We start from the raw sequence: 144,179 nt of genomic DNA, 5'->3' as shown, positions 1-144,179 counted from the left end.
GGAGATGAAGGTAAATTGATACCCATTGTAAAGAAGTGGAGTGAAATAAATAATGGCATTACCACTATGTGCATATTTTTCATCTAGTTGCCATGTCACCAAATAGAAAAGATTTTTGATCTTCTTAATAAGCTAGAGTATTTTGATGACAAACAATTTCCTATTCAAAAAGGAATAACAATTTGTTTCTCCAAGTATGTAACTAAGAAGTATGACCTTTTTCCTAGTGCTCTCAAAAAAGTTGATAGAATAAAAGAAAAGGAATAATGGAAAAGGGAATTAGATGAAATATTTAGCCAAAGAATGAATAATGTTGTAAATGAAAATGGGCATCTACTATAGCCAATGAGCAATGAAGAGCTGGTCAAAGTGCAGTTATTTTGAAATATTATCAGGAAGGATCTCATTGAAATAGAAGCAACTAGAAATTTTGTAATAAAAATACATAAGGAAATCCTCAAATTTGATTGGCCTGATGACACTATTTTCAACAAGTGGAAAGAGAAATTTATGTCTGTAGAATAGATGGTAGAAGATGATGGTGCAAAAGAAGATGCAAAGGTAATTGTTACTTTAACCGTCCATGACGAGGACAATGAGAACCCCCAAGTCAAGGTAAGCTTGTAGGTAACAGAACAAGACACATCACTCTCAAGCCTAATAGCCATGTACTCTGAAGAATTAGAATAACATGGGAGCAAATCATTGATCTCACAATTTTGGAGGTGTAACAAAAAAGTGGTTCGCCCAAAAGAATATTTTGATGTAAAAGTATTTCTATTACACACCTTTTTGTCTTTTATCATAGCAAACACTTGTAAAAAGTCTTTTTTCTATAGAATAGTTGTTAGTTCTCTATGCCTGAAGACTGTTGCATCTCACATTATATAAGTGAGATTCTAAGGCTAGAGAAGGGTCTAATTCATAATAAAATTTGAGTTTATATTGAGTATGGTTTGGTCATGTTTATGGGTGGAAAACTTATGATGTATTCTCTCTAAAAATAGTTGGAATATATTGATATTACAGGGGTCTAATGTCTTTTCTAGAGTCATTCTGAGTTTTATTACAATTGTATGCAAATCTTCAAAGGAGATTAATACAAAATTGAACCATTCCCATATCTATTCTTGCTGAATTTTGTCTCCATTGTTATAACCTGGTTATTCTGATATTGTGTAACCAAAGCTTGTCCACTTGAATGCAATTCACTTAGGTTGTATGTCAATTCATTATTGCTATTAATTCAATGAATCAAGTAAATGATTTAGTGAATATTATGGGTTTGTTATGGTAATAGAAAGAATGTTTTTAAGAATGAATTCTAGTAAGAATTGCTGATAATATTTGTTGTAATGGAACAAGTCAAATCTATAAATTGGAGTATACTCTAAATGCAAATGGAATAGGCATTGATCTAGTTAATCTAGTTTGTAAATAGGTAGATCATGAATAAGCACTAAGTCTAAAATCAAAATCAACTTTATTTTACTATTTGAAGAGTTTCAAAGATTGCCAACACTTGTTTGCATGTATCCTTTAAGCTTGAGTTAGCTACTATTGCTAGAAATACTTGCAAATCTAAGAAGAATTGTGACTAGATCTACTTATAAGAGATGTATATCATCTAAAAATGTCAAGGAATGGATAAACTATGTATATGTCTGAGATAAAAGGCAAGAATTAGAATGAAACTAATAGGATTATCATATAATAGCATTCATTTGAATTATTCCCTTAGGTATACCCACCTTGGTTTTGCAGAGCCTAAAGAGTAGAAAATCAGTCCTAGTTTTGTTGAAGTTGATTCCAAATAATATGCAAACATAATTGTTAATGGGAAGTAGCTAGTCCCTATATTTTGAGTATTGTTATCTTGGGATTGAGCTTTTGTTGTTCAATAGTTAAAAAACACCAACATCGTTGAAGCTGAATATGTGGTTGTTGTAGTAAATTGTACAAACATTGTATGGATCAAACAACTACTCAAACTTATGAAGGAGAAAATCAATAAACCTATGGTACTTTATTATGATAATACAAGTTCTATAAATATATCAAAGAACCCTGTGGTGCACATAAAGACTAAGCACATTGCAATAAAGTATCATTTCTTTAGAGAATTAATTCAAGACAAAGAAGTGAGGATTGAATATGTGAGTGCAAAAGAGTAGATGGTTCACAAAATATTTACCTAAGGATGCTCATGAGTATCTAAGAGGTGAACTATGTATGGTACAACTATCCAAAGCTACTTAAATAGCATCAGCAGTGCCTTGCATCAATTTACCTGAATGTTGTATCTTACAACTTAATGCAATGAATATTATTTTAGGAGCTACCTAAAGTAATGATGGAACTAGATTAAATGATGTACTATGACATGGAAGGTGATAGAGGGAGAATATAGAATTGATTACATTTTTATACAGAGATCTCAAGTATTTTGTATTGTTTTCAAAAAGGGAGATATAAAATTGAAGAAATACATCTACCTAGTAAGAGAGAGAAAGTACTGAGGGAGATATAAGAATAGATCTAAGAGAGATAGATACTTCAATATCAAAAAGAGGAGATATAAGTTAGAGGGAGAAGAAAGTAAATATTAAAGGAACTATACAAAGCTCACATTACCCTACATAGAGGAAGGACATATACTACACTAATAGAGGGAGAAATTTCAAATATTTATTTTCTTTTTAGTATTATTGCTGGTATTGGTTTGCCATCAATTCCAAGGGGGGAGATCATTGATACAATATTTTTTGAAGTGAAGAACATGTAATGGAGTAATCATTATTTTGTAAATGATGTTAAACCTACTACTTGCTAGTAAAACAATTGCTTTTTTGGTCTGAAAGCTATCATTTAGTTGATTGATGAAGAGGACTTGAAAAGAGGAGATAAGAACAACACCTAGAGAAAGATTGAGTTATTTGGTATGTAAAAGAAACCTTAAGACCAAGTAAGACATTGATACTATAGTGCATTATTTATCTACTTAAAGTCTAAAATGAAAGATTACTCAAGTTAAGGCTAGAAGAAGATCAAGTATGAAAAGTATCTATCAAGCCTTGTTGAGAAGTCAATGCAAGATGACTAGAAATTACTGGAAGCCAAGTGAAACATAGAGATGTCGAGAAAAGATAAAAATTAGTGCAAGTTGAGTGATTGTTAGCATATGTTAACTAAATTTTAGTGTTTGCTGAGTAAACTAGTCTTGTCCGAGTGGAAGAACATTAATATAGAAGCTAGGTGAGAGTATACTGATGTTGAGTGCTAGTATTCATGTTAAATCTAAGATTTGACAAATCTAAGCTGGCTATTTTGTTTTCTTGAATTGTGTAAAGTGTGGAAGTTAGCTATGATGAGTTGGTGGCATAGAATTCAAGGTAAACCATTTTATGGTGAAATCAAAGAGGATTATAAAAGAAGTTTCTAGAGGAACTAAATGGAAAAGTTGGTGGATTCATTATATCCTACCCAATCCTTCCTAACCCTAAAATTGACAATTGTGGTTAAGAAAAAAAAATCTAAATCCTCTATTTAGAGAGAGAGTTGGTCAAAAGAAAATGTTGTCATGTGTGAGAACCTAAGGAAGACAAGGAGTCTAGGATATTACTTCATTCAGTGACCATATAGAAGAGACTATAGTTGACATGAAAAGAAAGAAGACTTAAGAGTATGAATGATTGAAGGGTGAACAAGCTATCAAAGATGAAGTGTGTGAAAGCCAAGTAGATTGTAGGACTTTAAAAAAAGATCTATAATCTACAGGTGAGTTGTAATTTTTTATTAGATCAAGCTTTAATATTACTTTCTAGTAATTGTACCAATCTAGGGTAAATCCTTTGGATTTAGGCTCTCCTAACAATCATTTGTAAATCCTTTAACTAGGTGACATTCTAATGGAATGGTTTGAATTACTCCAAAAATGCTCACTCATAACAAGGTAATTTAAATCTTCTAACCAAGTCACATTTAATAGTGTGTATTGTAACCTTTAACAGGGTTGGCCTTTCATAGGGCATCACTTTAGGAGAGTGAGAATTATTAGCATGTTACTAGTAGTTTTTCCAAAATTGAGTTTTTATGTAAAATCCTTGTATCAAATGTGTTATTGAATTTGTTATGTTTCATGTTTACATTTTTGCATAGTTGTTTTGTCCTAGGATAGTAACATGCAAAGTTTGTGTATTGTATGATCTAACGAATGTATGCATAATAAGGTGTCATGGATATGGATCTACTAAGAATTGAATTATTCTAAAGAATTCCAACACTTCTTACAAATTCACCTTCAATCATTCTAGCATTTTGAAATGCACATATCCAATTCTATAATCTCATTATCTTTGCATGATCATCACCTTCAAAAGTAGATTCTAATGCTTTCCAAATTTCATAAGAAGTTTCAAGTGACTTTGCCTAATTGTATTCATTCTCTAGAAGAGCTGTCAATAGAGCCTCTCTTGCTCTCATATTGCACATGAACAAATCTCTTTCTTCTTCATTGTAACCTTCAAGCTTTTCTTCTTCAATGATTTTCTTCTTACTCTTTGTTAAAATCCAATATCTCAAACCCATGCACAATATATAAGTGTTCATCTTCTCCTTCTAATTATCATAGTTGGCCCCATAAAATATAGGGTTATCTTTTCTGAAAAGATTCACCATTGATCTCCCAAAGCTGTTAAGCTTATCCTTCAAGGACCTAATGCTCTGATACCAATTGTTAGAATATATAGTCCACTGATTTAATTGGGGGAGTGAATCAGTTATACAACTATTATCACAATTATTAACCTTAAAAAAGCATAAACATATGAATAGTATCAACTAAAATGACAATAAGATACTCATACACAATAGAACCAGTTATGTTAACTAGGGAAAACCTTAATTAGAGGGAAAACCCCAGTGGGGATTGTACCCACAAGATGATATACTAATATAAATATTCCTTGTTAGAGAATGAACCCTATTAGGATTATATGAATATATTTGGTGCATATGTGTCTTTGTTAGAAGACTTTGAATCCCTTTTAGTAGATTCCAACCCTATTAGAAGTTGTGTAAGATAATTGGACCCATAGCCCAAACAACTTCAAGAGTGAGACCAATGAACCCACTATCCAAATTATATTTGTATTATTCCTTGTAGAATAATAGATTGTATTGTATTGTTCCTTTCTCTTTCTCTTTCTTATCAATTGAACGTCTTATTCTTCTTATCTTGTAATTAGATCACCAACTTCACATGTAATAATCCTTTGGGTCACTTACATGCATTCCTTAATCACTTTTCTCCATTTCACACTTTACATTTTATACAATAGATACAATCTTTAATTAAGAAAAACATATTTCCTTTATACCATATCTTCATAATAATTCCTTGAGTTAGCCTTGAGGCTTGTCTAATTAATTACAATAAGATAATTAATAAATTATAATTAAAATAGCATTATCATCTCATAGTCTATACAAAACTTCACATGCGTGTTACTAGGGTTTGCACACTCACTGACATCTTCAATTAATTGTCTTCTATTACTGGCTAACTATGTATCTCTTCATTACATCTCAAATGTAAGATAGCCAAAAAAAATTAAGAACTTCTTTGTGAGGCCTCACCCCGACCCATCGTAGCATAGTGACACATTACTATTATTTTGATACTCACGACTCGAGATGTCAGAACATTATCTGATGCTTTAAACATATTATATTATTTCATGTTGTGTGATGTTACTTTCAGATATTTGATGTTCGTCATTCAATGTTTTATGTATATGTATGATGATGAGATAAGTAAATTTAGGATTAACACTTTGATTAAGAGATTTTAATGGTTAAGAATGAGTAGGATGAGAGAAACCTTGACTTATTTTAAGATGTATGTTTCAATTTATGTGAATCCCTGATACATATATATATATATATTGGCATGTGATTTTGTGGGAATACTGATGTGTGCAATGAGTGTGCAAGATATTTTAGCCGAGAAACTTGATGGAGGAAAAAAACTAATCTCTATGTGCTATTTGTGGAAACCTTGTTGTTCGTAACTAAATTATTTTGTGAGATGTGTGAATGTACCTTTTCGTGATCAGTAAATGTTAATGTTCATAACTATGTTCTTATAGTGTCACTTGACACTTGTGAATTGCATATGCATTCCAACAAGCTAGTTAGGGTTATCTGTGTAACCTTTGGACCTAAGTCGGATTAAGTTAGTGTCATTTTTTCTAATTTGTTTCTTGATCAAGTTTAGTCACCCCTAATCTGGATTAGTGCTTAATCTACATTTTGGAGTTGTTAGTTGGTCCTAATTATTCCTAGCTTTTGTTAAGTCCCAAATCAATTCCTAAGACCTTTAAAACATGGAATCATTATACCCTAGGGGTATGGGTATGGGTTAGGGGTATTTTCCACCCCCTAAGCCCCTTTTATTGACTTTTGAGGTCACTCAAAAAGTCTATTTTTGCCTTTGTGCGAAAATTGAAAATGGTTATCATGAGTTGCATCACCTCAACTCCACTTAGTGGTTAACCTTAGGATTGGTTGGGTTAGAGAATTCTAGATTTGTAGGTGAGTGGGGGAAGTTATTGCCCTTTTTGGTGGTTGAATTGGGATCTTATTTAGAGGCCCTTCTTAGAGTAGTTTTGGTTGTTACCCAATCTCTACTTTTAGAGAGGAGTCTTGGAAGATTGAAAGAAGGAAGAAAAATCTCTTCTCAATTTGTTCATTTTCCATTACCTCTTTGTGAAGGTAGGAGTTCTTCACCTCCCTTGTTTAGATTTTTCATGCTTGTTTCATGCTTATGCTATTGAGATTGTTTATTTGTATGCTTGTATGTATGTTGGGTATGTGGGGAAGGATTGAAACAATGTTTCATGAATGCTTTTCTTTCATATTTTTGTTTTTATTTTGAAGTTTTCTTGTATAGATTTTTTGGCAATACTCACCCTTGGATAGGGCAAAAGTGGCCAATTTTGGGAAAGGTCTTTTTGGTTGGACTCCAACAGTGTAGAGTCTCTTCTCAGGGTGAGAAGAGGGAGAGAGGGTAGGGTTTTATGGGCCTCTATCTAACAGCACAAACCTCTTATGAGTTGGCATGTTAAAATGGAAGAACAAAAGTTCTTGATTTCTAGCCTCGATTGGGCATCTATTTTGGTGTTGTGTCTGACATCTCCTATTGGAAAAATCCATCTTTCCCTAGTTTTGATTCATTTTGAATCCCATTGTGAAAAATTAGTATGAATATGCATGTTTGATTTTGTCTCTTGGTCATGCTTGTTTGACACCTGATCAGATTCTATTCTCTCCACAATCTTAGTAATGTATTGCCGAAAGTGATATAGATCCCTTGATAAGGGTAATGAAGGAAATTTAATTGGATCGTTGAAATTTTAGGATTGGAGTCCTATGTAAATTTGTATTTCAAAACTTTATTGTAATGGCAATGACATCGGGTTTTCTTCCTATTTCTTTCCTGGCTAAGCCTTTGAATCAGGTTTGCCAATAAAATGGTGATTGAGTATTATTGCTTCTCATGATATTTAATTGTAATTTTTAGTTAATATGGGTGCACATCAAAAATAAGATGAAAATGATGTTGATTCAATTAGGAAAAATTTCAATGTTTTCTTATATGTTGAAAGCAAAAAAAATTATGTTTTGAATGTAGGTTCAATTTTCATGATTATTGGAAACAAAACAATTCTTGCATTGTGGTTTAAATGGATAATTAAATTTCTTGGTTTAATTATTTGTAAGAAGTCCTATTAGATTTATGAAAAAAAAGAAAACCCCTCTTGTTTAATATATCAACTTCAAAATTTATACTTAGAAAAAAAAATTAAGACAAAAAAATAAAGTCTCAAGAGAGTAAAAAAACTCTCTGGTTTTTGTATGAGGAACCAATTTAAAGTTTTCCCTTTGTGATAGGGAATCTTGAAGAATCTTTAATATCCATAAATGAAATATATAAATGTGCTTTCAATATTTAAATTAATTAACAAATGAATATAATTGTATGAAAACATAAACTAATATCCTTACTTACCCACTTTGCTTTATGCATTTAACCCTCCCTTACTTGGCGCCAGCCTTTGGTGAGGTGTTTGAAAAAGTTTTGTAGCAAAGTCAATATTAGCTGCCACAGGGTGACATCACTATACCCTCCCCCATCTTATCCTTGTGCAGTGACTTAAATCTCATGGAAAAAGCACTGAGTTCATCCTTGCTTTGTGTTTTGAAAGTTTGAACAAAATTAATGTTTAAACCTGCCTTCCATCCCTTGTCACCACATCACATAGTGGGTGGTGTTAGAGTGTATCATCACTTGGGCTGTGCATTGTACCCGAGTGTAGCACTTGGGAAGTGCATATTTCCTTGGTGAGCACATGGGATTGATGAGTGTAGGGTAGAGTGTAGGTGGTTAGAAAGTAGGTTAGGATTGGTCTTAGCATAGTTTTTTTAAGTTATTTATTTAAAGTTTTTTTTAATGTGAGTAGTGTAAATTAGTTAATGTTAACGTTGTTACATCTTTTATTATTATTATTTTCTATTAGTTTTTTTATTAAAAAAGTTAGTCATTGATTATGATTAGTAGTTGTTATTGTTTAGGAATTGTAAACTTTTATATATATATATATATATATATATATATATATATATATATATATATATATATATTTTTTAGTAGTTTAATTTAGTTTTTCTTTTATAAAAAAAATTAGTGGATTAGTTTTTATGTGTTAATATTAGCACATTTTACTATTAAATAATTAAACATTAGTTATCAATTAGCTTGATTAAGTGGTGATTAAAAGAAAAGGTTCTTTAGTTGTCTTGTTTTTGATAAGGTAAACAGGTTTTAAGGGGTCCTGAAACCCATAAGTTTAACAACAAGAAAGGCTGAAAATAAGCAAAAAATTGCCCAGCCAAATCATAATCCTTACGGCTGAAAATAAGCCCAAAGGCCCAGCCCGTAACAGCTGCCCACTAAAAAGGCCAGAGAATCAACCAGAAAAAACGTAGACCAGACAAAAAGCCAAATGCAGGCGAAACAAAAACCAAAGGATAGAGACCAAACCTAGCAGACTACTTCTCCATCTCGAGCATGGTCTGGGTAGCTTTGACGCACTCTTGTTGCTCTTCTACCTTATGATCCTGGGCGTTCGTCAAATCCTGCTCCATAGTGTTGTCCTTGGCTTTATCCACATCCAGCCTATCTTTGTCTCTGTTCTATTTATCATCTTCCTCCATCTGGTTCCTGTCTTTGAGATTATCCAAGAGAGAGAGGATGTTGTCGTTGATCAAAGCGAGGAGGGAGATCATTTGACTAGCCAGGTTGTGATTGTAGTTCTTAATATTTTTTACTCTCCTCTCCATCAGAGTCTCCCAGCTGTTCCGGTCACCTTGGCTTTCAGCACCTATCTTGCTCTTGATTTTTTCCATTTGGGAAACCCTATCTTTGACATCCTCAAGCTCATGGAAAAGCCATTTAATTGATCTGAAGTTGTCGATCATGCTATTGCGGGCATTGTTCAACAGATTCATACCCGTTTCTCTTGCATTATCAGAAATAGCCACCATAGCCGGGTCAATTAGCTCATTGAGTCTAGGCTTCTCGAGGTCGTCCACCAGGAGTTGGGGGTTCATCGCCTCTCTGTAAATTCCCATAGTGGCCGTTCTCACATTGAAGTTCTTCCAAGCCTTCCTTCTGTTATTAACTTGCACTTCCCCCTCAATCTGTCCAGAGTTGTCATTTTCCTCCAAAGGAGGCTGAGGATGTATAGGGGAGAGGGGAATGGGCAGAGAATCCTTTCCCTGACTACTGGAGCACTCCATGCTCTCTCCATCCCTCTTCTGTCTTTTTCTCAGTTTCTCCTCATCCAGCTCCTCCTTCGAAACCTTGTCAGAATCATCAGTATCCATTTCCTCCTCCTCCTCAGCAGAGCCAATTTTAGCTCGGGTATGACCTCTAGGGCTCTTTCTACTGGGTAATTTGATAGAGGGGTAATCCTTCTTATGGCTTTTAGTCTTCTTACCTGAATGCTCAAAAACCTCATCAGAGCTGATGCTCTCGACATCGTCAAAATCTGAGGAAAAACTGGAGCTGCTCTTGTCAACATCCGCCCCCTGGATAGGGTTTTTGCTAATGGTCTGAGCATGGAAATGCTCATGAATTAGAAGCAGAAGACCCTCATGCAGTGCCGGGTTGACGGTAGCTTTCTTTTTAAAACTAGAAATGGCCTTGTTCATCGAGTTAAAAAGATAATACGGGAAGGAGATCTTACTACCATGCTGAAAATGATTCAGAATCACAAAATGGTGGGTCCTAACCCTAACAAACCCGGGGTCTAGGGTTATATATTCAATGACAGTGTAGAGAACATACCTCCAGAGCTTCTTTATAGTATCCGTTACAAAAAATGTCTCTTTCTTGCCCAGCTTGTTCAGCTCTTCAGTGTTTTTCACAAAATCCTTGATAGCATTAGAAGACAACTTCTTGTCTCTGAAAAATTTATACCCCTCCATCGGAATCCCTGTGACTTCAGCAACCACATCCTCAGTAATTTGAAAGTAGACCCCGTTCACCTTAACCTTACCATTATTCCATGAATTCACCATGCTGTTAGTGATCTCAGGATCCGAGCCATGAAGTTTCTCGAAGAAGTTAGTAACCCCACCCTTTTCCAGCTCTCTCCAAACTTTGGCCTTGTTCTTCCACTTCGGAACATCCCCCACCGGCTCCTTTCTACTCCTCTCACCCGTCATGTTTACCTGATCAACTTCCACAATTCTCATGAACTCTGATCTGTGCAAGTTATTTGCATTCAAAAAAATGGTGATGTTTCTTTTATGATACCCATGAATAAACCCCTTTCTGAAAATAATGGTATCATCCTTTCGAACATGTCAAAAAGTCAGAGGAAACCCCTTTTTCTGGTGCAAATCACGATGCCAATAATGGCACTTACCATTTATTAAGCAATCTTTATTATCCATAATTGCATTGGATTTGAGCCATCCTTCCCAAGATATTATCTTGGTCGATGAGCAACTTTGCCTCCATCGAAAAATCTTTTTCGGCATGCTAGGACAGATTATTGGTGGCGTTAACCCCTTTATTAGCAAACCAATCAGCGACTGGGTTTGCCTCTCTGTAAACATGAGTGACGTGGACCTTATCGAACTTTGTGAGAGTGGCGCAAGTCTCAGCAATTATGTTCGCAATCATCCATGAGGGAGGGGAAATACCATTAATGGTATTAATAATGTTTTTGGAGTCCCCCTCAAGCCAGAGTTTAGTAATCTCGGCTTCAAAAGCCAACTTGACCACCTTACTCGCAGCTCTTGCTTCAGCCAGATGAATAGTCTGGATTCCCAGCGGGGAAGCAAAGGCAACTATTCCCTCCCCATAGCTATTTCTTATGATTCCACCACAGCTTGAAGGGCCTGGGTTACCCTTGGAGGCCCCATCAAAGTTTGCTTTTGACCAACCATCTGGGGGGAGAAGCCAGCTAGCATCCTGCCTTTTGAGGTTCCTATCTTTTTCTTTAGCTATCTTTCTGTCCCCTTCTTCTTCTTCTTCCTCCTTCAGCACTTGGAGATTTTTCTTTATATTCTTCGAGACCTTCTTGCCAAGGATTATAGCTGGCTCCTCTCTGTCTCTAAATATTCTATTATTCCTTTCCTTCCAGATTCCCCAGCAAAAATGGGGTAAAATCCAGTCTGAGTGATCCTACCGACCAGCAATCTTACAAAGACCTTTCCACTGATGGAAAAAATCCATGAGATTATCCAGTTTGCACCAGAGGATTTCATTATCATGTGTGATGACATTCCAAACCTCCCTGGCATAGTCACATAAGATGAAAATGTGATTTCCGGTCTTAGCCTGATTCTTACATAAGGGACATCTACTGGGCATAACATGTCCACGCTTCATGAGATTGTCATGAGTAAGGATTTTGTTCTGAAGAGCCAGCCAGTAAAAAATGTTGATCTTTGGAGTGAGACCCGAAATCCAAGCCTCCGCCCAAGGGGCCTTCTCTTTTAAGCTCCAAAGGGAATTATAACCAGAGGCAACAGAGTATCTTCCATTGGGATTATCCCTCCAGATCAGCTCATCCCCCAAATTGATAGGAATCATGGAATTGAGCATAAGCATTATAGGAGTCAAGTCCTCAGAGATGAGGGATAGGTCACTCCATTCCTGGCCATTCCAATAATCACAAACTTTGGACCCAATTTGATCAGTACAAGCTTGCATCCATCTCTCAAAAATAGGGTTATTGATAAGTGGATCTTGGGAAAGCCATCTATCCGACCAGAACTGGATGTCCTTCCCATTTCCCAATTTCCATAATATCCTGGCCTTAGCCAGGTCCCTGGCTTTCATGATCCCATTCCAAATGTTCGATCCTTTTGGGATATCTTCATTAAAAAGGGTGAAAAGAAGAGTGGGTCTTCTAAGGTACTTGTTTTCCAGGGTGTCCCTCCATTCACCGGTGCTACTGAAAATCCACCATATTTTTTTAGCTAGGAGAGCCTTATTGAGGTGAGTGATCTTTCTAATGCCCAAACCTCTGTACCTCATAGGGAGGCAAACCTTCTCCCAAGTGACAAGAGGATATCTTTGCTTCCCTTCATTACCATTCCAGAGGAAGTCTCTCTGGATTTTCTCCATTCTTTCAGCTATTTTCCCCGAAATTCCAAAGAGGCTCAGGGCGTAGATTGGCAGATTTTGAAGAGAAGATTTGACTAAGAGGCATTTCCCCGCTTGACTAATAGAGACCCCTTTCCAACCAGCCATCTTCCTATTGAATCTGTCCAAAATATCATTCCAAAAAGACTCTGGGGGTGAGGATCCCAAGGGAAGACCAAGATAGGTAGAGGGGAAAGAGCCTACCCCACAACCCAGAATCCTGGCGATTTTACTTTGTCTAAACTCAGAGGTGTTGATGAAAAAGAGCGAGCTTTTGTTCCAATTAATCAGCTGACCCGTCCCACTGGAGTAAGTATCACGAATCTTCTTTAGGGCTCTGGCCTCTTTGACAGAAGCTTCCCCCCCCCAAGATAGTATCATCAACAAATTGTTGATGAGTGAAGGGAACGCAATTAGAGGAGGGAAGGATCCCTTTGATACAAGCCTCACACTTTCTAAAATCTATAAACCTTCCTAAGAATTTAGCTAAAATGACGAACAAAATGGGCGAAAGGGGGTCTCCTTGTCTGAGGCCTCTGGAAGGTTTGAAAAAATTAGAAGGGACTCCATTAACCAGAACAACCAAGGAGGAGGTGGAGACCAATTGAGAGATAATTTTGCAAACTTTACTGTCAAAGCCAAAAGACGAGAGGACCCTCCCAAGGAGAGACCAGTCCACCCTGTCATAAGCTTTAGAAAGATCCAGTTTGAGAAGCATACCTTCCCATTTGGAAGCCTCAAGAGAGTGGATGACTTCGTGCACCATCTGGACAGAATCCAAAATTTGTCTCCCTGGAACAAAACTCGATTGATGCTGCGAGATTATCATGGGCAATATCTTGAGCATTCTTAAAGTGAGAACTTTAGAGATGATCTTTTAGAGAGAGTTGCATAGGCTAATAGGTTTGAAGTTGTCCAACGAGTCTGCCCTAGGGGATTTAGGAATGAGAACCACAAAAGTCGAGTTTAGCTCCTTGAGAATAGATTTGGCTCCAAAGAATTCCTGGACAGCCTGAACAACCTCTCCCATGATCACCAGCCAGAACCTTTGGAAGAAAAAAGTGGGAAAACCGTCCAGGCCTGGAGCCTTGTCAGCAAGCAGAGAAAAGAGAGCCTCTCTAACTTCCAAAGCCTTAGGAATAGCACAGAGCTATTTATTATGGAAAGGTTGAATGAGCTGAGGGATACAGTGTAACAAATCCTCCTGGTCCAAATTGGAAAGCATTGGGTCCTCAGAGAGAAGGCTAGAGAAAAAGGAAACAACTTCTTCCAAGATGGCAGATTCTTCAGTTAACAGCTCCTGCCCCTTTCTGATACCATAGATCCTGTTACTAGCACGGTGCTTGAGGGTGGTTAGGTGAAAAAACTTAGTGTTCCGATCTCCTTCCTTTAGCCAGGTGATCCTCGATCTTTGCCTCCAAAATTTTTCTTCCTTATTAATAATGTTATGAATTTCAGACAAGGTCTTGAGATCCGAAACCCTGTTGGTCTCAGTATAACCTTCCTTCTGAATGCAATCTTGGATAATAGTTAGATTATCAAATAAATCTTTCTTTTCATGAAAAATGTGACCAAAGTCAGACTTGTTCCAAATTTTAATCATCCTCTTCACATTGCTAAGTTTTCTAGTGACTCTGAATATGGTTGAGCCCTCCACCTCTATCCCCCACCATAGCTTGATATTATCCATGAGGTCAGGGTGAGAGGTCCACATTTTCTCAAATTTGAAAGGATGGTATCTCCTGTGAACCAGAGGGGAAACAACTAGAGAAATGGAAGAGTGATCCGAACCAATTCTGGGAAGCAGAGATAGTCTATAGCTGAAGGATTGAAGCCAGTCTGAAGTAATAAGAGCTCTATCCAGCCTAACCTGAATGCAATCATGGCCTTTTCTCTTGTTTGACCAGGTAAAGGATCCACCCTTAAGCTCTACGTCCATAAGGGCCAAATTATTTATGAAGTTAGAAAGATCCTGTTTACTTTCCCAATCCAGAGGCATACCTCCCTTTTTCTCTTTATCTTCTAGTGGTGTGTTAAAGTCTCCCATGATTATACCTTTCTTAATGTCACAATCTTGCACCATATTACCAACTTTGGTCCAGAAGTTTTTTCTATCTCTCTTATTATTGGGGGCGTAAATATTCACTAAATACCAGGAATCATTGGTGTGCAAATGTTGAACTCTGCAGAAAAGAATGTTATCTTCATCATACTCAGCTACTATATTGAAATACTTATCATTGAAAAGTAACAGCAGTCTTCCAGATGCTCCTTCAGAGTTAGAGGCTATGCCCTTCATGCTATTGTTGAACTCAATATTTTCCATCCTTTCCTTCTTCATTTTAGTTTCCTGGATTAGAAACACATCAGGCCTTTGGTCCCTTATCATATTTCTAATAACTTCTTGCTTGTGGATTCCATTGAGTCCACGAATATTCGAAGATAAGATCTTCATGATTTAACTACTGAACATGCTTCCTGGATGGTGCGTTGCGTACCATCCTTAATGTTTCTTCTGGCTTCCTCTTTCCTGATTTCATTCTTGTTTTTCCTTCCCACTAGGTTAGATTTGTGGCCGAGATCAGCCTTGGCCATGCTTCTAGTAGAAGGGGGAGATACCAGAGAAGGGTCCCTGCTATTCTTCTTCTTTCTGCTCCTAACTTCCATCCAAGGATTCTCTTCTCCCTCTAGTCCTTTGTCTAGCCAAGCATCAATTCTCGCCAAATCTTCCATTGTCGATGCAGACAACTTCTCTATGATTCTGTTTACTATTGAAGGGGGGGGACAACACACCGGGTTAGGGTCCTGGGGCATGGGTTCCCCCTCCTTTGGTTCTTCTATGGAGTTCGGGACAAAGGATAGTTTCAAGTCATCCTCTTGAGACTCCAGAGGGGGAAGAGTCATTTTTTCACCTATCTCCTCAGATTCCTTCGCATTGGGGAGATGTATTGAATCTTCTTTCACTCCTTCCTCTTCTCCCCCTCCTAAGTTTCCAGTCACCCGAGGAGGCCCTGATTCCTCTTGGGGCGCATTAGGAGCAGAATTTGTTTTTTCTTCTGCCTCTCCATTTGCCTTGACTTGCGATGCTTTTTTCCTCCATTCTTTTTTGGGATCTAGAGAGTCTTTTATCCCCCCTTGTGGACGAGCCTTTCCCACCGTACTCTTCCCTTTGAAAAGTGGACATGATCCAGCCTTCTGGCCAGCCTTCTTACAATGGAAACAAGTGAAAGGCACACTTTCATAGTCAATCTTTTGAGATCTGTTTCCCAGACAAGATTGCAGTTCTAAAACTTGAGGCATGTCCTGGCCTTCGATGACTCCTACACAGATTCTTGCGTAGTTCAATCTTTTCTTAGCAGCTGTGACAGGGTCAATGGAGAGGAGCTCTCCAAAGGTCCTGGCAATGCCATCAAAGACATCCTCATGCCAATATTCCAAAGGAAGTTCTAGAAATCTTAACCAAACTGGAACCTGAGATTGGAAATCATTGTTCAAATCCAAGTTGGATGTCCATTTTTGCAATATTAGGTTGGATCTGCCCAAAGACCAGTTCCCAGCGCATAGTATACGAGAAAAATCTTTCGAGCAAGAAAACTCGAAAGACATGAAGCCTTCGGCCATAGCAGTCACATCTACGTGCCCTTTAAGGTCCCATTTTCTCCTGGTAAATGTCCTCACTACATCAATATTAGGTCTTGGCCCTACAAATTTTCCTACCAGAGTGTTCACCATGCTTAGGATATTGTGGTCAATAATTTCCCTAGGGATTTCTAGAGCAAAAATACCTTTCTCCTTATCAAATTTGTCAATGACTTTTGGGAAAGACGATTTACCTAATGGTTTTATCCCGAATAGATTCGACCAGCGTCCCCATGTCCCAAACGGCCCACTGCCCACATGGGGGGGAGGGGGAATCTTCTCACCTGGATGGGGAATCAAAACCCGTGGGTCCCCATCCTTTGAGGCATCCTCATCTTTCCCCTCCATTTCTTGCCCTGAGCTTGCTGCATGCCTTGCTGCATGCCCTCCTGCAGATGTGGTCTCCTGTCTCCCGCCTTTCTCCAGATTTGAAACAATGTGATTCGAATTGCAATTCCCGCCTGCTCCATCCCTCTCTCTCACCGTGCCCATACTGGTGAACTAGTCAGAAGTAGCATATACAATTTGTTACGTGGGACATGGAATGTTAGGGAAAGGTAGCAAAAATGAAATACAAAGTAACTTACTTCTCTTTGAGAGGATTCTTTAGTTGTCTTGTTGTAAACATACTTGTTCAGTAATGTTTTAAATTAATTAATGTATGTTATGATTATTAAATTTTGGTAACAGAGTTTGGATGTTAAGAGCTTAGTATTAAAGTTAACTTTGTCTAAAAGATAATGTATTATAAATTTGAAATTTGAAATTTTAGATTAATCAAGAAATTAGTTTTTTAATTAAGTTACAAATTTAATTAAGTATAACTATGTAAAAACATAACTAATGATCGATATCAATCTTATAAAGAAAGTTTCAAATTTAACGTTTGATTCAATCCTCATGTTTATAAACTTAAGAGTAATGTAGTGAATTTAATTCTTGAAATTTTGTATTCAACTCTTCAACCTTAGTGTACGTCTTTATTATTAACATTTAACATTTTAAAAAAAATTGTGTGTTTTTGCCCTCGTATTTTAGGCATGAAATTCTTCCCCAATACTCTATTTCTAAACTGCTCTCTATAAATTAGGTACATCTTTTGTATGTTTTTTACTTTAACTCTACAGACTTGAGCATGTCATCAGAACATAGTGTAGAAAATGTCCATGATTGCACATCACTAGACAATCAAAATATTGTTCGTACCATCAAGATCTATATCTGCTACTTAGCCAGTCTTTACAAAAACCATGTTATGTTGACATGAATGAAAAATGTAGTCATGAATGCAAGATATCAATACTCTCGAATGCTTAGGATACTCCCCCAATGTAGTATCATCAGCATTCATGCTAATAGATCAAAGCTAAAGGCAAGGGATAGTTGATAAAAAGTTCCCTTCTCCTCAAGCACTCTCTTTACAAACCCTAGTTGTCTCTAAACTTAGAGAGTGGGTGAGCACCCCACTAGTTTGTCCAAGTCCACTAAAAATACTCTCCCATTATCTTTTTTTGGAAAAAAGCATCAAGCAACTATTTCTTAAAACTTGGTCCCTACCAAATTTGCTACTTTCGACTAAGTGGAAAGATGGGGATCAACTCATGGAACAACTCAATTTTCGAATTGCTAAAAGAATGCATTGGTTAAGGGGTACCCTAGGAAAACTAAGCACTAAAATGGTCAAATTTAGACCCTTAACATGTTATGCTAACATATGGGTGGTTTATTTTTACAAAAAATAATACTTTGTGACCACATATTTACCCTCTAAAATCCTTGTCAAGTTTGGATTCGAATTTCTCTTGATGATGACCCATCCTATCCTTTCTCCAAGTAGATTTACTTAATATTTTGAAAGGAAATTATTTTAACGTTAAGTGTTACCATGACCAAAACCCTAAGTGACATGTCATTAACACACATATAATTACAAGTGTCAAGTGATAGATTAAAATACATTACAGTTCACCATGATATGTCCCTAATCTATTTATGAGACTAAAAATTTACCAGACACATGCAAAATTATATTAATGAAATAAACACATCACAATGAGGCTTTGAATCTTCCAAAGACATGCCTTGGAAAAAATCTATCCACATAAATTTGGAACTTGTTTCCCCAATTAGTTTCCATGGTTCAATTTCCTACACACTACACTTGAGCATTAGTAGTCCAATGAAAATCATATTAAATTACATGTATATAGGTGCATGTAAATTTTAATATTCATAATTCACATAAATTAATATATTCAATTATCACTATTAAGTTTCCTTTTCTAATCATTCCCATACTAAACATTCAAAACATTAAAATGTGACAAATCTACATAACAACATTACTCTTAAATAATGCAATCAAATTAAACTTCTAAATCACATCATAATCCATAATCTATCATATTGATTAAATAATGAATCTATACTATTAATTTATCAAAAATGCAAGTGAGGTCCTAGTACCTACCATAGGTGAAAGTCACTAATGTAAATACCAAAATAAAATAGGTAATATAAGTCACCTTCCATCAGAAACTCAAATGTATGTCAAAATATCAAGTTCTATGTATTAAAATGTAGATAAAGTATCTATGCTATGATGGGTCAGGGTGAGGCCTCACACAACTTGGGGGATATTATCCCATACTTTGTAGCTATTGTTTTTAGAGTGTATGGTTTCTAGGGGAAACTTCATGTTCTTCCTTATCAAGTGCCTTTGAAGGTTGGGATTACAAAATCTCTATGGTAGATAGGAGGACTTGAAGAATGAGAGTTGTTGGGTAGATCTAGAGGAACAATCTTCCCAAAATTCATAGTAGTTCCTAATTTTGTGCTTTCAAAAGGATGATGAAAACATCTAGGTAAGTTTCTTGATAGGTACTAGATGGCTCAATCCCATCCTCATTTCATTCATCCAAAAGTATTTTATGACATTTTTAAATATAGAACTAAAGCTGAACCTTATCAACAAATTGGTTACTTTCCTGAAGATATTTTAAGATTTGAATATTATTTGCAAGAACAAGAAGTTAAAAAGGAAAAGTGAAAAGTATATAGTAGGGTCCTAGAGTTTATTAATAGTTTAGATAAGGAATATGATACTTTTGCTGATATTAAATAATAGGGAGATAAGATTAAAAAAATTATAAAAATTTTTGTTGGGTTTATGCAAACCCTTAATGAGAAGAATGAGATTTGGATACAAGTATACCTTGATCAAGCCATAGATATTGAAAAGAGATTGGAAAATAGGGTAATAATAAGCCTATGGTAATATACCATGCAAAGAAGGGCAAGATATGTTGAGTCAAAAACATTGGCATACAACTTGTTTCCCTATACAAAAGGAAATACTTAGAGAGTCCACCCTCAGCACCAGCAACTAAAAGACAAAATTTGGAATATGGTTCCTCTATTGGATACAATTATTCAATTGTGTGTTGTCTTTGATGTTATACAAATGTCATATCAGTTATCAATCAAAATCTACCAAGATCAGTTGTTCAGCAAGGCAAAATATAGAGTCTACCGAGCTCAGAAGGTTAGCAAAGAGAATTATAGAGTCTCTAAGCATTTCTAAAGGTTACATTGAGAAGTCAATCTCTAGCAAGCTCACTTGGGCACTGAAGGTTTATGTGGTAGAAACTCAAATCTCTACCAAGCTCACAAGGTCAATGAAGGAAAATAAGTTCTTATTGAGTTCACTCAGTCTCTAAAAGATTTTGCAGAGTTTGCAGTGTTTACCAAGCTTCACTTGGTTAACACTATAAAACATTTCTAGAGCAGTATTTACCGAGCTAGATTGGTCAATGAAGGATTTTATTGTTTTGGGAAATAAATTTTACTTGTTTAATGAAATTCTTGTAGCTAACTGATGTATGGTTTATTGGTAAATGTAACATGTAATTGAGTCAACTTGACAATCTATAATGTATAAATAAAAGGTCAAGTTGTGTTTTCAAATGTATGAATAGATGTATGAATGAGCAAGTATGCAAGCGAGTTGATTGTGAAGAATAAGTGTGAGATAATTTTGAAGAAGGATTAGATATCCTTGAGGAGCAGTAGATTTGTATTTGATTAGTTAGGATCTATTAAAGCAGAGAAGAGATTTGTATTAGCAAAGTTAAGTTGCATCTCATTCAGGTCACTTATTGTTACTTTCTCACCATTGTAGCAGTAATTCCTAAATCTCTTAATAGAGTTGGTCTAAGAACCATTTTATAAATCCTCTAACAAGGTGGATAGTTCAATTGCATTGTTCTAAATTCATCTATCAAGGCCACTCCTAACAGGGTGATTAAATCCTCTAACCAGGTCACACCTAATAGTGTGTTTTGTAACCTTTAATAGGGTTGGCTCCTAACATGGCTCACTTTAGAAGAGTGAAAATTGGTAGCTAGTTACTTGGTGGTTTTTCCCATATTGGGTTTTCACATTAAATCTGGTGTCTCTTGTGTTCATGTTAATAATTTTGAATACTCAAAGATTGGTAACAAGTTAATCTACTGAGTTACAACATTTTTTTGTGTAGCTACCAAGTGACAGTGGTAATTAAGTTTTAAGACATCTAAGGGATCTATGGATTTGTTTTTTTGGTAATCGATTCACCCCCTCGCCCACCCCCCCACCCAAGTTACTCGATCTATAATTCCAACAATTGGTATCAGAGCATTTTGTACTTGTAGGAAGGATTTCAAGGATCTAAGCTAAAGATCAAGATGTCTTACAAGAGGGAAATTCCAGGACTTAATAAGGATAAATTTTTAGCATGGTAAGGTCTCATGAGACTCCATCTAGCTTCCATTGGAGATACATGATTGAAATATCTGGATGAAGCATATGTAACTCCTTTTGGTATATTATCTGCTAATGACATTGCTAAGAAAAAGACTCGTAACATCATGATGATAGACATTTCTTTTGCCCTAAGTTATGAAGAATTTGATGATGTTAAGGACTACAAAATTGCCTTTGAAATGTGGAATAAGCTGAAAGAAATCTATGGAGGAGATGATAATTTAAGAAGAGCCAAAGAAATTTTTTTAAGAGGATAATTTGATTAGATGAGGATGAGAGAGGATGAAAACATTGCAAAATATGTTGAAAGAGTCAAAGCAAGTGTTAGTGAAATCAAAGAATCTAGAGGAGATATTAAGGAGGAAATAGTTATAAGTAAAGTTCTTAGAAAATTGCTTCCCATTTATGCAATTAGAGTTTCTATAATTCAAGAAAGAAGATGTGAAGCAAATCATAAGATAAATTTAGAGGCCATAGTTGAAAGATTGACTACATTTGAGCTAGACAACTATGATAACTATGTTCTAGCTACCAAGAACATTGAATCAACATTTAAAGCCAAGATTTCGCTGAAGGAGAAAGGCAAGAAGATAAAGAATTTTTGGTTAGAAAGTGAAGAAGAATTAGAATAGAGTTCTGACAGTGATCTTGAGGTGGTTGAAGCTCTACTAGCAAGAAAATATTCTAGAGACAAAGGGAAATACAAAGGTAAGGTTTCTCTAATTTTTTTTTCATGTGAGGAAATTGGACATATTATTGCTAGGTTCCCAAATAAGCAAAGCAAGGATGAGAAGAAAGGTCACAAGTGCAATGGCAAGAAAGACTTCAAATCATTCAAGGACAAAGGTAAGAAAACATGTTTCATGGCTAAGGATTCTAATGATTCTAATGATGAAGACGATGAAATTGTGTACATTGTTGTGAAAGATGAGTCTAACAATGATGAGAAAATGGCACTTATCTCTCATGTGAGAAAAATTGATACATGGATTATAGATAGTGGTTTCTCTCATCATATGACTGGTGATAAAACTAAGTTTGAACATTTTGAGAACTATGATGGTGGTAGTATGAGATTTGGTAATAATGTGTTGGAAATGATTGAAAAGATCATGAGGAAAGTTGTTGGAATGATCATATGGAACTGGTAAAAAATGTTCTCAATCATTTTTTTGTCATTGATGTCAAACTTGCTACTTGTAGGAATGACAATTTCTTAAGTGATCCTAATACTATCAATTAGTTGATTGACAAGGAGGAGGCAATCAATAAGATGTAACTAGAACACCTAGATAAAGGTTGAAGTTATGATGTTGTAATGAAGTACAAGAATTAGCTTTAAGCTATTGATGAAAAAGTGTATTTGATGACATACTATAACACATAGAGACTAGGTACACTAAAACATGTCAAAGATATAAGGTTTTAGCTAAGTCTTTTGTAAAGCCCAACTAAGTTCATTAGAGAGAGGGAGTCGAGCAAGCTAGTAGGTGTCAAACAGATTCTTAGTTGAAGCCAAGCAAGTTCAACTTCAGATGCTGAGTGAACTTCAGATGTCTAGTGAACTTCAAGTGTTGAGTGAATACAAGTGCCAAGTAACACAAAGGTTCTGATCATGTGTAAACCAATAGTGATGAGTAACATAGAGGTGTCGAGCATCAGTAAACCAATAATGCCGAGTTGCTGCATTATTTTGAAAATTGAAGATTTGTCAGATCTAACCCAACAAGATTGTTATCTAAAAGTGTGTGAATTAAATGGAAGATAAGAATGATGAGCTAGTAGCACAAAACACCATGTAGAACATTTTTGAAGATACAACTAGACTCTAGATTAAGTTTCTAGATAAGAGCAAGATATGGGGTAGATACATTATATCCTACCTAATCCATTTGAAACTCTAAAATTGGAGAAGGAGAATTGAGTGGAAAAGACAAATAAAATTTCTATTTAAAGACTCATAAGTTCATGAAGGAAAAGTAGAGAGACGGTCAAGCATGAAAGCATAAAGTGCTGAAGGAGGTGCTAAGGAAGAAAGAGAGCATAGTTACCCTATTTCAATAAGAAGACCCTAGATATGGATGCATTGGTATGATGAGTAAGAAGAATCAAGGAGATGAAGCTTGAGAGGAAGACAAGCAGTCATAGCTGAAGTGATTAAAGCCAAGCAAGAGGATTGAACTGGAAGTGTGACCTAAAATCTGCAAAGTATCTTATAAGTTATATGAGATCAAAAAGTCATTATCGTTACTGTCTAGCAATTGTAACACTTAGTTTAAATTCCTATGGACTTAGGTTGGTTTAATAGCCATGAGGTAAATCCTTTAACAGGGTGACATTCCAAGTGAATGTTCAGAAGTCCTTTAACCAGGCCCATTCCTAACAGTTTGGTGAAATCCTCTAACAAGATCACATTTAACAGTGTGTTGTAAGCCTTTAACAGGGAAGGCTTTTAATAGGGCATCACTTTAGAAGAGTGAAAATCAAGTAGCATGTTACTAGTGGATTTTTCCAAATTGAGTTTCCACATAAATCACTGTGTCATGTGTTGATCTTGCATGTTTTATCTCTGCATGTTGATTTACTGTAACTTGCTAATATGGTTGATTTAAGTTTGGATGGATGAAAGGTGTATGGATTGATTAAAAGTAGTGAAAAAGTATTGTTAGGGCATTTGGACCTTGGATAACTGATTCACAACCCCCCCCGCCCGCCTAAGTTATTCTAAAGAATTCTAACAATTGGTATCAGAGCTAGACTACTGATTTAGTTTAAAGGGAATATAAGCAGAAAAGATCAAAATGCCTAAGAGAGAAGTTCCCAAGCTCAACAAAGACAACTTTGTTGCATGGAAAAGCTTGATAAAGCTACATCTTTGATCCATGGGAGATTATGCCCAAAATTCAATTGTTACTAAACTTGCAGATCCAACTAGTACTCTTACTGCAGAAGATATGAAAAACAAATAGGAACACAATCAAACAATGTTGGAGATTGCTTATGCACTCAACTATGCTGAATTTGATGATATCAAAGGATGTGACACTGCATTCAAAATGTGGAAAGCCCTATTAGACATCTATGGAGGAGATCATAATTTACAAAGAGCAAAAAGAGAAAGTCTCAAAGAAAAGTTTTATGATATGAAAATGGAGGAAAATGAGAATGCTACTCAGTATGGTTCAAGAATAAAAGATGTGGTAAGTGCAATAAGATGCTTGAGTGGTCAATTGGATGAAGATATTGTTAATAGTAAGTTCTTAAGAACCCTACTCCCTATCTATGCTATTAGAGTATCAGTAATACAAGAACTAAGATGTGTACTAGGAAACAATCTAAGTTTTGAAGGTATAATAGGTAGACTCACTACATTTGAGTTATCTAACTTTGACAACTACAAACCTGAGAATGTTGAATCTGCTTTCAAGGCCAAGCTATAATTGAAAGATGTTGAATAGGTAAAATCAAAGAAAGGAAGAAAAATGAAATATGTATCCAGTGACAGTAGCACTAATGAGGAATATGTGAAACAATTGGAAGCATTGCTTGCTAGAATATTTCACAGAGGCAAAGAAAAATTCAAAGTTAAGATGCCTATCATTTGTTTCAATTGCAATGAAGTAGGTCATATTGCTGCCAGGTGTACACAAAAAAAGGATTACAAGGAAGGCAACAAAAATAAATTCAGAAGAGATGATGACAAGAGAGATTACAAAGAAAAAGGTAAGAAGTGTTATATTGTTGAAAAAAATTCTGATGATAATGATGATGAAGTTGTTTATGTAGCCATGAAGGACCAATCTGATGAAGAAGAGCCCACAACATTGGTAACATGTATGAACAAGAATGACAGGTGGATCATAGACAGTGGATGCTCATATCACATGACAAGAGACAAAAGTAAGTTTGTTAACTTTACTCAATATGATGGAAATAGTGTTAGATTTGGTAATGATGCTCCATGTCAAATCAAAGGAAAAGGTTCCATTAAACTCACAACAAAAATTTCATATGATAATGCATAGTATGTTGAAGGATTAAACTACAAATTGTTGAGTGTCTCACAGTTAGGAAATATAGGATGCAAAATAGAATTTGGAAACAAAATTGCAAAAACCTATGATACTGATGGTAAATTGATAGGAAAAGGAGATCAAACAAGAAGTAATCTATTTTACTTTGATATGGATGATGTTTCCTATTTTATTGCAAAATTTGATGATGAATGGTTATGGCATAGAAGATTATGTCATGTCAACTTTGAAGATCTAGTCAATATCAGTAAAATGAAGAAACTCAGAGGTTTACCAAAATTGAAGAAGCCTGATAATTGTTGGATACAATTGTTAATTGTGTATTGTCTTTGATATTACAAAAATGTCATATCAGTCATTAGACAGAGTCTATCGAGCTCGGATGGTAAGCAAAGAAATTTATAGTGACTACCAAGCATTCTTGAACATTAAAAGGTAAGTTAGCTTTTACCGAGCTCACTCGGTAAGCAAAGGCAAGTTAGCTTTTACTAAGCTCACTTGATAAGCAAAGGCAAGTTAGCTTTTACCAAGCTCACTCGGTAAGAAAAGACAAGTTAACTTTTACTGAGCTCACTCAGTAAGCAAAGGCAAGATTAGCTTTTACCGAGCTCACTCGGTAAGCGAAGAAAAATTAGCTTTTACCAAGCTCACTCAGTAAACAAAGGAAGATTAGTATTTATCGAGTTAACTCAGTCTCCGAAGGAAGTTGCAAGGTTTGTAGTGTTTACCAAGCTTCACTTGGTTAACATGGGGAAACCATTTTGAAGCAGTGGTCACCAAGCTGGGTCGGTCAGAAAAGAATTAAGAATTAAGTTTAATTGTTTTGTGCAGTCGACTAATCTATGTTTTTCTAGTTGTTGTAAACTTGTAATTGAGCCAACTTGACAATATATAAGGTATATATGAAAGGTCAAGTTGTAAATTCAATAGATGTAGAAGTGTGTGGATGCATAAAAGTGTGAATGTATAAGCAATTACATGAGTGAATGTTGAGGAAGAATTGTCATCTCTATGAAGCTGCAGAGTTGCATTCAATCAATAAGGATTTAATGAAGCAGAACAGAGAACTGTATTCAGAAAAGATAAGTTGCATATATCTTAGATCACTTCATTGTTGATTTCTAATAATTGTAACAGTGATTCAAAATCTCTTAACAGAGTTGGTTTGACAGCCATTTTTGTAAATCCTCTAACAAGGTGACAATTTAGTTGAATTGTTTTAAAGACCTCTCACAAGGCCACTTCTAACAAGGTGATCAAATCCTCTAACAAGGTCACACCTAACAGTGTGTTTTGTAACATTTAACAAGGTTGGCTCCTAATAGGGCTAACTTCAGAAGAGTGAAAATTGGTAACTAGTTACTTGGCGGTTTTTCCCAAATTGGGTTTCCACATTAAATCTGGTGTCTCTTGTGTTCATGTTATTTCTTTATGCATGCATGTTAATCACTTTAAATGCTTAATAAAGTTAACAAAACATCTATCAAGCTTCAACATTTATTTGTGTGATTACCAAGTGTCAGTAGCAGTTGTATTTTAAAGACATCTAAGGGTCTGTAGAAATATTTTTGTGGTAACTGATTCACCCCTCCCCTCTCAGTTACTCCATTTCTATTTCCAACAATTGGTATTAGAGCTTTTGGTGCTTGCAAGATAAGATTTCAAGGATCTAAGCCAAAGATCAGGATGTCTTACAAAAGGGAAATCCCAAGACTTAACAAAAATAACTTCTCAGCATGGCAAGGACTGATGAGACTTCACCTAGCATCCATTGGTGATACAGGACTGAAGTACCTTGATGAAAAATATGCAGAACTAGCTGGTACAATTTTGGTCAATGATATTGCTGAAAAGAAGACTCACAACATTATGATGATAGATATAGCATCTGCTCTGAGTTATGAATAATTTAATGATATCAAGGACTACAAATCTACCTTTGAAATGTGGGAAAAGATGAAAGAGATACATGGAGGAGATGATAATGTTAGAAGAGCAAAAGAAAAAAGTTTGAGAGGACAATTTGATCAAATGAGGATGAGAGAGGATGAAAACATTGCAAAATATGTTGAAAGAGTTAAAGTATGTGTCGGTGCAATCAAACTTCTGGTGGATATATCAGTGAAGAGATAGTTATAAGAAAAGTTCTCAGAACTCTCCTTCCCATTTATGTAATCAGAGTCTCTGCAATTCAAGAAAGAATATGTAAAGTAAATCATAAGATAAATCTAGATGCTATAGTTGGAAGACAGACTGCATTTGAACTGGACAACTTTGATAACTATGTTCGAGCTTCCAAAAACATTGAATTGGCATTTGAAGCCAAAATTTAACTTAAGGAGAAAGGCAAAAAGAAATCTCAGTCAAAAAGTGAAGATGAATCAAACCAAAGTTTAGACAGTGATCTTGAAGTAATTGAAGCCCTTCTATTTCATGTGAAGAAGTTGGTCATATTTCTGCTAGATGTCCAAACAAGAAGAATAAAGATGAAAGGAAAGATCAAAAATGGAATGGCAAGAAAGATTTCAAATCATTCAAGGGAAAAGGTAAGAAAACATGTTTTATGGCTAAAGATTCTAACGACTCTAATGATGAAGAAGAAGATGAGATTGTCTATATTGCTGTGAAAGATGAATCTAATAGTGATGAAGAAATGGCACTCATTTCTCATATCAGCAAAAATGATACATGGATCATAGATAGTGGTTACTCTCATCACATGACTGGTGACAAAACTAAGTTTGAATAATTTGAAGACTATGATGGTGGCAGTGTAAGATTTGGTAACAATTAACCTTGTTGTATAAAAGGAAGAGGAAGAATCCCTCTAACCAAAGAACTTATATGTGATAATGCCTATTGGGTAGAAGGACTAAAGCATAATCTGTTAAGTGTGGCATAACTACTCAATAATGGAATCAAAGTAGAATTCATGCATGGTAAAACAAGACTGCTGGATGGGAAAGGAAAGCTGATTAGATTAGGCACTCAAACTAAAGGTAACTTGTTCTATCTTGAACTAGGTGAATGTTCATGTTTCATTTCTCAAGTTGAAGAAAGTTGGTTATGGCATAAAAGGTTGTGTCATGTAAAATTTGATAATCTGGTAAAGATAAGAAAGTTCAGAAAAGTAAAAGGCATTCCCAAAATAAAGAAACCTGAGGTCGATCTATACAAAATTTTTCAAATTGGAAAGATGGGAAAGACTAGTTTTAAAAGTAAAAACTATTAGTCTAAAGACATACTAGAAATTGTGTATACTGATTTATGTGGACCTATTGGAATTGAAAGCTATATTGGAGAAAAGTTCTTCATTCTTTCTGTTAATGATTACTCAAGAATGATGACAGTCATATATCTAAGAAATAAATCAGAAGCATTTGAAAAGTTCAAATGGTATTTGGCTAGAGTAGAAAAGGAAACAGGAAAAAGATTAAAATGCTTGAGATCAAACAGAGGTGGAGAATTCATTTCATAAGAATTCAATAATTTTTGCATTGAAAGAGGAATCAAAAGATAGGTATCAACACTTGGAACACCCCAGTAGAATGGAATAGCTAAAAGAAGAAATAGATCCATCATGGATTGTGCAAAAACATGTATGATTGAAAAGAGCATTGCTATTAAATACTGGAAGGAAGAAATCAGCACTATAGTCTATACTTTGAATCGAGTACAGCTGAAGAAAGACTCATTCAAAACCCCCTATGAGTTATGGTATGGCTATAAACCTAATGTAAGTTCTCTTAAAGTATTTGGAAGTAAATGTTACATTTTGAAAGAATCTAGAAAGGAAAATTTGATGTAAAAGTTGATGAAGGTATATTCCTTGGATACTCATGCACAAGTAAGGCATATAGATGTTTAAACTTGTCTATTCACAAAGTCATAAAAAGTGCACATGTGAAAGTTGATGAGTTTGCAGAAAGGACTAAAGAAGAAAGCAAAAGGGAACGAGAAGATTATAAAAGGTTTGTCTTCAGTGAACCTGATACAGTACCAGTTACATCAAAGAATCAAAAAACTTCTACTCCCAAGTCATTTGTAACCGAGTTATAGGAAATTCAAACCAAACCACAACACATTGAGTTAAACTCAGTATCTACCGAGCAAGTATTTACCGAGCAAATATCTACCGAGCCAAAATAGAAAGAGCCTAAAGTTGAAATGCAAAAGGATAATAATGAAATCCATTCAAAAGGAAAGGAACCTATATTAGCCAAGTATATCAAAAAACATCATTTAGAAAATTAGATCATTGGAGATAAATCTGAAGGAACCATGACAAGAAATAAGCTGAAAGGTACTTGTTTACTTGCTGATTTTGAATCTAGAAATGTCAAAGATGCATTGGAAAATGATAGTTGGATTGAGACTATGAATGAAGAAATAGAGAAAATAGAGAAAAACAAGACATGGAATCTTGTACCTAGATCTAAAGACAAAAATGTAATTGAAACTAAGTGGGTATTCAGAAACAAGTTGGATGAAGATGGTAAGGTATCAAGAAACAAAGCTAGACTAGTATGCAAAAGATATGCTCAAGAAGAAGGAATAGACTATGGAGAAACTTTTGCTCCTATTGCAAGATTCGAAGGAGTCAGAACCTTACTAGCATATGCTGCTCACAAGGGTTTCAAAGTTTATCAGATGGATGTCAAATCAGCATTCCTCAATGGTATGCTGGATGAAGAGGTTTACATTGAACAACCTGAAGGTTTTGTTAATCTAGATAAGAAGAACATGATCTTCAAATTATACAAGGCATTGTGCAGTCTAAAATAAGCCCCTAGAGCATGGTATGAAAGATTGCATAACTATCTTATTCAGATTGGTTTTCAAAGAACTAATGATAACAGTAGCTTGTATATTAAGGAAGGACCAGATAATAAGATTGTCTTAGTAGAAATATTTGTAGACGATACTATTTTCACAGAGAATGATGATTTGTGCAAAGAATTCTCAGAACAAATGAATAATGAATTTGAAATGTCCATGTTTGGTGAGATCAAATTCTTTGTTGGTCTTCAAATTCAACAAAATAAAAATGGAATCTACATTACTCAATCAAAGTACATCAAAGAGATATTGAAAAAGTTTGGACTGGAAGATTGTAAACTAGTTGGGACTCCTATGTGTACCGGATTAAAACTTACCAAGGAAGATGAATCAAAGGAAGTAGATCAAACATTGTATAGATCTATGATTGAAAAATTGCAGTATGTAGTTCATACAAGGCTGGATATTTCTCTTGCAATTGGTATTGTAGCAAGATTTTAAGAAAAACCAAGAGAAAAGCACTTGATGGCAATCAAAAGAATAATAAGATATTTAAAAGTAACTAAAGAGTATGGTTTATGGTATAAGTTTGGAGGATATTTGGATTTGAAAGTATTTACTGATGCTAATTGGGCAGGAAACCTTGATGACAGAAAAAGTACAAATGGAGGTGCATTGTTTCTTGGAAAAAGGTTGGTTTCTTGGACAAGCAAAAAGTAGAATTGTACATCTCAATCAACAGTAGAGGCAGAGTATGTTGCTGCAGCAGTAAACTGCTCTAACATTGTTTGGTTTAAACAATTTTTGGAAGGCATGAAGATGAAAATCAAAGAACCTATTGTTATGTTCTATGACAATAAAAGTGCAATCAACATATCTAAAAATCCAGTGATGCATTCCAAAACCAAGTACATTGCAATAAAATATCATTTTGTCAGAGAATTGGTGCAAGATAAGGAGATTAGATTGCAATATATTCATACAAAGGACCAAATTGCTGACATATTCACAAAACCATTACCTAAGGATGCATTCTTGTATCTAAGAGGTAAGTTAGGGGTCACTCCCCTATCCGAAGTTTAGTAAAATAAAGTTCTTTTAATGCACCAACTCATACTAGATTGAAGATCTATCAATTGATGCAACATAACCAGGAAACATTGCATATGAATCAGTACTAAAGGTACACTAAAATTCATTTGAGTTTGAATTGTCTTTGGCATGTGTTGTCAAAGAGGGAGAGTTTATTACTGTCATATCTCTCTGAAATTTGTTTAAAATAGAAGGAGTTTACTGTAAGAGGAAGATTTTTCTATCTTAGAGGGAGAATTGTCATATTGACATGTTGTGTTGCCATATAAGTAAAAGACTTGTTTTCAAATTTCATTTCTGCTATGACATGTTGTGTTGCCATCAATGCCAAAGAGGGAGATTGTTGGATACAATTGTTAATTGTGTATTGTCTTTGATGTTACACAAATGTCATATCAGTCATCAGACAGAATCTATCAAGCTCAGATGGTTAGCAAAGCAATTTATAGTGACTACCAAGCATTCCTGAACATTACAAAGGTAAGTTAGCTTTTACCAAGCTCACTCGGTAAGCAAAGGCAAGTTAGCTTTTACCGAGCTCACTCGATAAGAAAAGACAAGTTAGCTTTTACCGAGCTCACTTAGTAAGTAAAGACAAGTTAACTTTTATTGAGCTCACTCGGTAAGCAAAGGCAAGATTAGCTTTTACTGAGCTCACTCGGTAAGCGAAGAAAAATTAGCTTTTACCGAGCTCACTTGGTAAACAAAGGAAGGTTAGTATTTACCAAGTTAACTCAGTCTCTGAAGGAAGTTGCAAGGTTTTTAGTGTTTACTGAGCTTCACTTGGTTAACACGGAGAAACCATTTTGAATTAGTGGTCATTGAGCTGGGTCGGGCAGAAAAGAATTAAGAATTATGTTTAATTGTTTTGTGCAGCCGACTGATCTATGTTTTTCCAGTTGTTGTATACTTGTAATTGAGCCAACTTGACAATCTGTAAGGTATATATGAAAGGTCAAGTTGTAAATTCAATAGATGTAGAAGTGTGTGGATGCATAAAAGTGCGAATGTATAAGCAATTACATGAGCAAATGTTGAGGAAGAATTTGTCATCTCTATGAAGCTGCAGAGTCACATTCGATCAGTAAGGATTTAATGAAGTAGAACAAAGATCTGTATTCAACAAAGATAAGTTGCATATATCTCAGATCACTTCATTTTTGCTTTCTAATAATTGTAATAGTGATTCAAAATCTCTTAATAGAGTTGGTTTGACAGACATTTTTGTAAATCCTCTAACAACGCGACAATTCAGTTGAATTGTTTTAAAGACCTCTCACAAGGCCACTTCTAACAAGGTGATCAAATCCTCTAACGGGGTCACACGTAACAGTGTGTTTAGTAACCTTTAATAGGGTTGGCTCCTAACAGGGCTCACTTCAGAAGAGTGAAAATTGGTAACTAGTTACTTGGTGGTTTTTCCCAAATTGGGTTTCCATGTTAAATCTGGTGTCTCTTGTGTTCATGTTATTTCTTTATGCATGCATGTTAATCACTTTAAATGCTTAATAAAGTTAACATAACATCTATCAAACTTCACCATTTATTTGTGTGATTACCAAGTGTCAGCAAGAGTTGTATTTTAAAGACATCTAAGGGTTTGTAGAAATGTTTTTGTGGTAACTGATTCACCCCTCCACTCTTAGTTACTCCATTTCTATTTCCAATAGATAATATCATGTACAAACAATGTCAGCTAGGAAAGATGAAAATGTCAAGTTTCAAAAGCAAAAACTATACATCTAAAGAAGTACTTGAGTTAGTTCATACTAATTTATGTGGTCCAATGGAAGTACAAAGCTATAGAGGAGATACATACATAATGTTGTTTGTTGATGACTATTCCAGGATGATGACTATTATGTTCTTAAAACAAAAATCTGATGCTTTTCAAATGTTTAAGTGGTATTTGGCTAGAGTTGAAAAGGAAACAGGAAAGAGCTTGAGATGCCTAAGATCAGATAGAGGTGGTGAACTCACATCAAATGAATTTGAGATATTCTATAATGATAAAGGAATCAAAAGACAAATGTCAGGTCCTAGAACTCCCCCACAGAATGGAATTGTTGAAAGAAGAAATAGATCTATGATTGACTATGCCAAAAAATTAATGATGCAAAAGACTATTGCTCTAAATACTAGAGAGAAGATGTAAGTGTAGCTCTTCATACACTAAACCAAGTACTAGTCAAGAAAGGTACAAATACAAAACTTTTTGAATTATGGTATGGTCACTCACCCAATGTAAAACATTTCAAAGTGTTTGGTTGCAAATTCTTTATCCTTAAAGATACTAGAAATGGAAAATTTGATGAAAAAAGTGATGAGGCCATATTTTTTGGTTACTCCACTAGAAGTAAGGCATACAAGTGTTTGATTACTAACACTAACAAAATTGTGGAAAGTGCAAATGTAAACTTTGTTGAGCATACAGAAGTCCAAGCTGAAGAACCAAAGAGAATGGATGAATAAAGAACCTTTGTGTATTCTTATGAAGGAATGCCTATTGATGAGGAAGTTGTCAAAAAAATTGAAAATCAACAACAAATTTCAGTTTTAGCCAAGTCACAACCAGTGAATAGCGAGTTGCATTCAGAAGCTGAGTTGTAAAATGAAGGAAATGTACAATCTAATTCTAAAAATAGTACACATGAAATAGATGAAGAACAACCTGATAACGAAGTGCATAGTGATTTTGAATCTGAAAGACCAAACATGGAAACAAGGATAGAACCAAGATTATCCAAATATGTAAAAAGACATCACCCTGTTGAACAGATAATTGGTGACAAAGATGCAAGACCAATGACAAGGAATAGACTGAGACATGAATCATGTCTAATCAGCAAATCTAAACCTAAGACAATATATGGTGCATTACAAGATGATGACTGGTACAAATCTATGGAAGAAGAGATTGATCAAATAAAGAAGAACAAAACTTGAAGTTTGGTTCCCAAACAAGTTGACAAGAATGTGATTGGCACCAAGTGGGTATTCAGAAACAAGCTAGATGAGAATGGTGAGATTACCAAAAACAAAGCTAGACTAGTATGCAAGGGTTATGCTCAAGAAGAAGGACTAGACTATGGGGAAAGATTTTCCCCTGTTGCTAGAATGGAAAGAGTAAGAACTTTACTTGCATATGCTGCATATAAAGATTTTAGAGTCTATCAGATGGATGTAAAGTCTTCTTTTTTAAATGGTATACTAGAAGAAGAAATCTACATTGAACAACTAGAAGGATTTGTTGATGAGAACAATAGGGATATGGTTTGTAAGCTACATAAAGTACTCTATGGTTTGAAACAAGCACCTAGAACATAGTATGAGAGACTTCATAAGTATCTAGTGCAAATAGGATTTGAAAGAACTAATGATAATAGCAACATGTGCATCAAAGAAGAAGAAGGTAAGGATATTATTGTATCTGAAATCTTTTTGGATGACATAGTGTTTGGTGGAAATAAAGTGCTTTGCAAAGGCTTTGCTGACAAAATGAAACATGAATTTGAGATGTCTATGTTTGGAGAAATCAAAAAAAAATTTGAAAGTGCATCAACTCAAACATGGTATATTTTTGACACAATCAAAGTACATTAAAGAGATTCTTAAAATGTTTGGATTAGAGGAGTCCAAACTAGTCAGCACACCAATGGCAACAGGAAATAAGCTATCTAAAAATGATGAATCAACTAAAGTCAATCAAACAATGTACAAATCCATGATTGGAAAACTACAATATGTTGTACATAGTAGACCAGACATAGCATTAGAAGTTTGAATAGCGGCTAGATTCTCTACTAATCCTAAAAAAAATCATCTCATAGTAGTAAAAAGAATAATGAGATATCTTAAAGGAACTGATAACTTTGGTCTATACTACAAAAAGAATGGAAAGTTTGAGCTCAATGCATATATAGATGTAGATTGGGGAGGCAACATTGATGACAAAAAAAGCACAAGTGGAGATGCATTATTTTTAGGTAAAATAATAATCACCTGGACTAACAAGAAACAAATACGCACATCCTAGTCCACTGCAGAATCAGAATATGTGGAAGCAGCAGTCAATTGCACAAACATTGTAGCTCACACATTTATTGAAAGGAATGAAAGAAGAGGTAACAAAACCTATGATATTGTATTGTGATAATACAAGTGCTATAAACATATCCAAAAATCCATTAATGCATGCAAAAACCAAGCACATTGCAATCAATTATCACTATGTCAGAGAATTGGTAGAAGACAAACAAGTGAAGTTGGAATACATTCACACAAAAGAACAAACTATAGATATCTTCATCAAACCATTGGCCAAGGATTCTTATGAATATCTTAGAGGAAAGTTGGGGGTAATACCCCTAACTCAAGCATTATAAAATAACAAGGAAGCTGCCTTGCATCAACATCAATAAATCACTAAAATATCAGAAGAATGATGCAAAGGATGACAACAGGACCAGAAACTCCAAATCAATCACAAGCATGGTGATAGAGGGAGAAGATATCAAAAAGCCAAAGCTTATATTTTGCATGATAAAAATGCTACATCTTTGGCATTTATGTCAAAGAGGGGGAAATATGCAAAAACTTGATTAATACAAAGCAAGAGGGAGATATATATTAAAGAGGGAGATATATGAGATCAGTAGTAAAGATGTAGCGGCAAAGAAAAGTAGTAAATAATGTATGTAATCTTTGGTGGTAACTAAGTTGATCAATTGATCAGTTTGGTTTACCATCAATGCCAAAGAGGGAGATTGTTGGAAATGATTGAAAAGATCATGAGGAAAGTTGTTGGAATGATCATATGGAACTGGTCCTAATCAATACAAAGAAAGAGGGAGATATATATGAAAGAGGGAGATATATGAGATCAGTAGTAAAGATGCAGTAGCCAAGAAAAGTAGTAAACAACATATACAATCTTTGGTGGTAACTAAGTTGATCAATTGATCAGTTTGGTTTGTCATCAATGCCAAGGAGGGAGATTGTTAGAAATGATTGAAAAGATCATGAGGGAAGTTGTTGGAATGATCATATGGTTCTGGTAAAGAATGTTCTGAATCATTGTTTTTTCATTGATGTCAAACTTACTACTTGTAGAAATGACAATTGCTTAAGTGATCCTAATACTATCAATTAGTTGATTGACAAGGAGGAGGCAATCAATAAGATGTAACTAGAACACCTAGAGAAAGGTTGAAGTTATGATGTTGTAATGAAGTACAAGGTGTTGGCATTATGATACAATTTTTTCATTAGTTACAACACTTATTGGATTTTGAATGCTTACCGAGCTCACACCAGAAACCAAGCTTTACCTAGTTCTCAGTGTTTACCGAGTAATCAAGGTGAACAAAGAAGTCAGTGTTTATCGAGTGATCAAGGTAAACAAAGCAATCAGTGTTTACTGAGTGTTCAAGATAAAGAAAGGAATCAGTTTTGACAAAGTAAATATGTACTAAGATGTAACCGAAAACTTCATGATAACCGAGCTCCTGAGGTTATCAAGGAAATTAATTTTTACCGAGCTCAGACGGATATCAAGGAAACTAACTATCACCGAGTCACAAGGTTCTATCAAGTATTTCCTTTGATCACCGAGCAACAGTTCAGATAGAAGTATTCACCGAGTGACATCTCTTCTACCGAGTCTCCAGTGGTTACCGAGTTTAGAACTATTCGAAGTGTTTAGTATGAACCGTGCCTTCACTTCTACCGAGTGCATGACGATGCTGAGTAACGCAGTGGACACTGAGTATCAGAAGGACACCGAGTCAGTTCAGTGAACCCGAGTTTTTACCTTGGGCCGACTTTGTATAGAGATTTGCACTTGTTGTTTTAGCCGACCTTGCATGTATTGTTTAGCCGACCTTGCATTTATTATTTATATGGATAGTATATATATGCAATGTATTGTATCATTCAAACAATAGTTATGGCAATGGTAATGAGTGGAAATGTGAAAGTGTGAATGTGTGAAAGTGCGAAAGAAATACATGCGTGCGAAAGTATGTGGGCTGAATTGTGAAGATATTCAGTAGTTCTAGTTTTGAAGTAGAAAAGTTTTATCTATCACATCAAAGTGAATCAGAGCATAGCGGATCTTATCAGCAATCAGTTGTAATCAAATCCACTATTTCATTCTAACAGGTGAATCATTTTTTGCAAATCCTTTAACAAGGTAGACTTAACAGTCTTTTGTAAATCTCCTAACAGAGTGCATACTTTATTGTATGTTTGGAAATCCTCTAACAAGGTGGATCTAGCAATCCTTTGTGCTCCTAACAGGGCAGATCACCAGAAGTGGTCATTGTAAGCCTTAACCGGCCAACTTCATACTGTAGTAACAAAGCTTGTGGGTTTCATCCCCACCCCAGTTTTACTTTCTATTTGGAAGGTTTTTGGGTCACCAAATCTGTGTGTTCAAGTTTTGCAAATGATTTTGTTTCATGCTTACAATAGGTTACTTGGATGAATGATGAATATATCAGTATACAGTTTTATTGTTTGAAATTTTAGAAGTTACTGATTCACCCCTCCCCTCTCAGTAACTTGTCATATCTTGAATATTTCCAAAAATTGGTATCAGAGCTATAAGGTTCTCAAGATAAAAGCTTCATAGCTTGAGCAAAGATCAAGGACAATGGAGATATTCAAACTTGACAAAACTATTGAGAATGAAAAGCTAGATCTGAAAATGGCCATGGCTCAACTCAATGAAGCAAAAGAGCATCTTTTACAATCCTTGAAAAGAAGAAAAGAACTTGCAAAGCAAATGAATGACCATCAGTATGTTGAAGAAAAGATTGAAGATCTCTCACCATCAAATAGTTCAGATGAAGCTGACAAAGCAATCAAAGAACTCTTAGAAAAGAATGGATCTCTGTAGGAAGAAGTAAGAAAGCTCAAAAGGGAACAAGGAATCCAGTCCATCAGGCTATGCGAAATCTTGGAGCAAAGGAACAAGGCAGCTGAAGACTTAGAGGTAAGGAATAATCAATCCTCTCAGCTTGAAAATCTTGTAACTCAGTTATCTAATGCAAATGAAGAAATTATGAATCTAAGATCTGAGAATGAGATTTTGAGAAATGACTTAATTACTGAAAGACAAATCAATGCAAGCTTACAAAGTGATCTAATCTCTGAAAAACCAGTCAATGAGAGAATGGTAAAATCTCAAAAAGACATGGATCAATTGAATCTACAAAATGAAGAAAACTTTCATAAACAAAATGGTAAAGCAGGCCTTGGATACAAGGAAGAAGGTGAATCCTCCAAACAGGGTACTCAAAAGAATCAAAAACCTACTTGCAGCCACTGTGGTAAGTTAGGTCATACATCTAATAGATGTTGGAGCAATGGAAAAGGCAAATTTAATGGAAAATGCTACAATTGCAATCAGCATGGACACAAAGCCAATGAATGCAAAAGGAAACCAAAATTTGAAGGTAAATGTCACAAATGCCAAAAGCAAGGTCATAAGGCATCACAATGCAAATTTAAATCTTTTAATCCAGCTGAACAACTTGTCAAAGCAATATTTGGTTGGGACTACAACACTTGGTGCAGATGTCATTATTGTGGAGAATATGGTCATACTGGCATAAACTGTGCAAGGCATCACCTAAGAAAAAGGGATACCACTGTAAGATGTTATACATGTACAGAACTTGGTCATATATCTAAAAACTGCATGAACATAAAGAAAGTCGAGGATGAGAAGAAAATCAAAGTAGACAATATTCGAAAACAAATGAAGCAGCAATGGATTCCAAAGTCTACCGAGCCAGATAATTCAAGTAATGGAATGATCACTCAAGAGGTGAGTGACTCTCCCATTTCCAATTAAGACTCATCAGGATAAGACCAGGACTGTATCCACAAGCAATATCCTAAGCAGTCCTAGAATGAAAATATGATCAAATCAGTATTTCAGATACATCAGGATCATGGTCGGTACATGACCTTACCGAGCTCAGTCGGGTGCAATAAGGCTTCTTTCACCAAGTTGCACTTACCGAGCATGGTTGGTTCTTCTCTTACCAAGTTAAGGGCGGATTAACCTATTTTCTTTTGGTCACCAAGTTGCGAAGTTTAAGCCGAGCTAGTGGATGACAGCCTGTCAATCACAGCTACCTCCGTGCTGAATATTAATGATGAATTTTTCATCAAAAGGGCAGATTTCAACCTCATTTTTTCACCGCGAATTTGAGATTTACAAAAGAGGGCTTTCAAGCGAATTCAAGTGAGTTGAAGAAATTTTCCAGCGAAGTATTCTTACGAAATCTTCTTACTCATCGAGAAGCAATGGCTTCCGCAAGCACCAGCAGCAGCAAGGCTAAGAAAGGATCTGAAATGCTTGTGAAGGGAATGGAATGGAAGGCACTGACATTCAAGCTTGTTCCTGCCATCGCTGAATCACTCAACCTGCATGGAGCTCAATCACAGATTCCTCCAAAGGTACTTCTAATCAATGATATTCATACTCATTTCAAGTGTACTGTGCAAGAAATAGGGACACTAGATATGGATAGCACCCTAGCCGAGTTATGCATGGATGGAACCCTAAAACCTGAGTTCAAACATTTGGAAACCAAAGGCTTAACCCATATCCTGCATCTGCCAAGAAGTTTCCAAGTGAAATCGGTGAGGTATATCTTGAGCCGAGTATATAATGGTCAGTTGTGGTTGGAACAACCAGTTTTGATAACCAAGAAGATGATTCACAAAATCACGGGTCTCCCAATGCTCAGCAAAGCCAAAACCACCAAAACCCTAGGACAGGATGAGTTACAGATGAAAACCCAAGCCGAATGGGATGGCAGAGGTTTAAAACTCAACAATGTTTCAGATATAGAACTGAAATTTGGTATTTATGTTATTGCATACAAACTGTATAGTTCCAGCAGGATGAATAGTGTACCTTGCGAGGCTGTAGATTTGGCATATAAAATTGTAAAGAAAAATATGGAGTTTGACCTAGCTGATGTATTATTAAAACAATTCAATAAAAACATGGAAAGCATAAGGACTGCAAAGACAAACCCTTGTAAATTTGGTTCTTTGCTAGTTTGTTTATTCTTCTATGTACAGAAATTCTTTCCATCCAAAGGTATAGTTGTATGGAGGAAAGATACTCCAATTTTGTATCAAATAAATGAATTCATAGTAGATATGGGTATGAATTTTGACAAAGTAATGGACAATTATTTTGAAGATTTCAAGGAAAGGATGAACAACAGATTCAGAATACCTCCAAAACTTGTTGAAGAGTATAAGGATGATGTCTATTTCATGGTTGAATGTGACAAGGTATACATACAGGCAGTTAGACCCCGAGTTGAATGGGTGAAACCTCTTCCATATGAGGTAAATATTGATGAAACCAGGGATATCATTGAAGCACTGGTAAATGAGCCAGTAGACCCAAGGCAATGAATTTTTGGTACTTATGATGAAGCAAAGGCCAGAATTGAACTAGAAATCAAAATTCCGCAGGCCATCAGCAAAGGTAAAAGGAAAATGGCCAAACTAAAAACTGAAATGAGTTCTCTTATGGTCACTGAGGGAAAAGGTGAAGATAAAGAAAGTGAAGAAGAAAAAGAAGGAGAAAAAGAATCAGAAAAAGAGCAACTGGGAAAGAAGAAAGGCAAGGTAATCATTACCAAGCCCAAGAAGCAGCCTACTACAGTATTCACTCGAAGAACAAGAAAAGGTATTCAGGAACCTGTATTGGTCAAACCTGCACCTACATTCGAGCAAAGGCTCAAAACATTGGAAGAAGGAGCTGGCATTGCAAATTTCAAGGCATTGAGATTTGAGACAAGGACTGATGCAGAGAAAATGCAAATTGAGGAACTGGTACTTAACAAAATGGGAAAATGGAAATACTCCCTGGACCAGATTGCTCCTCATATCTCTAAAGAACTACTAGAGAGAGTACAACCAAGATGGGAGTTAGCCACCAAGATGGTAAAAGATATATATGAGCAATCCCTGAAGAATCTTCGGCCTAGTCTCACTGGAGCAGAGGTAAAATCTGAATTGAAAACCTATGAAGGTAAAATGATGATCAGATTCCACACTTGTTTAGTTTTGATCAAAGATATAGAGCATGTTGTAAATGATGCTACAAACATGTGGAAAAACATCTATCATCTACATAAGCCCAGTGTAGACCCAGTAGAAATAAAGGATGATGATAGCAGTAGCAGCAGTGATGAATCAGATAGCACTCCATCCATCACAGTTACACCAGGAGAGTTGCATGCAATGATGGAAGAAAAGGAGGAAGAAGACAAAGAGGAAGAAGCTAAAGAGGAAGATAGGGAGGATGATATGGTAAAAATTGCAGCAGCAGTTATTGCATCCCTTCCTCACTCCCCAGACAAACCTATGACATCATCAAGGTTGGAGTCAGCTTCAGCAGGTTCATCTACACTAGTTTTACCATCTACACCTGCCATATCTTAGCTCCAGGTATCATCAGTGGAAGTGACTACCACTTCATCTACCGAGCTGCATCCCTCTTCGTCTACCAAGCTACACCCCTTTTCATCTACCGAGTTAGCCTCCTCGACTCCATCATCATCAGTTGGCATTGCTATAAGTTCTCAAATTTTGACAACTCAAATTTGTTCTACAATTTTGTTGCCATCTACTTTAGGCACAGTGAGCTCAGATACTATATTACCGAGTGTATCACCATTTTTGGCAAGCACTCAAATTTTTGACCCTGTACATACTTCTATTGGCACTCAAACCTCAAACATCCTAGTTTTTACTGCTAGTCCTTCTATCTCTACTGTTGTGTCTATTCCAAAGGTCAAACCAGTCATCCCAGAAGTCAAACAAAAGCAACCATTAAGACTTATGATCACTAGAAAGGAAATTCCTGAAGATATTGACTTGGACACAGAGATAGTAATTCCAAAGATTGACTTTGATAATGCTACCATTGAAGAAATGAGGTATGCTAGTCAACTTATTGAGAAAAAGGCTACTCAGATGCAGTTAAGATCAAAAAGGGATAAGGAATATAGGATAATTGAGGAAGCCCAGAACATAATTACTGAGGCTATAGGTGTTGATGTTGATACTTCTCAACACATTTTGATTCAACTAGAAGAGGCAGTTAATAAATTCAATGAAGATGCCTCTGGACAAGAAAAGCTAATTGAGCGTGCAGAAAAGAAATTTGATAATAAGGTATTAGGGCACATTGCCCAGAACATTGCAATAAATCAGGTTGCATTAACCTCAGTTTTGGCAGATATGGAAAATTCTTTTAATAATGTAACATCTCTTTTTGCTAAACTTTGTGATGTTACCGAATACACTAAAGGAATAAGAGAAAAACTAAATAAAATTGATGAAGATCTGAAGGTAAGCGCACAGAACTTGAAGCTTGACCCCAGTTCAAGCTCATCTCATCACCTCAGAATCAAATTTTTGTCAGAGAAGCAGGCAGAGCTATTGAGGGAAGAGGCAAGGATCCGATCTACATTGATAGATATCCAAAACATGATCCTTCCCATCATGGATTCAATGCAGAAGCATATTGCACATTCAAAGACATTAATCCATGATAATAACTTCTCCATTGTAGATCATGTGATTGAACTTTCGGCTGAAATTCAAATAGCTCTTTCTACCTGCAAAATTTTGCAAGAGAATTGGGATAAGACTCTCCAGCTTATTCTCCAGGTACATTCAGAGTTCATCTCTCATTTTGGTGTTTCCATATAAGTATATATATTCTTTATTCTTTGGCATTATTGTCAAAAAGGGGGAGATTATTGTTGGATATGTATACTATGGGTGAATAAGTGTTTTCAAAAATTTTACAAAGGAAGAGATATACAGCTCATGTAAATAATGTATGTACATTCTATGGGGGAGTTGTATATAACAAATCTATTCTATGGGGGAGTTGTATATAACGAAGCTATGTATATTCAGAATCAGTCATCAGCATGTCAGATAAATTTTGTCTCATAAGTGTTTTTGTCACTAATGCCAAAGGGGGAGATTGTTGGCATTATGATACATTTTTGTCATTAGTTACAACACTTATTGGATTCTGAATGCTTACCGAGCTCACACCGGAAACCAAGCTTTACCTAGTTCTCAGTGTTTACCGAGTAATCAAGGTGAACAAAGAAGTCAGTGTTTACCGAGTGATCAAGGTAAACAAAGCAATCAGTGTTTACCGAGTGTTCAAGATAAAGAAAGGAATCAGTTTTGACCGAGTAAAGATGTACTAAGATGTAACCAAGAACTTCATGATAACCGAACTCCTGAGGTTATCAAGGAAATTAATTTTTACCGAGCTCAGACGGATATCAAGGAAACTAACTATCACCGAGTCACAAGGTTCTATCAAGTATTTCCTTTGATCACCGAGCAACAGTTCAGATAGAAGTATTCACCGAGTGACATCTCTTCTATCGAGTCTCTAGTGGTTGTCGAGTTCATGATGATGCCGAGTAACGTAGTGGACGCTGAGTATCAGAAGGACATCGAGTCAGTTCAGTGAACCCGAGTTTTTACCTTGGGCCGACTTTGTATAGAGATTTGCACTTGTTGTTTTAGCCGACCTTGCATGTATTGTTTAGCTGACCTTGCATGTATTATTTATATGGATAGTATATATATGCAATGTATTGTATCATTCAAACAACAGTTATGGCAATGGTAATGAGTGGAAATGTGAAAGTGTGAATGTGTGAAAGTGCGAAAGAAATACATGCGTGCGAAAGTATGTGGGCTGAATTATGAAGATATTCAGCAGGTCTAGTTTTGAAGTAGAAAAGTTTTATCTATCACATCAAGGTGAATCAGAGCATAGCAGATCTTATCAGCAATCAGTTGTAATCAAATCCACTGTTTCATTCTAACAGGTGAATCAGTTTTTGCAAATCCTTTAACAAGGTAGACTTAACAGTCTTTTGTAAAAATCCTAACAGAGTGCATACTTTATTGTATGTTTGGAAATCCTCTAACAAGGTGGATCTAGCAATCCTTTGTGCTCCTAACAGGGCAGATCACCAGAAGTGGTCATTGTAAGCCTTAACCAGCCAACTTCATACTGCAGTAACGAAGCTTGTGGGTTTCATCCCCACCCCAGTTTTACTTTCTATTTGGAAGGTTTCTGGGTCACCAAATCTGTGTGTTCAAGTGTTGAAAATGATTTTGTTTCATGCTTACAATAGGTTACTTGGATGAATGATGAATATATCAGTATACAGTTTTATTGTTTGAAATTTTAGAAGTTACTGATTCACCCCTCCCCTCTCAGTAACTTGTCATATCTTGAATATTTCCAACACAAGGATCAGCTAAGCCATTGATGAAAAAGTGTATTTGATGACATACTATAAGATATAGAGAATGGGCACATTGAAACATATCAAAGATGTAAGGTTTTAGGTAAGTCTTTTGTAAAGCCCAACTAAGTTCATTAGAGAGAGGGAGCCGAGCAAGCTAGTAGGTGCCAAATAGATTCCTAGTTGAAGCCAAGCAAGTTCAACTTTAGATGCTGAGTGAACTTCAAATGCTAAGTTTACTTCAAGTGCTGAGAAAATACAAGTGTCGAGTAACATAAAGGTGAAGAGCACCAATAAACCACTAGTGCCAAGTAACACAGAGGTGTTGAGCATCAGTAAACCAATAATGCCAAGTTGCTGCATTATTTTGAAAATTGATGATTTTCCATATCTAAGCCAACAAGATTGTTATCTAGAAGTTTGTAAATTAAATGGAAGATAAGAACGATGAGCTGGTGGCACAAAACACCATGTAGAATGTTTTTGAAGATACAACTAGACTCTAAACAAAGTTTCTAGATAAGAGAAAGATATGGGGTAGATACATTGTATCCTACCTAATCTATTTGAAACCCTAAAATTTGAGAAGGAGAATTGAACGGAAAAGAAAAATTAGATTTCTATTTAAAGAGTCATAAGTTCATGAAGAAAAAGTAGAGAGGCGGTCAAGCATGAAAGCATAAAGTGTTGAAGGAGGTGCTAAGGAAGAAAGGGAGCATAATTACTTTGTTTCAATAAGAAGACCTCAGATATAGATGCATTGGTATGATGAGTAAGAAGACTCAAGGAGATGAAGCTTGAGAGGAAGACAAGCAGTCAGAGCTAAAGTGATTAAAGCCAAACAAAAGGATTGAACTAGAAGTATGATCTAAAATCTACAAAGTATGTTGTAAATTATATCAGATCAAAAAGTCATTATCGTTACTCTCTAGCAATTGTAACAGTTAGTTTAAATCCTATGGACTTAGGTTGGTTTAATAGCCATGAGGTAAATCCTTTAACAAGGTGACATTCCAAGTGAATGTTCGGAAGTCTTTTAACCAGGCCCATTCCTAATAGTTTAGTGAAATCCTCTAACAAGGTCACATTTAATAGTGTGTTGTAAGCCTTTAAGAGGTTGGGATTTTTACACAACATCACTTTAGAAGAGTGAAAATCAGGTAGCATGTTACTAGTGATTTTTCCCAAATTGGGTTTCCACGTAAATCACTGTGTCATGTGTTGATCTTGCATGTTTTATCTCTACATGTTGATTTACTGTAACTTGCTAACATGGTTGATTTATGTTTGGATGGGTAAAAAGTGTATGGATTCATTGAAAGTAGTGAAAAAGTATTATTAGGGAATTTGGACCTTTGATAACTAATTCACCCTCCCCCTCTAAGTTATTCTAAAGAATTCTAACATAATGAACCTTGTTGCATAAAAAGAAGAGGAGAAATCTCACTAACCAAAAAACTTGTATGTGATAATGCATATTGGGTAGAAGGACTAAAAAATAATCTATTGAGTGTGGCACATCTACTCAATAATGGATTCAAAGTGGAATCCATGCGTGGAAAAGCAAGACTGTTGGATGATAAAGGAAAGCTGATTGGATCAGGCACTCAAACAAAGATTAACTTGTTCTATCTTGAACTTGGTGAATGTTCATGTTTTATTTCTCAAGTTGAAAAAAGTTGGTTATGGCATAGGAGGTTGTGTCATGTGAACTTTGATAACTTGGTGAAAATAAGTAAATTTAGGAAAGTAAGAGGCATTCCTAATATAAAGAAACCTAAGGTTGGTCCATGCAAGAATTATCAAATTGGTAAGATGGAAAAGAGTAGCTTCAAAAGTAAGAACTATTAGTCTGAAAAAGTTTTAGAAATTATGCATATTGATTTGTGTGGACCTATTGGAATTGAAAGATATACTGGTGAAAAGTTATTCATTCTTTTTTTTGATGATTACTCAAGAATGATGACTATCATGTACTTGAGAGAGAAATTAGAATCATTTGAGAAGTTCAAATAGTGTTTGGATAGAGTAGATAAGGAAATAGGGAAATGACTAAAATGCTTGAGGTTAGATAGAGGTGGTGAATTCATTTCACATGAGTTCAATAACTTTTGCATTGAAAGAGGGATCAAAAGATAGGTATCAACCACTAAAACTCCTGAGAAAAATGGAATACTTGAAAGAAGGAATAGATCTATCATGGACTATGCAAGAACCTTAATGATTGAAAAGAACATTGCTATCAAATACTAGAAAGAAGCTATCAACATTGTAGTTCATACCTTGAACCAAGTACAACTAAAGAAGGATTCATTCAAAACCCCCTATGAGTTATGGTATGGTTATAAACCCAATGTAAGTTACCTAAAAGTATTTGGAAGAAAATGTTACATTTTGAAAGAATCTGAAAAAGGTAAATTTGACATGAAAGGTGATGAAGGAATATTTTTGGGATATTCTTGCAAAAGTAAAGTATATAGATGTTTGAACTTGTCTACTCACAAAGTCATAGAAAGCACACATGTGAAAATTGATGAGTTTGTAGTAAGAATTGAAGAAGAAAGAAAAAGGGAACCAAAATATTATAGGAGATTTGTTTTCATTGAACCTGATATAGTGCTAGATACACATGTCAATCAAAAATATTCTACTCTCAAGTCTTTAGTAACTAAGTTGTAGGAAGTTCAAACTAAGCTACAGGAACCCGAGTCACATTTTGATGCTAATGAGCCAATGCCTATCGAGTCTAAAGGACCTGAGTAGTAGACAAAATAGCCAAAACTTGAAGCTAAAGTACATGAGGATGAGAATGTAAAGCATTTAGAAGGAAAGGAACCTATATTAGCTAATTATGTAAGGAGAAATCATGCACCAGATCAGATCATTGGTGATAAATTTGAAGGTACTATGACAAGAAGTAAGTTGAAGGGTACTTGTTTACTTGCAGATTTTGAACCTAGAAGTGTAAAAGATGCATTAGAAAATAAAATTTTGATTGAGGTTGTGAATGAAGAGATAGAGTAGATAGAGAAAAAAAATCATGGACTCTTGTACCCAGGCCTAAAGACAAAAATGTGATTGGAACTAAGTGGATATTTAGAAATAAGTTGAATCAAGATGGTAAGGTGTCAAGGAAAAAAGCTAGACTGGTATGCAAAGGATACTCTCAATAAGAAGGAATAGACTATGGAGAGGCTTTTGCTCCTGTTGCAAGATTGAAAGGTTTGAGGACCTTACTTGAATATGCAACATACAAAGGATTTAAATTTTATCAAATGGATGTCAAGTCAGAATTTCTCAATGGTATACTAGATGAGAAGGTGTACATTGAGTAGCCTAAAGGTTTTGTTAATCTAGACATGAAGGACATGGTCTGAAACAAACCCCTAGAGCATGGTATGAAAGATTACATAACTATCTTATTCAGATTGGTTTTCAGAGAACTAATGATAACAATAGCTTGTATCAAGGAAGGACCAGATAATGAGATTATTTTGATAGAAATATTTGTGGATGATACTTTGTTCATAGAGAATGATGATCTTTGCAAAGAATTTTTAGAGCAAATGAACAAGGAATTTGAGATGTCAATGTTTGGTGAGATCAAATTATTTGTTGGTCTTTAAATTCAACAAAGTAAGAATGGCATCTATATCAATCAATCTAAATATATCAAATAAATAATTAAAAGGTTTGGCATGGAAGACTGCAAACTAGTTGGGACTCCTATGTGTACTAGATTGAAACTTACCAAGGATGATGAATCAAAGGAAGTGGACCAGACATTGTATAGATCTATGATTGGAAAGTTATAGTATGTAGTGCATACAAGGCTAGATATTGCCCTTGTAGTTGGAATTGTAGCAATATTTTCAGCAAAAATAAGAGAAAATCACATGATGGCAATCAAAAGGATCATGAGATATTTGAAAGGAATTGAAGATTATGGATTATGGTACAAATTTGGAGATAATCTAGATTTAAAAGTGTTTACTGATGCAGATTGGGTAGGAAACGTTGATGATAAAAAAAAGTAAAAGTGGAGGAGCTTTCTTTCTTGGAAAGAGGTTGGTTTCTTGGACAAGTAAAAAGAAAAATTGTACATCCCAATCCACAAAAAAAGTAGAGTATGTTGCAGGAACAGTAAATTATTCTAATATTATTTGGTTCAAATAGTTATTTGAAGGTATGAAGGAAGAAATCAAATAACTAGTTGTTATGTTTTGTGACAATACAAGTTAAATTAACATATCAAAAATCTAGTGATGCATTCAAAAACCAAGCACATTGCAATAAAGTATCACTTTGTCAGTGAATTGGTGTAGGATAAGGAGATTAGATTGGAATATGTCCATAAAAAGGAACAAATTGCTAACATATTACCAAGCCTTTACCTAAGGATGCATTTTTGTATCTAAGAGGTGAGTTAGGGGTCATTCCTGTATCTAAAGTTCACTAAAATGAAGTTTTGGTGATGCATCAACAAGTATCAAGTTGAAGATCTTTTAACTGATGCAAAATAATCATGAAAATATTACATATGAATCAGTACATAAGATACATTGCTATTCATTTGGTTTGTATTGTCTTTCGCATGTGTTGTCAAAGAGAGAGAGTATACTATCATATCTTTCTAAAATTTGAATTTGTTTGTGAAAATATTGATGTTTTTAAAGAAGCTATGTAATTCCTTCATAGAGGGAGATTGTTGTATTTAAGGAGTTTGTGGAATAAAATGTAAGAGGGAGAAACATTCTATTTGAAAAGACTTGTTTTAAAATTTCATTTTTCTATGACATGTTGTGTTTCCATCAATGCCAAAGAGGGAGATTGTTAGATATAATTATTCAATTGTGTGTTGTCTTTGATGTTACACAAATTTCATATCAGTTATTAGTCAAAATATATTGAGCCCAGTTGGTCAACAAGGAAAAAGATAGAGTCTACCGAGCTCAGAAGGTTAGTAAAGAGAGTTACATAGTCTACTAAGCATTTATGGAGGTTACACTAAGAAGTCAGTCTCTACCAAGCTCACTCGGGCACTAAAGGCTTCTATGGTAGAAAATTAGTCTCTACCGAGCTCACAAGGTCAATGAAGGAAAATTAGTTCTTACCAAGTTCACTTGGTCTCCAAAGGATTTTGTAGAGTTTGTAGTGTTTACCAAACTTCACTTGGTTAACATTGGAAATCATTTCTAGAGCAGTATTTACCAAGCTAGGTTGGCCAATTAAGGATTTCATTTTTTTGGGAGATAAAGTTTATTTGTTTAAAGAAATGTTTCTAGTCGACTGATGTATGGTTTATTGCTAAATGTAACTTGTAATTGAGCTGACTTGACAATCTGTAATGTATAAATAAAAGATCAAGTTGTGTTTTCAAATGTATGAATGGGTGTATGAATGAGCAAGTATGCAAGTGAGTTGATTGTGAAGAATAAGTGTGAGAGAATTTTGAAGAAGGATCAAATATCCTTGAGGAGTACTAGAGTTATATTTGATCAGTCAGGATCTAAGCAGAGAAGAGATCTATATTAGAAAAGTTCAATTACATCTCATTTAGGTCACTTATTGTTACTTTCTCACCATTGTAGCAATAATTTCTAAATCTCTTAACAAAGTTGGTCTAACAACCATTTTGTAAATCCTTTAGCAAGGTGGACAATTCAGTTGAATTATTCTAAAGTCCTCTAGCAAGGCCACTCCTTATAGGGTGATTAAATCCTCTAACCAAGTCACACCTAACAGTTTATTTTGTAACTTTTAACAGGGTTGGCTCCTAATAGGGCTCGCTTTAGAAGAGTGAAAATTGGTAGCTAGTTACTTGGTGGTTTTTCCCATATTGGATTTCCACATTAAATTTGGTGTCTCTTGTGTTCATGTTAATTTTTTTTGCATGCATGTTAATAATTATGAAAGCTTAAAGATCAGTAACAAGTTAATCTACTAAGTTACAACATTTTTTTGTGTAGCTACTGAGTGACAGTAGTAATTAAGTTTTTAGACATCTAAGGGATCTGTGGATTTGTTTTTTTGGTAATTGATTCAGCCCCCCTCCCCCACCTCTCAGTTACTCCATCTATAATTCCAACATCCTCATCCAAGGCTGAGGAGTACTCCCCTTCACAAACCCCCATTCATATTGATGATGAGGATTCCTTAAGAGAAAAACTAAAAAAAATTACTTCAAGGTTATATTGTCATAACTACATCATAGGTAGAGGAGGGAGCACCTGATGAGCCTCCAATGCCACTCCTATACCTTATTGTAGAATATTTTAAAGTGAAGGAGATTGATCCTATTATGTTTATGCTCATATATTTTCTTAGATCACTGCATCAATTTATCGTTGGTGTCTATATCTTCTGATTGAATTTTGTCAACTATATATGCTAACTAATCCAAAATTTGATGTTGATTATCTAAATTAGTTAAGCCAAATGCATCAAACAAAAAAAATCTTTAACAATGTGTAATACTTGTTTCTTCTTTTTCCCTCTTTATAGTTGTTCTTGCTTTGCCTTGTAGCTCAACAAGGTTTTTAGTTCCTACATTTTCTCAAGTCTAAAATTATTCAAGTCATACATGGGTAAGGTAATTACCTCATCCAAACTTATTGAATCATTAGCCATCTCCTCTTATTGAGTCAAAATCTAAGATCATGGGGTTGCATCACTAGGTAGTGATATTTGAAATTGTTTACACTTCACAATTGATCTAGTTTTCTAGTGTTGCATCTTTAGAGTGGGTGTCACATATTGTTTAGGTGAACCACTGAATGATTATGAAGGCTTAGCACTTGGTAGTTGTTCAAGAGCTTGGGAAGCTTCTTTTCCTTTCGGTATCTTCTCATGTTCTACAAATTCTATGTCCTTGATCTCTTTTATCTACACCTCTTTTTGAAGAATAGGCATACAAGTAAATTGTAAAAAACATTATTATAGCCTTGTCCTATTGCTTGACACTTGTATCCTCCATAACTACTGTAACATCAAAATGATCAATCTTTACATTCTCAATCTTTGGATAATCTACAATTTGTAACAAAACTAGATTTTTACAAGGTAGAGTTGTGTCAAAAATTAGACTCTACATATATTCCTCAATTTGTGCATTTTGATTCTATGGAGGTGTTTTAGATACATATTTGATGCTAACAACATCTTATTGTTCACACTGACCTACTAGTTTTTGAATTTCTTCTATTAGGTTAGCAACTTCTTCCTTATAGGCATCTTCAAATTCTATTACATCTCTATCATCTCTAATTTCTTTTATTGGAGTAAGTTGTCCAAATGCTTCTATCCATATATAGGCACTATTTTTATCAACTTCATGAGCTTTATTTTTCAAAATTTTATATGCCCTATCCCTTGGCATGAATTTCATTATAAAATATTTGAAGGTTATAGACATATGTGTCTTCCCTAAATTTGGCATAGCTTGTTCCAACATAGTTTCTCTTATTTTCTTTTCTATAGATGATGGCTAAATTTGGCATCAATCCATTTATACAGGCCTACTAGGAATCTATCTTGGAGTTCCAAAGGTGTAAATCTAAATTTGATCATCATATCAATCATATCTTCTTCAAGCTTAACCTAGCCATCATTATTTAGATAATCCTAGTTAATATCCTTCAATCTTGCAAAATTTTCTAACTCTCTAATAGTTTCACATACCTAATCCATAGTCATTGGAGGGAGTCTTTTCATAATTTGTAGTTTTCTTAGTTCACTGGACTTAGTTACTTCATCATCATCCTCCTCCTCTTGTTCTACATTCTGGTTTGGTATGTTGACTGTCTTAAATAAAATTTAAACAATTGTATATTGTCTTTGATGTTACAAAACATGTCATATCTTTAATAGTTAGTATATGTTGAGATCACTTGGGTGATGAGCAAGCCACGTGATTTTTTTTGGATGATGACAATTTTGTGAAGTCGTAGACATTTTTGCAATTTTTGTGGAGTAATATTGGCACTTTTAAATCAAAGTACAAGAAAATTAAAGCAGAGAAACCTACTAGGTAGGACTCTAATATTGAAGAGGAAGTAAAGACCAATATGATGAAATAATTAAATTAGATAACCCCTACAGGGGGAAGACAATTATTGAAGGATGTGAGAATAATCATATTGCCAAAATGGGACATTGCAAATGCAATGATTTTTGATATAGTGAGGAAGGAAAATGAAACCAATTTCAAAATTGAGGAAGACATAATAGAAGCCCATAAAGGGTAAAGTATAGTGATGATCACAAAGCCTTATTCATGTGGTCTATTTAGAAACGAGACAAGGCCAAAATCTAGGAGTTCTTAGATGCTAAACATATAGGGAGCCTCATAGTGTATAGGTTGGAAGAAGTGAACAGTGAGCAGGTAGCTCAGATGAATAAGGAAGTAGTTGATTTTGGTGTGGTAGTGGCTACTAAGGATTTAAAAAAATTCCTTGAACTCAACAATTTTTTTGAAAAGGTTCTTAAGGAATAAATGAGATGTAGAAAATCCATGTCAAACTTCCATACTCAATAGGGAAAAGTAAAGTTGGAGAAGAATCAAGCTAGCTTTTGATTGCTTCTTCCCCAATTCCTCCACCACCCACTAGACCCATAGTTGAAATTCTTGATATGCTTCAACATCAAGGAAGTGCTACTATAGAGGAAATAGGTGAAGAAGAAAAGACAAAATTGTGGGAACCACATATAGAGTTGAGGACCCAACATGAGGATAGGATAAGAGACTCAATTTTGTTCCTAGTAAATAGAGTCAATTAGCCTCTTTTGGATTTGAATATGTCAAGGTTGGTGGATATGTGGAAAGAGATAAATAATAATGAAGCCATGTTAAGACAAATTTTGAGTAAATGGATTGGTAGAGATGATTTTAGCATTGCTCTGTTATGTTCTATCATTGAAAATTTTGATGATCAAGTTAAGAAAACCTTTGATCAAGCACATAATCTACTAATATCTGACCATAACAAAGATATGTTGTAGAGAAAATCAAAAATATATTTTTCTAAGTATCTTAGTAAATATTTTGATCATTTTCCCCATATTCTAAAGGGTTTAGGCCATATAAAATATAAGGAAGAAAGGGGAATGAGTTAAAGGAGCTCCTAAGAATTAGGATGAATGACGTGATAAATAAAGAGAATTACATTTGGTTTGCAAGAACTACTAAAGAATTAGTGCAAGTACAACTATTCTTTGATTATTTATATGAATATTTTGTTGAAATAAAAGGGTTATGCAAAGATGTGTTGAGGAGAGAGAGAAATAATGAACTTCAATTGGCTAGATGACATAGTTTTCAACAAGTGGATGACATACTACTCTTTAGTTACACAATTATTATAGGTGGCTCCTCAAGAAGAGATAATAGATAAAGAAAAAATTATTATATGATGTAGTTGGTTGATGTAGCTACTCAAACTGATGACATGGTAGCTAATCAATAACTCATAATAGACACCCAAGTGTCAAAGCCAAGCACAAGAGAAGAAGAGCAAGTGGTCCCACAACCTAAGGAACAAAAAAAGGAGGAAAATCAATCATCAAGTACAATGGATGCAGAAGGAACTATAAAAAATGAGCTAATCTCACCACAATGTGACAAATAAAGAGATCTTTCTATTACCAGGCAAAAGGGAACCGATTTTGATTCTTCTCGTGCAAATTTTGATAGAGATAGTTTTGTCCTTTTTAAACCTTTTTTGTTTTAAGGATAGCTATCCTTTTCCCACTAAGCCTAAATCTTGTCGTAACTCATACTATATAAGTGAGTTTTCAAGGCTAGAGGAGGTCCCAAATATCTTTGGTTACATTAGTTTTGTAAATTCTAAGTCAATCCATGCATTTATTCTAGAATTGAATATGAAAGTTAATAGTTGTTGGTCTACGTATCTTATTTTTTGATAGAGATAAACACTGAATTGTATATAGTTTCAAAGAAATTGATACAAGTATAGAAAGCTGATTTTCATCCTGATTCATGTCTCTTTCTTGTTTCCATCTTGTTCTCTGAGATTTAATAGAAAAGTTTATTAAGTTTCAGTTGTAATTCGTTTAGAATTATATATTAATTTAATTCTACTAATAATTTGATGGATTATGTAAATGCTTAATATGAGTTAAAAGAACAATATGGTTTTAAGTAAAGATATGATAAGTATAAGATATGGAAATGAACAATGATAAGTCTCTATACAAAGTGTCAATCAATCAGTCTTTTCTTTTTTTGTTGTCCAAGTCTCAAATGTCAACCTACACTTGATTCATGGGATTTAGGGTTTGGTAAAATAGCTAGTTATCATCTCTTTGTTTCCATTGAGTTAAAAGAGAAAATGCTAAGCCATCTATTATTTCTAGAGTTCATGTTGAGAACATAAATTTTGAGGTAAAAAGAAAGTAATTGCTAAGGTAAACCGGCATGAATCCTGTAGAGTTCAAAGTGGAGAAGACTTCAAGTTCTTGTTAGTTGGTCCTTTCATTTTTCTATTCAGAATACCAAAAGTGGTTCCTGGCTAGTTCATTGTAAAAGGTGGTTGAAATCACTACTAAATGAAACCCATTAAATGACATCTCTACTAGGGAGTTGTTCTAAGAAACCCGTTATTTAAATAACAATAGTCTCTTGTGTTTTCACCCATGTTCATATTGGTATCTTTCTAGTAATAAAATTTTAGAATCTATGAATTCTAATACAATAGGAGCAATGTAATATGGATTCTGTATGAATAGTTCCTTGCTTAGAATTTAGAGTCACTTTTTGTATAGTATTAAATTGCCTTTGTGATGTGGTTTTATAAGTGAAATCTATTTAATGAGTTTGCTTCATATGTGATTTTTCCTGTCTCCAATTCATATATATATATATATATATATATATATATATATATATATATATATATATATTCCACCTATTGGGTGGCAATTTGGTCAAAGGTTTTGAAGCTAGTGCTATATACTTTAAGTGATTAACTAAAAAATGGCAGACAAAAAGATAAATATGTGAGCTTTCAAAAAATAAAATCTAGAAGTTTCATTGTAAAAAGATTTACCTCATGTGGGTTTGAAAAAATAAGAAAAGAAGAAGGGAGATCCTAACCATACATGGAAGCCTAGAGGTAGTGTGGTAGCCCATTCACAATACCATCTATTGATAGAAAGAGAATCATCCTCCATAAATTCTAAATCAGGAACCTCTAGACTTTTGGGTGAGATATTCACCACCCCTTTGCTAGAAGAGAGGGTCTACCAAGATAAAGTCGTTTCTTTTGTAGGAGATATCCCTCTTAGGCCTAACATGGTAAGAGAAGTTAACCATAGGTGGGGATATAAAAATAATCTAGATATTGGATTTAATCCTAGATGAATTCCATATATTGAGAGAAATCTCATAGACTTAGATGACCTTGTTGATTTAGAGAACATTTATATAGACCCAGATGAGTTATTGTTAGAAACTAAGAAACTCAAGAAGAAGGTTGTAGAAGAGGATGTTATACATGATCTAGCCCTAAAAACCTATTGAAAAGGATATCATAGATTGGACTATGAAGAATCTAGACAAAGGGAAGAAGAAGGTTGTAGGGATCTAGATTAATGATCCCCAAGTTCCTTCTAATAATTCTATCATATCCAAGCTTGAATTGGAGTTAGAAAAAGAAAAGAAGGCAAGGGAAGATCTAGATAAAGAACTTGAGAAGGTTAAAAATGAGGTTGAGGCCATAGAAGCCAAAAGAAAGATAGCTTTCCTTAAAACTACCTCTACCTTAGCATCCTAGCCAAATCATCCTTCACAAGCCATATCTTGTGTTCTAGTTTGTTGACCTATACTAATTAACCTTAATTTTTCTTAGTCAGTACCATCTTCCTCTTCCACATGAATTGGCCAAAAACCTACTACTGAAAAAGCTCAAATCCCTCTATATAATCAAGGGATAAGAGAAAGTACTTCACATGCCATAGGTTTTTAGAGAATACCTATTTATATGGAGAGATATAAACAAAAATCTTTTGTAGAAATACCTAGTTTTCCTCACCCCATCTCAAATGATTTGAGACAAAAAGATCATTAAGTTTTTAGGAAACAATGCTATAATTGGTGAAGAGCATCTTAGAAAATTCATTGACATATTAAATGACTATGAGGTAGAGCATGAGGATGTGGTCATGAAAATATTTGTACATTATCTTATACAAGATGCCAAATATTGGTTTAGAAGGCTACATGATGATAGTATTGGCTCATAGAATAATTTGAAGAATCTCCTTAAGAGGTAGTACAGTGATAACACTAATGCAATTTTTGTGCTAAATGAGTTCAATAACATTAATAAAAATCCAAATGAATCAACATTTGAGTTCAATCTAAGATTTTATAAGGGAATGTATAAGTTGTTCCAAGTAATGAGACTAGGTGAAGATACATATCTTACAACTTATTTCAATGTTTTTGATAGTAAGATGGCCTACACCCTGAGAGATAAAGATCCCAAAATATTAAGGGATACTTATAAAATGACTATAAACATAGAAAATATTAGGAAAGAACCAGATAAGTTAGGGAGAAGAGATGATCCAAATTTATTCAACCCAAGGGGTAATAGAAGAGAAGTTGAAAAACCTACTACAACCAAGAAACTTGAGGATGAAAAAATGGACCAAGTTTTGAATCTGCTTAAAATTATAAATCCACCAATAAACTATGAAAATAAGAGAAATTTTGGTGAGAAGTCTCAATTCAATAATAGTTATAATAAGCAGACTAGAATGCAGAATTACCCCTATACTACCCAATGGAAAGATGGTAAACCTATCCCTAATCCCACCCAAGGCCCAAAAGATAAGGGTACACTAGATCCACTATAGATAAATTTTATGAATATGGTGGAAGACATACCCTAGTGTATTGTATTCTAGTCTCCTCATTCATTATATTATTGTGAAGCTGTAATGTCCCCATCTTTTTAGCATCTCAGTGGAGATCTTAGCCTTTACATTCTTCAAAGGCTAAGTGGTGAAATAAGGAGAAATTGATTAAATTAATTTCTTATGAAGTTATTAAATAAATTAAAATTAAAAGGTGACTTCATATTTAATTAATTTAGTTTTTTAAAAGCACAACTAATTATTGTATTGGAAAGGGGCAAGCTTCTAGAGAGTGCATTTTCTAGAAGTACAACTAATTATTGCCTTAGAAAGGGGGAAGCTTCTAGAGAGTGCAATTAAATAATATTTTATTTCCTTCTAGAAGGGTGAAGGAAAAGAATAAATAGGGGCAAGAGCTTCATTGTTAAGCATTCGATTATTGTGAATTGCATTTGATATGAACTTGGGAGAAGAAACTAAGAATTTCTTATTTCAATTAGCCATTGGAGAGCATCAATTCTTCAGTGTTGCAACCATTTGAGGTGGTGAAATATCCATTAAATTTGGCATTTCAGAGAACTTCATTCTAGAGTTCTATTTGTTCTTAAATTGGAGAATACATTTATTTTTGGCTGCTATAGTACCACTATTATAGTGATACTACTATAGTGATTTATAATAGGAAATTCACCTACTACATATTGCATTGTTTGAGAGTAGATATTTAGGGCATTGGTAGGGTTTGTAAAAAAAAAATTTAATCTAATTTATATCAAAATTTGTTGCCCTAATGTCTTATTGACATAGATGCATGTTTTCTTATTTGTAATCAGATTCATTCAAAAAAATTGCATCTTCATTGTTAGATGTTTGGTGTGTTCTTTGCAAGTATATTTATTAAAGTTTGGCATTTAGAAAGAAATCAAAATTTAGATATGCAATACATCTCTTGCTTGCAAAGTGTTGGACAAAATGTCAAACAAGTGAATTAGAGGACTTTGTGTTTGATGAAGTTATAACCTGTTAGGGGTTATTAAATTGGTATTAGAGCTAAATCCTACTATCCTAAGGGTTTAGCAATCACGTGCAACCACCTAGGGTTGAATCTCACAATTTTTACACTCATGGGCAAACTTTTTCTGATAGGGAAAATGATTTTGATAGGAAGCTAGATACCTTGGGTGATAGGAAAGAGCATAGCCCACCAAGAGACAATAGGAATGAGGATCAGGAAACAAGGGATTTTTTCAAGGCAATGGTTATAGAAAAAAAGAAGATGGCTTATGCTTTGCAAGCACTCACCGCAATGGTTGAGTGCATGAACCCACAAGATAGATAGAGTCAAGAACAAGGGGATAACAAGAGTGCAATGGGATTACCTAGAGGTCATATAACTCTTTTTAGAACAACATACACGCCCACACATTGTACCTTTTTTAGAGAGGAACCAATACAAGAGCTAACAAAGGAAGTTGAGGATGGGATATTTGCACATATCCTTATGGCTGCTAATGATGAATGGGAATTATTGGCACCATAGGTATAGGAGAGAGTGACTTTTGAGAATTTTTTAAATCAAAGAAGAGAATATTATCATGCAGACAAGTAGAATAAGAGAGCTCATGGCAAGGATAATGAATTAAAGTGTGCTACAAGGAAGCTTTCCTTGACTACATTTGATGGGACTAGCAAAATTATAGTGCAAGCTTGGATTCACAAGATTGATACCTTCTTAGCACTGAGACCTATGATAGAAGTGGAGGCAATAAAATATGCCATGTTACATTTAGAGAGAGTTGCACATGATTGGTGGTACCATGGGATGGTTACCCTTATACATAACCAAGTGACTTCATACTAGGACTTTATGGATTGGTTGATAGAGAGGTTTAATAAGAGGGATCCAAAAGTCTAGTTCAAGTAGTTGGTACAGTTGAAATAGATAGACAAATTGGAGTATTTCATTAGTGATTTTTAGAAGCTATCTTTTATGGTGTTAGATATATCAGATAGGAGATTGGTTGTTTTGTTCATGGAGGGATTATCCAAACCACTGAAGGCTTGGGTAAAAGCATTTGATCCATTCAATTTGAAAGAAGTGATTAAGAAGGCTAGAAGAATAGAACAAACAACCCAAGTAAATAGATTTTAGTCAAATGGTACATCATCTATCAAAGACAAACCATTCTTCAATAAATCTAAGAGGAATGAAATAAAGGCTAAAAATAAAGATAAATCATTTGCCCCTTTGGATAGAGAGTCATCGAATAATTTAAGGAAGGAAAAACTCTATTTTTATTATAAAGGACCTTATAAAATGAACCATGACTATCCTTTAAGGCCAAAGGGGAAAGAAAATAGGGTTATGTGTGATTATTATGAGGATTCTAATTCTGAAAATTCAAACCAACAATCTAAAAATGAGGAATCAATTGAAGAAAAGGAAGGCTCAACTAATATAGGTGATGAGAAGAATGAGGGTAGATTTAAAGAGGGTCATCTCACTCTTGTACAACAAGAGGGATCATTAAGGATGAGATGGGTATTGGCTAGTTAGTGAGTTATTAATTTACTTCATACAAGTGTTACTTACAATTTTATTGATTCTAGATAATTAAGAGGTGTGGGATATAGACAAAGCAATTTGAGGGTCTGAGAGTAAGGGTAGCTAATGGCTACATATCAAATGTGATAGGAAGATTATAGGTCTACCTTTAAAGATCAACAATTTTGATTTTAAAGAAGATTTTTATGTTTTTGATTAAATAAATAGGTTTTACAGGGATCCTGAAACCCAAGTTGAAATAAGAAAAAAGGCTAAAAATAAGCAATTAAAGCCCAACCAAAGGAGAAAGGCCAGACAAAAAGCCAGTACATCAAATCACCAAACAAAAGGTGACCAAAGTGGCATCACAATAGCCACCAACATTAGTTTTTCCTAGGCTCTTGCAACCCAAAGAATATAGGGAAATAAATCCCCAACCATGATGCACAACAAAGATAAATAGCCTTAAAGCCAGGGGGCAAAAAAAGAACAACAGAGCAAAAATAGTCATGCATTGCCTTTAAATCCCTTCTTATGAGACTGTAATGCCATATCAAAAGAGGCAGAGGATGGCTTCATCATTTTTCCTTTTACTATGGTCCATCCATCCTCCACCAAACTTGTCGCCTTCTGCCAATGTAAATCAGCAACACCATAACTGCCAAAAATCCCTGAGACGAGGGAAGAGGCCACAATAGGAATAACTGCATACAAAGAAGAAGATAGAGGAAGGGCCACCCCAAATGAAACAAAAGAGGAGGGAATGACCAAGTTACCATTAATAGAGGTCCTTGCAACCCTCACCAAACTAACAGCTAGCTGGCACTATGAAACAGTAAGGCCACAACTAGACCCTGGAACCCCAGAAGCCAGGGGAAGAACTACCATAGAGGAAATTACAGTAGGAATAGGAGAAGGAACAACTAATTGAGAAGGAGCCAAAGAGGTGGCTACCCCTAGGGAACTAGAAGATAGATTAACTACAACCATAGAAGGATCCGAAGGAGGATCCTCAAACAAAGCACTAGAAGATGGGACAATAGTAACCAAAGACTGATTTGTTGCCACCAAAGGTGCCAAAGGAGGAACCTTAGTTGAAGAACCAGGAATAGTAGAAGAGACTTCCACCAAAATATCTTGAAGAGAGTCATCTTCCCCTGAAGAGAGGACCTTGTGGACCATGTAGTGATCTTCAGAGGCCCCTTTCCACCAAGAAGGGCGCAGCTTCAGCCTAGATTTACCTGTGGAGCAGCCAAAAGCCATGTGACCAGTCTTTTGGCACTTACTACACTAGAAGGGGATACCCTCATAGTCAAGAAGGATATCCCACAACCCTAAAGAAGAAGCCACAGAAATCATGTTTGGAAGTCCCTTTGAAACATCGATCTCAACCAATATGCAAGCATATGTAGTGCGAAAAACATTGGAAGAAGCCTTATCAATGTAACATAAATCACCAAGGGAACTCCCCACATCCTCCAAAATAGAATCTACCCAAAGGTGAAGGGGGAGATTCAACAACCTAACCCAGACAAGGAACATATTAAGAGATTCTATCAATGGGTTGAAATCTTTATGCCAAGGTTTAGCCATCAAGGGATACTTCTATTAGGATAAACCACAGACAAAAATAAAAACTACATGCAAATATAACCAATAAAAAAAAATAATAGATCACATAGAAATGAACACAAGGCACCAAGATTTAATGTGGTTCACCCAATCCCTAGGCTACATCCACCAAACAACAAGTTTGATCTTATTACAATCTAGTGATTACAACTTGATTACAATCCATAATCCCTTACAGCTCAATACCGCTGCAAGAACTAATTTTGCATCACAACATAATAAAAATACCTAACCCTAAACCCTTTTATACAAGTATTTTATTCATTTTAGGGTTACAACATGTCAGCCATAATTATACTAATTATGAAGTATGTAAAGTACTTTCCTAATTAGTCACCATAATCTAACAATCTCCCACTTGGGGACTGATCAGGCTCCACACTAAACAACAATCTCCCACTTGGAGACTAATCCTATAGCAATACCACTACCACATGGGGCTTCCATTGGATCAAACCACCCTGGGCTCTACTGTTCTTTTATTTATGTTCAATCTAAAAGACCAATCGAAGTTGAAGAGGAGTTCAGCTTCTCCCTCATTACAACCTTTGTCAACATATCTGCTAGATTTTCATTTGTATGGATCTTCTCTAGCTTTAACAGTCCATCCTCCAAAACTGACTGAATGAAATGGTACCGCAACTGTATGTGTTTGGTCTTAGAATGCAGAGCTGAATTCTTTGCAAGATGAATGACACTTTGACTATCTGTAAACAAATAATTATCCTTCCGAGGATGTCCCAATTCTTCCAAGAAGAACTAAAGCCATATCATCTCCTTGGCTACCTCTATAGCAGCAACATACTCTGCCTCTATAGTGGATAGAGCATTAATCTTCTATAACCTAGAAACCTAGCTTATGGATGCCCCACCAATAGTAAAGACATAACTTGTAGTACTCTACCTAGTATCAATATCCCCTACCGAATTTGAGTCAACATAGCCTTGTAAATCAATAGTAGAGCCCCCAAAGTGTAAACACTTAGTGGATGTTCCTCTCAAATATTTGAGAATCCACTTGACAACATTCCAATGCTCAAATCCTAGATGACTCATATACCTACTAACGACTCCCACTACATGGGAAATATTTGGCCTAGTGCATACCATAGCATACATCAATCTTCCTACAGCTAAAGCATAGGGTACCTTGGAGATCTTATCCTCCTCTTCCTGTTTCTTAGGACACATCTCCTTAGTCATTTTCAAATGACCATGTAAAGGTGTGCTGACAACTTTAGCATTCTCCATAGAGAAACATTGCAACACCTTCTCAACATAATTAGCTTGAGATAGTGTCAATGTTCTATTCTTCCTATCTCTACAAATCTTCATACCAAGGATTTGTTTTGCTACCCCCAAATCCTTCATAGAAAATGCATGTGCTAACTACAATTTCAACCCCTTAATATGATCCATGTTAGACCTAGCTACAAACATATCATCAACATATAAACATAAAATAATGTAGCTATCATCATCCAACCTCCTAAAATAAACACAGTAATCTGAATGACACCTATTATATCCATGCTCATGCATAAACCTATCAAATTTTAGATGCCATTGTCAAGGTGCTTGCTTCAAGCCATATAAACTTTTCTTCAATTTGCACAATAAGTTCTCCTTACCTTTGACCTCAAATCCCTGTGGCTGAGCCATATAGATTTCTTCATCCAAATCACCAAAAAGGGAGGCTATTTTAACATCCAGCTACTCTAAATGTAAATCTTTAGTAGCCAGAAGACTTAAAATAGTATGGATAGAAGTCATTTTAACAACAAGAGAAAATATCTCATCAAAGTCAATTCCCTTTTTCTGTGCAAATCATTTTACAACTAACGTAACCTTAAATCATTTCTTACCTCCTTCCTCTTCTTTTAACCTATAAACCCACTTATTTTGTAAATCTTTTTTACCTACAGGCAACTTGCACAAATCCCATGTCTTATTCTTCAACAAAGAGTCTATTTCCTCTTTCATTGTAGACTCCCTTTGAATCTTAGTATCCGCCTACACAACTTCATCATAACTTTTAGGTTCACTAGCATCAGTAAGTAAAATAGAATACAAAGAGGGAGAAAATCTTTGTGGAGGTCTAATTTGCCTCATTGACTATCTAACATTCACTAGTGTGTGTGGTATTTTTTGTTGCAGTTGTTGCACATCATGAGGAAAGGCTGGAACAACAGCTTTTGGAGTATCATCCAACACTACATAATCATCTTCTTTCTTCTCATGTTGCTGCAATAGATCTTTGTACAACACTTTCTCATTGAATATAACATCCCAATTTCTAACAATTTTATGATTTTCAAAATCCCAAAGCCTATAACCAAATTCATTAATGCCATATCCAACAAAGACACATTTCTTTGATTTTGCTTCTAGCTTGGTTCTATTTTTAGAGTCTATATGAGCAAAAGCTTCACAACCGAAGGGCTTGAGAAAAGAATAACTCACCGTCTTACCAGTCCATGCTTCCTCTAGAATACCACAACCCAAAGGAGTAGAGGGACCTCTATTAATCAAATATATTGTAGTATTGATAGCCTCCGCCCACATGTGTAAGGGAAACCCAGCATGCAACCTTATGCTCCTTGTGTGCTCCATTATAGTCCTATTGATGTGTTGAACCACTCCATTTTCCTGTGGAGTCCTTGAAATAGTTTTCTATCTATGAATACCATTAGTGGAGCAATAATCTTCAAATTCATGACTGCAATACTCACCACCATTACCAAGCCATTCTAGCTTTCAGGCAAAGAACACAAAATCAAGAGAGCCCTAATTTCTTCATCAAAATTGATACCCACAAAAGATAACTAACTAGTAATAGTATTAAACTCATTTAAATGATTTGCAACAAATCCACCTTCTACCATTTTCATATTAAATAAATGCTTCATGAGAAATACCTTGTTTGAAGCGGAGGGCTTTTTGTACAGTATCACTAGGGTTTTCATCAAATCTTCTATCATCTTTGCTGTTATAATATTAAATTCCACCAATGGTTCCAAACATAATTGAATGCTTTCGAGTGACTTTCTATCCAAAAGATCCCATTCAGCCTCTAACATAGTTCCTTGATTCTTGGCTTTGCCTTCCAATGGCTTCCATAAATCCTTCTGATATAGATAGTCTTCCATTTGCATCTTCCATAACTGGAAGTTCTACCCATTAAACCTATCAACCCTCAGCTTACCCTCATCTGCCATTGCTCCCACTCAACCATGAGACTCCCACTCAATTGTGAAACTTTCCTACAGAGGATAATTGAAAAACAACTAGGCTCTGATACCACTTGTAAGGATAAACCATAGATAAAAATAAAAACTACATGCAAATATAACCAATAATAAAATATAATAGATCACACAGAAATGAACACAAGGCACCAAGATTTAACATGGTTCACTCAATCCCTGAGCTATGTCCACCAAACAACAAGTTTGATCTTATTACAATCTAGTGATTACAACCTGATTACAATTTGTAATCCTTTATAGGTCAATACTGCCACAAGAACTAATTTCACATCACAACATAATAAAAATACCTAACCCTAAACCGTTTTATACAAGTATTTTATCCATTTTAGGGTAACAACATGTCAGCCATAATATGTCAGCTACAACATCGGCTATGGCCCAAAAATTTATAGTACTTTCCTGATCAGTCACCATAATCTAACCACTTCGAATTCCAATAGAAGACATGGTGAAGGATGGTAGCCCTATCAGTAGTAGATGCAAATTTGATAATGAACAACCCCATAGGGAAAGGGTAGATATGGGCTGTCACTAAAATTAAGGGGTCCCATTTAAAAAAAATCTAGGCATGCAAATTTGACAAAGAAGGCCAAAAACCCTTAAAGAAAAAGATAACAACATTGGCTGAGAAGTCAGCCAAATAGTTAGAGATCTCATTAATAGTAGAAGGTTGTAAATCAATCTTCAAAGGGTTACTAATTGCAATCAAAGACCTCGAGTGCACGATTGCATGAAGCGTTGGCTTAATAGAAGGTCCACCAAGACCAACCTCAAAGGTAGCTGCCTCAGCATAAGAAATGGTTGAACCACCCACACTAGGCGAACAAAACCATGAAGCTGAAGGGACCTCCATAGAGCCAAAAATAGGAAAAAAACTCAAACTAAAACCAATCACTAGAATAAGAATAGGATCCATGATGGAGCTGAGGCTAAAATTAGGAATAGAAGTTGAGTCGAAGTTAGTTCTAGGCATAGAGGCAGGATCAAAGCTAGGGGCCAAAATTGAAGCCAAAGCTTGGTGCAAGGAGCTAGGTAGGAGAAATCAAAAAGATGAAGATCCTAACAAAGAAACAAATCAAAACTAGTTTCTAGAGAAAGAGTAGGACCCACATTGGAGCTGAGGTCAAAACCAAGAACAGAGGCCAAGCCGAAGTTAGAACCAAGCACAAAGGCAGGATCAAAGCCAGTGGCCAAAATTGAAGCCAAAGCTTGGCGCAGGGAGCCAGAAGGGAAAGATCAAAAAGATGTAGAGCCTAAAAATGACTCCATTGCTGAGAGTCCATGTAGGACCAGACGCAAAGGCTAGGTCACCCAAGGCTGAAGCTGAAGCTAAAACCAGGCACTAGGAGCCAGGCAAGAAAAAAATCAAAAAAATTACAGAGCTCTTATCTTAAGATAAGAAGAAGATTTTTATGTTGTTAACATGGGTGATACTAATTTGGTCTTGGGTATGAATTGGTTACATGACATAGGGGAGTTAACTCTCAATTTTAGAGATATGGAGATGATTTTTTAGTTAGAAGGGAAGACCCATATACTTAAGGCCATTGGTGATAATGGCTTTAGGATGATGTCTTGCAAACACATGGAGGGATTGTTGAGACATGACTAGGTTGAGTGGGTAGCCCATTGCACTTTAATGCCATCACAGGGGCAACAAAAGTTAGAATATCACCCAAACATATAGGAATTGAGAATTAAGCACTACAAGGTTTTCAATGAAATATGACTGGGTAGACCTCTAGATAGAGTTATTGAGCATATTATTGAGTTAGAGGAGGTACTAAAACCATCATCATCACACTCTATAGGCATCCAAAGAGATTGAAGGATGAGAATGATAAAACCATCAAAGAATTACTTGCTATGGGGCACATTAAACCAAGTAAGTCACCTTTCACTTCTTCTATGGTTTTGGTGAAGAAGAAGGATGAAACTCTTAAGATGTGCATAGATTATAGGGTCTTTAACAAGAAGACTATAAAAAATAGGCACCCATCCCATGGATTGATGAGTAATTAGATGTGCTACATGGAGCATGTTTCTTCTCCAAAATTGATTTGAGATCAAGCTATCACCAAATTTGAGTCAGAGAGTAGGATATAGAGAAAATGGCATTTAGATGTCATTGTAGCCATTTTGAGTTTGTACTTATGCCATTTGGGCTAACTAATTATCTAGCTACTTTTTAGTCCATAATGAACACAATTTTTTAGCATCATTTGAGGAAATTTGTGTTAGTCTTCTTTGATGACATCCTAGTGTATAGTAGGACATGGGATGAAAATGTGTGACACTTAGACACTGTGTTGAGCATTCTGAGTAGTGAGTCCTAATATGCAAAAGAGTCCAAATGTGATTTGGGATTATCAGAGTTATTATATCTGGGTCACATTATCCATGCTAAGGGAGTACACATATATCCTAAAAAGATTTATGCTATTATTGAGTGGCCTACTCTAGTGAACCTGACATAGTTGAGAGGATTTTTGGGGTTGTGTGAGTTCTACATGAGGTTTGTTAGTGGATATTCTAGGCATGTAGCATCCTTGATAGACTTGATGAGAAAGTGGGATTTCTTATGGACTCTTGAGGCACAAGAGTGTTTCCATAAATTCAAGGAGTTAATGACTTCTTGTCTAGTGCCAACATTACCAGATTTTAGCAAACCCTTTGAGTTGAACTATGATGCATCAAACAAATGGTGCTTATGTTGGAAAAGCACCTAATTTATTATGAGAGTAGGAAGCTTAGGGCGCCTAAGAGGAGCTTTGCAAGAATTTTCCTTAGGGAAAAATATACCCAAGAACTAAGAACTCAAACACAAGAACATGTATAGACCAAAAAGAGTATGGTCAAAATATCAATATGTATTTGATTAAATATGCATTAAAGAGTACACTAGGAATGCCTATATATATAAAGGCCTCTGAGATACATCTAGAATTCCTAAGAATCAACATCATGATAAGTCATACAACTAGGCATATGTCCACTAGATATGGGTTATCCACCAGTAACCATAGAAGTAAGTCTGATGATGAGAGGATAAGCCTGCAATGGTGTAGCATGCAAATTAATGTTGTAGACACCATGTGCTAAATAAGGAGTGCAAATAACTATGTTTTCTACATGACAACTCAATGAATGATGTAAACTCTAGTGTTATAGACACCATGTGCTAAATTAGAGTTGGATACTTCTATGTTGTCAACATGACAACTCATAAAGGTATGAAAACTCCTAAGTGTCTCACAAAATAAATAATAAAATAATAAAATATAATAAAATAATGCATTAACCTTAGTAGACTTAAGAAAGTGTAAATAGTAAATATGTATTTATACCAACACCCCCCTTAAGCTTATGCAAATTAGGATGAAATGCATAATGGGTCTTGGCTACTAGGCCATGTTAGGTACCCATGTACATAATGAAATGCAATCTCTCATAAATTAGAGAAAGAGGGAAAACTTCATGGGAAAAACTCTCCCCCAAAAAGAAAGATGAAAAACAAGATGCATTGATGGATGGACTAATCAAGACCCCCCCATTATGACATACATCAAGTATATACAATAGTGAAGAATGAGAAGAACAAGACCTCATAAGAGGAAAAAGTTCCCCCCCATAAGAAAGTAGATGAAGAGAGACAAGGTAGTCCCCCCCCAATGTAGAATGTCAACTAGTGAATGCTGCTCCAAGGATGAAGCTAGTCCATGAGTGCAAAATGATGCTCCTCCCCTTTGGAAGAAACAATGGAAAAGGTACAATCCTAAAGATGTATGGTGGCCCTAAAACCTATTCAAGTGTCCCTATGTCAATGCGGATGGTCACCCCTTCCAACATTATTGAAAAGAATGAGTGCAGATCTGGTAAGGATTTCTGTAGAACCTATCCCAATGAGCCAATTGTCTCCTCAACTAATAAAGAGACCTCTAACAACTACTATTCATAAGGATCAACAATCATGCCAACTTGTGAAGATTGTTCATGTAGAGAATGGACATGGGGGTCAAAGTGAGCCCTTGCAACAATTGTAGAAGGATCATCTTCATCAAAGAGGAGATTTAAATCATCAAGGATGTCTCCCAAGTTTTCTATGTGTGACTCCACAAACAAACCTACAATGTCTACCATGTAGTCATCCACTACCATTAGAGTGTGGAAGACAATGTGTACCCTATTGTGCTAAACCTATCACTATGGTAATGTATACATGTGGACTATATTGATGTCATGATCTCTTGTTGCAACTTTCAATAGAACCCCATGTGTCTAAATCTTTTGAAGCACTATTCCTGGTGTCACTATTAGTTTCCATAGTTTATGAAGTGTGGAGAGGATTAGAGGATAAGCTGGGTAAAATTTCCTCAAAGTGTAAATCCTTCTCCACAAAAATCTCATGAGTCTTAGGATCCATAAGTCTATATTCCTTTACATTTTCTTCATAACCAATGAAAATACAAGGCCTAAATGGTGGTGCCTTGCATCCCTTAGAAGATATGTTTTCCCATGCTGGACAACCAAAGACTTTGAAGTGACCCACAACTAGTTTTCTGCCACATCATGCCTCAAAAGGAGTCTTACCTCTTTAGGATGTGATGAATCAACTTGTCATCTTTCATGGATTTCCACAATCTTTAAGTAGTGCCCTATACTCATTGGCTTTGTTGATATAATCCTAAATTGCGTCAAAGTTCTTTGGATACAAAAGAAGTAGATAATCCTCAATCTAGAATCCCTTTTCCTCATCCACCTTACCATACAATGATTAAATTTTGTCTCAAGTAGGTTTGGTTTCCGTGAAACTGGCAGTGTGGAAGAAGAGATCTCTATGTACACAACTCCTAATAATTCCTAAGGCCTTATTGTCTATAATTTTCCAATCAATGAGCTTTAGCATTAGTGGGTTTTGAAATTGTACCATCAACATAAATATTTAGACCTTTTTCCATTAATCTACTCCATACAATATCTTTCCATTTAGAATAATTGCATGAAGTTAGAAGTGGAGCTTTAGGTGAACCCATGATGTAGAAAATAAAAAAAGCATAAAAGAGAGACACAAACACAATACACACCACCCCTTTTCACTCAATCAAAAGACCCCCCCAAAAAAGATACTTTTGACACTTAATATGTAATGCATGTACAATTGGCCACTTGTCAAAATGTACAAAGTAGACTTTTGATTTTGCTATTTACAACTACCTTTTGAGGCCCAAATCTATCATTAAGCACTGTAGCTTAGATGTACAATAATTCTAAAAAGTAATCAAAGTAATACAATCTTAAAAAAACCCTAATTCTTAAAGTGAGATTTTTTTTCCACACAACCCTAAAATCTAAATGTAGATATGGAAAGTAGACAAAAGATAACACACTTTCAACAAAAAAATAGAACATTAAATATGTCTAGATGAGCCTATATAGAGCATTTCAAGTTGCAAAATATAGGATTAAATGATTATAGTCACCAAAAAACATAATTTTTGATAAATCCTTGTACCAAAACTAAAAAAGAACACCACCACTAAAAAATTTAGGAAATTCTACCCAATTTCAAAATAAATCACACCTGATTTGGAGTCTAGATGACTAAGTTATGGCCTCACAAAGTCAGGTTGCCAAACAAAAACTACATCTAAAGAGGGGTCTAGGCAAAAAACTACGAGCTTAAATTTGATGGTCAAATGACCATTGTAGCAGTTAGAAAATGCCTAGAAATAATGGTAAAATGACCATCAAATTTAACACTGTGTCCTACTGACATCAACAAAAAAATAGTTGCTTAGGTGACGTGGCAGTACAGATGTTGAGTTAGTGTATGGATAAGGTACAGTCAAATGACATCATAAGGTATGGCCTAATCATGGTGAAAAATAACATACAATCCACATGGCATAGTCAACATATCTCCTAACATGTGTTAATTGGGATAGATGATGTCTTGGGAACACATAGTGACTGGAGTTCTTCAAAGCCGATGATGGGGACTATTTATAATCCACATGCAAGCCAAAAGTAGATGTGGTGATGTCTAAAACTACTTTGGCCCACTTTGTAAAAAAAAGTGCTCACAGAAATGCATATGCAATGTCATCGGTGGAGGGTGCTTAGCCTTGTTTTTCCATTGGTTGGGTTGTTCCATTCTCACCGAAAATTTGTAAGCCATCGCTTAAGGAATATTATAAAAAATATTCATGGTGCAAGGCCAAGGTGTGATTTCCTAGTACCTATACCAAAAAAAATTTCTCTTCTGCCCAAAGGGAAATTTTTTTTGAAAAAATATAGACCAAAATGGTAGAGAAAACAAAATTCCAAATCTGAATAAAAAAATTATGATAAAAAAATTTGCCTCACAATCAACTTTCGCATAGGGTAGGCATATTTATAGCTGATTTACACTGAATCAATGTTCCAGACATAATGGAGAGATCCATTTTAGCTCTAGAAACTCCCAATTTTTGTGATACTCTTGATTCAGGTCGAGTTGCTGAAGCAACAATGGTCTTGAATGACTATGTAAAGAGAGATTCTCCAAGCTCTAATACCATGTAAGAATTTTCCTTAGGGAAAAATTCACCCAACAACTAAGAACTCAAACATAAGGAAAATTGTAGATGAGAAAGAGTATGTTCAAAATATTGATATGTATTCAATTCAATATGCATTAAAGAGTACACTAGGAGTGCCTATATATAAAGGCCTCTAAGATGTATCTAGAATGCCTAAGAATCAACATCATGATAAGTCATAACCTAGGCACATGTCCACCAGATATTGGTTATCCTCCATTAAGCATGAAAGTAAGTGCGATGATGAGAGGATAAGCCTACAATGGTGTAGCATGCAAACTAATGTTGTAGACATCATGTGCTAAATAAGGAGTGCAAATAATTGTGTTGTCTACATGAGAACTCAGTGAATGATGCAAACTCTTGTGTTGTAGATGTCATGTGCTAAATTAGAGTTGTGTAATTCTATGTTGTCAACATGAAAACTCATAAAGGTATGTAAACTCCTAAATGTCTCACAAAATAAATAATAAAATAATGTAATATAATAAAATAATGCATTAACCTAAGTAAACTTAAGTAAGAGTAAATAGTAAATATGCATTTACAACAACAAGCTTCAACATTTATGATAAGGAAATGTTGGCCATAATGCATTCTTTGGTGAAATTTAGGCAGTATTTAGTGGGTAGCAAATTCAACATAAAAATTGACCACAATATCCTAAAACATTTCCTAGGGTAGCAAGATCTTAATGGCAGGCAATAGAAATGGGTAAGTAAATTACATACATATGATTTTGATATTACCTATTTCAAGGGGACATAAAATTTAGTAGCAGATGCCTTTTCATGAAGACCCTACTTGTGTTTGATGACCTATATATTAGAGGATTGGAGACATTTGATCCTTGCAAAGTATGCAAAGGATACATGGGCATTGGGATTCATAGATGAATCAATTGAGAATGGTGATTTCACCCTTGTGAATGAGATCATCATTTACAAAGGGCACATTTATTTAGTGCTAAGGTCAGAGGTGAAGAGGATGGTGTTGAGAGTTTATCATGACTCACCTATGGCAAGACATCTAGGTTTTTACAAAACCTACTAACAGATTCATGAGCATTTTTCATGAAAAGGGATTAAAGATGAGGTGTTGCAATACGTTAGAGTGTCCTACTTTATAGAAAAATAAATAGTAGCACTCTTACCCAGATAACTTACTTAAGCCACTTACAATTCATGATAGGAAGTGAGAGTGTTTATCCATGGACTTCATCAGAAGACTATCAAGAGCCTAGGGTAGAGATTGTATATATGTTGTTGTTGATCAACTTACAAAATTTTCCCACTTTTTCCTAATCAACACTACATACATTGCTACATAGGTGGTAGATTTATACTTCAAAGAAGTATTTATGTTGAATGGTTTACCTTAGAGCATGGTTTACCAATGTAATAACCCCCAATAGGTTATAACTTTGTTAAACACAAAGTCCTTTATAATTCACTTGTTGGACATTTTGTCAAACACTTTGCAAGCAAGATATAAATTGCATATCTAAATTTTAGTTGCTTGACAATGCTTGACAATGCTCCAACTATTTAATGGATGCTAATAGTTATAGATATATTTATCAATTATATCTCAACAAGTGTTTTTAGATGAGGATGATCAAAATGAGGATAAGACATGCAATATGATAGTAGTTTTTGAGCATATGAACTTGAGAAAATAACTAATAAATAAATTAATAGAATAAAAATTGAAATGATAGCCCAAGTTTATAGTACATATATCCTCAAAAATATAATAGTAAATAACAATGTTGGAAAAAAATCTAGTATTTTAACCAAGGACACAACCCATAAGATGAATGATGCCCCAAAAGAGGAAGGTTCAATAATTGTCAAGATTAAGGATGTTAAAGCTATGAAATGGGAACCCAATAAGAAAGTGCAACTCCAGGTGTAAAGATAGTCAAGATCAAAACACAAGAAGAGAAGTAAAGTCTTGATGTCACCAGGCAAGTGAAACAACCCATTCTTCAAGTGCAAGCATCCAAAGGTAATTTTCTAAAACCTATTACATATGAGCCTATAGATATGATCTCTATTTTATCACACATCATAGTTAAAGTACCATTATTTGAGATGTTTAGGATAGAAGAGCATAAGATTAAAGCTCTTTCTTTGCTAGGAGGAATTGGGAATAGTGATGTTGTTGAAAGGGAGTCATCAATAAGACAGGAAATACCATTTTTAGTAAAAGAAAAGGAAGGAAAAGGAGTCATTTCCTAAATACCCTCGATATATTTTGATAATTCATCTACAACACACACATGCATACACACACATAACATTGATAATTTCTTCCTTCACGTCATTATTAATGCGAAAACTTTCAAGAATTGCATGATTGATTTAGGTTCCTCAAATACTTTCATGCCATTTAGGACCATGGAAGCCCTTGGTTTGAAAATGGATACAAGGCAAGGTAGATCTAGATCTATGGATGTAAGAGAAGGCCCTGTCATAGGTACAATGAATGCTTTTCCTTTTAAATTAGAAACCTATCATGATGTTGACCTAACTATGACTATCCTAGTAGTTGATATTCATCCACAGTATGGAATGTTTCCCTCATAGAAGTGGAGTGTTGCAATGGGAATTAACCTATAATGTGATCTTTCTTGTGCCACATTTCACATAAAAGATAAGCCCATTAAGGTTGACAAAGAACCAAGAGTCACCCATATGCTTGAAGAAAACATTCATATAGATGCTACTTTTTTCCTAGAAACAGAGGTAAATTCTTTCAGAGATGAACTCACTATTCAAGAGACTGAAAAGCCACCCCCACTAATCTCACAAGAAGCATCAAAGTGTGTAGATTCTCAAAACCTCTAAACTATGTACTTTGATGGGGCAAAATCTAAAGATGGGTCAAGAGATGGAGTAGTTTTTATATCTCTAGATAATTATTCATTCAGATATTCATTCACTCTAAATTTTACATGTACCAACAACATTACATAATATGAGGCACTTTTTCTTGGCTTAAAAGTAGAAACAAACCATGGTATCAAAAAATTGCATGTTATTGGTGATTCAAAAATATTTGTTTCTCAAATTAAGGAGACATATGAGTCCAAGAATAAGAGGCTAAAATAGTATAGGAATGTTGTTTGGGATAGATTGAAGCATTTGATTCTTTAGGTATTTCTTGGATGGATAGGAGTAATAACAAGATGACTGATCTATAGGCTAATGTAGCCATTAAACTTGATGATTTATCATTTGCTGGTGTATCTAAGATTGAGATGTAGAACTAACTTTCCATCCATGATAATATAGAAAATTAGAAAGTGTTAAAGGAGGATTAAGATATTTTCAATTTTATTCTCAATGAAGATAAATATTATGGCCAAGAACTTGATCATAGCACTTTGGTTTGAAAATATTTGGAAAGGAAACCATTTATGGTCAAGAAATCTTGCAATTGAAAATAACCAAGGTAACCAAAGGATTAGTGGTGTTAGGGTGTGTGTTTGACAATCAAGATAGAGTGCATTCAAATTTTAAGGACAAGAAACCATAGGAGCTTGAAGAAATAAACCTTGGAACAAGTTAATCACCCAAGAAGGCATATATTGGTAAAACCCAATCTCCTAAAATTAAAAATCCTTGATAGATTTGCTTGGAAAATTCAGGCATGTTTTTGTATCGTTGTATGCTAACCTTGAGGCTTATACGGAATACATTTTTCAATATTTAATACCTATTAAAGAGAATTCTAAGCCATTTAGATAGAAGCAAAGACTTGTCTATCGCACATTAGCCCCTAAAATGCAGGAAGAGCTTATGAAGTTGAGGGATGGAGGGATAATCAAACCTATCAAATAGTCTTCATGGGTATCCAACCTAGTTCTAGTTAGGAAGAAAAATAGTGATATTAGATTGTGTGTGGACATTGGGAATCTTAATATAGCTTCCTTAAAATATAATTATGGATTGCCAAACATGGAAGCCATGTTGCAATAAGTAACTAGCTCTTAATTCTTGTCTATGATGGATGGTTTCTTGTGATAGAAGAAAGTACTAATTAATGAAAATGAGTAGTTTAAGAAAATCTTGACAACTCCTTGGTTAACATATGTGTATGTAGATGCCATTTAGTTTGATAAATGCAAGATCTACATTTCAAAGAGCCATGATTATTGTATTTAAGGAATACATTGACAAATTTATGGTTGTTTATCATGATGATCTGATATCATATTCAAAAAAGGCTAAGGAGCATTACAAACATCAAGAAAATATTTTTATAAAGTCATTAGAATATGGAGTTTCATTAAACCCAAAGAAGTGCACTTTTGCAGTAACAAAGGGGAAATTTCTTGGTCACATAGTATCCAAAGATGGAGTTAAAATTGACCCTAAAAGGGTGGTAGAAATAGATAAGGTTCCTAAAATCAAAAATGTCAAGAAAGGAGCAATAATCAATTGGGAAGGGGAGCCATCTATTTATTTTCAATAAATTAAAGGTGTCATAAAAAATGTACTAGTACATGCAAAACAACAAATTATGTAAAGCCCATGCACATATTTTCTATTTCTTCTTTCCATACCATAGTAATAGTTTTGCTTCAAAACAATGAGAAAGGGTATGAACAACCTATTGTATTTTTTAGCAAATCATTTCAACCTATTGAATTGAAATATGAGATTAATGAGAAGTAGGAATATGTGCTTGTTAAACTACTTAAATCATTTAGATGCTAGTATTTAGTTGGTGCCATCATAATTGCATTTGTGCCTAATACAATAGTGAAAGATATATTCTTCAACCAAGAAGTGTCTAGCAAGAGATGTAGATGGATTAATAGAATCCAAGAATTCAATATTGAAATCTAGATTACTAAGTTGGTGAGAGACCAGAGATTAGCAAAATTAATGGCTTGATAAAATTTGGGTGCTAACCAAATAAATATTTTATGTGAAGACATCAAATTGGAAACATGTGACATGGATAATTGTGACTGGTATAAAAATGTAATATACTACTTACAACATATGGAAGCCCCATGCCATATAACTAATAATGAAAAGAGATATGTAAAGTTATATATAATTAGATACATTATTATTGATGGAAGTCCATGGTGGAGAAATTTTTGAAGTGTATTGATGAGAAGGAATCATAAAAAATACTCATTGAGATGCATTTAGGAATATGTGGAGGTCATTACATGGAAAAGACCACTTCCCACAAAGTAATGAGGCTTGGCTTCTGGTGACCAAGTCTATTTAAAGATGTACATGATATGATTAGGAAATATGTTCTTGTCAGAGATTTGTTGGAAGGTTAAAATTCCATTGAAATACTCCTTTGAAGTTCATGGAAGTGCAAGAACCTTTCCAATAATGGGGAATGAAATTCATAGGTAAAATTTCAATTATGTCTAGTACTGGTTATTTTGGATACTAGTAGTAACTAACTACTTAACAAAGTGGGTAAAGGCTATTCCTAGTAGGAATGTTGAAAGCAAAGTGGTGAAGATTTTTTTATTTAATAACACAATAACTAGATTTGGATGTCTCGAAAGATTATGATTGATAATGCCATGGGCTTTAGATAAGAGTATTTCATAAAATTTTGTGACAAATATGGAATTACAAGATCAACATCCTCCCCTTGTCATCAGCACAAAAATGGATAGGTTGAATCAAATATATTTTTTTTTTTGAAAATCATAAAGAGGGTATTAGACAACAAAAAGAAGGTATGGGATTCCAAACTTTAGTTGGTAGAGTGGACTGATAGAGTAATAGTAAAAAAGGAATTAGGTGTTTCACCTTTTGGCCTATTGTATGGAATCCAAGCAAGAATGCCCCAAAATAATGTGCCACATAAGCTAATAGAAGTGAACTATTTTGTATTGTAAGAAAATTTTTTGATAAACAATGAAATCAATTTGTGTATTAATGAGAAAAAAGTAGAAATATTTTTGAGAGAAACATTTAAAATTAGCATTTAAATAGTTCTCAATACTTGTAAACTCTATCTAATAACTTATACATTAATAAATTGAATAGTATGTATATCAAAAAATAAATGGAATAGTATATTGAATGGGAAAAAAATTCAATACAATATTATGTGTCCTTTATAATAAACATATCAACTTTATAAATTTATTGTTTTTCACAGATATCATGAATGATCTTCCCAACTAACTTATTGTTGAAGTTGATCAATGATCAATCCCACACCTCTCAAGAGTCACCTGCATGCAAACACCTATCACAAAAAGAGAGAAGCAAAAGCTATGGAGGCTAGAATTTTCTAGATCCACAAATGAGACATTCTGGATGAGAAAAAATAGAAATTACTATTATGAAAAGTGTGAATAAGTTACAAAGAGAGATCATCCTTAAAAGGGAGATCAAAACCCTAAAAGGTAAAATCTAGGTTGCATGACAATAATTAATGAAGGAATTAATTATTATATACCCAAAGTTTACCTTAAGTAAACTAGAGATAATAAATGACTTAATAATTAATTCAATATGATTTAATTAATAAGAAAATACTACTTTATTACTCTAACACCACCCCCCCCCCGCCCTTAAGATAAAATTATGGAGTAGCTAAAAAACTAGAAACAACTAATGAAAGTAAATTTGGGTCCCAACAACAAAGGCCTAATTAGCTACCAAGCACAACTGTATCTCTGGAAAGTGGATAAATAGAGAAAACCACATAGGAAAAACCCTACTCCAAAAGTAGATAGAAAGAATGTTGAAAGAACTAGTTAAGGACTGAAGAAGTCTCCAAACAAGTGAATATCCTAGAAGATAGGAGCAAAAGATGATCATGAAGAACACTACTGAAGCATGAAGTTGTAAATACTACCAAATTGCTAATAGGAAGAACCTCGACTATATAGAACATGATCACGTAGACAAGACTAAGTCTAAAGAGCTGATCAATCAATGATGGAAGGTATCTTTGTGGCCTCCAAAAAAAGGAATGAAATAATTTTTATATGGTAAATGATTCGTCTCACCAAAATGCAAAGGTATCCAACTACTTCAATCATCTAGTACATGGGATCAAATAATGAATACATAACTAACTCCAACAAACCAAGAAAGAAATAGAACCAACATAACCCTCATATAATGATGAGAAGTAAGAAATGACACTCAAACTAAGTACAATATCTCTTGCAGAAAGAAGATCTTGGAACATTGAGAGTGCAAAAGAAGTACAAAAACCTATAATGGCACATGTAATTGACACATAATGAGGCTAATATCATGGAAGGAACACTCACTTGAAAAAGGAAGATGGAAAATATGGACAACATGAAACCCACCAAGGCACTTTATAATGTAGTGTTAGTACAAAAAAAATACAATGATGTGCAAGATCCTAAAATATAATAGAGGCACTTTATCTTAGTGAATTTGTAAAAATACTACAACAAGATGTCAAAAAAGATCAAAAGATACATAAGGATAATAAAATATATTGTTTAACCCAAGAAATATCATTTGAAGTAACAAAATCAGTCTCCAAACCTAAAAGAACCAAGATATCTACTAGAATGCAAAAAAGAAAAAAATTAAATGGGATATGCCTAGAGAAAAATATGGAAAATAGAATGTCTCAAGATATGTCTCCCAGAATGAAAAATAGACCCTCTAAATTTTCTACATAAAATGACAACCAAAGAAAATCAAAAGTCCAAATAAACTCCATTATAAGGATAGGCTTAGAATCATCTCTCTGATGATATCTTGTTTGTGAAAAATAAAGTCTGGATGAGAAAAGTATGGTCAAAAACTACAGGTATGTCAAAAAAGTCCATGCTCAATGATATGTGCAGATACCTAAAAATTGGTAACAATTACTAAAACATTAACAAATATTTTACCTTATCCTTTGCATTTGTTCTTTTTGACTCCATGAAACATCTTCCCTCCATTCTTAACTCATAGATATATGAAAAATTTACCATGATGTCAATATTAAATAGAAAAGAAATCAATATACTACTATATTTCCATTACAATCAACAAATTGACTTTATGAATATATTAGTTCTATGTAAATCTAACTTATGATAAATAATTTCCCAACTAATATACTAGTATATTTCCATTATAGTCAAAAAAATAAACTTTATAAAACTATTAATTCCTACATAAAACTAACTTATGAAGGATAGCTTCCCAACGAGCTTAACTAATTAGTTTATCACATGTAAACCTTTTTACTAACAATAGTATGCATCCACATGATTACACAAGACTCCAATAGTTATTCAAAAAAATTTTGTAGGAGAACAATAACCATTTCACTATATCTATAATTACATTATTCAAAATCAAGAGGCAGTGAGGACTTTTACAAAGTCTAAATATACTACATACTCTTTCAATCAATCTAACATTTAACACCAATAAAATATTAATTTGAAAATTTAAGATATTCTTTCAGGTTTATAACTACTAACCTTGACACAATTCATTATTTACTAACCTTAACTTTATCACAATGCAAATACATGATTGAGCAATGTATGTTGCAATGTAGAACTCATTAGGCCAATCTAATATTGGCCAAAAAATCCATGAAATAGTAGTCAAACCAATATAAGAAAGAAAATACATTTGACATTTTTTTAAAATGCCTCCATCCACATTCACAACTTTCATTATGATGCAATCACGCTAATAAGTTTAACAAGTTGTTTGGTCCTTCTTAGATTTTCCAATAGCCTTTGCAGGGTAAACCCCCATTCTCAACTTTATTTATGATGCAATCAAGCTAAAAGATTTAGTACCAATATTTGTAGTCCTTATTATATTTTACAATAGCCATGTTGAGGTAGCATATAAATTGGGTCACACACTTTCTTCTAAGATCCACATACCCTTACATGTATCTTGTATCAAGAAAATAATTGGAAATTTTATTTAAACTTTAATAAAGTTTTTCGACAATAGATGAGGAGGAAACCTCACTTTTAGAACTTAGGGTTATATTGGGAAAATTCACCAAAAACCTTCACAGCAATTCTATTAAGTATTTAATCATGAAATAAAAGGGTTTGTAACCTAAATATGGAGCATTAGAGGATTATTTTGTGAGCAACAACAATGAAATAGTGACTTTATTGAGATATGTGCCTTTCTTATTTTGATGATAAAATAACATGACTATAAAATCTTAGAATGAGGGAAAAATTATAGATCAACGTATACTAAATTAGAAAAGAGAAGTATCCCCTAATATTCATCAATCAAGGTCCTAAGTTTAGCCAACTTATTCTTAGATCTAAAAATAATAATTACACAAAAAACTTAAAGGTGGGAGATAGTGTTGTGAACTTGATCTATTGTATACTCTTGTTATTTTTAGGTTAGAAATACTTTGTTATTTAAAATTAGAGAATAGTGAATAAAGATATTAAAAGTTGCTAAAATCCACTCTAATTCTTAGATAACTCTTTAAGTTGCTTTGGAGAGACTTATCCTTTTGCATTTTTCTTTTTCTAAATAAATTTTAGCCCTTCTTTAATGTCAATTAAAATAAAGTAATTATTTTAAATATAATTGTAGAAATTATATTTTAGAAAACTTTATTGATTACAATGACTTACTATCTTATCAATAAAAAACTATTATCCCATAAAGATGAAAAAATATTTCTGTGTTAGTCTTTATAAATATTTGATTTGATTTTAAATACATATATAAAGAATATTTAGATTTTTTATTTGTTTTATTTCATTCTTTGTATTCACCCCATAAACCCAAAGATTAAAATTATGTCATTAAACAAATAAATTAAATACGGAGTTGTGAAAATGAGAGCCTTAGATCAAACAACATGAAATGACAATTTTAAAACATAGGTAAATCAAAAGATAGTAAGCATCATAGTAGTAGGTAAATGATTCTAAGTCTCAAAACCTAATATTTAAAGTTTTTTGAAGATTGAAATCCTTCTCTAAAACCCCTCAATTCAACATGAGTAAGAAAAGGAGTTGGTGCCGCAATAACTAGTCAATCTCATATAAATACCACAAATCTTAGTTTCCCCTAAATCTGCTATCCTTGACAATGAAAAAAAAAACACCAACATCAATATGATTAACATACAATATTGTATGATGGATGTTTTTGGGTGCAGATTATGATTAACAACAACACTAGCATCAACCATTATGATTAGGGAATAAACATCAATTGCAACAAGCTAGCTATTGTAGATCTAAGGTTGATATTCTCATGGATGGTATTACTTCATCTTTGATGAAAGGTTATATCTGCATAAATTCCCTCATCTCACCCAAAATAAATGTGGCCTGACTATGTACTGACCCATCTTGTAACGCCCCTCTAGGGATCCAAAGAATTAACCTAAAGTTTCACTAAGTTTGGTAGCATTTATTTTTATTTTTTATTTTTTGAAACATAAAAATTAAACTACAACATACATATAGTAATGGAAGCAATAACATCATTCAACTGAAAGTAATCATAAACATACATAACAAGTTACATTCTTTAAGGATCCCTTAACATTGAATCACATCTAATTTAATTATTAATGATTCTATCTAATACTACATTCACATAAAATAATAATGAAAAGCCCAACATTCTTAAATTACATTTCCAATTGCTTGATCATCCATTGTACATGCCATAGGGTATGAAAGGCTTCAACAAAAATTCATATGTGAAAATAAAGTACATCACAAACATAACTAACTAAGTGCACAGTTTCTCTCAACCATAAATAGCATCATTAGACCATCGTGGACCCTAGCCATCCCTCTATGCATAACATCCCAAATCATCAAAGAGATCATCGGTATAATCAAGGTAGGAATTTCACTCCTAGATCATACTACATCGTATGCAAAAAATAAATCTAACATGCAAAGTAAAGCATAAGATAACATCATATAACATATGCAAATCATCAATGTAAGGATACATGTCCACCATCATAGTCCATGATTAGAATGAAGATAGATGCCAACAAAGAATACATCAACCATAGTGTCTCAAATGGATCTCAAATGGTAAGAGAATTCAACCTAGTGTGTAACCATGGGGAGCTCCAGTGCTCTTTTTGAAAAAGAAAGATGATTCTTTACACCTTTGTATTGATTACAGATAGTTGAATAAGGTGACAATAAAGAATAGGTATCCTCTACCTGGTATTGATGACTTATTTGATCAGATCAAGGGAGCTACAATATTCTCCAAATCGACCTTAAGTCAAGATACCACTAGCTTTGCATTAAGGAAGCTGACATTCACAAGACTACCTTTCAAACTCATTATGGGCATTATGAGTTCACAGTGGTACCTTTTGGTCTGACTAATGCTCCATCAATTTTCATGAGCTTGATGAATGGGGTGTTTCGATCTTACCTTTCCTTGATGACATATTGATATATTCTAAGTCTCAAAAGGAGCATGAGGAGCACTTGTGATTTGTTTTGTAGTGCTTGAGAGACAATCAGCTTTATCAATATCAATAACTTGATCATACATATAATTCAATTTATCAATTTACATTCAATATTAATAAATTGAATATCATTATACAAACTTGCATATATTAATATGTAATGTAGGTGCAGGTTTCAAAAATTCCATACCCGCCCTGCAATTCAAAACTCATAACAATATTGTTTTAAACACAATTTGAAAGCAATTTTTTAATTGTTGGTTGGCATATTAAAAGAGTCGTGCGACTATTGTCGCTTAAATATATGTGGTCGTACACTAACAGCTACTGCCACAATTGGCCCTATGGCTGCAATTGTAGGTACGGCTGCGTCAACAGACCATAGCTGGTGGTATGAAAGGAAAAAGAGGTGGGGTGGTGTGAAACCCCCGTCCTCTAATAAATTTGTTATTATTTTTTTAGTAAACAATTTTTTTAATAACATTTTCTAAAACATTTGTTATATGTGATTCGGTTTTTTATAATAAAGCTTTTCGACTGCGATTTAATTAGCAACATGTACAAATATATATATATATATATATATATATGTATATATTTATATATTCATATATATATGCATGTATATATATATATATATATATATATATATATATATATTTTAAATATATATATATATGTACATGCATATATATATATATGTATGTATGTATGTATGTATGTATGCAGATTTGCATAATTTAAAAAGAGAACAAATACATAGTTTTTAAAACAAAGGGGTTTTCTAATTCAGAAGAATTCCCTTTTAAAATAATTGTTCTCTAAACTTACCCATTATTCCTTTTAAATAGGTTTGTTCATACGCATCTGAGATCCCTAGCCCCATAGCTTCCTTAGATCTACGCATATGAAAATTTCTTATTTGGAATTTAACTACCCATGACAAATGCATGCAACCAAGATATGAAAATCCTCAGAAAGCATTCAAAAGACACAAAGAAGAGAGGAAGTGCAAGAAGCAAAATTTCACATGCAAAAATCACAAGTTTCTACTTGGACACTAATGCTAAATCAGTTCTCCTCAGAATCTGTAGAGCAAGCTCCTTCCTTCTCCAACATTTTTGGGTACTCTAAATGCGCTCCACGAGCTTCTAGGAGTTCCTGAATATAAAGAACTCTTAGGAAGCACCTAGAATGTCTCTAGAAACAACCAGAAGGTGTTGACAACTAAGGATGAGTCTTTTCCAACCTTCTAGATGAGTCACAAGGTTGTAGACACCATGTGCTTAATTTGTGCACTAACTCCTGTGTTGTTGACATATGTGCAATCAAGAGGTGTGTTTACTCCTAGGCAAGCTTATAAATTTTATTTTAATTCTTTTATAATTTCTATTATTATTATTTATTTATTATTTATTATTATTATTAATTTTAATTTCTTTTATTTAATTTTTTTCTCAATTAATTTCCCATTTAATTAATTAAAATCAAAATATCTAAAGATCATGATATTATATTAATTTTTCCAAAATAATTAAATTATTAATTAAATCTATTAATTTAAGACTAAATTAATAGAAAATTCACCATAGACCTCTAAGATAAAATATGAAAACCCATCATAGAACAATCCATGCCAAAATTAGTCTAAAGGGTTAAAATCATGAATTATGTCATTTGACACATTCAAAATGTAAAATATCTCGGATACTTGTCCTACCTCTCTAGGACAAATGGTTTAAGGGTTTAGGGTTCGAACTTGAGAATTTATATCCCCTCTCTTACCATTGAGACAATGTGATAGGGTACGCTCATCCTATCAATTCAGGGAGTCGATACTCGGTACCTACAACCTAAATAAAATCTATGCATGTACATACAATGTGTGTGTGTGTGTGTGTGTGTGTGTGTGTGTGTGTGTGTGTGTGCATACTAAGCTAAATAGGCAATGGCAGGAAGTGGTGCATCATGTAGATCCTGACTAGCAAGTGACTATGACTCCCTTCCTTAACGACATCATAAATGCCATACAATAAGAGAGCAAACACACACATGATACACATGCAAGTATGGGGTTAGTATCCATAAGAAAACACATGTAATAATAACCATCTAACTAATCATCATCAATAACTAGAAATAATGTAATAATCATGATGCATATATGAAATCTAAAGTTTAATTAATCTCATCACATATCAACTGAATCCATAACACAATATCTGATAGTCTCAAAACAATGCTACTATCCATCATCATAAAACTATTCTAACATAGTCTAGCAATAATAGCAACAATGTGTCCAGAAAAATACATCTAATAGATATTCTATACTACAAAATTAAAATCATCACCTTGCACTACATCTAGTGAAGCAAATTACTCTTATTATTAGCTATTACACCTCTTTAATCAATTGGAATTATCTAAACTAGAAGTTAATCTAATAACCTATCAAGCTCTGCAAGTGGGTGAAGATGTGATGTTATCTACAATATCATTGTTGTACCTTTTAGGCACCTCCACAAATCTTTTTATGTTAATTGTTTTCTACTCAAAGGATACACTAGATAGTGGTAGCAAAGCCAATTCTAGGATGCCATTTATAATTATCCATTCTATTTGATCCACATTTATTATTTGATTTAAATACATTGGACTCTATAAAAACTTTGTAAAAATAATAATATGAACATTAAAATAGTAATAATAATAATATTAAGTAAACAAAAATATGTTTATTCATTGATTAAGTAGAAATTTTTTATTATATTTAACTTTGTATGTATTGGATTTTCCATTTGTTTTAAAAAGTCATAGTTAAAATTTTAGAATTATAAAAATCTATGAAAGAACTTTAATTAAATTTTAAATTTAGATAATATATAAATTAAAAAATTTCCTTCAAACTTCAACAATGTATTAAAGTATAATGAATTTTACTCTTAAAATATAAAATATTGGCATTCCAAAAAGTATTTCAGTAAACCAATTATATTTATGCTAAAAGTGATGCAAATTTATCAAACCTAAGTTGAGATCTCTATTTATTAATATTTTTTAAAATTAGTGTGGAAATTTATATTCACGCATTCAAAACAAAAATTTAATTTTGCCTCACAACTTTGTGAGAAAAACTTATACCTTCTCTTAACATTAACTTAATTTGATACTATTTAGAAAATAGGAAAGTTGGTTGTATCTTAAATGTATTTTTATTAGTCCTCGCAAAAACTTATGTTTTCATCTCATTTTCTTTCACTCAATTCTAGAAATAGTAAATTATATTTGTGACAGTTACCTATTTTTTATTTTTTTATTTTTAATGATTATTTCTTTTTTCTAATAGGTTCCTCTTAATTAAGGACTTCTTTTCTTTTCTAATTAATTCCTCTTATTTTTGCTAGTATTTTCTTTTCTTTTCAAATATTTAAAATAATTCTTGTACTGCTAGTCAAAAGAAAACAAAAGGAAATATTTCTACACTTCTTAAAAAATCCCAAAGAAATATTTCAATATTTCTTAAAAGAATCCTTATTTATTTTTATTTTTCTTACATTTATATAACTCCATATAGTCAAATAGTAAAGCCTTAAGAAAGAAAAATGATTTTTTTTTCTATTTTCTTACATTAATTTGTATCACAACTCCTATTTATTATTTTAATCTTCTAATTTTTTCTAATGTTTATAAATAAAATCTTTAGTTCTAAAATCATCAAAGTTATTTTACTTTAGTTTGATTGACTCATATATTTTGGTTCTTATAGGAAAATTTTGTGGATGTATATGTATATTTATGTGTGTGTGTGTGTGTGTGTGTGTGTGTGTGTGTCTATATATATATATATATATATATATATATATATATATATATATATATATATATATGTATGTATGTATTTATGTATGTATGTATGTATGTATGTATGTATGTATTTGTGTATGTGTGTGTGTGTGTATATGTATATGTGTGTGTGTGTGGGTGTGGGTGTGTGTGTGTGTGTGTGTGTGTGTGTGTGTGTGTGTGTGTGTGTGTGTATTGTAATACCTACTTCTAGTTGACTTTTTTATTTTATTGCCAAACTCTTTTAGGCCAATTTTATGTTTATTTTTCATGATCAACAATATTTGTTTTCTAGATTGTTATATATTATTTCACACTTAGTTGATTATAAGATGAGTTACTTGGATACTAGTTATTTCATGTGTTTAGGATTATTTTGATGATGATACATATATGTTCATACAGTGATTCAAGTTATTTCATGATGATAGTTAGATAGATTATTTATATGTGTTTTCTATGGATACTTAACCCATACTTGCATGTCTATGTATACCTATATGTTTTATTTTATGTATGATGTTTCTAATATAGTTGAGGGAGGGACTTGTAATCATCTTCTAGTTGGGATCTACACAATGCACCAATTCCCACCATTGCATATTTAGTTTAGAATATATATGTATGTACATGTGTGAAATTTATGCAGATTATAGGTATCAGGTATCAACTTCCCTAAATTGCCAAGATGAGCATACCCTATCACAATATCTCAATGGTAAGAGAGGGGAGATAGCTAAATCCTATCCTTAAGCCAATTGACCTAGAAAGTAGGACAAGTACCTGAGTTGCTTGCCTTTTGGAATTTGTCAAGTGACATAAATTCATGATTTTAACCCTTAAGCTTGATCTAGTATTTTATGCTTTATAATGGGTTTTCATTTTTAGTCTTGTGGGTCTTTGGTGATTTTGTATTATAATTAAATCAATTTAAAAGAATAATTAATGAGTTAATTTAATAAAAAAATTATGAAGGAAATTCGATAATTAATTATATTTAATTAATAGAGAAATTAATTAAATAAAAAAATTTAATTTAAAAATTTAGTTAAAGTCTAATATTGGACATAATAATATTAATTTAATTTAATAATAATATATTTAGGAGTTCATTTTTAAATAAATGCTAGATATAATTATTACTTAAGTTAAAAAATATTTTTATTAGAAACATCTCAAGAATTAATTAAAGAGAGAAAGAAAATTATTTAATAAAGATATTTTAATTAAATGGGAAAAATGTTGTGCATGAATATTAAAATATAATTCAATAATAAAGGTATAAGGCTTTTTGTGTGATTGCAAAATCAAAGACCTAAATTGGGAAAAACCTCTTTATTAGAAATCTAGAGTTTATTTCACGATAACTGGGTTTTGGAGGAGCAATTTTCTGAGAAGGGTTTTAGAAAAAAGAGGTGTTGGATACAATTGATTAATTGTGTGTTGTCTTTGATGTTACGCAAATGTCATATTAGTTGGCAGACACTGCTTATTGAGCTCACTTGGTCAATGAAGATAGTTGTCCTTGTCTACCGAGCATTCACTAGTTTACTCTAAACAAATGATAGTGTCTACCAAGCTCACTCGAGCATCAAAGGAATTGAGGTAGAAAAGAGTGTTAACCAAGATCACTCAGTTAAAAAAAGAAAAGTTGGACAGAGTCAATGTCCGCTGAGTTCACTTGGTTACTAAAGGATTTCTGCAAGTTTGCAGTGTTAACCAAACTTCTATTGGTTAACACAAGAAATCATTCTAAACTTAGTTTCTACTGAGCAGGGTTAGATTACAAAGGATTTTTCTTATTTTGGCATATGATGCATAATTATTTTATTTATTGATTCTAGCCGACTATGATGATGAATATTGGTTATTATAATTTGAATTTGGGTTGACTTGACAATTTGAAAAGTATAAATAAAAAGTCAAGTTGAGATTTCTTATGTTTGTGCAAGTGTGTTGATTGAATTGAAAATTAAAGAGAGGGAGCAAACTTGAAGGATAAGCAAGTATCCTTGTGGAGTAGAAAAGTAATATTCGATCAGGAAGGATAAAGTTTAAGTAGAAAAGAGATATGGATTTAGCAATTTAGTTGCATCACAATTAGGTCATTTCATTTTTACTCTCTAATCATTGTAGTAGTGATCTGAAATATCTTAACAAAGTTGGTTTAATAGCCAATTGTAAATCCTCTATCAAGGTGGCAATTCCTTTGAATTGTTTTAAGAGCTCTTGCAAGGCCACTCCTAACAGGGTGATTAAATCCTCTAGTAGTGTCACACCTAACAATGTATTTTGTAACCTTTAACAAGGTTGGCTCCTAATAGGGCTCACTTTAGAAGAGTAAAAAATAGTAACTAGTTACATTGGTGGTTTTTCCCAAATTGAGTTTCCATGCTAAATCCTAGTATCTCTTGTGTTCATTTTATTTCTCATATGCTTGCAAGATAATTACTGTTAATGTTCTAAGATTCATAAAAGTAATTCACACTCTACATTTACCAAGTTACAACATTTTCTATGTATTTATCGAGTAATAATAGCAATTACTTTTCTTAGTCTAAATTTATTGTTGACATCTAAGGGATCTAGGATTTATTTTAGTGGTAACTGATTCACCCTCCCTCTCAATTACTTCTATATTTCCATCAAGAGCATTACTTTCGTGCTGCATGTGATTATTGTATTAGAATCAAATTTAGGTAGAATCTTGTGGATATTTGCAAAGTAGTTTTTCATTCTTTGAATTCCTATCTTCTTCGTGTCTTGATAAATCAATTTTCAAAATTTTAGATTTTGTTGAAACTCTTGTGTTGAAGTTTATTGTTTTTCTATTCTTGATCATGTCTATGAATGAATTAATGAAATTGAAACCCTTGTATATTTTATTTTTTCATTTCAACATCATCTATATATGAGGATTGAGTATTAGAAAGCCTCATTCTATTAATTAATAGAATTGTACTTTAAGTGAATAGGGTTTGGAAAGGAAATCAAGATTTGAGTTGAAAAAATTTATTAGTTATTCATAATTGTTCTATCAGAACTTTCACATGAATTTCCTTTTAAAAATAAAATAAAAAAATGCTAATAAAAATTTCCAAAGTACATGAAATTATTGTGATAATTTTTATCATGTCTTACCAAAAACATCGGGAAACTATATTTAATGGGCGGCCATTTGTTGTTTTGTTTGGTTTCAATAAACAAAAAAAATTCATGTTTTTCTTCTTAGAATGTTTGTCTCACTTACTTTTTCATAGAAATCTTAGTTTTCTTTGGTAAAAGAAATTATCTTGCAATATGTGCAAGATTTTTTTTAAATCAAAGGGTGAATAGATGCTTGCTTACTAACAATGAAGTTTCATTTTGTATAATTTATTAGGTGTAATTAAAGGTTATATTATTTTCATTTTTCTAAGAAAATGAAGGATTATATGTTCATACAACTAAAAATCTAAGGAAGCATAAAAGTTAGGACTGTGTAGATTATGAAATATGAAAGCATTAGCCAATTCCACACCATTGCAGAATTAAGCACTGTTAAAAAATAACATATCAAATTATTTAGTTATCAACTACTAGGTATCTAGTTGCATTTAGGAAACAAAATAATGCACTGACGTGAACCATGAAAACCATCCTAATCTAGCCTATGTGGTAAATGTGTTGTATCTTGATTTAGCCCTTTAAGTTCTAGCTTAGTATCCCACTTCATGAATTCCATTAGGGCCCATTTGGTTGCTAGAATACAACTGAAATAGGAATAGGAAATTAGAATATGATTTGTATTCTTTGTTTGGTGCGTGGAATAGGAATAGGGAATAGAAATACCTATTCTCATTTTAGCCCCAAAATGAGCTTTTGTCCATTCCAAAAAATACTTGTAATTGGAATTACTATTCTTGCATTTATTTTTACTTTCTCAAATTTGATTAAATTTTCAAATTTTCTTTGACATGGGGTGAGTGCAGGAACTTTGTTTTCAATATTTTCAAATATTTCAGCAATTTTCCAATGGCGCCGATTGCATGTTCAGAAATATTTTCAAACGGCGCTGATTGCAAGTTAACCCTATTCCAATTTAAGCTTGCATAACCAAACAAGAGATAAACAAGATTGGATTGCATTTTTTCATTTCTATTCTTCATTTTCCATTCTCATTCAAATTTTCTATTCTAATTCTCAATACCTACGCTTGCAACCAAACGGGCCCTTAGATATCTCTATCATCATGGAATGAAGCCTTCAAGGTATTGGGGATGTATTGGTAGCTCCAATAGTTTCCAGGGTCTTCTCCTTGTGGGAATGGTCACATGAATCTTAACAAGGGCTTGGTCAGGAGAAGCTACTAGAGCATATGTTGTCACAAAGGCCCAAGAAATCAAGGGTTGTGGTGGAATTTTATAAGAATGACCTCAAAGAGAGGCACTCGAAACATGCAATTTTTATGGTCAATCAACTATTACTAATCCACTCCTAGAAATTTATACACCATATCTTAAATAATTTTGAAAATTTCCACTCATGTTCTAAAGCTCCAATTCAATTCTTGAGAGTTGTGTTTTGGTTTTCATAACACGCACCCCATTTCTCCTAAAAATGGGAACCCCTAGTAATTGTTTTTCTTTTCAGATCCCTAGTCTGAGGTTTGAATCTTTTTGGGGCTTTACTTGGAGTCTAGATCTAGCCTGGTCCTTTGCCTAAGAAATCTAGATCCCAATAATTGATTTTTTTTTAGAGAAAATGTGATTAGAATGTGTTAAGGGGTGCATTAGAATACCTAGCGCAACCCTCAAGATGTGCTAATGCACTAACTACTCTAGTGTAGAGTACTTTCTCTTGGAAGTGCACACATGTGCAGGTGTGCATCTCCAAGAAGTGTGCTCCATCCTAGGCCTATAAAAGCCCAAGATCCCCCTCCCCCTTATGTATTTTCTCCTTCAACCAATTTTCTAGTTCACATTTGCATCTATAGAGATGAGCTATTTTTAGACCTACACACATACACACCAAGTTAGAAAATAATAAAGGTGTGCACCTGGCACACCTATCCAAGGTGCACACCTTTTTCAAAAACTTAAAAAGAACAAAACAACTAAATACCTTTTGTAAGGTGGGAATATGTACACCTTACAAAACTTGGAGCTTTAGGCATTATAAAAATGGTGCATAGTTGTGAAACTTTCCAAGGTGTACACATGTGCACTATTTTTTGCTTTCAAAAGCTAAATTATCCACGAAAGGAAAGGGTGCACACATGTGCACCCCTCAAGGTGTCACCCTATTTTTTTACATGTAGAAAAGCTTGCATAATAAGTGTGTGAATATGTGCATCCCACAAGGTGCACATGTGTGCGCTCTTAATTATAAAAGCTTTCATTTAGAAATAGCACACCTAGTGCACCTTCAAGGTGCACAAGGTGGGCCAAAAACTTGTATACCAAAGTGTAAAATAAGGTTTTTAGGATTCTTGGTCAATTTTTTTGTGATTAGTATTTTTTAAAGATTGTATTTTCCACCTTTTGGACTACTTTATTTATATTTTGTGTAAATAAAATGGCTTCCTTCTCATCCTCACTCACATCAAAGATTATTCTAGAACTAGTTGTCTTCAAGTTTTAGGGTATGCAAATGAAATCACACTTCTAGGATGCACATTCAGAGATTTATGACACTAAATTGGGTCATATTGACTAGAATGCATTCTAAGTACTCTACAAAAAAATAAATGAGAGATCCCTAATGATTTATACACTTATTAGATTAGGATTGGTAAACACTATTGAATACAATTGATTAACTATGTATTGTCTTTGATGATACACAATATTTCACATCATTATTAGTTAGTGTACGTTGAGCTCACTTGAGCATTGAAGGTAGGTTTTTGAGGCTACCAAGAAATCCAAAGTTTTCCTACTTTAGAAGGTAGTGTCTAGTGAGTTCACTAAGGCATCAAAGGAAAGTCTACGAAAGATGAGTGTTAACCAAGGTCACTAAATTAATGAGGAAAATTTTGGATGAAACCAGTGTTAGTTGAGCTCCCTCAGTTACCAAAGGAACTTTGCTAATATGTAGTATTGACCGAGTTTCAATTATTAACATAAGAAAATCATTTCTAAGTTAGTGTCTACCAAGCAAGGTTGGCTAACGAAGAATTTTCTTATTTTGGCATATTGAGTTCGATTGATTCATCTATTAGTTATAGCCGACTAAGAAGATGAATATTAATTATTCTATGTTATATTTGAATTGAATTGAAAAAACAAAAGATATAAATAAAATGGTCAAGTTGTGTGCTAGAATGTGTGAAGTGTGTTAGAATGTGAATGCATGGAAGATTTTGAAGATCTAATGATGCAATGAGGAAGCAAATTAGAAGGATAGGCAGAATATCCTTGTAAATTTGAAAGGATATATTCAATCAAAAAGGATCAAGTATTCAAGCCAGAATTGAGATTTGTAATTAGTAATTCAATTACATCCAAATCAAATCATGTCATTGTTACTCTCTAACTATTGTAGCAGTGATTTAAATCTCTTAACAGAGTTGTCTTAACAGCTATTTGTAAATTCTCTAACAATCTAGTAGTTCTCTTGAATTGTGAGAAGACCTCTAAAAAGGCCACTCCTAATAGGGTGATTAAATCCTCTACTAGGGTCACACCTAATAGTGTGTTTTTTAACCTTTAATAGGGTTTGCTCCTAATAGGGCTCACTTCAGAAGAGTGAAAATAGTAATTAGTTGCAATTGGTGGTTTTCCCAATTTGGGTTTCCACATCAAATCTTGGTGTCAAAAGTGTTCATTCTATTTATTTTCTATTTTTTTAAACTAAATTACAGTAATAAGTAATCATAGATAACATCTTAAGATTTTCATGTTAAGTTTTTACTAAGCATTTTCAGTGTTTACTAAGTTACAACATCTTTTTGTGTGTCTACCAAGCATCAACAAAGTTTAGTTTTTAGAGTTTATTTTGTATTGAAATCTAAGGGATCTAGGATTTATATTAGTGGTAACTGATTCACCCTTCCCTCTTAGTTACTCCTCTTATATTTCCAATAATACACGGCTTTACACCCTATATTAGTATTATCTTCAGAATTGATTATGACATTAGCAGAGAATTATGTATTAGAAGAGAGAGTGGTGAAAATCATAATAGGAGAGATCATCCTAGATCTAAGACTAAAGAACATCAAGAAACTATTTCATCTTCCAATGGTAGATCAGTCCATTAGGTTGACTTATCATCAATCAAAAAGGTGGTACAAAGATCATGAATAAGAAGCTACAAGAATTATTCAATCATCATATTTGATTGATAGGACACTATAGGAAGAAAGGCTGGAAAAGTTGACATAGCTATAGGGTATATGAAGGATGATATTAGATATTTTATTGTGCTATTGAGCAAGATTATGGGTCTACTGACAATAGGGCACTTGAACATTTGGATGGTGTATTATCTTGAGACCATTAGAATGGCTAAAATGCCACTTGACTAGGCCACAATATTTAGTGAGAATTTAGATGAACAACTGGTGATAGTTAAAACCAACCCTAGATTTTATATGATTTCATATTTGGTTGGTACATCTACTAGCTGCAAGGACTACAAACTACTCAGGGTTTTTTAAGAGGGGAAGCATGCAAGATGTTAATGCATGGCATTATGTGGTATACCCCCATCTAGTAAATATGAAGTTCTCAAGTCAAACTAAAGAATACAAGATAGTGAATTATGCTTTCATTTTGCAATCATATTATTCATTGAAGCTAATTATGCAAAAAAGGATGTTAGTAGAGGCAGGAGCTAGAATTGCAAAAATAGGTACCTAGTACATCCAATTCAAGAGATTCACTTACTTAAGGGTAGTGGGTGCAACTTAAATCCTAAGAAGCTCCTTAGGTATCCATGTGATAGACTGATTTTTCTAGAGATTGCACAAAAACTCTCATCTATATATGACAAAGTAAGGAACCAACATAAGAAGACCAGGATATGGCCCATCATCATTGGTGTATTTGGTGTCGAGTAGAAGTAGGATATCATGACTTTTGAGTAAGAATGGGATCAGTATCCCTTGGAGGATTATAACTCTTGTCATCCATGTTTTGATAATATTGGTAGAGTTCAATACTTGGAAGGAAAACAATTTAAACATTAACATGCCATAAAGGATCATTGGATGAATGCAATAGATGACTATGATATCTAGATAAGGGATTATTATAGGATATCTCTTTATTTGGTAGGTAGTGCCTTGAAAATAAAGGTCCCACTGAAGATTGTTCAACAAGACACTGAAGAGGTCTTAGATCCCTTGTATAATTGAGATAAGATATACAATTGGTTGATCATGAATGTAAAAATTGATAGAGAATAAAATGTGTCTATCAATCATAGGGTGAGGAATATCATCTAGTTAACAAAGGAATGGATTAAGAAGCCAAAGGAATGGATTAGGAATCAATTCAAGATGGACTCAGTTCTTGAAAGAATAATCTTACAAGCCAAAACCCTCCCATTAAAGAAAGTAGAGGAAAATGTTACAGCACCAACATTCAAAGTCCAATCTCAAATTAGGCTAGAAATAGTGTATTAGCATGATAGGGAAGTTGGATACTTCAAGGCATAGAAAGGAAATAATAAAAGGAAAAGAGTTTCTATAGAGAGTTGAGCCCAAAGTTCAAGAGACTCAAGCCCAAGAGGCAACTCATGCCCAAGAAGCCACTTAGCTCAAGATAATCCACAAGTGCCACCACCAAATCAGGGATAGAGACCTTAAGAGGAATCATAAGAGGTGTCCCCATAGGCTCAAGAAAAAGAAGCCTCCCCATTAGCTCCTAAGAGGAAAAATGCTAAGACTCCAGAAAAAAGGACTAGAAGATAGAAAGTGAAAAGTAAGGTTAATCCTATTCCTTTAGTACTAGAAACCATTCCTAAAGAAGTTGAAGAGGATGAAGAAGATGAAGAGGATAACCTTCCTTTGAGTCAGAGGACTCATATAGCTAGCTCTACTGAGGTAGAATGAAGAAGGAGTTCCACTATAACACCACCATTTATTCCTACAGAACTTATTCAAGTTACAACCTCAGAGGATGAGTTACAATAGTAGATTGATGAACAAGAGGATCAAGGGATTGATGTCTTTAAAATGTTAGATTTTTACTTTATGCCTATACTTACTGAACTCATATGTGACAAGAAAAGGGACACACCAATGAATTAGCCTTTGGGAGAAGATTGGAGTCAATTGCCAAGTTCTCCACAAGGACCTCTAGGTTCTCCACCATCATCAGGTCAGAATTTATCTTTATTGGATAAAGGTTCAACCACTTCTCTCCCTCCTATTAATTAAGAGATAGTAAAATCTACTTAGGAAGAGGAGCCACAAAAAGACTCACCAATGAAGTATCAGAAGAGGGGCAAATATATGAAGAACCTCAACAAAATTCTCAAGATATAGAGGTAAAGACTTTAGACTCAATAGATAGAGGAATGTCTGATGAAGATCCCTCATTGAAAGAAAGGACTCCATAGAGGAGCAATAAGGGAAATGGTCTAGTAGATAAAACCCCCTCTTCATCTAAGTCTATGATCGAAACTACTCCAAGATGGTTGAGTAAAGAGGTTATGGTTATGAATAAAATAAAGTTGTATTGTAGTGAGGATGAGGCAATAATAGAATTAGTTGAAGCCCTGAAGAAACCCAACTTGCCTAAGGTAATGTGCATACATTGGCCTTTATTATGAGAAACCAAAATTAGGACTTGTTATCTCACATTTTCATCCCTCCTGGATCTACCCACACAATATTATCAAATTAAAGAGGTCTTTCTAGGAAAGCCAATTGTGAACATGGCTAAATTAATGGTCACCACAGGAATTAAAGAAGTGTTTAAACACTTGGAAAATGATGAGTCTAAATTGATGAGGCTTTGAAAATAGAATGACCTTCTAAGAGGCTATTTGCATGAATTTTTTGGTCCTTTGGACCTTGATCATCCTAAGGAAACTCTAGGTGTGACACTTGTTAGGAAGGAGAATATAGTTGTACAATTAGATCCTTTTTTGAAGGTGTGTCAGTAATGGAGGGAAATTTTTGAGGAAAAAGGCATGAAAATAATACAAGGAAACCTTAAATTATTGCACCATATGTAGAATAATGTAAAAAGGTTGGTTTCTATACTCAACCAAGATTTTGGATTGATGGATGAGGTACATACCTAGGGTAAAGACCTTTAAGTATTACATTCAATAAAGAGGAAAAGGTATCATATGTTCATGGATGTATATATGGGGGATGAATTAGATAAGATATATTATTGGACTAAAAATACTGCTACTGCTAATAAAGTAATGGAGAAATTATATGTGGATATTCATAAGCTCAAGGATCAAATCCAAGAGCAAATTTTGGAAGCTAAGAAGTATTATAGTTATACTTGCCTTGACATTTTTGAAGATGAGTCAAGGGGTTAACTCCTTGTTTATGTGAATAGCTTTGGAAGATCTTTGAAGAAGCTTTGAGTGATGAAGACATTAGACAAGCATTTAAGATAGAGGAGGCATTGCTTGAATTGGATGTAAATCATGAAGACTTTGTGAAGACTTGCATAGAAGTGGGCAACTATCGACAAATAGTAAAAGATAAGTATAACACTTTATATTTTTAGGATGCAACCCAAGTAATAGATAACAAAGAGAAATTCAAGAGAAAATATCCAAACATAGGACTAGAATGAAGGGGAAGAAAACCTAGAAGCTAGAATTTTATCTTTGACACTTGAGAAAATTTTGCATTTTTTAAATCTGCCACTATGGTGCACTTTTCCAAAGGTGTTCCTGAATTTTTTGAAGAAGTTAGAGGTGCACCAATAGTTAACTTCTAGTTCAAAATTTAGATCTTTCCATGCACTAGAAACACATTTTGATGATAGTTTAACTCCTACAAACATCCAAAGAAGGTTGAGCTTCTATTTTTTTCATCTAAAAAGACTCCTACATCATCTGACAATTCCTTCTTCTTATTTTCTCATGCTTTCTTTGTTTTAAGACATATAAAGGCTCATGCACCCATTAATTGATATAAAAAATGGTGGGGTCCTACTTAGCACCTGATAGAGATTCAATTTGTATATATTTAGATTTGTGTTATTAGTTTTAAGCATATATTTGCATGAAGGAATCTCTCACTGTCAACACAAATTGAGGAGATGATTGCCTATAAATTGAAGGATTAAATATGTATTCTAAGATATTATTTTGATGCAATAATATATTCTATTGGTGTTCTCATTCTAACTATAGTGATTCTTGCCAAAGTGTGTAATATTTTGTAAATGTATATTCATATAGTATAATGGTGCCAATGCTTTTGTTGTGTTATTTTGATTGAGTGATCTTTTAATTATAGTTTTTGTCACATGTTTATGAATTCCACTGATGTACTTATTTGGAGAAGAGATAACCTACTATTCATACATAGCTTTTTATCTCACTAGAGTGCACTTTCTATGGTCTTGCGATCTTGATGAAAAGTGAAAAATCTTAGAGTTAGTAAATTCTCATCAATGATTGCATCAGTGGAATTAAGGAACTATTTTTTCTATTTTCATTGGTTACCTATCAATCTTTTCAAAGGCTTAACTTGCAGACATTTTTTTTCTATGGCTTATGTCCATTAGTGATTTACTTTTCAAGTCATTTTCTTAAACTTCTTGTTACCCTATCTTCATTATTTTATTTTAGAAATACTTGGTTAATGTAAGAATTCATATAGTTGTATAGTTAAAACTACATTCATTATAAACAAAAAATACAAAAAACATATTTCATTTTACATGGTTACTTTTTGAGATAGCAAGCAAATTCAATATCTTATCTGAAACTGGTCAAACCAACAAAGCCTCCTCATGAACACTCACATTTATCTTCTACTAAGAAGATTCTAGTAGGTTATAAGATCACTTGGAACCTTGGAGTTGATCCCAAATTATCTTTTCAAGAGAGAATTTTGAAAGGATTCATGTCATTAAGCATCATGCAAAATGACAGTTCAACAAAAGTGGCACTAGAAGGAGGGCCCTAACCATGTAGATTAGAAGAAAACAACTTACAATTTTGAATCTTGCATTTTTTACAAGTTCAAAATTTTTTCTGAACTATCACTATTCCAAGGTGTACAAGGTGTGCAAGGTTCCAAGGTGTTCCACGTGCACTTTTTTGAGAGGTGTGCATTTTTATAATTTGAAACAAACTAAAAGATCCTGATCCATCATCTTTGTTTTAGCAAGCTTTAAGATCCTCACCTAGTACACACAAGTTCCTTTGTTAGTGTAAATAATTAACTATTATTACACTTTACTTAAGTTTTCTTAGGAATATGCATTGACATATGAGTTGTTTTGTTGACAACATAGGAGTTAGCAACTTATTTGAGCACATGGTGTCTACAACATCTCTTTATGAGATACACCTATGTAAATTGATCCTCTCATCATCACACAAACTCCTATATTCAATGGAGGATAATCCACTCTTGGTGGACATGTGCTTAGTTGTGGTGTTTATCTCTTTTCTAACTCCTAGTAATTCTAGTTTCCTTTATATACAAGGCACTTCCATGATGTATTCATCTAATCATCATGATATCCATTCTCATTTGATCATATCTTGTCTCTCTTGTGCTATCTCGTGAGCTTCTAGATCTTAGCATTTCATTATTGCTTAGGAAAATTCTTACATGGTATCAGAGCTATACCAAATTCTTACATCCTTGAACTTAGTCACTTTCGCAAGCCTCTCAACAACAAAAAATTCCCCTAAATTCTACCACTTCCATTCAACATTTCATTATCTTCTTCAGTTCTACCTCCACATCAACCACCCGTTGTTCATCCTCCACCAATGAATTTTTTTGCAAATGTTGTAGACTCACCAATCAACTTAACAGGTGTACTCAATGACCTTCCTAAGAATTTTGAGAAGTTTTTTCCAAGGTTCATCTATGGAGAGACAAGAATAGTTGAAGATCACATCAAGGTATTCAAGGAAATTTGTAACCAAAAGTAGATTGCTAAAGAGAATGTGGTTCTTTTCTTATTCCCATATTCATTGGGAGAAGTTGCCTTTAATTGGTATGTCAATTTACCACCTGAATACATTGGAGATTAGGACACTTTGAAAAAAAATTTCTTGGAACAATTCAAAACTTTCATCAAGCCAGCTGTGATATATTGTCAATTCATATCAATCAAAAAGGACCCAGCCCTGATGGTCCCACACTTTAACCATCACTTTCATATGGCATATTGTAAGTTGGAAATGCCATAAACTATGCTAGTTGAAGCCACAATTCAGATTTATCTAAATTCTATGGACCACCATATTGCTATTTTTCTAAGAAGACTTCCTGTGATAAATATCAACACATTAGAAAAAATCTTTTCGGAAGCAATTACCTTTACAAAGAAGACCAATCTTAATGGAGGAGCATTGATGCCTCCAGCTCAAGTTATTACAAAAATTCTATTATATCTTGTTGGAGAGCCCATGATTCCCAGTCAATTCATACCAATGAATCTAGTGCTATTATAGCAGGTACCTTCTCTATAAACCCTAGATACAACATATCTAGGATATGAACCTCCAAAAGCTTCTTTCTTTGAGAAAAAGGCAACAACTTCTACTGAAGAAAACAATAGTTTTTCTTTTGAGTTTGGTCAAATTAAGAAGAACATGTCTCAAATGAATAATGAGCTAACCCACTTGAATTTTTCATAGGGAAATAATAAAAACTTTTAGAGAAACAATGCCAGTCCCTACAACAACAAAAATTATGATCATAACTACAATAGGAATTTCAGTAGAAACAAAAATGAAATAAACAATAATAATAAAAATGATAATGGAGGAAAGAATTTTAATCTTCTTGATCACAACAATAGTTTCCAAAGACATAATAAAAAATGGAAACATTCCTACAGATAACAATGACAATGATGCCCAATATGTGGACATCAATTAGTATGACAATAATTAGAATAAAACTAACAATGATGGCTCCTATTACAATGGAATTCAATAAGTGAATGATAATTCAAAAGGAAACAATAATTTTCATCCCATGCAATTTAATGATATGCTACTAGAATCCTACAATTTTTCATAGAACACAAAAGTGGAACTACAAGTTAGCGAAGAAGTTTCTTTCCCATCTTGTCAAGAACCATGTATGCAACCAGAAGAGATGATTTCTTTTCAAAATGAAAATTGGAATACCTAAAATCTAGAATGTTTGAAAGAACCTATGACATATGGGATCCCTCCAACATTACAACCAACTCCTCCATATTAGAGAGCTAGTACCAATTAGACCCCCATATGGAGGACAACAAACTTAAAATTAAAGGAATGTACCTACAATCTTGAAGAACCTTGCATGGTCAACCAAAACATATAGTGTAGTGAAAGATTTGAAATGAATGAAGGCTAACATGTACATGTTTTGCATGCTACCAAATTTTCCTAATCAATGGGAAGTGCTAATGGAAACCTTGGATCATACAAAAACAACCCCTAATGTGAATATTATTCCTTGAAAAATAGTCTTGCAATAGAGGCCATGCCAACAATGTTTAAAGACAAGGTTGAGGTGCCTCATTTTTTTATTAGTATCAATATCTATAGGAAGAATCTTCACAATTTCCTATTTGATTCAGGAGCTTATTTTAATGTTATGTCATTTTTTATTGCACAAAGATTGGGAATCACTCCTCAACCCTCTAATTGAATAGTGATGCAATTGGAAAAAAAATGGAAGTAAAGGTTATAAATATGCTAAAAGATGTTCAAAATAAACTAACCATTTGTCCCCAAACTTAAGACATCATTATCATACATGTGATGGAAATTCTTGAGACATATAGATTGTTGCTAAGTAGAGAATGGAAAAAATTCTTAAGATGATGGTTTTCTACTAATTTCGCTAAATTATGGTTACCATGGAAAGGGTTAAATAATAAAATCAAGATAGATGTGGAGCCAAATTTTTAAAAAAATGATTACAGAATATAATGCACCAAAAGAGGTGGCATTCTTACAATCATATTTGGGTTCTTATAAAGTAATGGCTTTTGATACAACTTCAACTAAAACATTAGCTGATCAAAATGGAAGATCCAAGATTCACATCCCAAAAGGAGAAATTGTGATGAAATTCATAGATAGCATGGTGGCAAACTTACAACTCCTAGGTGAAAAAGTGGATCCAAATTTTTTTCTTCTTCTAGGATTTTGTAAATTGCATAAAGTTAGTCATTTCGTGTTTGAATGTTCACATTGCCAAGAAGTGATAGCTAAGGTATTAACATAGATAATGAAAATAAAGAATGACCAAATCCAAAAAGAAGTACCCATAGAGAATAAAAGTTCTACAAACATATCTAAATATATGGAAATAGTTGAAAAATAAATTTGAAGATCTGAATGTGTCATATACTGATACCACTTTAGATGGTGGAGGTTTGTTTTCTCCTCCACTAGGAATGATCAAGGTCCAAAGAAGGAGACATTATGTAAAAGGTCAAGGTTGGAATTTAGTATTCATTCACCCCAAGCCCAAAATGGACCAAATTACAGAATTGATTAGGAAAATTTATGACAAATAAGACAAACATATGCTCCCTGTATCAAGGAATAACAACAAAAAATCATTAAGTCCATAGTGCCAAGAGAGAGTACAATGGGTTCCAAAAAAACAATCCTTTAAATTCCAAGTAAAATAAAAGCTAAGGATAAGTAAGAAAAAGTCTAGGAAAGCCAAAGAAGAACCTATCTACACACTCCGGCTTAATGGCACCAAGTGCAAATTAGGAGCTACCATAGGTATTGAGTTAATCAACCCAAAAGGTAGGTCTTTCTATGCATCATATCAATTATAGTTTAGATGTACTAATAATGTTGTAGAGTATGAAGCATTGGTTTGAGGACTTCTCTTTGCACTAGAGAAAGGAATCAAAACTCTCATAATCAAGGGAGACTACCAATTGGTAATAAGCATAGTGAAATTGATATACTCTTTAAATAATAGAAGGTTTCTCACTTATCATAAAAGAGTGTGTGATCTAATGGATGAATTCAAAGCTTTGAACATCAAGTCCATTCCAAGGAGGAGAAACATGGTAGTAGATACACTCATGATTTCAAGTAGTGCATTACAACTTTTCAAGAGAAAAAAGTTGAAGAGGTTTTTAGTAGAATTGGTTGCTGCCCCATCTATCCCAAACAATATTACCAACTTTCAAGTATTTCAAGACGATCAACATATACTCAAATTTATCATGTGTAATGGCCACTTTAAAGGGAAAGAGATCAATGACACTCTAGATGATAAACCTAAGGATGATGAACTTGAAGATGAAGATGGGATCCTAAACTTGAAAACCAACACTATCCCTATGAGGATGGTTGAGTTGGAGTTCCTCTTTGATCATGAAAAATCATAAATTAACAAAAGAATAGTCAAAGAAAAGGGGATCGAGGAATGTGATTCATATAATTTAGGTATTGATGAAAATCCTATAATGGTAAGGATTGGAAAGGTGTACAATTCCCAGGAAGGGGAAAATATGCTCAAATTGCTTAGGGAATATAAGGACATCATTGATTGGACTTATGAAAAGCTCAAAATGTATGATCTTGAAATCATCATGCATGACATTCTATTGAAACCAGATACCAAACCTTTCTATCAAATGCAAAGACCTTCCAATCCAATTATTGAACCCTTGATAATGAAGGAAGTTAAGAAATTTCTTGATGCTAAGATTATCTTCCCTATTCACCATTCTACTAGGCTAGCTAACTTTGTTCCTATGAGAAAAAAGATTGGAGAAATTCATCTTTGTGTAGATTTTTTGTAATTTGAACCTAGCATCTCAAAAGTATAACTACTATTTTCCCTCATTGGATGAAGTACTACAAACTATCAATGTTTACAAGATGATGTATTTCTTGGATGGATATTCAGGATATAGCCAAGTAATGGTTGATGAAGAAGATAGGCCAAAGATTGCTTTCACAACTAAATGGGGGACTTTTTCTTCTAGAAGAATGCCTTTAGGGATGATTAATGTGGGGGTATGTTTCAATGAGCCATGGAAAAAGATTTTAAGGAATTAATAAAAAAGTGTATAGTTATTGACATGGCTAACTTAACTATCTTTCCAAAGGATTGAAGCACTCACATTGAAGATTTGAGATAGGTATTCAATAGATGTCATAAGTTTGGCATATCACTTAATCCCAAGAAATATTTGTTTGGGGTTACTAAAGGAAAGCTAGTAGGTCATATCATTTCTAAAATTGGAATCTTAATTGATCCTATGAGAATCAAAGCCATTTTAAAGTTATCACCTCTACACACTCATAAAGAACTCAAGTCATTCTTTAGGAAGATAAATTTTGTGTGAAAGTTTATAAATGTATTTTCAGAGACAATTCACCCCCTTAATGATTTACTCAAAAAGGGAGCAAAAATAGAATGGGTTTTGGAAATTAAGAAATCACTTGAGGATATCAAAGTGGATATTTCCATAGCCTCAGTGCTTGTGAGTCTAGATAATGGAATTCCTTTCAAAATATACTCTTTTTCTTTAGAGCATTCATGTGTTGGGATTCTTACATAGAAAGATAAAGAAGATTAATTTCCCATTGTTTTTATGAGTTGCCCTCTAAAAAATGTTGAGTTAAAGTATTCTAATCTTGATAAACCATCTTTTTATTTGATCAAAGTGGTAAAAAAATTCCCCCATTATATACTCAAGAGCAAGGTATATGCAATTTTTTCTGATCCTAACATTAAGTCATTGTTGATTCAAAATGAATTGGGTGAAATTCGAGGATAATAGATGGCAATCCTATAATAATTTTGTTTAGAGATCAACCCACAAAGTTGGTGAGAGGGAAAGGACTATAAAAAATGATATTTGATAACTAGGTCAAGGATGAGAATAAATTCCAATTTGATGATGAAACTAATGTAAAAGATCAAAAGAATATTATAGTATCTCAAGTTGATATTGATCAAATTATAATAATGGATGTGTTGTATCAGGATATTGTTTGCTATCTTTTACAAAATCAATACCCCAATCGGATGAATAGTTTGTAGTGTAGGGGACTCAAAATGAAGTGTAAATCCTACATGTTCAACAATCAAAAATTGCATAGAATGAACTATGTAGGAATTTATCTAAATAATTTTGGACGAGAAGAAGTAAAAGAAATTTTGGAGTACTTTCATGATAGGTATGGTACATGGCATGGTTCAATAGAGGCTATGACCCATATTATTTTAAGATCAAGATATTTGTGTCCTATGATCTTCAAGGATACTTTTGGACATGTGTGTAATTGCCACATTTGTCAAACTAGTGCTAATAGAGAAAGACATCCTACAATGCCATTACAGCCAATGTTTGAGGTACAACCCTTTGCAAAGTGAGGACTAGATTTTATTGGTCTAGTAAACCTACCATAATTAACCAAACACACTTTTGTTCTCACAAATACTAATTATTGAATGTGTTGGACAAAAGAAGAAACTTTTAGAAACTACACTACTAAGATAGTCACTAATTTCTTGGAAGAATATATTGTTACTACATTTGGCATACGAATCTTCCTTGTTTGTGATAACAGGTCAGCCTTTGCATCAATATTCCTTACCCAATGGGAATTTGAAAATCAAGTTATAATTAAGTTCTCTAAAAATTACTAATCCCAAGGGAATGGTGTAGCAGAGTCCACAAATAAAAAATTGATCATAGTAATAAGATATTTTTTGAAGGAAAATCCTAGAGATTGGCATACTTAGCTCAAATATGCCTTATAGATAGATTGAGTCGAGGTAAAAAATGCTTTAGTGACATCCCCATATCTACTTGTCTATGAGAAAGAGCCAATGTTTCCACTTAACCTTGAGATTCTAGTTTTGAAATTCATGAGTGGGTATGCCAAAGATGCTAGCAGGGTTATAATTAGGTTAATCAATCTCTTATAATTGGATGAACAATAGATAGCTTCTTTAGAACATGTGGTGAAACATCATGCTATCATTAAAAGATGTTTTGACAAGAGGCCCATGATTAAATATTTTAGAATATTTGACCTTGTTCTTCTATGGGACAAGGAAAAGGAAAAGTTGGGTAGCCATACTAAGTTTCAATGCTTGTGGATTAGCTCTTATCAAATTGCATAAATTTTGGAAGAAAATACTTTTAGGCTAAGTTCAATACAAGGGAAATTGGTTCCATTTCTAGTCAATGGGTAGTTCTTGAAACATTACTTTGAGGTACAAAAATAAAATAAAAGAATTCCTTTGCAGGTTGTGTGTTTATTTCAAAGTTGTGTCAATCTAGGGGTTAGGTGCAATCAAGATTTTATCTTGATGAATTTCATAAACCATTTTCTTGTAGTTTTGACTTTTATGAAGAGGTATTTCATTGCCAAAAAATTTAGATGATACATATCTTCTAACAAATAGATGAGAATACTACTTATAGTTGTGAAGGACTTATAGTCTTGAAATTAGGGTTGCAGAATGATAGCTCTCAACACTTTACAAATCTAAAGGATTGGGTATCTCATTGCTTTTGAATCAAGGTTGATAGTAGCAAAGGACAATTTGAAGCTTACTAATTCAAACAAATTGTCTTTTCAAGTAATGGCTAACATCACTATTTGGCATGAGAATCTTCCCAAATTTCATTAAAGAGGAATGCAAGTGGTTATCAAATTTAAAAGAATCTAGGAATTAACACCAATGTCTTGGCCACATAGTCTAAGTGTGGTTAGGGTGTAGAAAGAAAAAAAAAGAACAAAGAAGATGTTAAGAATAAAAGATTCATAAATGTCTCATGAAAATAATCTGACAGATAGAGCTATGTGTACTCCAAAATGGCTATCTAAAGTTTATTCAATCTCTTCATGGAAGAATCAAATAGAAACATGTGAGCTCTGTGAAGAACTTAAAAGATTATTCAGAACCTAAAATTCATATAGTGATAACCCATTAGGATCCCTCATAAATGGATTCTCTCATCTGGTTAGAAAATAATTTATACACATGATTTGTGAAGATTCTAGATGGATGCATCGATAGAGTGGAAGATTGTTTCCAACTTGCTTAAGATTGATGAAAAGTTTGCAACTTGAAATGTCAAAGTGAATGAATACACTAAGCACACATTAAGCTTGATGATTTTAGATTCTAAATCTTTGATTACTAAGGGACTTGAAATTTGTTCGAAGTTTTTAAACTAGGTTGTTGGTTGATGCATTTTGGAAGGATGTTGGCTGGTGAAGAAATGCCTTTATCATTTCTTCCTTTTGTTGGGGCTATTTTCTATGGTTTTCACAACACCCACCCTATTTCTCCTAGAAATGGGGACCCCCTAGTATTTTTTTTATTTCTCTAGACCCCTTATCTAGGGTCTAAGTATTTTTAGGTTTCTACCTAGAGTCCATGTCTAGCCTAGTCCTCTGCTTGAGAAACCCAGATCCTAATAATTAAGATTTTTTTATAGAAAATGTGATTAGAATGTGTTTAGGGGTGCTCTAGCACACCTACCATACCCCTCAAGGTGTGCTAGTGCATTGAGTACTATAGTGAAGAGCACTTTCTCTTGTCAGTGTGCACTTTTCATATACATAGGTGTGTACCTCCAAGAGGTGTGCTCCATATCAGGCCTATAAAAGCTCAGCATCCCCTCCCCCTCATGCATTTTCTTCTTCAAGCAATCTGCTAGTGCACCTCTACACCTTTGCACTTATAGAGATGCACTATCTACAAACCTAAACACACACACACATCAAGTTAGAAAAAAAAAAAGGTGTGTATCTTGCTCACCTATCCAATGTGAGCAAGGTGTGTACCTTTTTCACAAACTTAAAATTTTTAAAAAAACTAATAACCTATTGTAAGTTGTGCATACATGCATTATGAAATGGTGCTTAGTTGCATGACTTTCCAAGGTGTGTGATTGTGCACCATTTTTTTCTTTGAAAAGATAAGTTATCCACCAAAGGAAAGGGTGCACACATGCACACCCCTCAAGGTGCACATGTATGCACCCTATTTCTTTTTTTTTGTTTTTTTCACACTTACAAAAACTGTGCGAAATAAAGGTGTGCATGTACATACTCTTAATTATAAAATCTTGTAACTAGAAAGGGCACACCTATTGCACCTTCAAGGTGTGCAAGGTGTGCCAAAAACTTGCATACCAAAGTGTAAAATAATGTTTTTAGTTTTGTTAATGGGTTTTAGGGTTTTGGGTCAAATTTTTTAGTGATTAAGCTTTTTTTAGGATTGTATTTTCCACCTTCTGAGTTAATGTGTTTTTGTTTTGTGTAGATAAAATGGCTTCCTCCTTGTCCTTACTGACATCAAATATTTCTCCAAAACCAATTGTCTTAAATTTTTGCGGTGTACAAATGAAATCACACTTCCACGATGCACATTCAATTATTTGAGACACTGAATTGGGTTATATTGACCCCTCTATTTCTTTTTTTTGTTTTTTTCATACTTACAAAAACCATGCAAAATAAAGGTGTGCATATGTGCACCCCACAAAGTGTGCATGTACACACTCTTAATTATAAAATCTTGTAAATAGAAAGGACACACCTATCGCACCTTCAAGGTGTGCAAGGTGCGCCAAAAACTTGCATACCAAAGTGTAAAATAATGTTTTTAGTTTTTTTAGTGGGTTTTAGGGTTTTGGGTCAATTTTTTTAGTGATTAAGGTTTGTTTAGGATTGTGTTTTCCACCTTCTAAGTTAATGTGTTTTTGTTTTGTGTAGATAAAATGGCTTCCCCCTTGTCCTTACTCACATCAAAGATTTCTCCAAAACCAATTATCTTCAAGTTTTGGGGTGTACAAATGAAATCACACTTCCAGGATGCACATTCAACAATTTGAGACACTAATTGGGTTATATTGACTAGAATGCATTCTTAGTACTCTACAACAAAAAAATGAGAGATCCTCAATTATTTCTACACTTATTAGATTAGGATTAGTAAACATAGCTTCACACCCTATATTAGTACAATCTTTAGAATTGATTATGGCCTTAATATAGAATTATTTATCAGAAGAGAGAGTGGTGAAAAGCATAATAAGAGAGAGAGAAAGTATTCAATATTCCAAGGGAAAATGATTACATTAGGTTGACTTATCATCAAGTAGAAAGGTGGTACATAGATCATGAACAAGAAGCTACATAAATTATTTAATCATCATATTTGATTGATAGGACACTTATAGGAAAGAAAGATGGAAAATTTGACATGAATAGAGGGTAAATGAAGGATGGTATCTGATATTCCATTGTGCTATTGAGTAATATTATGGGTCTACCAATAGAAGGGCACTTGAACATTTGGGAGGTATATTTTCTTGAGACCATCAAAATGTCGAAAATGCCAACTAGCTGGGCCACAATACTTAGTGAGAATCTAGATGAATAGGTAGTGGTTGTTAAAATTGACCCCAAATTATATATGACTTCATAATTGGAATATCATTTAGCAACAAGGACTAGTTACTACCTAGGGTTGTTTAAGAAGGGAAGCATGAAAGATGTTGATGCATGGATTTATGTGGTATACCCCTAGCTAGTAAAGAAGAAGTTGTTGGATTAGAGTAAAGAATATAGGATAATGAATGAGGTTTTCATATTTACAATAATATGACTCATTGAAGGTGATTATGCAAAAAGGATGTCAATAGAGATAGCAGAAAAAATTGTAGAAATAGGCACCTATTGCATCCAATTCAAGACATTCACTTAATTAAGGGTAGATGGTACAACTATAAATCCTAAGAAGCTCCCTAGGTTTCCATGTGATAGACTCATTTTGCTAAGATTGCATGGTAGCTCTCATCTACATATGATAGAGTAAGGAAAAAAAATAAGTAGACTTGGGTAAGGCCCATCACCATAGGTCCATTTGGTGTCTAGCAAGGATATCATGATTTTTGAGTTAGATTGGAATCAATGTCCCTTGGAGGATAATAACTCCTATACTATTGGTAGAGTTCAATACTTGGTAGGAAAACATTTTAAACATGAAGATACCATAGAGGATCATTGGATGAATGTAGTAAATGACTATGATATTTAGATAAGGGATTATTGTAGGATGTATTTTTATTTGATAGATAGTGCCTTGAAAATAAAGGTCATGTTGAGGATTATTCAATAAGACAATGAAGAGGTCTTAGATAATTGAGATAAGATACATGATCAATTGATCATGAATACAAAAATTGATAGAGAATAAAATGTGGATATCAATCATACAGCAAGGCATATCATCTAGTTGACAAAGGAATGGATTAAGAAGCCATTAAAGTTGGACCTGGTTCCTAAAACAATAGTCTTATAGGCCATAGCCCACCCATTAAAGGGAAGACTAGAAATATTTAAAGTACCAAAATTCATAGCCCAATCTCCAATTAGGCAAAAAATAGTGTATTAGCATGATAGGGAAGTTAGATACTTCAAGGTACAAAAAGGAAAGAATAAAAGGAAAAGAGTTTCTTTGTAGCATGTTGAGCCCGAAGTTAAAGGGACTCAAGCCTAGGAGGAAACTCAAACCCAAGAAACCACTCAAGCTCAAGATAATCCACAAGTGCTACAACTAGAATAGGGATAGGGACCTAAAGAGGAAGCAAAAGAGGTGTCCCTATAGGCTCAAGAAGAAGAAGCCTCTCCATCAGCTCCTAAGAGGAAAAAGGTTAAGACTCTAGTTAAAAGGACTAGAAGATAGAATGTGAAAAGTAAGTTTATTCCTATTCCTTTAGTCCTAGAAATAATTCTTGAAGAAGCCAAAGAGGATGAAGAAGATGAAGAGGATAACCTTCCCTTGAGTTAAAGAACTCATATATCTAGGTCTACTGGGGAAAAATGAAGTAGAATTTCTACTATAATGTCACCATCTATTCTTACACAACCTATTTAGGTTACAACCTTAGGGGATGAGTTATAATAGTGGATTTGTGAACAAGAGGACCAAGGGACTGATGTCTTTAAAATTTTATATTTTTACTTCATGTCTATAGTTACTAAAATCATAGGAGAAAAAATAAGGGATACACCAATGAATCAGTCTTTGGGAAAAGAGTGGAGTCAATTAACACCTTCTCTAAAAGGACCTCTAGGTGTTCCACCATCACTAGGTCAAGATTTAGATTTAGTGGATAAAGGGTAAACCACTCCTCTCCCTATTGTTAATGAAGAGAAAGTAAAAGTTGTGTAGGAAAAGGAGCCACAACAAAGACCTACAGATGAAGTATTAGAAGAGGGGAAAATATATGAAGAACCTCAACAAAATTCTCAAGATATAGAGGTAAGAATTGTAGACTCAATAGACATAGAGATGCCTAATGAAGATCCATCATAGAAAGAAAGGGTCTATCAAAAAAAAGCCCCTCTTCATCTAAGTATAAGTCTCTCATGGAAAATAATCCAAGATAGTCAAGTAAAGAGGTGATGATTATATATAAAATGTAGTGAGGATGAGGTAATGAGAGAATTAGTTGAAGCCCTCAAGAAACCCGAGTTTCCTAAGGGTGATGTTTGTACATTGTCCTTTATTATGAGGAACCAAAATTAGGACTTGTTTAGTCACATTTTCTATCCCTTTTCCATATGTAGATACTAGAGATCTGAGCAAAAAATATTATTAAATTAAAGAGGTCTTGCTAGGAAAGCCAACTATGGACACAGCTAAATTGATGGTCACTACAAGAATTAAAGAAGTGTTTAACCACTTGGAAAAGATTAATTTGAACTATTGAGGCTTTAAGAATAGAATGAGCTTCTAAGAGGCTATTTGCATGAACCAGTTGGTCCTTTGGATGATAATCATCCTGGGGAAACTCTAGGTGTGACACTTGATAGGAAGCAAAATATAGTTGTACAACTAGATCCATTTTTGAAGGCATGTCACCAATGGAGGGAAAGTTTTGAGGAAAAGGGCATGAAAATAATAAAAGGAAACCTTATGTTATTGCACCATATGTAGAATAATGTAGATAGGCTGGTTGCTATACTGAACTAGGATTTTAGATTGATGGACAAGGTACATACTTGGGGTAAAGATCTTCAAGCGTTACATTCAATAAAGGGCCAAAAGTATCATATGCTCATGGATATATATACAGGGGATGAATTAGATAAGATATATAATTAGATCAAAATGATTGTTGATGGTAATAAAGTAATGGAGACATTACATGTGGATATGCGTAAGCTCAAGTATCAAACCCAAAAACAGATTTTGGAATTTGAGAAGTATTACAATGATGCTTTCATTGAAATTTTTGATGATAAGTCAAGGGATAAAATCCTATTTGTGCAAATAGTTGTCAAATAGTTTTAGAAGATCTTTGAAGAAGCTTCAACTAATGAAGACATTAGACAAGGATAGAGGAGGCATTGCAAGAATTGGATGTAAAGCTTGAAGGTTTTATGGAGACTTGCATAGAAGTGGGTATCTATCAAAAAATAGTAAAAGACAAGTATGACACTTTAGATTTTCCAGATGCAATCCAAGTACTAGAGACCATAGATAAATTCAAGAGAAAATATCCAAACATAGCTCCGGTATGAAGGAGAAGAAAAGCCAAAAGCTAGAATTTTAGTTTTGACACTTTGAAAAAAAATTATCTTTAGAATCTACCACTAAGGTGAACTTCTCCAAAGGTGCATAGGTGCACAAGGTGCACCAAAAGTTAACTACTAGTTCCAAATTTAGAGCTTTCCATCAACCAAAAATGCATTATGATAATAGTTTAATTGCTATAATCATCTAGAGAAGGTTGAGCTTCTATTTTTAGCATCTCCAGAGACTCCTACATCATCTAACAAATTCCTTCTTCTTATTTTCTCATTCTTTGTTTGTTTTAAGACATGTATTGGCTCATGCACCCATTAATTGATATAAACAAGTATGAGGTCCTACTTAGATCCTCTTAGAGAGTCAGTTTGTATATATTTAGATTTGTTTTATTAGTTTTAAGCATATATTTGCATGAACGAATCTCTCACTCTCAACACAAATTGAGGAGATGATTGCCTATGAATTGAGGGATTAAATATGTATTCTAGATTCCTATTTTGATGTAATATTATATACTATTGATGCTCTCATTTTGATTGTAGTGATTTTGGTTGGATTGTGTTATATTTTGTGGATGTATATTAATGGGGTGTAATGGAGCCAATGATTTTGTTCTATTATTTTGATTGAGTGATCTTTTAACTTTAGTGTTTGTGGCATGTTTAAAAATTCCATTGATGTACTTAATTGGAGAACAGACCACCTATTGTTCATACATAGCTTTTTTTCTTGCCTAAGTACATATTTCATGGCCTTGTGATCTTGATGAAAAGTGAAACACCTTATAGTTACTAATTCCCATCGATGATTACATTAGTGGAATTAAGGAAGCAATGCTCCTATTTTTATTAGTTACCTATAGATCTTTGCAAAGGCTTAACTCATAGACATGTTATTTCTATGGATTATGTCCATTAGGGATTTATTTTTCAAGTCTTTTTCTTTAACTTCTTGTTACCCTATCTTTGTTATTTTCTTTGACAAATACTTGGTTAATTTAGGAATTCATATAGTTGCATAGTTAAAACTACATTCATTATAAATAGAAAATACAAAAATATATTTATTTTTGAGTGGTTACTTTTTGAGATAGCAAGTAGATTCAATCTCTTATCCAAAATTGGTCAAAATAAGAAAGGCCTCCTCATGAAGACTCAGATGTGTCTTCTATTGAGAATATTCTAGTAGGTCACAAGATCACTCAGAATGTTGGAGTCGATCCTAGATTAGCTTTTCAAGAGAGGAGTTCAAAAGGATTCCTATCATTAAGCATCATGCAAAATGATTTCTCAACAAGTTGTCCTCTCAAAGTTAGGGGCTATGGCATGGGTTGGAGATGGAACCTAAGAAACAACATGGATTTTGGAAAAGGGATTTTGGTAGTCATATAATACAACATCAATTTCCTCAACTTCTCATTCCACATCTTCTTTGTCACTATGGTTTTAAATTTTCTTTGGATGGACAACTAAGAACTCATAGTGCTTAGTTCCTAGGTTTTTTGATAATCCATCCCCTCCCAATAGAGGTTTGATCATCCCCAATGATTCTTTATTTTTGCACTAGAAAGTTGAGCTAAGAAAATGGTCTACAAATATCAATTTGCTACTATATCTAGGGTACTAGTAATGTAAAATTTTCATTTTTCCTTGTCTTCTCAATCTGAAGCAAGAAACAAGATTAGATGAGACACAATCTATATATTATTAACTCTCATAGAGTAGAGAGAATAATAAGTACATTAAATCAAGAAGTTTACTATGGTGATGATTCTTCCACTATCTATTTTGGGAAAAAGTTAACTTTGAGTGGAAACTCCAAATTTAGTTGGAGAGGTCCTTCTTTGAAAGTTTGTCATTCATTTTTTTTTAAACTAGGGTTTTTGTTGAAGTTTCGATGACCATTTGTCAATTTTTAGACAAGGCCTTCCATCAATGGAATAGAAATCTTGTTGATAAAAATCTCCTAATCATCAATTTTTTAACAAGATATGTCATCAAGGGCATGGCAAGGTCATCAATCACAATTTCCTAAATGTCAAATTTTAGATGAGAAATATAATCAATAACAATGTTGTAATCATTGAAGTTTTGACATTTCTTAGTAGTCGTTTAATGTTGCCTCATTACAGAGATTGGGATCATTTTTTATAGGGTTGTCCATTGCTATATCAATAGCCCTAAATTACATCAAAATTTTGATAAAATTATAGCAAAAAAATTTTGACCACTTCCATCAAAATATCAACTAATGCTCATCAAAAAATATGTCCAAATTTACTAGTGGGAAGGAAATGTTGATGACAAACAAATAACAAGTGGTGGAGCTCACCTTCTAGGAAAGAGACTAATCTCATGGAAAAGCAAGAAACATAACTATATTTCATATAATCAATAGTTTAAGATAGATATGTGACAGAAGGAGTAAATTTTTCAAATATTCTATGAATTAAGCAATTGTTGAAATGGACAAAGGAAGAGATGACGAAATTTTTTGTTATCTATTATGACAACACAAGTATGACAGACATATCAAAGAACCTTGTAATGCACACAAATACCAAGCATATTTCTATCAAGTATCATTGCTTGGAGAGATAGTTCAAGACAAAGAAGTGAGATTGGAGTATGTAAATACTATAGAAAAAATAGCTAATATTTTCACTATGGTTTTACCTAAGGATTCTCATGAATATCTAAGAGGTAAATAAGGGGTGATTATCCTAGAAAATTCTACTTAAGCTAGGATGGAGCTCTACATTAAATGAGTTAATCAAAATATCTTATAAATTGATGTAGAATGTCATACTTTAGGAGTTTCCTTAAGTAGTGAAGGAAGAAGAACAAAATATAATATCAGTCATAGACTAAATGAAAGAGGTGGATTATGTATTGACATGAAGATATCTATATGATAAAGATGTATAATAAAAATGTATTATCTTTTGTATTATGTTAAAGAGGGAGAATATAACAGTTAACATGGAGAAATAAGATAGAGGGAGAGTATGTCAATTACCATACGACGATGGAGTTATTCTGGTAGAGATGTTGAAAAGGGGAGAATATATGAAGAAGTCAATTGTTTTCATGATCTAATAGAGGGATCTGCATGGATGAGAATCAGAATGAAACTAAGAATATTAATGAAGATGTGATAGTAAACTCGTAAGGTAGTTCATGAAGCAGTACATGCTTTGGATTGAATGAAAACTAGAGGTGTTTTTATCAATGTCAAAGAGGGAGATTGTTGGAAAATTTAATTGAGATAATTGTTATGTTGTCATTGATTTCAAACCTAATTGATAAGATAGTTTTCTATCTTGTTTTGGTTCCATATCAATATGATTGGTGAAGAGAATTTGAGAAGATGAACATAACAAAATAACCTAGAGGAAAGGTTTAGTTATGAGAGGAATTATAATGGGTACTTGATTAGTTGGACTTTAACAAGATAAAGTAATTATCAAATCATTCTACAAGTAAAGAATATAGTTGTACTAAAGACTAGAAGAAGTGATCAAAGATTGACCAAATAAATAGGCTTGACCAACCAAAAGAGTTGAAGATTATGAAACCTAATTTTTATATTGAGTGATTCCAGTTTTGATCCAGTCCTAGTATAATCCAAGAAAATATAGTGTCAACTGAGCATCAATATTGATTGGGTATTAATATTGACTAGTATAGTTGTACTTTTTGGATCAAAACATGTTGTTTCTTTTAACCATTGTATTAGTATTGAAATCCTTTAATCAAGGCTGACCTAATAGTCATATATAAATCCTTTAATCAAGTTGTAATTCCAATGAATTTTTCTTACATTCTCTAATAAAGCCACTTCTAACATGGTGATTGAATCTTTTAATAAGATCATATTTAACAATGTGTTTTTTGACCTTTAACAAGATTTTCTCCTTAAAAATCTCATTTTAGAAGAGTGAAATATTGGTGAGATGTTACTGGTGGTTTTTTTCCAAATTGGGTTTCCACAATAAATCCTAGTGTCAACTTGTGTGGATATCATTTGAGATGTTTATTATTAATTTTTACATTTTGCAAGTTTGATAAATATTAGGATAGTGGATTATAAGTTTATGTAACTAATTATTTACTATAGAGATTGAGTTTTTGGATGCTTATATTTGGATTAGATGAAGTCGTTAAATTTTTAATTAGTATATTAAGTCCTTGGATAATGTTGCCCCACTTTTCACCCTATACCCATTATGCAAAGTGGAAAATGATCTTGTGTCTCAATTAGGTTTAGGCATGTCTAAGTCTATTTCTTTTCCCCCCAAGTGAAAAGTCTCTCCATCAGGTTGTCATCTTCCTTCTTCTCTCGCATTATATAGCCAAGTGAGCTTTTCCTTGTTGTTGTGAGTTTTGTGGGTAGTCTAGGATCCTTTTCAATGGAGATTCTTGGGCCATATCATGATTTTCACAAAATAATTTCCAAAAATGAACTTTTTCATGACTCATTATAGTTTACACATAAAGAAAATGAAGTCTGTGGAAAACCTAGCATAGGTTTCTTCGTGGCAGAGTTTTGAATTGTGAAGGTGATTTTTTGTAGAGGTCAACAAACAAGGTATACAAGCTAAAGAAAGGAAGAAATGAGTTGTTTTATGGATATATTATTCCTACATTATAGTATTCTACCTTGGGAGTCACTCAAAATTCATAATAATGATCAAAATAGCATCTAGCAAAAAACTCTAAAGTAGCTTTTCCACAGTGGATTTTTGACCCAGGAAGTTAGTTTTCTAACAAAGGCATTTGTAAGGGAGAAAAGCATGTCAGTGGGTTCCTTTTTCACTTCTGTAGCCCTTTTTAGATTTTTTGAAGCTTGGAGACACATTGGCTTAAAGAGTTAAGTGAAAATAAAGACAAGGGTGGAAAAATAGAAGTTGCCTTCTCCTCAACTAATTTTCAACCCTGGGAAGCGATTTTTTGCATCTATTGAAAAATCACTTCTGCATGCATGTTGGGCTTTGAAATGTCCCTTTTCTGATTTTATATGATATTTCAAGCCTCTTATCAGATCTTTAAAATCAAACAATCAATATTTCAAAGATCCACCAATTTCTCAATAAACCCCAAATCGGGTATGCCCGAAATAGTGCCAAAAACTTCACAGCTTCACATATTATTAATAAATCTAAAAGTGGAAATTTTTATAGAAATTTCAGCAGCATAACAGCCTACAAAATGAAATTTTCAGATCTGTATAACATTTACACAACAGCTCCCAAATGGAGGATAAAAACAATGCTCTTCAGGCTCCCAAAAACAACACAGAATAGCCCGAAAACACCAGAAAAACACTAATAATCTATCACAAAAGTATAATCATGAACAAATAAATATATTCAGCTCTATTTTAACATATAAAAGTCTGAAATACAGAAGAAACCAAAATTGATATGAAATACTCAATCAAAAACACCAAACTCTTACAAAAAATACACCCGAAAACCCACAAATCTTCACTGTTTAGCACAAAGGAAAACTCTGCATGAGCATGCACATGGAATGGCTTCAAACTCCCATCCTTAGCCTTCCTAGAAACCTAAAAACTCCTATTCTTGGGTCTCCTTCTCCACAGGTTTGGCAGCCTCTGAAGAACAACAAAGCAATAAGCAAAAATCAAGTTCTGGAATCCACCCAAAATGCCTCCAAACCCCTTAAAAGAGGGCATAACCCTAACTCACGTCCAAGAGGGATTAACTAAAACATATTTTAATAATAATTTTCATTTATTAGTCCATTATCTGCCAAATATTATCCCCTTTTTTTGAAACTTCACCTTTTTGGGCTTACCTGCCTTAGAAAAGATTATTATTTTTAATTATTTGAAAAGGGGACATGACAAGTCCTCCCCTTCCAAATATTGCTTGTCCTCAAGCAATGGCTGAACAATAAACCAATAAATCCACTTGGATCCCAAATGTAGTCATGAACTATACTATTGTTAATTAACATAGGCCCCTGCAATATCCTCTGCAATATAACCAAGAGGAATCCATAATGAAACTAACAATTACTGCTCAACAAAACTCCAAAATCAAAACTTCCACAATCAGATACCCATAAGACACAAACTCTTAGAACATCAAAACCTAAGTAAAGTGGATAAATCAAACTGCCAACATAGTAAATACCATTAACGTATCCCACTAGCCTATACAGAATGTATAATCCAACTCTACAACAATGGTGAATGCTCCCGAATGAAACTGTACCAAGTATGGAGAATCCACATAGTATACAACTCCTGTAGTCAACACAACTCTATAGATCACTAACCACTATCTCATAACCATAACTCCCATGCACCCCTGATGGTTAAAAGACAACACAAGATAACCAGCAAGAAATGGAACCCAAACCAAATTTTCCTGCCATCAACTCCTCAACACAAGGATCAGATGCTAACTAATGTACATACCCTGCAATATAATGTTGATAAAAAAAACAAACCTCAGTCAATAGCTCACCATGAACAAGTGATACAACCCATTGTGACTGATCGCCAGCTAAGTTAGGAGATGTCATAGCCAAAGGAGTAGAATCAATAGCAACACCTGCTAAAGCATCACTCCAAAACTCCTACTCTAAGTCATGTATTATCAAGTTGTCAACTGCAGAACCTATCACCATTTTGTGCCCATCACAACTCTCATCCCAAGGTGTAAAACTATCCCATAACTAATGATAAGCACTAGGAAACAAAATACATCTTTGTATCATCATCTCATCAACATGGTCATCAAAGGTGAATTGATGAGCATACCTCACAATGTAATGTTGATAGAATGCACCAATCTTAGTCAGTGGCTTAGACCGCAATCCAGATGTAACTAACTGCAATCGATCACTAACAAAGTTGGAAGTGACTACTACCTCTGAAGACATTGCCAAGGGAGTAGTATTACTAGCAAGAACCATGCCAAATGTCGGCTCACCAACATCACACATGGTCTTTGATACAACATCTCTATTTTTTGTGCCATTAGTACTAGAGGTCACCACCATGTCAGGCATACCACAACAATCTACTGCAGCACCCAACTCAATTGAACCTGACTTTAGTGGGGATGAACCTGATATGCCAATGTTAGTATCAAGGATGGATGCATCCCCATCTCCATTGTCTTTGACAATCTTGACCATGGACATCCTTAGATCATCAGACACCATAGCTTGTGATTGTACAGAATCTGGTAAAGACTGTAGTTGCTCTAACTCCATGGTCACCTTAGCAAAATAAAATTGTGACTCCTTGAAAGCCAACTGTGTACTCTCAAGAATCTCAGAAGTCACCTCAAGCTTCTGAGTAAGCTCACTCACCTCATCTTCCTTGACCAACAATGCATCGTATGATGTACTACCCCACTCCATAAGATAATCTCTATCGGCTACCAACTGCATATAATCCTATCTCAAAATCTAAAAAGCCTCCCATAAAGAGCGGAACTCTATCAAGGAAAGATAACTACCTCCCTACTCATCACTAGTGGGAGAACCCCATCCATAAACTACTAACAATTGACGAACAACATCAAAATGTGGGCAAGCAATACCAATGTCTCGTTCACTAACTCTCAACTAACTAGACACATGATGGCACTGGCTAGACTGTATCCTACAAACCTCCTCTAACGCACTATCTAAAGGAGTATCCTCAAGGTTACTGGTCTCTAGAGTATTACCATCCATATCATGTGAATCAACTCCAACACTCATATCAACATACAGAGTATCAAAAACTATAGCACTACTATCCAACTCCTCTATACCAAAAGAAACCACCAAAGAAACTAAGTCTTCAAAATTGCCCACTGCATCCTCCTGGATGTCATCAATGCCAATATGATCCTGAGACTCATCTGTACACATTGCCAAATATGAAAGATCATCAACACATTCTAGCAAAAATGGTCAACTGGATATATGAACAAAGCCCAACACCAATGTATAGAACTAATACCAACATCGGATAAGTTGCAAGCACAAGAAAAGACAACACCATGCAATCTACTAATCAAATCCATGATAGCACTCAAGCAAACACTGCTACCAAAAAGTGTTAAAGATCTCCAGTCAACTGAATCCCAAATTCCAATATAACAATTTGAAGTCCATATCCGTAAACTAGAATCAGCTGGTAACTCAAGCAAACTCCTCACCTAAGTAATATGACCAATACCAACTAACTCCACATACCTGTCATGATGAGATAATGAAGTCACAATACTATCTTTGTTCACCTTCTGCTGGCTGGACAAATCATGTGAAGTACTACCTGCCTCAACCTCATGTGACAAAGCATCTAAATGTGCCTAGTACTCTTTCTTAGCAAAGTCATGAATGCTTAATGTCTGCTCATCTCTACTAGGTATCTCACCATCATGCACAACAACATCCTCATAATCATCATCTAAACCCACTACCTCCTATGGCAGAGTAGAATCTAAGACCTCTTCCTGGCTATAAGCTAGTTTCTCAAACTCCTTATACAGGTTCTTGGTAATTGTGTCATCTGCCCTATGAGAAAATCTATCAAATAGAAATCTAGTCAATTTATCCACCTTAGCTGGGTCGGACAACATGGCATTCACCATACGGTGGTGCTTAACCAATTTTTTAGATATGTCATGGCTTATTTTCCTAAGTTTATCTCAAATGTCTAAATAACTGTAAGAAATGATAATGTTGAGCAAGGAATGAGAAACAATCCAAGTAAGTTAAGTGTGAAACAATGTTACCATAAGATAAGAAACTCCAAGAGCATACACCAAGATGGTTCAACAATGGAGACAAGGATTTATAAGGGGAAAGCAAAGAAAACCCCTTGTGAGTATTATGAATGAAGGCAAATGCCTAGAGAAGAGAGAGAGAGTGTGTTGGAGCAAAAGTAGCTCAATACAATAACATCAAGTGTTAAGAGAGTGTTGTGAAGAAAGAAGGAGGAGCATCTCTTATATAAAGATGAGAGAGGAGTTGCATTTGTAACTCCCATTTCTATGAATGCCACATTCATAATAGGTGTGTGCAAAGTGTCACAATCCTCTTAAGGAGGATAAACTAAATAAAGAAATAAACAAGAGTTGTCCTTACATGTGGAATAATTGACAAACAATGACATGTCCTCCACATGTGTACAAGTGGAAAAACTACATGTAGGGACTCTTGAAATATCCCAATTAAAATATATATCAAGGAAAGATTAACCTTTCTAACACCCCCCCTTAATCTTTACTTGGGGAGTTTACTTCAATAGGTTGTAAACCCAAATTGTTACAATGGAACTGGAATCTCTCTTTAGAAAGTGGTTTGGTTAAAATATTAGCCACTTGATCTTCTCCTTTACAATAAAGAAGAATAATTTGATTGTCTTCAACTTGTTCTCGAATGAAGTGATGTTGAAGTGAAATATGTTTGGTGCATGCATGATAAACTGGATTCTTTGCCAAGTCAATAGCACTTTGATTGTCACAATGTATAGGTGTAGGTGATTGTTGAGGTAGACCCAAATCGTCAAGAAGTCTTCGAATCCACAAAGCTTCCTTAGCTGCATTGGTACAACCTTTGTATTCAGCTTCAGTTGAGCATAGGGAAATAGAGTGTTCTTTTTTGCTTTTCCAAGAAATTGGACCTGAACCAACAAAGAAAAAATAACCACAAGTGGATTTCCCATCATTGGGATCTCCACCTAGATCGGAATCAGTATAGCCATGTAAAATAAATTCAGAGCTTGCATCATAAAATAATCCCATATTAATAGTTCCTTTAATGTACCTTAAGATGCGTTTAGCAACTTTAAAATGAGTTTGTTGAGGTTTAGACATAAATCGAGAAACTAAACCAACACTATAAGCAATATCAGGTCTAGTAAGAGTTAAATAATTTAAACTTCCTACTAACTATCTATACAAAGTTTCATCAACAAAAGGAGTATTCATATCATTCATTAATTTAGTTCCTAATTCACATGGAAGTGAAACATGGTTAGAGTCATTCATCTTAAATTTTTCTAAAAGATCATAAGCATACTTCCTTTGAGAAACAAAGATACCTTTAGGAGTTTGAAAAATTTGCATACCTAAGAAATAATGTAAGATACCTAAATCTGTCATTTGAAATTTCTGTTTAAGTTGGAATTTGATATCAGAAATCAAAGCGTCTGAACTAGAAGTGAGTATTAGATCATCTACATAAACAATAACAATGATAATATCATCGTTAGTATGTTTAATATACAAATTAGGATCATTTTTACTTCTAGTAAAACCTTGAGAAATAAAGAAAGAATTAATTTTAGAATACCATTCTCTAGGTGATTGTTTAAGACCATAAATAGATTTGTTCAATTTGCAAACTAGATTTTCACTACCTTTCTTAACAAATCCAAGAGGTTGAGCCATATAGATTTCTTCATGTAAATCACCATTTAAGAAGGCGCTTTTAACATCCATTTGATGAATGGGCCAATTCATTTTAGATGCTAAAGAAAGAACTAATTTGATAGTAGGCATCTTAGCAACAGGAGAAAAAGTTTCATTATAGTCTAAGCCTTCAATTTGGGAAAAACCTCTAGCAACTAGTCTAGCCTTAAATTTACTAATTTCATTATTAGTATTCAATTTTGTTTTGTATAACCATTTACATGAAACTAGATTCTTACCAGGAGGTAATTTGACTAAGTCCCAAGTTTGATTAGCAAGTAAAGAATCATATTCCTCTTGCATGGCTTTCTGCCAATGAGGTTGAGAGTTAGCTTGATCGAAAGACTTAGGATCGTTAGAATTCATAATAGTAGTCATCAAAGCATAATTACAATAATTAATCCTTCTATGTTTAATTCCACCAGATTTAGAAATATAATCATCAGCTTCATTGATTAGGTTTTGAGCCCATTTAGGTTTACGTTTAGTTGTAATGAAATTATCACTAGAGGAAGAATCATTAGTAATAAAAGTATCATTAGTATCTACTTGAGTATCATGAGATGTAGGAGCAGAAATAATCGGTGGTACTTGATTTGAAGGATTAAGAGAAAGAGTAGGGTTAAGAGAAGGAGGTTGGTCCTCCACCAGGACAATTTTAATGCCACTGAATTCTTCATCATGTGTAGTAGAGCAATCATGAACTCCATTTTTTGCAATACAAACATCTCTAGCAACTTGAACTTTGTTAGTAGTGGAATCATAAACACGATAACCCTTAGTGTTTTCATCATAGCCAACAAATATATAAGGAGATGACTTAGCATCTAATTTATGCCTTTTCTGTTTAGGCATATGAACATAAGCAATAGAACCAAATATCTGTAAATGATGTAAATTTGGTTTCCTAACAGACTAAGCCTCTTCTGGAGTGATAGGCTTGAGAGCTTTGGTAGGAGTCCGATTAAGAATATAAGTTGCACAAAACATGGCTTCAGCCAAAAATTTATTATGCAAATTCTTAGCATGCAACATGCTTCTAGCCATTTCAACAATGGTCTGATGCTTTCTTTCCACCACACCATTTTGTTGTGGTGTATAAGGAATAGTAAGCTCATGCTTAATTCCACATGATTTCAAATAAGAATGAAAACCATTATTCACATATTCCTTCCCATTATTAGTTCTAAGAATTTTAAGTTTATACCCAGATTGCCTTTCAACATATAACTGAAATTCAATAAATATATCAAGAACTTGATCCTTGCTATGCAAAAAATAGATCCAAGTTCGTCTAGAAAAATCATCAACAAAGGTAAGTGCATACCGAGAACCTTGGATGGAGGTATTCTCCGTGGGGCCCAAAAGATCACTATGGACAAGATGCAACTTATGAGTTGCTCGCCATGATTTTCCACTTGGAAAGGGCTCCCTATGCATCTTACCACTCATACAACCTATACAGGCAATCTTGGAAGGAATAATGTGAGTCAAGCCATCAACCATATTATACTTTTTCATGAAAGTAATATAATCAAAATTTAAATGACCAAGTCGTTCATGCCATATATTGAAATCAATAGAAGTATGTAAAGAATATCATGAACTAGAAAATTCATGGAATTTAAACAAATTGTCATTATCCATTTTAGCATGAGCAATCACTTTGAGAGTTTGAGGATCTATGATATGACATGTATCTTTGTAGAATTCAACTTTATAGTTCTGACATAACTGTGAAACAGAAAGAAGATTAGTTTTCAAGTCAGGTACATATAAAACATCATGCAATTTACCATTAAGAATAGTAACATCACGTAGTCCTTCAACTTTACAAGTCTGATTATTAGCTAACTGAATAGGAATGTTAGCAATATCAGGTTGTAAAGAATCAAAAATTTCTTTATGAGAAGTGACATGTTGTGATGCACCACTATCAACAATCCATTCTAAAGGTCTACAAAGATTAAAGCTACAAGTAAAAGCATGACAGGGACTAGAACTAGTCAAATTACCTTTTTTATGGTTTGAGGTTTGATGATTGTTACTATGATTCATAGGTTTTTTATCATTTTGCTTTTTAAAATAGTTATTGACAAGATGACCATCTTTGCCACAATAAGAACAATGAGGTTTGGAATTGGAATGATTCCTTTGATTATTAGTATTATGAGTATTATTAGGATGATTGGTATTATTATTATATTTGGCATGAAATTTATTGTTGGAGTTATTTGAATTAGAATTACATTGTTTGTGATTATTATTATTATTATTGGAACGAAAATTATTAGTTGAATTTCTAGACACAAATGCATGTTCAGTTGATTTGAGTGTACCAAACTGAATTAGCTTAGCTTCTTCCTGTCTTAATAAAGTTTGAAAAATAACATAAGTTAATTGAGAAGTTAAAGTAGGAATAGCAAGCTGTGCATGAATATTAGTTATAAATTGTTGAAACTGTCTAGGAAGACATTTTTTAAGAATAAGATGAATTAAACGAATGTCCTCTAATTGAACACCTAAAGCCATAATTTGACTTTTAAGAGAATCAAATTTTAAGAGGAATTCATCCATACTTTTAAAATCTGCATACCTGCGATCTTCCAGTTGATCTTGCAATTGTATTTTGCGGTATTCATCGCCACTGTCATACTTGGTTTTCAAGATGGACCATGCATCATGAGCTTTAGAACAGTGAGCAATTAAGACATATAAATCTGGAATAATGGAAATACCAATTAACCCTAAAGCTTCTTCGTTTTTAGCTTTCCAAGTATCTTTCTCATCTTGAGTAGCCGCTGAACCGGGTTCAAGAGAAGGGTCAGTGGCTATTTCGAAGAGATGTTTAAAACGAAAAATAAATGAAATATGAGTTTTTCAAGAATGATAATTAGAATAATTAAGTTTGATTTCGGGAATTAGTGTTGACATGATTAAGAAAAAAAATTGTTCTTTTTTTTGAAAAAAAATTCCTTAATTTGAAAATCAGATTAATTGAAAAAAAATTTGTTAAATGAGAAAAAAAAAATTAATTTTATTAATTGAAAAAAATTTGGTGTTTTTTTTTTTTTTTTTTTATATAAGATTAAGAATATATATATATATATATTTTTAATTAATATTTTTATTTGTTTTTAAAAAAAATAAAGAAGAAAAAAAATGTGATAAAAAGAAACTTTATAAAAGTTTTGTTTTAATAAATAAAACAAGAGTTTTCTTTTTTCAAAAAGGTTGGGCGGAGATATGTATGAGGAGTGGAGCGTTGGCGGCGACTGCCGCATGGCCAGAGGGCAGAGTTGGATGGTCAGTGGAGGTCAGTGGAAAAAAAGTAGGGTTTCGAGAATTTAAAAAATGCGAAGTGGATAAGGATGCGGGCTCTGCCCGTGCAGGCGGCAGTTGCCGTGTGGCCTGGACGCGGGCCGCGCCAAGAAGCGGTGGAAGGGGGTTTATGGTGCGTGCGGCTGAGAATAGGGCGTGACGGGAGAATTGTAGGTCTCGCAGTGTCGGTGGCGTTGCAGACTGGTGGAGCGCGGCGCAACCAGGAACACACGGCGACGCGAGGGCGCTGCTAGCTCGCGACGGTGGTGCACAGCGGTGTGGACGGCTTGCAGCGGCATGCTGGTGTCGTGCGACGGTGCGTGGGTGGTGCGCGGGTGGCGCGTCCGCCCAAATTTAAATGCAAGATTTTTATTTTTTTATTTTTATGAAAAGATGCAATGATAATAGAGAAATGATAATATATAAAATAATGTTTGCTTTGAAACAACAGAGTTATTTGATTTATAAGGATGAAAATCCTATAAAAAGATGTATGTTGTATGCTTGAAATTTTCAAGAGCATACAAAGAAATATAGAAGAATATTAAAAAAAAAATTCAATAAAGAGTAGGAAAATTTTTGTTTAAAATGAGTATAAAAATTAGAGAGTTATTTAAAACTTTACTAATGTAATACTTTTTTTTTGTTTTGGTGGCATGCCGTCCAAAACAAAAAAAAATTGAAATTTACCAAGAAAACCCTTTGGCGGCAAGCCTTCCAAAGAGGGTTAGTAAAAAAAAAATGAAGCTTTACAAGAAAACCCTTTAGCGGAAAGCCTTCCAAAGAGGGTTAGTAAAAAATATGAAACCTGCATACACAAGATTTGTTAAAAAGAGCTAAAATCACAACACAAACTTCTTCTCTCAATAACGTCTCCAAATAAGGTGTGCTCCAATGAATGGAAACCTTCACCACAAAACTTAAAACAAGGATTAGATAACCAAGCTTTGATACCATGTAAGAAATGATAATGTTGAGCAAGGAACGAGAAACAATCCAAGTAAGTTAAGTGTGAAACAATGTTAGCATAAGATAAGCAACTCCAAGAGCATACACCAAGATGGTTCGACAATGGAGACAAGGATTTATAAGGGGAAAGCAAAGAAAACCCCTTGTGAGTATTATGACCTAGAGAAGAGAGAGAGAGTGTGTTGGAGCAAAAGTAGCTCAATACAATAACATCAAGTGCTAAGAGAGTGTTGTGAAGAAAGAAGGAGGAGCATCTCTTATATAGAGATGAGAGAGGAGTTGCATTTGTAACTCCCATTTTTATGAATGCCACATTCATAATAGGTGTGTGCAAAGTGTCACAATCCTCTTAAGGAGGATAAACTAAATAAAGAAATAAACAAGAGTTGTCCTTACATGTGGAATAATTGACAAACAATGACATGTCCTCCACATGTGTACAAGTGGACAAACTACATGTAGGGACCCTTGGAATATCCCAATTAAAATATATATCAAGGAAACATTAACCTTTCTAACAATAACCATCCTTTCTACTATTCTGACTTTGGATATCAATTGTCCAAGATCGTGCCCTTTGAGACTCTATACTATACCTGTCCATTCCAGATAAAGTAGAGTGTAACCCCAATAGGTTATAACTTCTTCAAACACCAAGAACTAACATGCAAATGATTAGAAGTAGCATGCAACCATAGATTTTGACATGCATCTAATTAAAAGCAACATGAAACCACCAGATTCACCAAGAACTAACATGAAAATGATTATAAGTAGCATGCAACCATAAATTTTGACATGCAGCTGATTAGAAGCAACATGCAACCATAAATTATGACATGCAAGATTTGGGTAGTTGTCAAAACTGACATCCAAACTTCTACAAACCCTCAGGCTAGCAAGATCATAGCTCTGATACCACTGAAATGTCTCTTTTCTGATTTTATATGATATTTTAAGCCTCTAATCAGATATTTAAAATCAAATAACCAATATTTCAAAGATCCACCAATTTCTCAATAAACCCCAAATCGGGTATTGCTCAAAATAGTGCCAAAAACTTCAGAGCTTCACATATTATTAATAAATTTGAAAGTGGAAATTTTTATAGAAATTTCAGCAGAATAATAGCCTAAAAAATGACATTTTTAGATCTTTATAACATTTACACAACAGCTCCCAAATGGAGGATAAAAACAATGCTCTTCGGGTTCCCGAAAATAACACAAAATAGCCTGAAAACACCACAAAAACACTAATAATCTATCATAGAAGTATAATCATGACCAAATAAATATATTTAGATCTATTTTAACATCTAAAAGTATGAAATATAGGATCAACCCAAACTGATATGAAATACTCAACCGAAAACACCAAACTCTTACAAAAAACACACCCGAAAACCCACAAATCTTCACTGTTCAGCACAAAGGCAAACTCTGCATGAGCATGCACATAGAATGGATTCAAAATCCCATCTTTAGCCTTCCTAGAAACCTGAAAACTCCAATTCTTGGGTCTCCTTCTCCATAGGTTTGGCAGCCTCTGAAGAACAATAAAGCAATTAGCGAAAATCAAGTTCTGGAATCCACCCAAAATGCCTCCAAACCCCTTAAAAGAGAGCATAACCCTAACTCACATCCAAGAGTGGTTAATTAAAAAATATTTAAATAATAATTTTCATTTATTAGTCCATTAGCTTCCAAAGATTATCCCCTTTTTCTGAAACTTCACCTTTTTGGGCCTGCCTGCCTTAGAAAAGATTATTATTTTTAATTATTTGAAAAGGGGACATGACAGGCTCATAGATCAATCAAAAAATTATTTAAAAGAATAATGGAAGCTAGTTAAACACATTTGGGAAGGTATCTTGAGAAAAATCTAGTTGAGTGAATTTCTCCCCATTGAGTACTCCATTCTTAATTTTCTGCAACTTGGTGAAAAATGGGAAAGTAAGTCTATAATAAAGGAAAGTTACTATTGGGCCAATTGAAATAGTGAAAAGACATGGAAAAATATTTTAGAAACCCTTACATTTAATAATGTAATGGATTTATCCTTTAATTCATTCATGTGGTGCAAATCTTGAAGATTAATGGGTGGATTGGGATTTCTATATAGAGATGAACATAACAGATTTTCAAACTACTTCTTTCTTATTTGAACTATTATGATATTGTATTGAATAGTGATTTTAGAATTCTCATAGTTGAAAAGCTCTACTCTCTATGCTATTTTCAGTTTTAAGATTTTCAAATTATCTCTACCTCAGATAAGATGACAATAAGATTCGTTGGATTCGATGTACTGAATGGGATTATGTCAACATTGCAAAATGTTATAGATACCTCACTCTATTTCTTTGACATGCAAGATTTCCAAAGAAGGTTGAGGATAGAGCTAATATGCCCAATAACAAAGAAACTTTGAGGAAGTAGGCTAGTGGAAGTAGCCAGGTTTCTAGTGGCAATTCAAGCCCCTGAGCTGATCATTGAATGTATTAACCATTACAATCTAGACACTAAACAATTTTTTTTGTCACATCATATAGTTTTGATCTCAATTGACCAAAAAATGTAGTCAATTGCCTCTAGATTCCATAGTGGGAAGAATTTTCTAAATTGACCATAGGAGGATCCATGTTCGAGTTCTCCTTGAAGAAGATGGTGTGGTTCTTTTGCATTAGTTGAAAGGTGAGGTAGAAGTACTCAATTTCATAGAACAATATTTCATTTTAGTGAAAATCATTTGTTCAAACACACATTATGCTGATTGGGCATATGAGGTAAGTGAACATATATCCAAAGCTCCCAATGTCGCAAAGTTGTACAATACCTTCTACGTGTCTTCTTTCCTAATTTATATGTTAGCTTCTCTACAATTTTGGCTGACCCTTCCAAGAATAGAGGATTTTCCTGATGATGTAAAAAGTTATGAATTTTATCCATGCTTACAGTTATAGAATAGCTACGCAAAGTATGTCAAATTTAATGAATCTTTTACAATGAGGATTTGTAGGGAACTACAAAGATTCTTGAAGAGGAGGTTTACCCCAGAAGTGATGGCTACCACTAATTAGTTTTGTAGCTACTTTATTCAATTCTCATCCTTCTCATATTTGTATCTTGTAGCTTTCAAAGAATTTCCTCTGAAGCTTCCTAGATACCCAAGCGACATGATCATGCTCATAGAGATCGTGAGACAAGCTATCCAAGTGAATGTGTTGAGTGCTAGTTTAAGGAAGAAGGGGTATGAGTTCCCCATGAAGGTCTGTGCTTATAGTTGTGATTCTCAATTTTATGCCAATAGCATGCTCAAGGCATTCAAGAATAAGTACAAATTGGAGGAATATGAGGTTGTGAGGCCCATGTTTGACCCAAATGGATATGCAAGAGAGGTGCTTGAAATCAAGAGTGTGATCAAGCATGTCACCACTCTAGAAGATTATTCGGAAAATTGCAAGGATCAGTTAGAAAGCCAAGATCATGCTTTTGCCAGACTCATGGTGGAAAAATTAAAGACATATGGCATTGATCTTAATGTAGAAGGATTGGAGGATGATGGTCAAAATATGTATAGCAATACATATTTGACTAAATTAAGGGGAATCCCTATCAGTTTTGAGCCATATTTGGATGTGGAAGAGAATCTTGATATCATGATGGCTAGGATAATCAAAAGAAGTAGGAAATGGGTTGAGTAGACAACAAGAAAGAGCCAAAGTAAGGGTGTAGCCATTCAAGCTTCTCTAGTAGCTACAACACCTACTTCATCTAAAAGTGCTACAATGGGAGTGACCATATCTTTCACCTAAGGACCAGCTCAACCTCTATGAGGAGGTGATCAATCCCCAAACAAGAATGTTCCTATAGCCCAAACATTTCATAATGGTTCCTTACGAATTATAGGAACCCAAACTTGTACTAAAGAGAAGAAAGTAGAAGAACCAAAGGACAATGTCCCTACTCTAATACTTTCTCGACATACTACTCCCATTCCATCTCCTCACACTACACTAGTTCCTTATCCACACACCACTCCAATACCATATCCTCATCATAGACCCATGCCATCAGCAAGTGCTTCAATTTTGAAGCCAAGTGGTTCCCCTATATAGATAGTAGACCTAGGGGATGGAAAAAGTAGTAGTAGTGAGTCTATTGAATCAGATGAAGAGATGAGGAAGACTTTAGAGATGGAGAAGGGCTAGTCTTCTTCTAGACTCATCTCTAAAGACTCAAAGAATCCTTTCTCTTCAATAGCTATAACCATGACTCTAGTGAAGAAGAAAATGTTCAGCATTGAATCACTCAAAATAGCTTCCAAAGTGATAGGAATTGATTCTTAGTTAGAAGATACTTTGGAAAGGAAAAGAAAGAGAAAGGATGAAAGTATTTCTATGAAAGACATTGTATCCTTCATGGTTCATTCTATGATTGCATTGGTAAAGGTCAAGAAGCAAAAGACTTTGTCAATACTTGGGCAAGATCCAAAAATAGGGTACTTGACAATGGAAATAGCTAAGCCAAAAAAGGGAGCGAGAATTGAGGATATGATGCCTGATGATTTTACTCTGCATTCAATCAATCCTTGAGACTCTAGGCATGATACAAAGGTTGGCCTATGGAGATCAAGCAATAAAGTGATAGAAGGACAATTGGAGAGTCTCAAATTTTCAAAGATCAAGATGAAAGCATAGATAGAAGAATTGAAAAGAATTATTAGGTAGCTAGTCACTCTACTAGCAACTATTTCTGGTATGTTTGTAACTTAGACTCCTAGTGCAACTGAATTGCAAGCTCTCATTTCCCAACTCTAGGAAGATAGGAATTATGGCCAAATTGGTAGAGAATGGATTTAGAAACTTAAATCAAAATGAGTTTCACTCATATACCAAGTTGGAAATGTTATCCTTAAATTGGATATAGAAAAGGATAATATATTGTCCAATAGTAATACTCTGGCAAAAGAAAGGGTCAGATGTGATGACTGCATTTCCCTTTTAAAGATGATCATCCAAATGAAAGAAAAAGAAGCAGTTGAAGAAAAGATTTTGAAGAAAGGGAATGAACCTTTCTTCGAATGGCTTCAAAGTAGGCAATTTAAGCTAGAAATGATCCAGGTGGCTGAGAAGGGACTAAAAGAAACAAAGAGTAAAGTAAAGAAGACTAAAGATAGGGGATTTGAGCTTATGAGAGGGCTACATACTGATTCTCAAACTAGTGGTCAAGGAAAGGATCTCATTAGAGTGGAAGTGATGAAAAGCAATTTCTCTACTTTTTTGCATAATCTATCCACAGTGGCTTCGAGTAGCCAAAACAAAATTGCAGAACTCCAAACACTCAGTTGATGGATACATGTGGCCGTAGAAGAGTTTCCAAATCAGTTGAATGCTATAAAAGAGTTGGGAAGGGAACATGAAAAATGGCTTTTGAGATTCACTAATATACACATTTTCAACCATGAAGAGCTAATCCCAATAATGGTCACTGCTAAGGCATATAGGACAAAAATTGAAAAGGGGAAGAAGTCTAAGTGATTCATATTATGCCTCCTTTTTATTTATTTTTTATTTTTGTAATATAACAAACTAGTACCTTTCCATTTGTCATCCTCAAAAGATGAATTGATTAAACTTCCATTGTAATAGTCATCTCAAAAACCCTATAGGTATGAATTGAAAAGATTAATGAAAGGTCAACAAATTTTTGGTGTGAAGTACTTTTTGTTGTAGAGACAATTGACTGGTATTTTATATCAAACATTTTTTATTCCAGTTAGTATTGTATTTAGTTTACACTTTTTCTTTTGTTTGAATTGGAACAAGGGAAGAACAGAGTTCTACATCCCCTATTTTGAGGCAACAAATGAATGTGATAAGTATTGTTATAGTTCATTAGAAGAGAAAATATTTCTAGCATTTGCAGTTTATTAGTCATAGTTAAAATTTGAATTAGCTTAGTTTGGCATTAGTTAATTATGTGATGAAATTTATGGATTCATAAGATGTGCGGATGCATAAATATATTTCAATGTCAAGAAATTTTTATCTATTTGAATTGGATTTTATTTAGGTCTACCTTGGTTATCCCTCTACTATTCTTGAGTTAAGAACATACACCAAAGTAGTTTAGGAAGAAAAATAGAATTCATTGCAAATCTATTTTGGGGAGTTATACTTACCAATTTAGAGGAAAGCTAAAACATCCATAAGGAGCTTTCCAACTATTTGTGATCAGATGTTGTTCTGAATTAGGCATTAAAGAGTAACAATTTACAAGAATAAATATGTTTACCAATAGATTTTTGGCAACTCTGTTGGGGAGAAAAATAGTCATTTGACTAAAAGCCTATGTAATGAGGGAAGATGGTACTACCTCATGAAAATATTATTCCAATGCTCCAACCTAATCTTGATTTCCAAGATAATCAAGAAGACATAATTTCATCCCTTAACACATTTGTTTGGAGAAATAAAAGGAAAACTGAACATTATAGAAGTGCTAGCCAAGTGTTAGAAGAAGAAGAAAGAAGAGTTGAAACCTTGGAGAGAGCTATTCAAAGGAGAGATATCCAGAGAGTAGAAAGAGAATTGATACAAGAAGCTTAGAGATAAACTAAACCCAACATCCTAGAATAATTTAGGTTCCTCAAAAGTACCAAGGAACAAGATGGGCAAAACCCTATCTTTGATAAGCTTATAGAGCTTGGTTTTCCTATCTTAGACATTCCAAAGTGAAAAAATGAAAATAAAAGCCAGAGTAGGTAGCCTTCCCCTATTAGAAATTAGGACACTAGCACTTCACATTCCACTTGTCAAGTGTTAGCAATCCATAAAATTATTGCTCCTCCAGTTGTTAATTTCCCACCATATACTGCTAGGAAAATCATGGCTACCCCATGGGCTGTGGCAATAGGACCATTAGCATTAAACACTTATCATCCACTCCTGGCTGGTTCAAGGAAGAATTTCCCTAAATTCTCAGGCAATAGGAAAGTCACTACAAAAAAAAGAAATTAAATCTTACTTTGCAGCCACTCATATCTTAGGGGTGGGACATGAAGATGTTGTTGTAACGTTGTTCATAGAGACCCTCACAGATAATGCAGTAGACTAGTTTTATCATCTAGTTGATGGCTCAATAACTGATTGGGATACATTAAGAATGGCCTTTGAGACAAGCATCAAAAGTGAAAAATACAAATATGCCCTGCTAACATAGTTGACTTCAATTAAGAAGCAACCCATTGTGAGCATGAGGGATTTAATTACCAAGTTCAATAAGATTATCAACAGAATTCTAGTTGTTGATAGACCCAAACATGGTAATTTGAAAACCTTCTTTATTAGTGCAATGCCTCTAGATGCCAATTATGATTTAAGGAGAGCACATCCCATAGATCTGGTTGATACACAAAAGAAGGTGATTGAATGTGAGGATGATTTAATTTTTGCAAGAAAATGGAAATGAGAACTTCAAACTAAAGGAAGTTCTAGTAATACCACATTATTTGAGGAGATGATTTAGAAATTTTCAAATGAGCTAGTAGAAATGAAGAAGTAGTTACCTAGATTCAATAGTCCCTATCAATGGAATTATAAAAATTCATTGGGAAGAATCAATGAAAGTAGATTTTCATAGCTTACAGGATCACAACCCAAGTTACAAATTGAGGTGGCACCAAAAAAAAGAAATATGTGCATCTTTCATTTGACCACAAATCATGATAGTGAGAGTTGTTTAGAGATAGCCCACATGAAACATTTGTTATCTACTAATGAATTGAACACTACAACTCCTTGTTTGAAGCCCAATTCCTATTCAAATGATGACTATGGAAATTTATTTTTAAAAAATGAGTCAAATTCTAAATCAAAAGGTGAATGTTATGAACCATTGATGGAATTCCATACACAGTACTTACCTGAGGCCAAAAGTTGAAGAATCAATCCTCTAGTCACACTCATAGAAATGACTCCAGTCCTTCAATGAGTAATGTACATACTAATCAAGGAGCATCTACTTCAAAAATGGGTAAGGACAAGACATCCTTTGATTTCATTCAATTTTGTGAAGAATCAAAAATTTAAATTTCCACTATTGATTATTTAAAGTCACATCCTTCTGAGTTAAAAAGACTGGTAAACCAATGTAAAGGGAACACATCAAATGCAAATTTTAATGAAATGGTTGAGAAAGATGATGAAACCTTGATATCTAGCTTGTTTAACCAAGAATATTCTATAGTCTTAGCAACATCCCCAATGCAAAAACTTGAGCCTTTTTAAATTTCATTTTATATTAATGGATGTAAACTCTATAATTGTATAATAGATTTGGGTGCATCGGATAACGTTATGCCTTATTTCATAGCCAAAGCCTTGGGCCTCAATCTCACTAAAGTGCATCAAAGGTGCTACTCAATGGATGCTAAACAAGTTCCATTACTTGGGAAGATTAAAGATGCTCAAGTAGCCTTAGCTTCACATCCAAAAAAGAAGCTCCTATTAACTATTTTGGTGGCTAACATTCCAGCGAGCTATGGACTTCTTTTAAGTAGAAGTTTTTGTCAAGACTTAGAAGGAAAAATAAAGCTAGATTAATCCCAAGTAGTGATACCTATTGGGAATAAGAAAGTAAAATTAGAATCTAAAGAAAAGGAAAAGTTCATAGTCTTGAAGTCAGATGATCCTAAAGCTCAGATTTTATATCAAGAGATGGAATTTGGCAACTATATGTTGTTTACTAAAGAAAGCTTGGATGAACAGATAGATGAGAATCAAAGCAAGAAATTTTCTAATAAAAAAAAAGATGAATTAGGCATATGTATACTTGAATTTGATGGAAGTTGTGCTTCTTCAAGATCTAGAGTAGGTGTAGTATTGATATCCCTAGAAGGAGAACTGAACCTATGGATTTCAAATTGGAATTTGGGAATACGAATAACACTGCGGAATATGAGGCTTTACTATTAGGGATAATTGAAAAAATAGAAAGAGGGATAAAGATTTGAAAAGCTCAAGGTGATGTAGAGCTTATTGTGAAACAAGTAAAAGGACAATATTCTGTTAAAAATCACAAGCTAAAGAATTATAGAAATAGAGTTTGGGATGAAATAGAAGGTTTGGATGCCTTCTCTCTTGAAGAAGTTTCGAGGGAGATGAATACCAAGGCTGATTCCGTTGTAGTCTCTACTTCCCTATTACTTCCTCATCCAGATTTCAAAGACCAAAAGTATCAAATTGAAATTCTATATCGATTTTTTGTTCCAGATAACATAGAATCATGGCAAGTCTTCAATGATGATAAGAGTTTGTAGATGTTCCTTGAAAATTAGAAGTCTAGTTTTGAGCATGAATCTAGTGGAACTAATCATGAAAGATTTGGTGAAAATGAGAAACAAAATCAAAATGGAGAAGTTCAATTGAAAGGTAAGATTATTCCTCCATATTTTGTGTCTTTAGAAAAACTATTTAATAGACATGATGCTTACATAAAGCAAAGGAGAGTAGAAAAAGGACCTACTATAGGTGAATATGAGGGAATAAGCATTGGAGATATCCATAACCCTAGAATGATTAATGTTGGGAAGTGTTGTTCACCTGAAGAAAAAGAAGTCTCAAGAAATCTATTCGTGGAATATAGAGATGTTTTCACCTAGAGTTATGAAGACTTGAAAAGTTATAGATATGAGAAGGTAAAACACCAAATTCCACTAAAGCCTAATGTAGTCCCTTTCTGGAAAAAAATAGAGGAACTACAATCTTAAATTCATAGATGCCATCTTCTATGAGGTAGATAAGATGTTAAAAGTGAGAATTGTTTATCCCATTCATCATTCCACCTAGATAACTAATATAGTACCTGTTAGAAAGAAGAACAAAGAAATAAGAATTTGTGTCAATTTTTGCAATCTGAACCAAGAATCTCTAAAAGATGGCTTTTTTCTTCCTAACATGGATTATCTATTGCAAATAGTGGCAAGAACTGAAATGATGTCTATGCTTGATGATTTCTCAGGTTATAATCAAGTCAAAGTAGAGGAGAAAAATCAACATAAGACAACGTTCACTACTCCTTGGGGTACATTTGTGTATCATAGAATGCCCTTTGGACTTATCAATGATGGTGCTATATTCCAAAGATGTATGAGTAAGACATTTGTTGATCTGAAGGATCAAATCATAGTCATATACTTGGATGACCTTACTGTATTCTAAAGAAAGAAAAAAGATCATATGGAAGATTTGAGAAAGGTTTTACAGAGATGTTGAGAGCATGGGATCTCTCTTAATCCCAAGAAGTCATTTTTTTGTGTAACATAAGGGAAACTCCAAGGTCATATAGTGTCCCAAGAAGGCATTAGAATTGACACTGAATGGATAGAAGCCATTCAAAGATTAAGCTTGCCTTCAAATAAAATAGGAGTTAAAACTTTCTTTGGGCAAGTGAATTTTCTCAGAAGATTTGTGCCTAATTTCATAGAAAAAACTAAGCATATACTGGATATGATGAAAGGAAATTCAAATTTCAAATGGAATGAGGTAGCAAAGAAAGCCTTTCAAGATATAAATACTGCTATTGCTGATGCCCTAGTTTTATGTCAGGAAAATTATAAATGAGATTTCATTATTTATTGTTATGCTTCTAGAGACACTCTTTTGGTGATACTTATGCAAGAAAATGATAAAGGGGTACAAGCCCCAATATCTTTCATGAGCATACATTTGAAGAATCATGAACTAAAATATTCATAGATTGAAAAGAACACTTTTGTGGTGGTTAAAGCCTTGAATTTTTTTTGATTTTATATCTTGCATTCACATTCTATAGTCTTTGTCCCTGATGTAGCAGTAAAGAGTGTATTGACACAATAGGATGTGGGCTACAATGTTAGAGGAGCATGGGTGGAAAAAATTCATAAGTATGATATAGAAATGAAACCTACCAAGCTAGTAAGGGGAAATGCTTTGTGCAAGGCAATTGCAAAAAATAAGATAACTAAAAGATCAGAAGAATTGGGAGAGAAGTAGTTGGTATTAGCTGTAAGCCACTATGATTCATGGTTTGAAAATATTTCTTATCTGTTGACATATGGTGAATGTCCAAAGGGACTAAATGCAAGACAAAGAAGAGATCTCAAATTGAAAGCAGCTAAGTATGTGATTTAGGATGGTAAGCTATTCAAAAAAGCCATTGATGGCATTTTCCTTAGGTGCATAGACAAACAACAGTAGGAAAAATTGTTGAGAAGATTTCATGATGAATCTTGCAAAGGACATTTCTCATCTTCAATCACAACTTTTAGAATACTAAGGCAATGTTATTACTGGCCTAGGATGTTTAAAGATGCATATGCCTAGGTAGCAAAATATGAGAAGTGTAAGATGTTCTCTAGATGCCCTCAGCTAGCTACTCTACCATTGAGACCTATTATCATCAAAGGACCTTTTCAATAATGGGGTCTTGACTGTTAGAGTAAATAATTAATATTTAATTATTTATTCTATTGCTTAAGTTTACTTAGGTCATGCATTTATTTAATATTTTATATTTAATGCATGTTGTGGTTAGTTGGTGACCACACGGGAGTTTGTTCCCTTCTAGTTGTCACACTTATCTTCTACCACCTTCCAGCTTGTTCTACAAGCTTCCATGAGCTCTTTATATTCGGGCTCTCTCTCATTGTAACATTGAACAACATCACATTATTGTAAATACATTTCTTCTTGTGTTTGCATTCATGGTGTCTCTCATGTCCGTTTAGGGTTTTGCCCGTGCTCCATGCTCCTCCCCTTCTATGGCTTCTCTTTGACAGGTTCGCATGTAGGTGATCTTGGCGTCTTCGGAGTTGGCTTTCCTCAACTTCAACATGGTATCAGAGCCTTCTTGCTGCTGCTTCGTTGAAGAAGTTTTGAAGCGGTGATTTGAAGTTACAAACCCTAGTTTGTTTGTGCAATTTTTCTTCAAATCAGGGGATCAGTGATTTTTCGAAGCACTTTGGGCCCAAACGGACATCACCATTGGATCCGAAAGGCCGTTTGCAGTCAGGATTCATATAAAACTTTTCGATTTTAGACACAGGGCAATTTTGGCAAATTTTTGAAGAGTCCAGGAGTCTGCCATACGGATCGTATGGACACAGCGCGGATTTTTTTAAAAAAATATATTTCCGGCAGCGCCGCCACCGCGGGGCCACCGCCGCGCCACCTGCACGCCGCCCGCAGTGGCCGCAGCAGGCAGCGCCGCCCGCGCTCCGCCGCTGCCCGGCCTCCTCCCGGCCGCCGCCCGTCCGCCGCCCTCCGCCGGTGGCTCCTCTCGGCTCCACCGCCCTGCGGCCGCCTCCGCCCGCCAGCGCCGCTCAGACAACTCTGCAACACTGTCAGCCGAGTAGGTCACTGCAGGGGTGACACGTGGCATGGGCGCCACGTGGCACCTTGCCATGTGGACCCGCCACGTCACCCCTACCACGTCAGCTACCACGTGGCTATGCCACATGGCACTCTTTTTTTGCTCTGATGGCCATCAAACCGTCAAATTTAATCGCATGACTTGCTGACGTCAGCACTGCATCAGCCCTTGCATGCACCTCTCCCGTTCTCTTTTGGACCTACCTTTGGTTTTTTGGGCATAACTCTTGCATACGGAGGTATTTTTCCGATCCGAAAGAAGCACCGGAAAGCTGGTTCCGAGACGGAGATTTTGGTGCAGGTATTTTTTGGTTTTGATGCTTTTTTATTACCTGTTTTTTCTTTTAAAGTCTGAAGTCCTATTTTTGACTCCGGCATGCATATCTTTTGCGTCCCATGTCTGTTTTTGGAAAACTTTATATTTTTGGAAAGCTAGTTTTCTCATCTTTTCAGAAATGTAGTCTTTTTTCTTCTTTTTTGGCCTCTGCTCCTTCTATCATAGTTTTGGCATTTTTGCTCTATGGTGAATATTTTGAGTGTTTTAGGCCTGAGGATCGTTTTCCTGGCATGGTTTGCTTTCTTTTCGGCTGTACTTTCTTTTGGTTCAGCTCTTTTTCAGTTGTGATCATTGTAGCTATCCTTTTGAAGCACTTTTCTATTTTGCACTGAGATAAACTGTCACTTTTGCATTCTGGGAGTCATGAACGTTGTTTTGAGTCAGTTGTACTTGCACTATTTCATAAAGCACCATGGGGGGGATTATTGTTTGCTATTTTAGGCATTCTCCCTTTGTCAAGTGAGTGTCCCTTCCACGACATTAGCCCATGCAGAGTCAGTTAGACCGTGACTTTATCGGTGTTTGTACTTCTTTTCCTCTCTCCTCGTTCTTGGTTCTTTTGCAGGAGATTTTGGCTCACCTTCTCAGTTGCCTGTCATCACACCCCGTCTGCATTAAGGGGGGGTTATGCTGTGTTCTAATGCATCCATGGTTCGATGGTTCGATAGTGTGAACTATGTATTTAGTGGTTGATCCTATATACAAGGCGATTGTAGTGGCTGGCTACCTATGCATTTCGGTGAGATGGATCATCTACCATATAGACATGCTCGGTTCGTGCCTTCTTCTTCCATGGAGGTTTCTTCAGATCAGCAGTTTGATAGATTTGCGGCTCTTCATGCTTCAGTGATGCTGCTTCTTCATGATCACTCATTGTTCCTGTTTTAGGGGACATTTTCCCTAGTTGGAGACTTCTTCAGCTCTTCACTGGGTTCTTACCTCTTTTTAGGGGAGGGTTTTTCCCATGTGGTTTTCTCTCTTTCCCTGCTTACAGAGGTTGCATTCTTCTTGCATTGTACTTGGGTACCTAACATGGCCTCATTGCCGGGACCCATTATGCATTTCATCTTAGCTTTGTGAGCTTAAGGCATTTCCCTAAGTTGCACTTAAGGGGGGGTGTTAGAGTAAATAATTGATATTTAATTATTTATTCTATTGCTTAAGTTTACTTAGGTCATGCATTTATTTAATATTTTATATTTAATGCATGTTGTGGTTAGTTGGTGACAACATAGGAGTTTGTTCCCTTCTAGTTGTCACACTTATCTTCTACCACCTTCCAGCTTGCTCTACAAGCTTCCATGAGCTCTTTATATTCGGGCTCTCTCTCATTGTAACATTGAACAACATCACATTATTGTAAATACATTTCTTCTTGTGTTTGCATTCATGGTGTCTCTCATGTCCGTTTAGGGTTTTGCCCATGCTCCATGCTCCTCCCATTCTATGGCTTCTCTTTGACAGGTTCGCATGCAGGTGATCTTGGCGTCTTCGGAGTTGGCTTTCCTCAACTTCAACATTGACTTCATTGGTCTGATTAGTCCTGCATCTAGTGTTGGTCACCAATATGTGATAACTGTGACTGACTACTTCACCAAGTGGATAGAGGCTAAAGCTACTAAGAAAACTACTTCCAAAGTGGTGTGTGAATTCATAAAGGAGAACATATTGGTCAGGTTTTGTGTCCCTATTAAACTAGTGATGGATAATGCATCTTATTTTTCTTCAATTGAAATTACCAATTTTTTCTTTGAGTATGGGATCACCGTGGGTCATTCATCTAATTATTTCTCTTAAGGAAATGGTCAATCTAAGTCAAGTAATAATAATTTTATGAATATTGTTAAGAAATTGGTTTCAGATAATCAAAATACTTGGAACAAAAGGATTCATGAGGTGTTGTGGGTAGATAAAGTGACACCTAAAAGGGCAATCAGCATATCTCCTTTTGAATTGGTTTATGAAACTGAAGCTAACATCACCTTACCTCTAGAATTAGACACAAATAAACTAAGAATAGTGATCAAAGATGATTTTTTTAAAGATGGTTTAGAAAAAAGGATCTTGTACTTGAGAAAACTTGAAGAAGAAAGGGAGGAAATCATAAACCACATCACACAACACCAGATGCGAGTGAAGGATCTATTTGTTAAGAGAATGAGACCACATAAATTCATGGTGGGAAATAATGTGCTACTCTAGGATAAGAAAAGCACTTTGAAAGGAATGCATAAGAAGTTTGACACATTATGGAAAGGCCCATTAAAAATTCATCAAGCATTTGAGAACAATTCTTTCAAGTTGGCATACGAAGATGGTAAGATACTACTCTTGACCTATAATGGCTAGGATCTGAGGCTTTATCAAATTGCTAATTGAAAATAGGTAACCCCTATATTGTATTATAGTTATCTTTAGTGTCTTTTTTTGTTTCCTAGTTTGTCTTCTTCCTTTGATTTTTTTTTCTTGTTCTTTGTCTCGTTGTGTTTTGTTGTGTTATTTCCTTTTAACTTCTTTTTCAAAACTAGAGATTTTGAGTTCCTTGCTTGGGTATACTCAACCCAAGTCCCCAGTCAGAGCTAGTTGTTGACACACTTTTAACCCTATACCCATTATACAAAGTGGAAAATTATCTTAGTCTTAATTAGTTTTAGGCATGTCTGAGTCTTTCTTTTCCCCCCAAGTGAAAAGTCTCTCCATTGAGTTTTCATTTCCTTCTTCTCTCGCATTAGATAGCTAGGTGAGTTTTTCCTTGTTGCCATGAGTTTTATGGGTAGTTTAGGATCCTTTTCAATGGAGATCCTTGGGTCATATCATGATTATCACAAAATCATTTCCAAAAATAAACTTTCTCATGACTCGTTATAGTTTACACATAAAGAAAATGAAGTCTGTGAAAAACCTAGCATTGGCTTCTCCATGGTGGAGTTTCAAACTGTGAAGGTGATTTTCCACAGAGGTAAACAAATGAGGTATACAAGCTAAAGAAAGGAAGAAATGAGTTGTTTTATGGATAGATTGTTCCTACATTACAATATTCTACCTTGGGAGTCACTCATAATTCATCATAATGATCAGAATAGCATATGGCGGAAAACTCTGAAGTAGATTCTCCACGGTAGGTTTTTGACCCAGGAAGTTAGTTTTCTGACAAAGGCATTTGTAAGGGAGAAAAGAAGGTAAGTGGGTTTATTTTTCACTTCCATAGACCTTTTTATATTTTTTTAAGCTTGGAGAAACATTGACTTAAAGAGTTATGAGAAAATAAAGACAAGGGTGGAAAAATAGAAGTTGCCTTCTACTCAGCTAGTTTTCAACCGTGGGAAGCAATTTTTTTCATCTATTGACAATCACTTCTGCAAGCATGTTAGGCTCATAGATCAATCACATAATGCTTAAAAAGGATAATGGAAGCTAGTTAATTTCATTTGGGAAGGTATCTTGAGAAAAATCTAGCTGAGTAGATTTTTCCCCATGGAGTACTTTGTTGTTAATTTTTTGCAACTTGGTGAAAAATGGGAAACTAAGTCTGTAATAAAGGAAAGTTACTATTGGGCTAACAAGAATAGTGAAAAGACATGGAAAAATATATTAAAAACCCCCAAATTTACTAATCTGATGGGTTTATCCTTTAATTCACTCATGTGGTGCAGATCTTGATGACTAGTAGATTGGGATTTCTATATAGAGATGAACATAATGAATTTTCAAACTACTGCTTTCTTATTTGAACTATTATGTTGTTGAATTGAATAGTGATTTCAAAATTCTGATAGTTGCAAAGCTCTACTCTCTATGCTATTTTTAGTTCAAAGATTTTCAATTAGTCTCTATCTCAGATAAGATGGCAATAAGATTCCCTAGATTTGATGGACCGAATGGGATTTTGTTAGCATTGCAGAATGTTACAGATACCTCACTTTGTTTCTTGGACATGCAAGATTTCCAAAGAAGGTTGAGGATGAAGCCAATCCACCCAATAATAGAGAAACTCTAAGGAAGTAGGCTAATGGAATCAGCCGGGTTTCTAGTGTTAATTTAGGCCCCAGAGCTGATCGTTGAATTTAATAACCATTACAATTTAGAGACTAAACAAATTTTGTTTTTGGATCATATAGTTTTGATCTCAATTGACTAGAAAACTATAGTCAATTACCTTTAGATTCTAGACCAGGAAGAATTTTCCAACTTGACCATAGGAGGAGCCATGTCTAAGTTCTCCTTGAAGAAGATTCTGTGGAAAAAGGAAATTATGAGGTCCTAGTTCCAAAAGCCATGGGAAGCTAAGAGTAAGGTTCCTAAGACCCTTTTTGGCACCAATCTCAAGCCTAAAATTGTGGACATTCTGGTTCTTTTGCATCA

Source organism: Cupressus sempervirens, chromosome 2, assembly GCF_028749045.1.
Source record: "Cupressus sempervirens isolate cs-2001-9-10 chromosome 2, ASM2874904v1, whole genome shotgun sequence".
NCBI classification, from domain to species: Eukaryota; Viridiplantae; Streptophyta; class Pinopsida; order Cupressales; family Cupressaceae; genus Cupressus; species Cupressus sempervirens.
This window is presented reverse-complemented; position numbering follows the sequence as displayed.